Source organism: Indicator indicator, chromosome 25, assembly GCF_027791375.1.
Source record: "Indicator indicator isolate 239-I01 chromosome 25, UM_Iind_1.1, whole genome shotgun sequence".
Classification (NCBI taxonomy): domain Eukaryota; kingdom Metazoa; phylum Chordata; class Aves; order Piciformes; family Indicatoridae; genus Indicator; species Indicator indicator.
Window position 1 is genome coordinate 3,459,140 of NC_072034.1, and position 137,035 is coordinate 3,596,174.

General features: G+C 49.4%; 8 protein-coding genes across 8 annotated transcripts; 3 read left to right on the plus strand and 5 right to left on the minus strand.

Annotated features, from left to right (window-relative positions):
• Positions 1-1,293: 1,293 nt before the first annotated feature.
• On the minus strand, positions 1,294-2,310 carry PURG (purine rich element binding protein G). The gene has a single exon (XM_054392378.1). The coding sequence runs from the start codon at positions 2,308-2,310 to the stop codon at positions 1,294-1,296; it is 1,017 nt and encodes a 338-aa protein (XP_054248353.1).
• A 3,504-nt stretch (positions 2,311-5,814) lies between these two features.
• WRN (WRN RecQ like helicase) lies at positions 5,815-50,278 on the plus strand. The gene is made up of 35 exons (XM_054392217.1): positions 5,815-5,922; positions 8,300-8,415; positions 9,068-9,213; positions 13,003-13,151; positions 15,985-16,134; positions 17,759-17,831; positions 19,284-19,395; positions 19,983-20,394; positions 21,033-21,113; positions 22,285-22,426; positions 23,602-23,677; positions 24,766-24,833; positions 25,780-25,888; positions 27,600-27,668; positions 28,184-28,266; positions 28,990-29,096; positions 33,476-33,663; positions 33,791-33,968; positions 34,559-34,740; positions 35,744-35,845; positions 36,198-36,290; positions 37,278-37,416; positions 38,518-38,688; positions 38,768-38,859; positions 39,435-39,510; positions 39,683-39,756; positions 41,587-41,665; positions 42,070-42,182; positions 43,067-43,181; positions 44,184-44,297; positions 44,803-44,965; positions 46,130-46,344; positions 46,941-47,012; positions 47,744-47,908; positions 50,156-50,278. The coding sequence occupies exons 1-35, from the start codon at positions 5,827-5,829 to the stop codon at positions 50,276-50,278; spliced, it is 4,443 nt and encodes a 1,480-aa protein (XP_054248192.1). The 5' UTR covers positions 5,815-5,826.
• Positions 50,279-50,606: 328 nt separating this feature from the next.
• On the plus strand, positions 50,607-80,662 carry GTF2E2 (general transcription factor IIE subunit 2). The gene is made up of 8 exons (XM_054392251.1): positions 50,607-50,632; positions 51,241-51,404; positions 63,830-63,921; positions 65,156-65,263; positions 67,015-67,197; positions 68,437-68,530; positions 78,981-79,096; positions 80,524-80,662. The coding sequence occupies exons 2-8, from the start codon at positions 51,245-51,247 to the stop codon at positions 80,641-80,643; spliced, it is 873 nt and encodes a 290-aa protein (XP_054248226.1). The 5' UTR covers positions 50,607-50,632; positions 51,241-51,244; the 3' UTR covers positions 80,644-80,662.
• On the minus strand, positions 56,416-56,709 carry SMIM18 (small integral membrane protein 18). The gene has a single exon (XM_054392252.1). It carries the CDS (start codon positions 56,707-56,709, stop codon positions 56,416-56,418), a length of 294 nt encoding a protein of 97 aa, XP_054248227.1.
• Positions 80,663-89,474: 8,812 nt separating the features above from the next.
• RBPMS (RNA binding protein, mRNA processing factor) lies at positions 89,475-107,679 on the minus strand. The gene is made up of 9 exons (XM_054392279.1): positions 107,617-107,679; positions 101,036-101,113; positions 100,420-100,458; positions 100,240-100,302; positions 99,328-99,478; positions 98,385-98,515; positions 94,359-94,428; positions 92,369-92,474; positions 89,475-90,879 (listed from the first exon to the last, which is right to left on the minus strand). Exons 1-7 carry the CDS (start codon positions 107,677-107,679, stop codon positions 94,366-94,368), a joined length of 588 nt encoding a protein of 195 aa, XP_054248254.1. The 3' UTR covers positions 89,475-90,879; positions 92,369-92,474; positions 94,359-94,365.
• Positions 107,680-110,101: 2,422 nt separating this feature from the next.
• Positions 110,102-112,040, minus strand: DCTN6 (dynactin subunit 6). Its single transcript, XM_054392345.1, has 7 exons — positions 112,009-112,040; positions 111,741-111,805; positions 111,551-111,656; positions 111,129-111,217; positions 110,878-110,925; positions 110,381-110,523; positions 110,102-110,286 (listed from the first exon to the last, which is right to left on the minus strand). Exons 1-7 carry the CDS (start codon positions 112,029-112,031, stop codon positions 110,188-110,190), a joined length of 573 nt encoding a protein of 190 aa, XP_054248320.1. The 5' UTR covers positions 112,032-112,040; the 3' UTR covers positions 110,102-110,187.
• Positions 112,041-114,461: 2,421 nt separating this feature from the next.
• On the minus strand, positions 114,462-118,475 carry BTC (betacellulin). The gene is made up of 6 exons (XM_054392399.1): positions 118,397-118,475; positions 115,651-115,746; positions 115,256-115,373; positions 114,996-115,142; positions 114,640-114,747; positions 114,462-114,541 (listed from the first exon to the last, which is right to left on the minus strand). The coding sequence occupies exons 1-5, from the start codon at positions 118,473-118,475 to the stop codon at positions 114,642-114,644; spliced, it is 546 nt and encodes a 181-aa protein (XP_054248374.1). The 3' UTR covers positions 114,462-114,541; positions 114,640-114,641.
• Positions 118,476-121,814: 3,339 nt separating this feature from the next.
• On the plus strand, positions 121,815-132,698 carry PARM1 (prostate androgen-regulated mucin-like protein 1). Its single transcript, XM_054392427.1, has 4 exons — positions 121,815-121,899; positions 130,399-131,082; positions 131,803-131,881; positions 132,614-132,698. Exons 1-4 carry the CDS (start codon positions 121,851-121,853, stop codon positions 132,696-132,698), a joined length of 897 nt encoding a protein of 298 aa, XP_054248402.1. The 5' UTR covers positions 121,815-121,850.
• The last annotated feature ends 4,337 nt before the right edge of the window (positions 132,699-137,035 follow it).

Here is a 137,035-nt window from a genome sequence, read left to right on the forward strand (position 1 = left end):
AGATGCCTTTTGATACCAGTCTAATGGTGCACCAAACCCCCCAAAGGTCTTCCTCAAGTGGGAGGAGAAAAACACCTGGGTGTTTTTCTCATGTGGGTAACATCACAACCACATTAAGAATAGATCATATGAATCATAGAATGGTTTGAGTTGGAAAGCAGATCTAGTTCCAACCCCCCCTGCCATGGGCAGGGCCACCTCCCACTAGCCCAGGCTGCTCAAGGCCTCATCCAACCTGGCCTTGAACACCTCCCCAGGGAGGGGGTATCCACAGCCTCCCTGGGCAACCTGTTCCAGTGTCTCAACACTCTCACTGAAAAGAATTTCTTCCTAATATCCAGTCTGTGAGAGAAACTGGAAGCCTCGGTCGCGCTGGTCCTTCCACCTCCAAATAGCCTCTCCACAGCTACCTGGTGGGACCCAAAACACCCCTGATATAAAAATACCTTTTGAAATTTTGGACAAACACATTCAAAATTTGAAAAAAACCAAACAAACAAATCACCAGCCTGGAACGGGCAGAACATGTAGCTGAGGAGTGGGTTCTAACTCATTGCCATTAATTCAGAAGGCTCAGCACTGGAGCAGAGCTTTACTGTCTTGGTGTGGGGGAAACTCAAATTATTCACTCAGCACAAAACCAGCAAAAGGACAATAAATTTTCCACTCTTCACCAGCACCTTTACAAAGCTCTGACCAGTCACTGAGGTTTTCACCCATTGTTTCAAACCCAACAACCAGCAGCTGCCAATTTTCAAACCTCTCTACCTCTCCTCATCCCCATAGCAGCAGTTGATTTTTGTTGCAGATGCCCTCAGGCCAGGCTGCTCAGCCTTTTGACCGAGGACAAGCAGAATCCAGGCCCGCGAAAACCCATCCTAAGCAGAACCTGATACATTTCAGCAGAAGGTTTGGGGTTGGGTGTTTCTGTATCACATTGGAAGTGCAACACAAGCCTTATCTAGACTATTTAAAGGTCAGAATGGTGGATTTTTTTTTTTTTTTTGTGCTGATACATGTACTTCCACAGTCTTCAACACTTGAAGCAGCTGACTCCTATGGACTTGGGAGGTTGGTACTTTCGTAAGACATACAGAGATGTTTTGGGTGTTAATTTCAGGTGATAACCAGACTCCTCTAACGTTACACATTGGAGTTAGCAAGAAGCTACCAGAAAAAAGGGGCTTTACATAAAAAATGGGGCAACTTGAAATGACTACAGGTCAGTCCCTCTCACCAATTTCTGCTTGTTTTGCTCTGTTTATTTTGCCAGATGGCCCAGTCCAATGCACTCTATTCGAGACCCTCTTGCTCTTCACCACTGTCCCCTCTGGCATCCATTCTTTTTTCTTTATGGCTGTTGTAAATTCTCCTCATCTCTTCTTCGTACTTGATAAAATTTTCCCCAAACCGTGTCCACGCTTTGTATGGGACTGTGATGGTGTTACGGTAGGGTGGCCTCACCTCACTTACCTTCAGGAAGATGCCGTACCTGTTGGATCCCACGTCGAAGTAGAAGCGCTTGTTGTCCACTCGGAAAGAGGTGCCCTCAGGGAGCTCTGGGGGCTCATCACCTGCCCCCCGGCGATCCTCTATGTCCCCTTCACCGTACTCTTCAATCAGCTGGACCAAAGCATCCCTGAACTCGATCATCCCTTGAGCTGGAAGGACAATCGTCTGCTCCTGTCCCAAGCTGTGGCCAAAATAACCCATCATGCCAGGTCCCCTGCTCATGGTTTGTCTAATCCTCAAGAAGCGCCCTCGTTGGTTCTCCTTCAGGTCTAGATAGTACTTCCTGTTGTCCCTCTCGATGTACTCCGTTTTGAGGACGCTGTGAGGGTGCTCTTCGGAGCCCACCGACACCGGGGGGGATGGTGGTGGGAGCTGCTGTCGCCTCCGGGGAAGCTGCTCTTTGCCATTGCTGTGCTCGTGCCGGTGACCGTGGCCGCTCTTCAGGCCCAGGTGGGCATAGTGCTCGATGAAGTCCCCCAAGCAGTCCTTCAGCTCAGCGGCCACAGACAAGGAGAGGGTCAGCTTGCTTTTCCTGATATTGTCCTGCCTGCCTCTTCCTATCCAGACCTCGGCGATCTTCAGGAAGCGGCCTCGAGAGCTCTGCTTCACATCCAGGTAGAATCGCTTTTTCTGGATGTCCACCCTCTTGGAGGCCAGCTCCTGGATCTCCATGCAGCCCCCCTGGGAGGAGGCCGGGTAATGGTACTGCTGCTGGGACTGGGAATAAATGCTCCTGTGCAGGCCAGAGCCTCCTAGGTTCCTTCCTCCTCCTCCTCCTCCTCCTCTCCCTCTTTCCATCTTTCCCAATCAGCTGGAAATAACACATAACAGAGACACAGATGACAACAGCAGCATCAGGGGCCTGCTCGGCTTCTCCGGCGGCGTCTCTCCAGCGCTGCTCTCCCCACAAAGCCTCCTGCATCCCTCCCTCTCCGCTGCCACGGCACGCAGCATCGCAGCAAAAGGAGCCTGGGCTGCTTTTACCCACTCCTGCCAGTCTGACAACATTCACCCAGACAACCGAGCCCTCCCGGTGCCCTCCCCATCTGAGCCCACCGCTCCGGCAGCCCTCCCCATGGACTCAGCATGGCAGCCTGCCCCACAGCCCTGTCCCTCTGCTACTACAGACCCCTCTAGCTGCCCCAGTGTGTCCTCCTCTGCAGCAGGGAGTGGAAGCGCTGGGGGTGGTGGTCTGGGGTGACCCTGTTGAGGAGGGTACTCACTGCCCCAGGGCTTCCTTCCCCCGTGTCACTGGGCTCCCCCTCCATCATCCAACCTCTGCCCTTCCTCCCCACGGTACTAGGAGGGGGTGTGAGGTGGGGGGAGGCACTGGGGTCCAGCTCAGCACTGCCTTCCTGCTCCTCAAGTGCCCCAATACTGCTACCTCGGTATCCCCAGGAACTAAATACTGCCCTCCTAGTGCCCCCCATCGTTGCATCTCCTGTCCCGGTTTCCCCAGAGCTTCACCTCCTTCACCCCGAAGTCTGGACCTCTGTCCCCGCACTGCCCTCAGTTAATGCTCTCCTGCCCCCCCTCTCAGTGCCCCCCAGTACTGCATCTCCTGCTCCAGTATCCCCAGAGCTTCATCTCCTACCTACCTATGTGCCCCCGTTCGGCCCCTCCAGTACCCCCATCACTGCATCTCCTGCCCTAGTGCCCCAGAGCTTCACCTCCTTCCTTCCAACTGCCACCAGCACTGTCCTCCTGCCCCCGAGAACAGCTCTCTGCCCCACAGTGCGCCGGTACTGTCCCCTTGCTCCCCAGTGCCCCGATACTGCCCCTCAGTGCTCCCAGTACTGCCCTCCAGTGCCCGCGGTGCCCCACTACTGCCCTCCCCAGTACGCCCTCCCACGGCATCTCCTGCCCCATTCCTGTCCCCAGCCTAGTCACTCACCCTACAGCTCCCATCGCCGCTGTTGCCCTTCAGCCGCCGCCGCCACCGCCCGCAGCCGGCGGCCCCGCCGCCCCCCCCCACTTCCCCGCCGCGCAGAGCCACGGGGCTGGCGCACCCCCGCCGACCGCTCCGCCCCACCCCGCCCCGCCCCGCCCCGCCGGCCCGGCCTGGCTCCGCCCGGCCGAGGACAGCGGCGGCGGCTGCAGCGCGGCGGGTACGCGGCCCTCCCGGCCCCGGGACTACATTACCCACAAGACGCCGCGGCCGCTGGAGCCGCGCCGCACGACGCATGCGCGTCACCTCGGGTAACCTGCGGCCGCCACTGCCCGGGGAGACGGCGGGGGGGCGGAGCGGCTGTCTCCGTGACGTAGGCAAAATGAGACGCGCCGTGTGACGCGCAATGCCTGAGCCGCCGCGGCGCGCAGCTGGGCGCTCGGTGAGCGGTGGTGCTGGTCCTGCGCCGGGGCGGGATTCCGCGAGGGACCGGGTGGCGTCTCTCCGGTGCACGGTGGGGCCCGGGAGGAGGCCGGTGAAGCGGTGGGAGGGATGGAGCGCGCTGCCTCCTAGCCCGTTGCTGCTCTCTGGGCAGGGTCCCAGACCTGGCCTACTGCTGGCACCTCCGGGCCCCTGGGACGCTGAGCCTGGCGTCTGAGAGCTAGGAGGGGTCCACTCTGGGGGTTTTCTACCCTGTGATAGCGGAAGATGGAGGGAAAGTCGTCTCACATGCCATAAGTGACAGGTCGAGAAACGTCCTGAAATTGTGTCAGGGGCGGTTCAGGTTGGATATTAGGAACAATTTCTTCTCAGAAGGGGTTCTTAGGCACTAGAACAGGCTGCCCAGGCAGGTGGTGGAGTCACCATCCCTGAATGAGTTTAAAAGACTGGTGGATGTGGTGCTGAGGGACGTTGTGTAGTGGCAGTGGCTTAGCAGCAGCAGTGGTGCTATAATGAGCTCAAGGCTGGCAGTTGGACTTGATAGTCTCAAAGGTTTCTCCAACCTCAGTAATTGTATGGGAGACCTCTCAGAGTAAAGCTGTCCCTTTAAGGGCTGGGTGTCCTGCTGCACGGGTAGGCTGGGGATGCCTGCCCAGAGCTGCCATTTTCCTGTAGAGAAATAAGGCAGTGTGGCCTCTGTGTGAAGACACTGCTGTGGCTCCATGGCTCCTGCCAGTTGTCCCAAGGGGATCCAAGGCTATCCTGAAGCAGGTATCATTGGAAAGTTTGTTCTTACTAAGGCAGTAGTGTCACTGTTTTGTTGTTACAGAATATTTAGAATCTGGGGATAAGTGGGAAGAAGCAGGATGAGAAACTTCCTCATTAACTGTTTTGCTACATCTCCAGGAATTCGAAGTCTCACTAGAAGTAGTCCTGTGAGAAGCCTGAACAACTCAGACCAGTCAGCGTTTGCTCTCCACCAGGAAATCCTGCTCCAGTTCCCACCAAGAAACCCCCAGCTGTCAGGGCTGCAAATCTGCTGCTTCAGACAGCATGCCTTCCTAACTTAAATCCCTTCTGACCCCTCTGTGGAGTGCCCTCCTGTTCTAGAGCATGCACTCTGCTGCGCTGGGAATAGGCTGCTTCTACTTGGTGAGCTCATCTTGTTTGAAATTAATAAGTAACCTCAGCCATCATCCAGTCTGCACCAGAATGCTTAGCAGCATGTGCCTTCTTTAGCTTTCCCCCATATATTCTGCATGATCTTTCTTTTCTTGGTTGTGGGCATGCAGGTTTGGGGCAACCCTTGTGTCTGGTAGGGCCTTGAAGATGATTGAGGGGCTGGAGCACCTCTTCTACAGGGACAGGCTGAGGGAGCTGGGGTGTTCAGCCTGAAGAAGAGAACGTGCCAGGGAGACGTTAGAGCAGCCTCCCAGTACCTGAAGAGGGCTAAAAGAAGGCTGCAGAGGGACTGTTTGCAAAGCCCTGCAGTGATGGGATGAGGGGCAATGGTTTGAAATGAGAGGAAGAGCAGTTTGAGATTGGATCTTAGGAACAAGCTCTGCACCATGAGGGTGCTGGAACACTGCAACAGGTTGCCCAGGGAGGTGGTTGCAGCCCCATCCCTGGAGATCTTCAAGGTCAGGCTCAACAAGGCTCTGGGCAACCTGATCTAGTTGAGGATGTCCCTGATGACTGCAGGGGGGTTGGACTGGATGACCTTTGGAGATCCCTTCCAACCCAGGCCATTCTAGGATTCCATTGACTAGAAATTTTCCTGTTTTTTTCTTTGTTTTTCTTATACATGAACAAGAATAAAATGCCTAAAGCTTCTTCTATAGCAGCTCCCTAAATGTCCTTTCCCATGCATAAAGCATTTCTAAACTCAAGGGGACTGATTTTCCATAACCTTGTTCTGCTGAGAGTAACAGCTTATTTCTTTTGTTCTTTCCTTTTTCTGTAGGAGTGACAGAAATGTGGAAAAAATGAATAAAATGGATTTGCCAATGACTAATCTGCAGAGTAAATACCCACAGTGGATGCTTACACAAAGCCAAGAGGGAGCTGTGGGTGATAAAAAGGTATGTCACCACATGGGGGAAAACTTGATTTAAGGCTGTGCTTGATAAAACACCCCTGGACCACCTGCTTTTAGTTACATCTCTGCCTCTGATATGCTAAAATCTCACTTTTTTATTAATTAAAATATCATCCATTAACCAAATCCCATTGCTGTCATCACTATAGAAACTTCCACCTGACAATCTTGAATTTGGGGGGCCAAACCACCCCCAGTATAAGGGAGGTTTTGATGTATTGCACAGCCAGTGGTGTGGGCTGTGCACCAGCAAGAACTGAATATCCATCTAGGGGATAAATGGATAGAGGAGAGGCCAGGAGACCTGAGGCTGTTTAGCCTGGAGAGGAGCAGCCTCAGAGGGGAGCTCCACGATGCTCATCAGTATCTAAAGGGCAGGGGCTGAGAGGATGGGGCCAGACTTGTCAGTGGTGCCCAGTGACAGGACAAGGGGCAACAGGCACAAACTGGAACCCAGTAGGTTCCATCTGAACATAAGGAGAAACTTCTTTGCTATGAATGCACTGGAGCCCTGTGGCAGGCTGCCCAGAGAGGTTGTGGAGTCTCCTTCCTTGGAGAGATTCCAAACCCATGTGGACGTTGTGATCCTGGGCAGGCTGCTGTGGGTAACCCTGCTTTAGCAGTGGGGTTAGACTGGATGATCTCCAGAGGTCCCTTCCAACCCCCTCCATGCTGGGCTTTTGGGATAATTTGAGAGCTAAAGCTGTAGCCTGACATGAGTTTGTTCTGGCAAAGCCCTCTGGCTTTGTGTTTGCACATGTTCAGTGCTCCAGAAGGCTTTGCAGCTCTGAGGCATTAGAATAATTAATTGATCATCAAGATGATGTTGAAGTTTCTGGTGTTCCAAGAATGTTAATGTGTCCTTGGATGGGGTTTTTTCCTGCATATATGAGCAGTTTCAGTATAAAATTTCCCACTAGAAGGGACCCTCATTTGAAGCTGCTTTAACAATTAAAGAAACTAATTAATGAGGGAAAAGCAGAAGACTCAGTTCAGCAGTTTTCCTTCTATAAAGTGGGAATTGAAAACTGGTAGCATGGATATTAAAATATGTCAGTGCAAACCGACATGACACAGCCTGTGTGCACTGCAGCACTGAGCTCTGAGCAAGGGTTTTGATTAAACTTTCACCCCTCATTAACTGCAGGAAATGTTTTCTTGTGCAAGCATAAAATCAGCAGTATCTTTGTTTCAGAGCCTCCCTCCTTCCAGGCAACTCTGTGGGTTTTTTTTGTTTGTGAAGCATTACTCTGCACTTCACATAGAAAGCACTTTGGTCTGGTAAGACCTCAAGTGGAATACTGCATCCATCTCTGGAGCTCTCAACACAGGAAGGACACTGGAGAAGAGAAGGCTCCAGGGATACCTTAGAGCAGCCTTCCAGTGCCTGAAGGGGGCTACAAGAAGGCTGCAGAGTGTTTGCAAAGATCTGTGGGGATAGGATGTGGGGCAATGGTTTGAAATGAGAGAAGAGCAGATTGAGATTTGATCTTAGGAACAAGTTTGGAATGTTAGGAACAAGTTCCTGCACCATGAGGGTGCTGGAACACTGCAGCAGGTTGCCCAGGGGCATGGTTGGGGCCCCATCCCTGGAGATACTGAGGGTTAGTCTGGACAAGGCTCTGGGCAACCTGATCTAGTGGAGGACATCCCTGCTGACTGTGGGAGGGTTGGAACTAGGTGATCTTTGAGGTCCCTTCCAACCCAAACCATTCTATGATAGTTTGATGGAGCTTATCTGTCCTTTTAAGTCTTGCACATGGAGTTTACTTAGACCTTTGAAGTTCCTCACACATTCTCTCTGACAGGGTTAAGTGAAGTGGGCTGGCTGAAATGTGGCACTGAGGAAATGGGGCAACTGAGTTATTGCTGTGCTGAAAGGGATGTGGAAGGGTTTGAGCCTGACCATTTAACTTCAACAATGGCTTCAACTAACAAATTAGTGTCCATTTTCTTATATTCTTCCTCAAACGTGAGGTCTGCAAGTAGCATTGAGAGAGTCTTAACCCTGTCAAAAAGGGAGGTTTTCCCTAATCATGTGCTTGGAAAGCTGCTGGATCTTTGTGGTGGGAAGAAGCCAACTTCAATCAATTGAGGTGAAAACTCGGCCTCTGCAATTTCAGTCTGAGTGCTTGCAGCTAAGCCAGGTCATTAGGGCATTGATCAAGGGGAGCAGGGGCAGTCACACTCTTGTTGGCTGCCCCTGCACGTGGTGTGCAGCTCTGCTGTAAGGTGTTGGTGACAGCCACTGCCAGCCTTGCTGGGGCACAGTCACACGCAGCTGTTAAGGTGCTGATGCTCCTCTGTGGTGAGGTTGGATGTGGCCAGTCACTGAGCCTCTCCCAAATGTTGTTTGACAGAAATCCACTCTTCAGAGGAGTGTTTTGGAAGATGGACTGCCCTTCCTGCAGTTCTGTGGCTCTGTTGTTTACAGCCATGAAGCCAGTGACTGTTCCCTTATCTCAGAAGACATCAGGTAATGGCTCTGCCTCTGCTGCTATCTTGTTTTGAGCACTGTTACATTTCTGAGCAGCACTTGCCTCTTCTTGTCTCTTTCTTCTGGCTGATTATGCATTTAATGTGTCCAGAGGTCAGCAGTGTAGCCAGAAAAAGACATGTGGTTGTGCTGGCTGTCCTGTTACATGTGGCAAATGTCTTACTGGTGGCAAGAACAAACTGAACCTACTTCTCATGATGGAGAGACCTCTGGTTTGTCTACAGCATGTGGTGGTTTAGAATCATAGAATTGTTTTGGTTGGAAGAAGACTCTAAGGTCATTGAGTCCAACCATCAATCCATCACCACCATGACCCCAAGTGCCATGTCCACATGTTTCTTGAACATCTTCAGGGATGGTGACCTTTTGTGTCTGGCTATTTCCTGAGGGTTGCTTTGCTACTGGTTGTGTGCAGTAAGTTCTGTGAAGGTTTGAAGGCTTTCTGGTAGCTTTTGGGACCAGCAGGACTTTCACTTCCTTAAAGTTTTGATTTTGAAATGGTTTCCATGTCCTGTCCAAGATGCACTGGCTGGGATTCTCTTAATCATCTTTATTTCAAGTGACTGAAGCCTGATGTCTCAAACGCTGCTAGAGGAAGAGTTAAAAGTGAGGAATATCAATTTCTTTCCAGACAGAGTTTATCACCTGGGGCTGCTGTTGGGTTTGATATTGAATGGCCACCATCCTACACTAAAGGAAAAATGGCAAAAGTAGCTGTAATCCAGATCTGTGTGACTGAGGAGAAGTGTTACTTGTTTCACATCTCTTCCATGGCAGGTACTGTGCTTCCTCCCTTCTTATTAATGAGGACATGAGTTGCCCTCTGTTCCCTGTGATGCAGTTTGGACTTCAGTCTTGAGCAACAGACAATATTTTGTGCAATGCTGGACAACAAAAATCCATCTTTCTCCCCTTTCTGCCTTTAATAAAAGGATTTATCCTTTGAGTATGAAGGAGGTCTCAGTCCAAGTCTTGCTTTGTGTGCTGTCAGAGTTTTAGGTTCTGAACAGGACTACAGAGCATCCAGCTCTGGAGCTCTCGACATAGGAAGGATATGGACCTGATGGAGAGGGTCCAGAGGAGGACCATAGAGATGGTCAGAGGGCTGGAGCACCTCTGCTACAAGGGCAGGCTGGGGGAGCTGGGGGTGTTCAGCCTGGAGAAGAGAAGGCTTCAGGGAGACCTTAGAGCAGCCTGCCAGTACCTGAAGGGGAATACAAGAAGGCTGCAGAGGGACTGTTCCCAAAGGCCTGAAAGGGACAGGATGAAGGACAATGGTTTGAAATGAGAGCACAGCAGATTGAGATTGGATGTGAGGAACAAGTTCTGCACCAGGAGGGTAGTGGAAGTCTGCAACAGGTTGCCCAGGGAGGTAGTTGAGGCCCCATCCCTGGAGATATTGAGTGTCAGTCTGGGCAGCCTGATCTAGTGGAGGATGTCCCTGCTGACTGCAGGGAGCTTGAACTGGATAACCTTTGGAAGTCCCTTCCAGCCCAAACCATTCTGTGATTCATTAAGTATGAAGATCTTAGCCCAAATCTTGCCTTGTGTGCTGCCATAGAGCATTTCAGGTTCTGAACAGGGCAAAAATAAAAATCTTACTTGAGGATTTTTTTTTTTTCTCCCTGGGACAGAATATTTTAATTCACTTTTAAAAAAACCTTCATTCCCTGCTCGTTTAATGAGCTTTCAGTTGAGTGCCAAAATAAAGAAGGAACCTGGATTTAGCAGCCTGGGTTCCTTTTTTTAATATGGCTTCAATAACAAAACCCCTCCAAAATTATGGCTGTCATGCTGTTTGTGCCTGATACCTGCATTTTGTGCCACTGGCTTGCAGAAAGAGCTCTGGATACCTGGTGAGATGCAGCTGTGGGGAGAGAAAGGGGGGGGGGGGGGGGGTTGCTGCTCAACAGCCTGAATTCATTATGGATGTGAATAAAAGCTTCTAAATAGGGAAAATAGGAAGGAGGGAAGAAAGCTGCAATTTTCTAACCTTTGGTTTGAGTGTTAGATTGAAACTATGCCTGTGAGATGTCTCTGATTTCCCTGGGGTGTGCATGCTGAGGTATAATAGCGATAATTTTAATGTTGGTGTTCAATCCTTTGTCATTTATAGCAAATGGGGTGGAAAATTTAATTGCTGGAGGCTATTCAATCTGGGAGGCAGTAAGGTACAAGTGCACAAAAGAAGAAGAAGAAAAAAAAAAACATAAACCAACAGATTATTTGAGGGAAAGAAGCTGAGGGGGGGAGAAGAGTCATTAAGGGCTTGAAATGCTTTTGATTCTAAAAGTGGAGATGTTTGTGTGTTGATGCTGAGCAGGGCTGCATGTGGGTTACAGCAGAAGATGGTGTTTCCTCCTGAATCACTTCCTAAAATTCCTGCTCTTGCCCAGTGGGAGATATACTTTGAATTGAGCAAGATGTCAACCTTTTTATTTTTTGTTTTTCTTTTTTGGTTATGTTTGGTTTTGGGTTTTTTTTTTTTTTTTAACCAGGAAGCACACAGCCAATTTCTGCTTATTATGCAGAATACATTTGACCTACAGAAATGTAGAGCTTGGCAGAATTAGGCAGTTGGATAAGACTGACTGGCTTTGTTGCAAAAAAAAAAAAAAAAAAAAGAAAAAAGAAAAAAAATCATGATGTTTCCTTCTGCAGGAGGAAGAGTGCAAAGAGTTCTTGGACTGGGTATAAAGGACAAAAATGCCATTTCTCAGGAAGATTTGGGACCATTTTCCATTTCTTCCTTTTTTCTTTTCCCCCCTTTACAGGCTTCTAAGGATGGTGCTTGTTTCTCAGGTTGTAGGCTCTGTATCACAAAATCACAGAACGGTAGGGTTTGGAAGGGACCTCAAAAGATCTTTGAGTCCAACCCTCCTGCCAGAGTAGGGTGTCCTAGAGTCGATCACACAGGAAGGCATCTAGACATGTTTTGGATGTTTCCAGAGAAGGAGACTCCAAAGCCTCTGGGCAGCCTGTTCCAGGGCTTTGCCACCCTCATGGTGCAGAACTTGCTTCTCATATCCAATGTAATCTCCTCTAATTTCAAACCATTGCCCCATGTCTTATCACTGCAGGGCTTTGCCAACAGTCCCTCTGCAGCCTTCTTGTAGCTCCCTTCAGGTACTGGAAGGCTGCTCTAAGGTCTCCCTGAAGCCTTCTCTTCTCCAGACTGAACAACCCCAGTTTTGTACAAGTATGAAGTGTCTGTGGCTGTTGCCTCCTGCAGAAGAGCAGATCTGAAAGCTGCATGCTTTTATTCAGTCCTGTAAATTTGAAAATACTTTGATCCAGGATTGCAGTGCCATCAGTCTGGGACAATTCAAAATATGGTACTTATATAACCTGTGTACAGCATTTATTCTTTTCTTACAAGATTGACTTGTCTGGGCTTGGTGGGGAGGATCCTGGTTGGCAGAATCTGTTTTTCTTGTGCTGTTGTTGGACCAGCCCATAATCTTAGAATGGTTTGGGTTGGAAGGGGACCTCCAAAGGTCATCCATTCCAGCCCCTCTGCAGTCATCAGGGGCATCCTCAACTAGATCAGGTTGCTCAGAGCCTTGTTGAGCCTCACCTTGAAGATCTCCAGAGATGGGGCCTGAACCACCTCCCTGAGCAACCTGTTCCAGTGTTCTAGCACCTTCATGGTGCAGAGCTTGTTCCTAAGATCCAACCTCAGTCTGCTCTTCCTCTCAATTCAAACCATTGTCCCTTGTCCTGTCCCTGCAGGCCTTTGCAAACAGTCCCTCTGCAGCCTTCTTGTAGCCCCGTTCAGGTCCTGGCAGGCTGCTCTAAGGTATCCCTGAAGCCTTCTCTTCTCCAGGCTGAACACCCCAGCTCCCTCAGCCTGTCCTTGTAGCAGAGGTGCTTCAGCCCCCTGATCATTTTTGTGGCCTTCCTCTGGACCTGCTCCATCAGGTCCATGTCCTTTCTGCATTGAGGGCTCCAAAGGAGGATTCAGCACTCCAGGTGGGGTCTGTGCAGAACAAAGTGGCTGAATCACCTCTCTCAATCTGCTGGCCATGCTTGAGTGGCTTGGGCACTGAGTATGCCTCCACAGGATCTCTTTCCCTGTTGATTCCCCATGCTAATGGTTTAAATTATTTCCTGAGAATATGAAATAGCAAAAACTGGGAAGGAATAATGTGGAAAATAGCAAAAATTAGATTGCATTTGGTTTCAGGAGCTTCCAATGCTGAGAATTAAAACCTTTTGCAGTTAGATTGGTACTTTTTTGTTATATGAGTTAACAGTCAGTAAGACAAATGAAATAAAATTGCTTAATTTTTCTTCCCTGGATTTGTTTTCAGATGCAGAGTGAATTTGCCTATTTCAAATATTTCATTCCTGCTTGTCTCAGCAGATGATGCATTACAACCATTTGGTGCTTGCAGGCATTCCAGAGCAGAAAGAATCACACAAACAAAGCAACTTAGGGGGCTTCTCCTTTAAAATCACAGGTTGTTGCAGATGGTCTCTGTGCTAGGATTTTAGTCATTTCCATTAGACTTTCTGGCATCTTCCAGTATTGAGTTTCTCATGTTTGGGTTTAATCTGTTTTAGGTTTTCCCAAGGGACTCAAAAGACTGCTGGAAGATGAAACAATTAAAAAGGTTGGCGTAGGAATTGAGGGAGATCAATGGAAGCTGATGAGTGACTTTGAAATCAAACTGAAGAGCTTTGTGGAGCTGGCTGATGTTGCTAATGAGAAAGTAAAGCTTCAAACCTGTTTGTTGTGGGAGGGAAATCTTGTTATTGGGCTGTACAAAAGGAGGCTGCCCATGGATGTGGTGGAGGCCCCATCCCTGGGGACGTTCAAGATCAGACTCAAGATGTGGCCCTGAGCAGCCTGATCTAGTTGGAGGTGTCCCTGCTGGCTGCAGGGGAGGTTGGACACGATGACCTTTGAGGGTCCCTTCCAGCCCAATGCTATCTGTGAATCTCTCTTTGTAGGAGTTCAGTGATAACAAACATATCCCATGTTGTAACTTATTTAAGCTCTCAAAGCCTGCAGAGCTAAGTCCATCTTCTGGTGAGTGAGTTCTTAAACATTTGTCCCCTTTCAGGGCTGTTCACCTTTTGCACTTCAGTGTGGCTTTTTAATTCAGCTGCAGATGAATTAGTGATAAAATTCATAGATTCATAGAATGATTTGGGTTGGAAGGGATCTTGGAGATCATCCAGTTCCAACATTTCTGCCCTGGGCACAGACATCTTCCACTAGCCCAGGTTGCTGACGTTCTCATCCAGCCTGGCCTTGAACACCTCCAGGGAGGGGAACATCCACAGCCTCCTTGGGCAACCTGTTCCATTGCAGATTGTGTGAAGCCAGAGTTCCACTGGCAATCATGTACTTGTTCCAACACCTGAACCATTAAAATAAGACACAAGAAATGCTGTGGAGGCAGTGAAGGAGGGAGTTTGAAGAGGCCCTGTTGAAGGGAGTCAGCTCTCCTGCTGTGGCTTGCTTGGCACTGGAAGGAAACACCAACATCCTCCTTAAAGTCCTCCACGTAGAGCTGTTTGCCACATGCTCTGGAGCTGCAGAAATAGTCTTTGTCTCCATGACTTTGAAGTTGGTGTCACCCCTCCTCATGTGAGTGCAGGTGAAACTCAAGTAGGGTTGCATTTGGTGCACCCTGAATTTCAGTTTAATTGGATTTTGGTTTGCTATCACTTGATGCAGGGACATTTGTGCTTTCTTCTTAAGGATGAGAGCAAAAGATTCATCACCCTCCAAAGCCTGCTGCTATTCTTATCTCTAGTGTGCCCCTTAAAGCTCTTCTGGCTTTTCAAAGCTTTTCCTTAACCTCTGCTGAGGCTCTCCATGCACTTCCTTCTGTGTGCTTTTTTTTTTTGTTTGGTAGGATGATAGCAATTGGCTTTCTTCTGGCAGAGGACAGAGCTTCCTGCCCAGAAATAACACTGCTTACACCTTGCACTGTGTGTTGTGTGTGTGTAATTAAATTACAGCAAGGGAGAGGGGAATGTTAACATAATCATCAGCATTTGGGGCAGTGCTCTCCAGATCAACCACCCTGAAATTTCAGTTGCAAGTGGGTTGGAAGTTGTGCAATGTAAACTGTTTTGCTCACGCAATAGAAGGAGCAGTTTCTTGGGGTTTCCTCAGTTCACCTCCTCTTTTTATCCCAGCATTTGATTCTGGGATAACTTATTGTGAAGATGAGCAATGTGATCTCTAATAACAGCTTTAAAGTCTTCTGCTAAACAGAAAACAAACCAAAAATAAACTTGAAAGTGAAGCTTGAGAACAAAGAATGGGGTTGTGTAGAATGGCTCAGTGTGAGGGGGAGAGCTGAGGGGAAACCTAAAATGAGCTGCTGATAATTGAGGACAGGCTGAGGGAGCTGGGGGTGCTCAGCCTGGTGAAGAGAAGGCTCCAGGGAGACCTTAGAGCAGCCTTCCAGTACCTGAAAGTGCTTACAGAAGGCTGCAGAGGGACTGTTTGCAAAGGCCTGCAGGGATAGGATGAGAAGCAATGGTTTGAAATGAGAGAAGAGCACATTTAGATTGGATGTGAAGAACAAGTTCTGCACCATGAAGGTGCTGGAACACTGCAACAGGTTGCCCAGGGAGGGAGTTGAGGCCCCATCCCTGGAGATATTGAGTGTCAGTTTAGCCAAGGTTCTGAGCAGCCTGATGTAGTGGAGGATGTCCCTGCTGACTGCAGGGGGCTTGGACTGGATGACCTCTGGAGGTCTCCTTCCAACCCGAACCATTCTAGGATAATGCTGCACTGCTGCTGTTAGGCTCAACAGTTCTGCAAGCTGGAATAGCAGGAGGCTGTGCCTGTGAGTCCTGGATCCTTGGGGTCTGAAAGAAAGCTTCTCAAAGTGGCTGTTAAGACAATAGCGTGGAGCAGCTGTGACTGACAAGCAGGAGTACAAAAGCAATTGAAACCAGCAGGGTGGTGGGATGGCTTCTAGAGACTTGGGATCAAGGGCTTCCCAGCACACTGAGCAGTGGCTAGCATGGTCTGTAACTGTGCAAAACTTGGGCTTGGTTTTGGATGTGCAGGAGGTGACAAAACATTTTCAGGCAGGCTTTAATATTCCTAGGTTTCTGTTAAATAAATCCCTGGTGTTTGATACTGAGCTTCTCTAATTAGCAAGGCAAATACTGGAAGTGTTGCTGTTTAACTCTCTGGCTCTTATGTTTATGGCTTTTATCAACCCCAAACCTCTGCTGCCCAGCTATTTCCTAGCTTTAGTAGTGTGGTAATACCAGCTCACACTGCATGGGCTCATCTGCCCCCAATGCCATCTTTTCAGCCTGGCAATTTAGGTATGTCCTCTGAAAACAGAGTTGGGGGGCAGGGAAATCCAGTGTTTGAACAGCCAAAACTGCTTTTTAATGTGATGAGAACCAAATTAGGCATGGGGAACAGTTGCTGCTTTGAGAAACCAGTTCACTAACCCAGAGCAATTTGCTTCTAGTGAGGGATTGATGCCACTTCTAGGAGTACTTTCTGCCAGGTCCAATTTTTTTTCCCATTTAAACAAGCCCTCTCTTTTCTTTCCCCAGCTGAAGTGTAAGGAGATCTGGAGCCTGAATGGTCTGGTGAAACACCTCTTTGGCAAGCAGCTTTTGAAGGACAACTCAGTCCGTTGTAGTAACTGGGAACAGTTTCCACTCAACGAGGAGCAAAAACTGTATGCAGCCACTGATGCCTACGTAGGTACTAGAGGAGGTCATTATGCCACCTGCAGCACTGAATTCCTCTCTGCTGTGCCCTTGGCTGCTGGTTTTAAAGCCTTTCTGCTACAGAACATAATGAATGTAGGAAGGTTGTAAGCTCCACTGTGGCTGTGGGATGCTTAAAGTTGGAAATGGCACCACGGATGTTTGCTGTCCAAATCACTTGGTTGGAAAAGACCTCTAAGGTCATTGAGTCCAAAAGTCAACCTAAGAGCACTGTAGCCAGTAAACCATGTCCTAAAGTGCCATGTCTACACCTCCAGGGTCTGTCTGAAGTTGTTAAACCTCAGTGTTCATTCAGAACTCCATGCTGGCTTCTGTTGAAGATGGTGCTGCTTCTACCTGACTTGGTGACCTGTCTCATTGCTGCAATCACTTGAAGATTCCTCAATCCATAGAATGGGTTGGCTTCTAATGATTCTAATGAAGCAGAACCACAGGATGGATGACCAGGAAGAGGAGTTTGGTTGCACATGAATTTTTGTTTAGCTCTGCCAAAGTCTCTGCTTTTTCACCATCTTGAAAAGAGCCCAGTTTCCCTGCAGTTCCTAACAATATGTTGCTGGGTGCTGTCTGCTTCCTGGGAGAAAAATTGGTCTTTCTGCCAGCAAAATCAAATCCCCTCAGGCTTTTAGTTCTGGGATGAGGTTTGATAGCAGAAGGGAAGTGGGACAATGGTCTTTGTTTTCTTTTCTGACTCAGGAAACGTTGCCTGTTTTCTAGTTTGGTTTAATATTAATCTGTGGAAGGTTTGGCACCTGTAAAGACCCAAACCACTGAGGAGAGGAGCTCTATTTTTGGTGCCTGGTGCAGCTGCTGTAACCAGCTTGTTGCAGGCAGTGCCTCTGTCTCACTATTCTCTGTTCACCTGCCCTGCCTTTTGGAGCCTCACAGGAGAACGTGAGGGACTAACTTGTTTCTTTCTCCTTCCTCTTTAAGATGCTTTGCTTAACATGTGTAGCCTAATTAGCACATTCTTAGCTTTAGGCTGTGTTTTCCTCTTAGAACTTATTATTCATATCAAGGGAAATATTAAAGCACACAAAATCTATCTTAGTAGATTCGCAGCTATTCACTTGGAGTGCTCCATAAAATCTGAATGAGGTGGAGCAGATGGTGAGCCTGGGAGCGGAGTACTTGGAGCTCTCTGTTTGCAGCTAACTTTGTGAGCTAACCATGCTGGGAATCTGTGGAAGAGTATCCATTGCAATGTGGACCCTAGAACAGGGCTTTGCCTTTTGGGAAGCATGCTGTAATGTCACCTGGTTGTGATGGACACTGCAGTAAGACAGCTGATAGAATGGTTTGGGTTAGAAGGGACTTTAAAGATCATCTAGTTTCAACCTCCTTCCTACTACAGCAGATTGCTCAAAGCCTCATCCATCCAGACCTAGAACACCTCCAGGGAGGGGTCATCCACAACCACTCTGGGCAACCTGATCAGTGACCATTCTATGTAATGAGCCAACAACTCAACATTTGATGTTCAACATGTATTCATGCCATGGATTGAATGAATTCTTGAGGTTTTTCTTTAGTCTCCAAGATGTTTCTCTACAGAGTGCTAAGTGCTTTTTTTTTTTCCCCCTCTTATTTGCAGGCTGGCTTCATCATTTATCAAAAACTGAAAAATATGAGTAACACTGACCAGAAATTGTCCTGTGTGAGAAGAGGTAAATTATTCATTCAGTTTTGGTTTTTTTTTTTTTTTGGCACAGTGCCTTTGTGTCAGGATTGTTTGGCTTCTTGGTGATTAGAGAGAGCAGACACTAAAAGCTTTTAGGTGACCTGGGGTTACCACACTGTGTAACTATTGTCCATAGTGATGTTAGGAATGCTGTCTTAGTGTGTATACAGAGGTGGCAAGAATTCCTGCTTTCATTAATAGATTCATAGAATGGCTTAGGTTGGAAGGGACCTTAAAGATCATCCTGTTCCAAGCCCAGTGCCACAGGCAAGGACACCTCCCACCAGCCCAGGTTGCTCAAGGCCTCATCCAACCTGGCCTTGAACACCTCCACAACCTCCCTGGGCAACCTGTTCCAGTGTCTCCCCACCTTCACTGTAAAGAATTTCTTCCTATTACCTAGTCAAAAATCTCTTCTCCTCAAGCTTAAAGCTATTGCTCCTCATTCCAGTTTCTTTATGGAAACACTTCAGTGAGGTAATTTCAATTCTGCTGATGCAGGGGCAAAAATCTAGTTTAAGAAATGAGACCATCAAGAAAACTATGTTATGAGGTAATACTTTTCCTCAGGTGTATAAATGGGACTTAAACTTTTTTTAGAGCAGCTTATTATTTACCTGACTAGAAAAGTGATTCTAAAATTTTAGTTTCTGTTCTATGTTTCTAAAATTTTAGTTTCTGTTCTGTGTTTAAGTATTGCATGTAGCTTATTCTTGAAAAAGAGGTGGTGGGGGAGTTTGTTTCCTTTTTGTACTGGTTGAATTTCACTTTTCTATCAAAGGCAGGAGTGGCAGCACTATTCCCTTAACATGAAGTGCGATTTTTTTTTTTTTTTGGCTTTCCTTTAGTCAGCACACCCATTACCAGCTCTTCTCTACCTGAGAGGATGTTGTAGAGAGGCTGGTGCTGGTCTCTTCTCACAGGTAATTAGTGATAGAACAAGAGGGAATGGCCTCAAGCTATGACTGGGTAGGTGTAGACATTAGGAAAAATTTTTCCCAGCAAGAGTGGTCAGGCATTGGAATGTGCTGCCCAGGGAGATGGTAGAGTCATCAACCCTGGATGTGTTTAAAGGTGGTTTGGATGTGGTGCTTGGGAATATGGTTTAGGGGTGAATCTTGTAGTGTAGGGTTATCAGCTGGGCTTGGTGATCCTGAGGGTCTTTTTCAACCTGCATGTTTCTCTGATTCTCTGGAAGCTGGAGGGTGTGCTGGGTAGGGATCACTTTACAATGGTCCTTCTTTTCCTGAGCCACTGGAAGAGGTGCAGTGCTGGAAGTACATGGAAGCTTGGCCTGATTCTTGATTGTTAAGCACTGGAAAAGGCTGAGTTACCAGCTGTGGGTCCTGTAGAAATGCTGTTAGCATTGTAGAAATGTAGAAATGTTGTGTAGGTGCTGGAGCTCACTGGGAAATCCCTCTGATGGCTTTTCTTACAGATGACACATTGTCAGAAGGTGTGAAGGAGCGCCTGACTTCCCTAGCTGAGGAGATAACAGACCTGGCTTCTCACATCCCTGACTCTTCTGGACAGCTTGCAGATTTGCAGAGGTTAGATGAGTTTTGTTTTTTTTTTTTTAAATCAGCCTGTCTCTAGTTTATCTGTAAGATGAGTATTTTGTTCTTGATCCTTCAGGTCCCACACAACAAAAGGCAGGGTTGTTAGAAGCTGTCTCTTACCTGTGTACCAAGATAAGAGAGCATTTTGTACCCTTAATGGGGAAATACTATCTTTATGTGTAGGGAGGAAGGTTTTCACTGCTCTAACTGCAGTGTTTTTGACACTGAACTTGACTGAATCTGTTTCTTCCTGCTGAAATTCACAAGAAGATCTCCCTTCATAGACTCTTAGGGCTCTTGCATGACACTGGAAGTCTTGGAGGCTTGATCCAAGTGTGGGGACAGTACCACAAGCAGTGTTTCTGGGGTGTCTTTATACGTTTTACTTAGTGTGAAAAAAATTTCTTCTTCCAGAAGTGGAATGCAAGTTCCAGATGAGTGATGAACCTTTACATGTGAAGTTTTTGGATGAATTACCTGGAGAAACAGAGCACTTCAGAATCTTCAGCTCTGCTTGTGGCTAAATGTTGTAGCTACCTTTTGTCATTTGGGTTTAACTCTCTTGGCTTACCTTCTAGGGCTGCAGAAATACTAGCTGCCATATCAGAGAATGTAAATGCCTTAAGAAGCACACTGTTTGGTTCAGGTTTCACTCCTGCGCTGGAGAGGAGCTGTGGCAGAACTCCAACAAATCTTAAAGCAGAGTCAGCAAACACTGAGGCACAGAAAGCTGAAATGCCTGAGTTTGCTAAAGAACTTGAAGGTGACTTCAACATCTGCTCTGATGCTACGCTAGCTGGCCTCTGGGATGGAGATGTTAATGAAGAGGCAGAGAGGGGTAACACTGCTGTGGAAGACGGGGCTGCAGCAGCCAACTGGGAGTACAAAGCAGACAGAGATGACTTCATGTCACTAGACATTACTGAGCAAGAGCTTCAGGTCTTGGAACATCAGGCTGCAGAAGAATTGGTCAGCGAAGCTGCGGCTGAGGTAATGAAAGAAGCTGTCGTTAATCATGGACACTGCACAGGAAGTGATCTCAGCATTAATTTCTGCCAAGATTTTGGAAAGTTCCATTCCTTAGAGAATATTAAGGTGGGCTGGAAGAAGGGCTCAGCCTGCAAAATACTTGTGGAGGTAGTCAAGCACTGAGCTGCTCTTCAGTCATCGGGTTGGAAGGATTAGTACTACACACAGAAGCTGCAGAGAGTCTGATTGGTTTCCTCTCTCAGTTGCTAATACAGCAAAGAATTTCTTGCAGTATGCAGACAAATTCTGAACTAGAGCATTTGAAACTTGGTCATGAATAAAAGCTGACCTTTTTCTAAAGGATCTGTAAATAGCAGTCCTTCTAGTGCCTGCTGAGTGTGGATTGATGCCTCGTAAATCAGATTAACATCTCCTTATGTTCCAAGTGCTCCACACATCTGGTGGTGCCACTGTTCTGGTTTCTTACTACACAGCCTTATGTTCTGAGATTTCTTTCAGAATTTTTTTTCTAATGGGCAGGCATTAGAGCTTAGAGTTTTAATAAGCAAAAGCATGCAGAGAAATGGTTTATAGGGTGTACAGGAGGTTGAAAGGCTGTGGGTAAAACAAAAGTAATTTGAAAAATCTTTTCTTCTCAGGAGTTGTGCTCCACTGACAATGAACAAAATATTTCCTGTGTCATTGAAAGTGATGAAGAGCTGGAAATGGAGATGCTTAAAGTGAGTGCCTCAGGGGTTTATTGTTTTTTAGCAATGATCACAGAATCACAGAATGGTAGAGGTTGGAAGGGACCTCTGGAGATGGATGCATCAGGTTGCACAGGACAGCATCCAGGTGGGTTTTGAGTGACTCTGGAGATGGAGACTCCACCACCTCTCTGGGCAGCCTGTTCCAGTGCTCCACCACTCTCAGAAGTTCCTACCCATGTTTAGATGGAACATCCTGCGTTCAAGTTTGTGCCTGTTACCCCTTGTCCTGTCACTGAGCACCACTGAACAAAGCCTGGCCCCATCTTCCTGACACCCGCCCTTGAAGTTATTTACAAGTATTGGCAAGATTCCCCCTCAGTCTTCTCCAGGCTAAAAAGCCCCAAGTCCCTCAGCCTTTCCTCATCACAGAGGTTTTCCAGTCCCCTCAGCATCTTTGTAGCCCTTTGCTGTGCCTTCTCAAGCAGTTCTCATTCTTTCTTGAGCTGGGGAGCCCAGAACTGGGCACAATACTCCAGTTGAGGCCTCACCAGGGCAGAGTAGAGAAGGGAGGAGAACCTCCCTTGACCTGCTGGCCACACTCTTCTTGATGCAGCCTAGGATGCCATTGGCCCTATTTCTAGAGATATTCAAGGTGAGGCTGGACAAGGCTCTGAGCAACCTGCCCTAGTGGAGGATGTCCCTGCTGACTGCAGGGGGGGTTGGACTGGGTAACCTGTGGAGGTCCCTTCCAACCCAAACCATTCTGAGTCTATATACCTTGTCCTGAAAAGATGATGTAGATGTTGAGCCTTATTTCTCTTTCTCTTACCCTGGCTTTTTTTTTTTCTTCCTGATCTCCTAGAGAGTGCTCAATGTGTTTTGAACCAGATACCAGAACATTTCCACCACAGCAGTCAAGTGTACTTATACACTGTGCTTCCACCAAGTGTTTGTGTGCTTGTGATGTTACAGCTAAGTAGGAGGCAAGGCTCAAAGGTCTGAAGGAGGAGTTTGAATGCTGCTGAGAGTTTGAGTGCTGTGCTGCTTTGGGCTGTGTACCAACTAAGTTTTATGAGCTAAGTTTGTGAGCTAAGTTTTATGCCATGAGTTGTATGCCACTCATGTGTCCATGTGTCATGTCTCGGCCATGAATTGGCTCTACCTTTTCATGCTCCAAAATAATTTTCTCCTGGTTTCTCAGTCTTTAGAAGGTATAGATGATTCTGGAGTTTCAACTGAGGGAGAGGCCAATAAAGGCAGGAAAACTCCTGACACAGACTTGAACATTGCACCAGATGGTGATGAAGATGAAGACATTGAGGAGGAGAAGGAGGAATGTTGGGGTATGTTTTAAATTGTAGGGTGTGATTAAATAAAAATGCACAGTCTGTAGAGGCAGGTGTGGAAGGACAGCAACGTTTTGTGCTTTTCTTAAAGAAGGAAGCTAAAGCTCCTACAAAAAGGAGCTCTTGTATTAAGATGCAAATTTATAGGTGTCCTTGGCAAAACACAGTTGACTCCTGCCATGATCAGGGGATGTGATGTATGCTGCTTTGGGGCAGAATTCTTGGGGATTTCTGGTTTGGGAGTGATCTTGACTTAATGCTTGGGAGCTGGTGCCGTGGAGACAAATCAAAGGGGGACAAGAGGCTGAAATGTGAGGTGAGATAAACTTTGGTTTGTTTGGACCTCATGGTACAGAACTTGTTCCTAACATCCAATCTAAATCTGCTCTTCTCTCATTTTAAACTGTTGCCCCTCATCCTATCCCTGCAGGCCTGTGCAAACAGTCCCTCTGCAACCTTCTTGTAGCCTCCTTCAGGTACTGGAAGGCAGCTCTAAGGTCTCTGTGGAGCCTTCTCGTTTCCAGGCTGAACACCCCCAGCTCCCTCAACCTGTCCTCGCAGAAGAGCTGCTGCAGCCCCCTGATCACCTTTGTGGCCTTCCCTGGACCCAATCTTATCAGGTCCATGTCTTTCGTCTGTGTTGAGAGCTCCAGAGCTGGATGTCTCTGGTACCTCATCTGAATACATTCCAAATACCACAGCTAAGCACTGCAATATCTATTGCTTTATTAGCTCATTAATCAAGTCATATGTCCTCCCCCTCATGCAGGGTCTCTGAAGAGCCTGCTTGCTTTTCTAATCCTTTATTCTAGCCTGTAAACACCTTTTAGAGTTCGATGTTTCTCTTTTCACTGGAGCTGCCTAAATCTTCCACCCTGGGCATCACACTAACCATGAGCAGACTCATTGTCAAGACAATGCTTCATCTTGGTTTGAAGTGAGAGGAGAGCAGAATTAGATTAGATGTGAGGAACAAGTTCTGCACCATGAGGGTTGCCCAGGGAGGTAGTTGAGGCCCCATCCCTGGTGATATTCAAGGTCAGGCTGAACTGGATGACCTTTGGATTTCCTTTCCAACCCAAATCAGTCTTACGATCTTTCAAAAACCTAACTACAGATGAGTTGTGTTTTTTTTTTTTTTTTTTTTTTTCTTTTCCTCTCTCCCATTAAAGATCCTTTGCTGCCTGTCCCTGGTGAAAGCCACATCACATGTCTGAAGACCTATTTTGGGCATTCTTCTTTTAAACCGTGAGTAGGTTTTTCTGTCCAAATGTGCATTGCAGGGTTCCTTTGCTTTCCAATCTTCCAACTCAGATAATTTATTTATTTTTAAATTAATATTCTTAAATTAATATTCTTTAATATTCTTTCCATTCTTCCAGCTGAGCTGATTGGTTTATTAATTTTTTTATTATTATTGCTTGCTTTAAACCTACCCTAACAAGCTAGGATCTGTGCAGAATCCATTAGAAAAGCAAAGCAGCACAACAAGATGTCAAAATAAATCTTAAGGAGTGTTAACTAAATCCTGTGCTCACAGGGGAGAATGAGTTTCTTGATTCCTATCTCCTGTAATTGAAGATTTTATTGTACCAGGTCTCGTTTAGGTGTTTTAAACAGAGCAACAAATTGCAAAGATGCTGTTCTCTATATGATAAACTTCCTTAGCCTGATCATTCTCTGTTATGAGGCTTTAATTATGAAGCTTTAATTAAGCAGGGACAGGCTTCTGTCTGCTGTGGTGTCATCTCCATGCAGGGTGTGCTTTTATATTCAACTATTCCTGTTACAATCCTTAAATTCAATGGGAATGGGATGAAAGCTTCCTGGCTTACTGGTGGTGGAAAACTTTCTGTGCAAGATGCAGCTTCAGAGCAACACTCTGGGGGTGAAGCTGCTTTACCCACTTAAAAGATTTGAGTAACTTTTGGGAACAGAGATGGGCAATTTACTGGATTTTTTTTTTTTAAACTGACTGCAGACATGAGACCACAAAAGGTCATGTTTCAAATCTCTTGTGTGGAAGCTGGCTGTAATTCTCTCAATTTCTGGAGCAATTACTGATGTATGGAAGACAAAATTTGTTTTGCCATCTTCTGAGAATGACTGCCTCAAGTGTTGCTTGCCTTAGTCCTGGTTGAGCTCCCCACTGTAACACTGGTGGGACCACTGCAGTGGTTGGAGTGTTTGAGTGGTTGCAGTGTGCAAAGCCAGCACTCTGAGGTGACTCTGAGCAGAGTTTCTCCAACCTGAGATCCAACTGAATGTGCAGTTTGACAAAATTTGTATTCTGTGTGGTGGCAAAAATAGAATATTCCCCTTTGTTTAATTTAAAGGGTCCAGTGGAAAGTGATCATTTCTGTTTTAGAAGACAGAAGAGATAATCTTGTTGTCATGGCAACTGGTAAGTTACCTTTGCATCCTAAGAAGATGTGAAAAAGCTTTTCCTTTTTGGGGAGAGTAGGAATGACACTTGGAGACTGTCCATGTGGCTCATATGAGCAGAGTGCCCTGTTTGAGACTGGAAGTCTGAGCCAGCCATGCTGGCTACTTGCTTTTCTGTCTTAGCCTTTGTCACTAACCTTGGTGTAGAGTGGGATATCAAATGGATGCTGACCATATTTATCTGGCAACTTTGTTCCTCTACTAGCAGAACATGCATCACGTTTTTAGAGCTTGACAAGGTGTAGCCAAAGCAGAGTGACCAGCAGGACAGGGAGGGGGTTCTGCCCCTCTGCTGAGATCCCACCTGGAACACTCCATCCAGTTCTGGTGGCCCCAGCATAAGAAGGACATGGAGCTGCTGGAGAGGGTCCAGAGGAGGCCATGAAGATGATCAGAGGGCTGGAGAACCTCCCTTATGGGGGTACAGGCTGAGTGAGCTGGGGCTGTCCAGTCTGGAGAAGAGAAGGCTCTGGGGAGACCCTTATTGGCCTTCCAGTACCTGAAGGGGCCCTACAAGAAAGCTGGGAAGGGACTTTTGACAAGGGCTTGTAGTGATAGGATGAGAGGGAATGGATTAAAGCTTGAGGAGGGCAGATTTAGACTGGAGATTAGGAAGAAATTTCCAGTGAGGAAGGTGAGACACTGGAACAAGTTGCCCAGGAAGGTCCTGGATGTCCCATCGCTGGAGGTGTTCAAGCCCAGGTTGAGGTCTTGAGCAACCTGGTCTAATGGGAGGTGTCCCTGCCCATGGCAGGGGTTTGGAACTGGATGATCTTTAAGATCCCTTCCAACCCAGCCCACTCTGTGACTCTGAGTCTGTGTTAGAATTGTAGCTTACAGCTGTGTGTTGTAGCTCCCCTGAAAACATGACATTCACTTCTGTCCTTTTTTTTTTTTCCTTTAAGGCTATGGCAAAAGCTTGTGCTACCAGTTTCCTCCTGTTTATACTGGGAGTACAGGAATTGTTATCAGTCCTCTTATCTCCTTGATGGAGGACCAGGTGCTGCAGCTGACGTAAGTAGCAGGATAGTAACAAGCTGCTGCTGTATTGCCTGTGGCAACCCACGGATTCTGCTTGTGGCATTTCTTGGTGTTTAAGGTTGCAACTTCATACAGCAAGCTGTTTGTGTGTCAGCTGGAGGCATATGTTCCTCCAGGAACACAAGCAAAGCCTGTAAATAGGCTGAGCTCCCTGCATTTGCCAGTTAGGTGCACTGCAGCCTGAACTGGGGGTTGGACCTAGTGATCTCTGGAGGTCCATTCCAGCCCCTAACATTCTGTGATTCTATAATTTTAAAAGGATCTCTGCTGGTCAGTGGGTCCTGAAGGTGGATCCTGAAGTATTTCTGGATTCACAGGCCCTTTTTGGCACACTAAACTGATGGAGGGAGCTTCACAGGCTGGGAGAGCTCTGTCAGAATTTGCTAGGGCTTCCTTTGGATCTGAGAAGGAAGATCTGAACAGCACGCAGCTAGAAGCTGTAGGCCATTCAGATCAAAGTTATAGCACAGGCTTTTAAGACTGCCAGTGCAGTAGGTCCCCTAACACCTGGCCTCCTCACTTCTTCGAAAGGTTTGATGGAGGAACTAGTAGGTGCCAGAGAATTGCTCTTACATGAGCAGTTGGAGCTGTTGTCAAGATAAATCTCTTTGATTTTAATCCCCGATAATGCTTTCTCTCCATGTGCTTGCTTTCTATTAGAACAGCTATTCACTTCTGACATTTTCCCATTTCAGCTGTGGGGAATCCTGCTGAGTTGTCTAGTTCATTCCTGCCTTGTCCAACTTGGAAAGAACAGGTCTTTTGTGAAAGAGGGGATATGAAGATTTTTTTGAAGTCAGGAACATCAATTATGTGTGGTCTGTGCTGCTGCACGTCACAACTGTGTGCAGATGAATGGCTGGATAGGCCTAAGCTGGCTCTATAGCTCCTAGACAGAGTATTAATCAGCAGGGTGGCTATATGTATTCAGCTGCTTCTTTGGCTTTCACACTGTTTTCCTCAGTGGAAAGGGTTTATTCACTGCCTTCTCAGTGGGTCATTCATTTTGAAAGCTTGAAGAGACTGAATTTCTACAACCTAATGCAATGCAGTAATTTGTTGGTCTGGGTGCAGTTCTGCCAAGGACTGAAAACACTGAGGAAGGAAGCTGTTGAAACAAAAGGCTGCAATAAAGTGCAGTAAATCACCAACTTAAGGAGGCCAGATATGAAGAGGCTGAGCTGGTAAAGCCTAATTATTGATTCTGGCATTAAAAAGCAGCCACCTGATGGGAATTTTGCAGATGCAGCATCAGTAGCTCACCAAAGATTGAAAGACAAGACAAAGTTACAAGCTAGTAAGGCTTACATCCAGATGTGATGAACTGCACAAGGTAGCACAGCCAAAGAAAATGCACTTACCATCTTCACTTCTTTTGGATGTTTTATGGGTAAACTTTGCTCTTGTGCAAAGAAAATGGTCTTGATTTCTCTGTTCCCTTGTTGCACTAAACAAATGTGTGTTGGAGACAGCTAGAGGGGAAGTAGAAGAGCATTTGGGTGACAGGAATACCTACTGACCATTCCCTTTTCAAAAGGTTTTTCTCCCCAGCAGAGATCCTTGGAAGAAAGTAGTCTCTGATCATGCAGCTTGAACTTCTTTTGAGGTGCTGGCAAAGAGTGAAAGCTGTGGCAGAAAGCATTGAGAGGAAATCTGTTCATGACTGTGCTTTTTATTCCTGCAGCATGTCAGGGATTCCAGCTTGCTTACTTGGTTCAGCTCAGTCAAAGAACATCAAAGGCTGCATCAAAGAGTAAGTTTTGGCTGAGTTTTCTGGGACTGCTTCTTCTGACATAGCTTTATTTGAGAGGTGGAATGTCTCTCTGCTCTGTTACCACTGAAACTCTGGATTCTGGCCCAGATCTGGAACCTGGCAGTCTGTGATGTTGTTGTGTTCACCTAGGCTGAATGTGTGGGAGGCTATAGCCACCCTCTTGTACCCCCTGGGAAAATGGGGCTTGTTGATTCAGCTCTGATGTGATTCACCCATGGTTCTACACAAGTCTTAAACCTGTGTTTGTCACCAAGTCATCACAACAGTCTCTTCTTGTTCTAAAGGCTGCTGTTTCCTTGTAATGCTGAGCACTGCTTTGCTTTCTCCCCTCTTCTGGAATGTTTTCTCCAGCCTTCACTCCCTTTCTGTTGTTCCCTATCCAGAAATCTGTACTTATTCTCACTGACATCTTTTAGACAATCATGGTTTATTTGTTTGAATCACCTGGGGTTTTTTTTACTCCTTTCTGTGACAATATTTTCTTGCTGTTTCAGGGGTCAGTACAGAGTCATATATATGACTCCAGAATTTTGTTCAGGGAACTTACAATTACTTCAGGTTCTTCACCAAACTGTTGGTAAGTTGTGGATAAGGTTGTGGATGTGGTAGGCAGCTTAAATCTTGAATGTTTTTCACCAGTTGTGACTATTATTAAGAAAGTCTGGGAAGAAAGGGCTAGGAAAAGGTCCTATCAGAGGTAGCTTGAGATTTTGACCTATTGTGATGAGGGATGTTGGAGATTGGGAGTGGGAAGCAGCCTTCCAGGACTTGAGTGGGATACAAGGAAGTTGGGGAGGAACATTTTACAAGGGCTTGTGGTGACCAGGTGAGTGGGAATGGATTAGAAGCTTGAAGAGGGGAGAATTAGACTGGAGATTAGCAAGGAATTCTTGACAGTGAGGGTGGTGAGACACTGAAGAGGTTACCCAGGGAGGTTGTGGATGCCCCCTCCTTGGAAATGTTCAAGGCCTTGAGCAACCTGGTCCAGTGGAAAGCGTCCCTGCCCATGGCAGGGGGTTGGAACTGGATGATCTTTAAGGTCCCTTCCAACCCAATCCATTCTATGAAAGTTCCTGGGTGGGAGTCTGTCAAAGCTCTTGGGCCTTGTTACTAAAGAGGCTGTTACAAAAATGGGCTTGAGGAGTTGGAACAGCAGAAAGCATTTGGGATACAAATACTTAAAGGAGACTTCTGGTGCATTCAGAAGAAAGCTTGCCACTGAGCAGAATGGGATGTCTGTGTTCTGTCACTGCTGGTTTGGCTTGGTAAGGTGTCCATGCTGTGCTCTTCTGCCCACCAGGTATTGCCCTCGTAGCTATTGATGAAGCTCACTGCATTTCTGAGTGGGGCCATGACTTCAGGAACTCCTATAGGAGCTTGGGCTCGTTGAAGGGTGCTCTGCCATTGGTGAGGTGTTGCTGTGGTTGATTTGGAAGAGAAGGATGTTCTCATTTTATAGGACAGTTGGAAATACCAAGCTTTGGATGCTGCTCTTTGGGTGCAGCTGCCTGGTTTGCAGTTTATGCTGTCCCTGTGTGTATGATTGACCTTTGTGGGGGTTTTCCACATGCTTACATGAAGGCTGTTTTGAACCTGGACTACCAAGACCTTAGCAAAACTAAATTACTTTGCATCCTTATTCTGAAGTTGATGATGTCCCTAAGCTCCTGCTTTAATAGTGAGGAATATTTTTATTTTTGTTTTATTTATTTTTGTTTTGTTTATTTTTGTTGGGTTTATTTTTTTTGGTTGGGTTTATTTTTGTTGGGTTTATTTTTGTTGGGTTTATTTTTGTTGGGTTTATTTTTTTTGGTTGGGTTTATTTTTGTTGGGTTTATTTTTGTTGGGTTTATTTTTGTTGGGTTTATTTTTGTTGGGTTTATTTTTGGTTGGGTTTATTTTTTTTTGGTTGGGTTTATTTTTTTTTGGTTGGGTTTATTTTTTTTTGGTTGGGGTTATTTTTTTTTGGTTGGGTTTATTTTTTTTTTGGTTGGGTTTATTTTTTTTTTGGTTGGGTTTATTTTTTTTTTGGTTGGGGTTTATTTTTTTTTTGGTTGGGGTTTATTTTTTTTTGGTTGGGGTTTATTTTTTTTTTGGTTGGGGTTTATTTTTTTTTTGGTTGGGGTTTATTTTTTTTTTGGTTGGGGTTTATTTTTTTTTTGGTTGGGGTTTTTTTTTTTTTTGGTTGGGGTTTATTTTTTTTTTGGTTGGGGTTTATTTTTTTTTTGGTTGGGGTTTATTTTTTTTTTTGGTTGGGGTTTATTATTTTTTTTTTTGGTTGGGGTTTATTATTTTTTTTTTTGGTTGGGGTTTATTATTTTTTTTTTGGTTGGGGTTTTTTTTTTTTTTTTTTGGTTGGGGTTTATTATTTTTTTTTTTGGTTGGGGTTTATTATTTTTTTTTTTGGTTGGGGTTTATTTTTTTTTTTTTTTGGTTGGGGTTTATTATTTTTTTTTTGGTTGGGGTTTATTATTTTTTTTTTGGTTGGGGTTTATTTTTTTTTTTTTTTGTTGGGGTTTTTTTTTTTTTTTTTTTTGTTTTGGTTTTTTTTTTTTTTTTTTTTTTGGTTGGGGTTTATTTTTTTTTTTTTTTTGTTGGGGTTTATTTTTTTTTTTTGGTTGGGGTTTATTATTTTTTTTTTGGTTGGGGTTTATTTTTTTTTTTTGGTTGGGGTTTATTATTTTTTTTTGGTTGGGGTTTATTATTTTTTTTTGGTTGGGGTTTATTATTTTTTTTTGGTTGGGGTTTATTATTTTTTTTTGGTTGGGGTTTATTATTTTTTTTTTGGTTGGGGTTTATTTTTTTTTTTGGTTGGGGTTTATTATTTTTTTTTTGGTTGGGTTTTTTTTGTTTGTTTGTTTGGGGTTTTTTTTTTGTTTGTTTGGGGTTTATTTTTGTTTGTTTGGGGTTTTTTTGTTTATTTGGGTTTGGTTTTTTTTGTTTGTTTGGGGTTGTTTTTTTGTTTGGGTTTTTTTTGTTGTTGTTTGTTTGGGTTTATTTTTTTTGTTTGTTTGGGGTTTTTTTTGTTTGTTTGTTTGGGTTTTTTTTGTTTGTTTGTTTGGGTTTTTTTGTTTGTTTGGGTTTTTTTGTTTGTTTGGGTTTGGGTTTTTTGTTTGTTTGGGTTTGGGTTTTTTGTTTTTTGTTGGTTTGGGTTTTTTGTTTTTTGTTGGTTTGGGTTTGGGTTTGGGTTTTTTGTTTTTTGTTGGTTTGGGTTTGGGTTTGGGTTTTTTTTTTTGTTTGGGTTTGGTTTTTTTTTTTTTTTGTTGGGTTTGGTTTTTTTTTTTTTTTTTGGGTTTTGGTTTTTTTTTTTTTGTTGGGTTTGGTTGGTTTTTTTTTTTGGTTGGGTTTGGTTTTTTTTGTTGGTTTGTTTGGTTTGGGTTGGTTTTTTTTTTGTTGGTTTGGGTTTGGTTTTTTTTTGTTGGGTTTGGGTTTGGTTTGTTGGTTTTTTTTTTTTGTTTGGGTTTGGGTTTGGTTTTTTTTTTTTTGTTTGGGTTTGGGTTTGTTTTTTTTTTTTTTGTTTGTGTTTGGTTTTTTTTTTTTTGTTTGGGTTTGGGTTTGGTTTTTTTTTTGTTGGTGTGGGTTTGGTTTTTTTTTGTTGGTTTGGGTTTGGGTTTGGTTTTTTTTTGTTGGTTTGGGTTTGGGTTTGGTTTTTTTTTGTTGGTTTGGGTTTGGGTTTGGTTTTTTTTTGTTGGTTTGGGTTTGGGTTTGGGTTTTTTGTTTTTTGTTGGTTTGGGTTTGGGTTTGGTTTTTTTTTTTTGGTTTGGGTTGGGTTTGTTTTTTTTTTTTTTGGTTGGGTTTGTTTTTTTTTTTTTTGGTTTGGGTTTGTTTTTTTTTTTTTTTGTTTGGTTTTGGTTTTGGTTTGGTTTTTTTTTTTTGTTTGGGTTTGGGTTTGGTTTTTTTTTTTTTTGGTTTGGGTTTGGGTTTGGTTTTTTTTTTTTTGGTTTGGGTTTGGGTTTGGTTTTTTTTTTTTTGGTTTGGGTTTGGGTTTGGTTTTTTTTTTTTTGGTTTGGGTTTGGGTTTGGTTTTTTTTTTTTTGGTTTGGGTTTGGGTTTGGTTTTTTTTTTTTTGGTTTGGGTTTGGGTTTGGTTTTTTTTTTTTTTGTTTTGGGTTTGGGTTTGTTTTTTTTTTTTTGGTTTGGGTTTGGGTTTGGTTTTTTTTTTTTTGTTTTGGGTTTGGGTTTGGTTTTTTTTTTTTGGTTTGGGTTTGGGTTTGGTTTTTTTTTTTTTTGGTTTGGGTTTGGTTTTTTTTTTTTTTTGTTTGGGTTTGGTTTTTTTTTTTTTGTTTTGGGTTTGGGTTTTGTTTTTTTTTTTTTGTTTTGGTTTTGGGTTTGGTTTTTTTTTTTGTGGTTTGGGTTTGGGTTTGGTTTTTTTTTTTTTGGTTTGGGTTTGGGTTTTGTTTTTTTTTGTTGGTTTGGGTTTGGGTTTGGTTTTTTTTTGTTGGTTTGGGTTTGGGTTTTTTTTTTGTTGGTTTGGGTTTGGGTTTGGTTTTTTTTTGTTGGTTTGGGCTTGGGTTTTGGTTTTTTTTTTGTGGTGTGGTTTTGGGTTTTTGTTTTTTTTTGTTGGTTTGGGTTTGGGTTTTTTTTGTTTTTTTTTGTTGGTTTGGGTTTGGGTTTTTTTTGTTTTTTTTTGTTGGTTTGGGTTTGGGTTTTTTTTTTTTGTTTGTTTGTTTGGGTTTGGGTTTGGTTTTTTTTTGTTTGTTTGGGGTTTTTTTTTTTTTTTTTTTTGGGTTTGGGTTTTTTTTTTTTTTGTTGGGTTTTTTTTTTTTTTTTTTTTGGGTTTGGGGTTTTTTTTTTTTTTTTTTTTGTTGGGTTTTTTTTTTTTTTTGTTTGTTTTTGTTGGGTTTTTTTTTGTTTGTTTGTTTTTGTTGGGTTTTTTTTGTGTGTTTGTTTTTGTTGGGTTTTTTTTGTTTGTTTGTTTTTGTTGGGTTTTTTTTTTGTTTGTTTGTTTTTGTTGGGTTTTTTTTTGTTTGTTTGTTTTTGTTGGGTTTTTTTTTGTTTGTTTGTTTTTGTTGGGTTTTTTTTTGTTTGTTTGGTTTGTTTTTTTTGGTTTGTTTTTTTTTGTTTGGTTTTTTTTTTGTTTGTTGGTTTTTGTTGGGTTTTTTTTTTTTTTTGTTTTGTTTTTGTTGGTTTTGTTTTTTTTTTTTTTTTTTTTTTTTTTTTTTTTTTTTTTTTTTTTTTGCTTTTTATTTTTTAGGTTTTTTTTGTTTTATTTATTTTTGTTTTATTTTTATTTTTTTATTTTTTACTTTATATAATTTAAAAAGTAGTTTTCAAATGTATTTTATATTTTTTTATTTTATATATTTTTAAAAATATTTTTTAAATTTACTTTATATATTTCATTTTTATTTTAAATTCATTTTTTATTTATTTTTTATTTTTGAATTTTATTTTATTTTCTGCTCAGGGATGTCCAATGACAGGACAAGGGACAATGAGTGCAAGCTGGAGTAGAGGAGGTGCCATGGGAACAGAAGGGAAAACTTTGTTCTTGTGAGTGTGCTGGAGCCCTGGAGCAGGCTGCTCACAGAGGTTGTGGAGTGTCCTTCTTTGAGACATTCAAAACCCATTTGGATGTGTTACTGGGTGACCCTGCTCTGGCAGGGGGGTTGGACTGGATGATCTTTGGAGGTCCCTTCCAACCCTTCACATTCTGTGACCCAATGATCAGAAACAGCATCTAAACAAGTACATGAATCTGTTTCAGTTTTGACTCATGATTGATTTCAGTTAGAAAGAAATATCAAGAGTGACAGCTCTTGGAAGCTTTTCTTCTATTTTTTTGCAGGTTCCCATTGTTGCATTAACAGCAACTGCAAGTCCATCAGTGAGAGAGGACATAATGAAATGTCTGAACCTGAAGACCCCCCAGGTTACATGTACTAGTTTTGACAGACCTAACTTGTACTTAGAAGTTGACCGACAAAGTGGAGATATCTGTAGGGATTTGAAGAAGTTCCTTGTCAGGAAAGGAAGGTAAGGAAAGCGCCCAAGAAAGTGAGCTGCTGGAAAAGCTGCTTTGCTTTTTCAACTAGGTTCAGTCAGAACCTAGTTGCAGAAGGGTGGCTTCTTCTGTGTCTTTACATGTTTCTATTACTTCCAGGAGTCTTGTGTATGAGTTTGAAGGCCCCACCATCATCTACTGCCCTTCAAGAAAGGCCACTGAACGGGTTATGTCTGAACTGCTTAAACTCAATGTGGCCTGTGGTGCATACCATGCTGGTATGGGACTCAAACAGAGGAGGGACACTCACCACAAGTTCGTGAGGGATGAAATTCAGGTACGTAGGAAACTAAGTCCACTTAATCCTATTTATAATTACAGAGCTTCTGGTAGAGGAAAGAATTTGGGAATATCAGCATGTGTTTCCCATTTACTGTTTGTCCTCAGTTCTGAGCAGAGGAGTTTCTGCTCTGAGCTGACAGTAATAGGATTCCTGGCTTATATTTCAAATTCCTTTTCCTTTTTCTGAGGAGAATAACGGTAGCTGGACCAATATCATCACAACTTCTGTGAGCTGCTTGCTTCCTCCTGCAGCTAAGCAGGCAAAGAGTTATCCTGGAACTCTGGTATTGCTCTTCACAATAGATTTTTGTGCCATTTTGATAGCTGCTTGAACACACTCCAGCATTTGCCACAAGATATAATCACTGCCTTGTTTATAATCCTAAACTCCTCCTCTATGACAAAAAAAAAAGGCAGTGTGAACAAAAGTACTTTGGAAGTTAAATGTGAGTTTGACGATGCTGTAATTTCGGCTGAATCTTTCAGTCTGTAACAAAAAGTTGTCACCAAGTGCACGAGCCTTAATCCAGGCATATTGTTGATGCTCATTTCAAACCATGCAGGCATGTGGCTTCTGTTTTGTAGTGTGTTGTGGCTACAGTGGCATTTGGAATGGGCATCAATAAAGCAGATATCCGGATGGTTATTCATTACGGTGCCCCGAAGGAAATGGAATCCTATTACCAAGAAATCGGGAGAGCTGGTCGTGATGGGCTTCCTGCTTCTTGTCACGTCTTGTGGACTGGGACAGACCTGACTTTCAACAGGTAAATGAAGGCAACTGCTTCGACAGACCAAAAGAAAGGGGAGCAGGGTGGGGTTGGGTCAAAATGGGGTTTATTTTTCCACGTGGTTCCAAGTCCTTTCCTGCGTACACACAATACTAGGCTAAGCTTAAGGGAAGAGAATCGCAGATTGGTCCAGGCTGGAAGGGACCTCCAGAGGTCATCCACTCTGACCTCCCTTCAGTCAGCAGTGTCATCTCCAACTAGATCAGGCTGCCCAGGGCCTCGTTGAGCCTCACCTTGAATATCTCCAGGGATGGAGCCTCAACCACCTGCCTGGGCAACCTGTTCCAGTGTTCCACTACCCTTATGGTGCAGAACTTGTTCCAATCTAAATCTGCCCTTCTCTAGTTTGAAGCTCTTGCCTCTTGTCCTGCCACTGCAGACCTTCGGAAACAGTCTCTCTCCATCCTCCCTGTAGGCTCCCTTCAGGTACTGGAAGGCTGCTATTAGGTCTCCCTGGAGCCTTCTCTTCTCCAGACTGAACACCCCCAGCTCCCTCAACCTGTCCTTGTAGCAGAGATGTTCCAACCCCCTGATAATTTTCATGGCCCTCCTCTGGACCCTCAATCTGCAGCTGAGGGAGAAGAAGTTCAGACTGGATCATAGGAAGAAGCTTCTCAGTGTAAGGGTGGTGAGATTCTGGAATAGGTTGCCCAGGGAGGTTGTGGCTGCCTCCTCCCTGGGGCTGTTCAAGGCCAGGTTGGATGAGGCCTTGGGCAGCTAGTTGAGAGGTGTCCCTGCCCGTAGCAGGGAGTTGGAGCAGATGACCTCTGAAGTCCCTTCCATCCTGAGCCATTCTAGGATTCATCGAGATTGCCCTTGTCTAATTCTGCTTTCTGAAGATGCTTTGCCAAGCAGGCAGTGATAGACCCTGGCCACTTCTCTTGTTAATAATCAGGCCTGGGGTCTGGGCCTGAAGGGCTGGTGACTCCACCACCTCCTTTGGTTTAAGGCTCTTGATTTTTTTCCTTTTGACTGGCAGACGTCTTATCACTGAGATACGCAACAAAAACTTCCAATTGTACAAGCTGAAGATGTTGGAGAAAATGGAGAAGTACCTCGTGTCCAACAGCTGCAGGAGGAAGTGAGTGCTGCAATCTGTGTAATGCCTGCTGTCATTTCAGGCAGCTGTGGGAAGAGCCAGGGTGACTCTGTCCCAACTGGAGGTTGTGAGCAGGAGGCATCTTGTACTCACAATGTGCTCTGCAGACATGTTTTATGTTAAAAAATAGAACCTTCAGCCCACTTCTACACACACATCAAATATTTCCTTATTTACTTTTCACTCCCCCCCTACTTTTTCTTTAGAGGAATCCAGGCCAAATAATTGGCTCCCCAGTGAATTAATTAACGGTGCTGATTTCAACTCTTTCTGCAATGAATTTAATGTGTAAATTCTTGCTCTTTTATTTAATTCCCTCTGTTCCCTTGGGTAGAATAATCCTGTCTCATTTTGAAGACAAACAACTCCGAAAGGTTTCCTCTGGCATCATGGGCACGGAAGAATGCTGTGATAATTGTGGGTCCAGGTAAGCTTTCTTCCCTGAAGACTGATGCAAGGGGTTGTGTTCTCTCAGGCTGATTTACAAGGCAAATTATCTGAAAGAATTGACTTTTGAATGCATCTGATCATGCAGATGTTCAGCCTGAAGTTTATCTTTGAACAACTGCCTCTAACCTTTTCCTAAAGAGTTGAGCTGTGAGGCAGTTTATATGCTCTTAAGTTAGGCTGTGGGGGGGAAGTCTGTAAACAAAGTATGCTCAGAGTTCCTAAGAGTGGAAGTCTGAACCCTTTTAGGCTGTGAAATACACTTTGGTTCATCACTTTCAAGTCCTGTTAGGTAATTAATCCCAAAAGAAAACACTCATTTTATGTGTCTTAAGGTTAAATTTGCAGAGTGTTAAGGGAGCTGTTACAACATGTGCTGACATATGTTCCCTCTAGCATTGCTAGTGATCTCACTGATGTGCTGAAGGGAAGCCTGGGGTTCATAGTCACACAGAGGAGCACAAACACCTTCCTCAGTTTCTCCTCTCTGCCCTGAAGTCATGATAAAGGACTGGACATAAGGAGGATGGTAAAATAGTGGAACCTATTGTCCAGAGATGTGGTTGATGCCCTGTCCCTGGAGACATTCAAGATCAGACTCAGTGTGGCCCTGGGCAGCCTGATTTAGTGGAAGGACTTTTGACTCTTTTCAGTGATTCCCAATCATAGGACAAGGGGCAATGGGCACAAACTAGAACCCAGGAAGTTCCACCTAAACACAAGAAAAATATTTACTTTGAGGATTGCAGAGCACTGGAGCAGGCCACCCAGAGAGGTTGTAGAGTCTCCTTTTCTGGAGAGGTTCCAACCCCACGTGGACATTGTGATCCTGGGCAACCTGCTGTGGGTGACCCTGCTTTAGCAGCAGGGTTGGACTGGATGTTCCCCAGAGGTCTCTTCCAACCCCACCATGCTAGGATTCTGTATTTGTATGTCTGTTAAAATTCATTTTCTTTGTGTGTTTCAGAGCCTATTGTGCAGTCCCCAGAGACTCAGAGGGTGGTTTGCAGGACTTTGGGAAGCAAGCACAGCAGCTGCTGTCTGCAGTGATTGCCACAGAGGAGAAGTTTGGAACCAGACTTCCCATTCTGTTCCTCCGAGGGTCTGTAAGTGATAGACAAGTTTCTTGTGTGTGTTCTGAGAGTGGAGGTGCTGTTAGTGTCCCACCAAACAATACCTGGATCTGTGGCATGTGTACACACACACAGAGGGATATATTTAGTACCTTTTTCTTGGAGAGCTGAGTATCTGCAGAGGTTGTCTGGATTTTTCTGAACCTGTTCAGCAACACTTCCCATGCAGCAAGCTGGATTTTTTCTCTGCTCTGTTGAGACTTTACTGGCACTGCTGTGTCCAGCTCTGGAGCCCTCAGGAGAAGAAGAACATGGACCTGTTAGAGTGGGTCAAGAAAAGGGCACAAAATATTCAGAGGATGGAATACAGGCTGCACTAGGATGACTTTATTTGCTGCTCTGGATGTCTTAGTTGTTCCTGTGACCCCTTCCATATAAGAAGGGAGATGTTTTTGCAGTTCTGTGGACGAAGTGTAGGTTTGTCACAGAATGATAGGAATTAGAGGGGACCTTTGGAGATCGTTGAGTCCAATCCCCCTGCCAGAGCAGGGTCACCTAGGGCAGGTCACACAGGAATCCATCCAGGTGGGTTTTCAAAGTTCCCCTCACACTGAAAATGTTTTTCCTTATGTTCCTGTGGAACCTTCCAGAGGAGGTTGCACCCATTGCCCCTTGTTCTGTCATTGGACAGCACTGAGAAGAGCCTGGCTCTGTCCTCCCTCCTCTTGAGGACATGTTCCTCACATCCCAAGTTTTTTGGTTTACTGATGTCTCAATCTGCTTTTGTGGATGAGAAGGTTCTTTTAAGGACACCCCAAATGAAACCAAGTAGTTGGTTGAGAAAATCACTTGAATCTTATTTCACTTACATGTGCAGGAGGAAAAGTTAGACATAAAGAAAAGGAAGAAAAGCAAGAAATAACAAATGCAAAGAGGTAGATAGACACCACCATGGATCCTGTGGTATCTCACAGGACTGGAGGACTTGAGATACCCTTCTCAAGGGCTTTGGTTGCCATCTTCATGGGACAGTATTGAGACAAACATCTCAGTTTAGCAGCATAACTGCTTACAGCTGGTTATGGTGGAAGCTTTCTCTCACAAGAGAAGTCTGAGCAAATCTTTCCATTTCAGGCCTCTCAACGCTTGCCAAACAGATACCGAAAGCACCCTCTCTTTGGTAGTGGAAAAGAGTGGCCTGAGAACTGGTGGAAGTTGCTCTGCCAACAGCTGATACTGGAAGGATTCCTCAAAGAAGTGTCTGGGCAGAAAGAGTTTACAACCACATGCATGCTTACCCTGAAGGTACTTCTCAGAGTGAAGCTACCCTTTGAAAGCTGCTCTGAGCAATCCATAGCTAAGCTATAGGGTTTGTTTCTTCCAGGGTAGAAATTGGCTGAAAAATGAATCTCCCTCAAATCCAAGTCTTCTACTACAGTCCAATGAAGACCTTAATCTGCACAGACCTTCTAGAAGGTAATTCTTGTGTTCTCTTGGGTGCTTTTTGATTAACTTAAATACAGAGTGTCAGCTTCTGTAGCCTGCTTCTTGAGGGGACTAGGTTGGACAAGAGACTTCAGCACCTCATTTGCACTGGATTTTTTTGTAGATCACTTGATCTTTCCCTTACTGGCATAACACAAGAAATATCAGTGGGAGTGCCTGGATAGACACTTCTGACTGCTGGTATGAGGGCAGCCTTCCAGTACCTGAAGGGGGACACAAGAAAGTTGAGGAGAAATATTTTACAAGGGCTTGTTGTGATAGGATGAGAGGGAATGGGTTGAAGCTGGAAGAGGGGAGATTTAGTCTGGAGATTAGGAAGAAATTCTTTATGGTGAGGGTGGAGAGACACTGGAACAGGTTGCCTAGGGAGGCTGTGGATGCCCCCTCCCTGAAGGATGAGGCCTTGAGCAACCTGGTCTAGTGGAAGGTATCACTGCCCATGGAAGCGGGGTGGAGCTAGATGATCTTGGAGGCCCCTTCCAGCTGAAACCATTCTGTGATTCTATGAATTTGGTTTGATTAAGATGTGATTAATCTTACTCCAGCAGCAGACCTGTACCTCTCCTCTCAATGCAGCACTCCCCGGATGTGAAAGGAACAAAGCAGTCACCAGTCAAGCAGGTCTGTGTAAGGACACCTCCTCCTCTGCTCTGTGGTCCATGCTTGCTCACATTCAAATCTTGCAAGGGTATCATGGGGTCACCAGATGGATATTTTGCTGCTAAGAGCAACTTCAGAAACCCTGGGAAATGAACACTTTTGTTCTCTTTTTTTTTTTTTTTTTCCCTCATAGATGTCTCTGTATGAAATGTTTTCATATGACAGAAAAGGTAAAAATTCTCCAAGCAGCAGCAATGTGCTTAACAGGTACAGTATTCTAAATTAAACCAGAATTGTCTGATTTTGACACTTAACAGGGATAGTGGTTATAGGATGATCCTTAAACCCAGCTTTTCCTATGGGAAGTGATTGTAAAAATGCTTTTGATATCAGGCTTGATAGGGTTCTGAGCAACATGATCTAGTTGGGGATTCACAGATTGACAGATTGCATTGGGTTGGAAGGGACCCTCAAAGGTCATCTTGTCCAAGCCCCTCTGCAGTCAGCAGGGATCAGGCTGCTCAGGGCTACACCAAGCCTGACCTTGAATGTCTTCAGGACTGGGCTCTCAACCACATCCCCTGGCAAACTGTTGCAGTATTTCATCAGCCTCATTGTGAAGAGCTTCCTCTTGATGTCTAAGCTGCTCCAGTTTCAAATCTTGTCCTCATCCTATCACCACAAGCCCTTCTGAACAGTCCCTCCCCAGCCTTCCTGTAGGTCCCCTTCCCTGCTTCCCTCAGGGAGATTGGACCAGATGACCTTCAGAGATCATTTCCAACCCAGTGCATTCTGTGATCCTAAGTGCAAACTTTCTCACTGCTATTACTTCAAATCCAAGCAAGAAAAGTAGCAAATGTTGGTAAAAGGAAGGAATTCTTGACAGTGAGGGTAGAGAGGCACTGGAACAGGGAGGTCATGGATGTCCCCTCCCTGAAGGTATTCAAGGTCAGGTTGGATGAGGCCTTGAGCAACCTGGGCTAGTGGGAGGTGTCCCTGCCCATGGCAGGGGGATCGGAACTGGATGATCTTTAAGGTCCCTTCCAACCCAAACCATTCTATGAATCTCTGAAAAATGGAGCAATAGGACATGTAGACTGGATACTCCTCCTGGGCCCATGGTTTATGCCTTTGTGATGGTTGAAAGAAATGCAGAACAGGGTTATTTCAACCCAGTTTGCAAATAGTTCAGGTACCCAAAAAAAAAAAAAAAGTGACGAAGTTGTGATGCTCTTAAAGCTGGCAGAACCGAACATGTGCCTTGTGCAGGACTTGTAAGAGAGCAGGTAGGTTTCTGCCTCCCTGCACCAGTCTGGAGAAGACTGAGATCAAGTTGAGGCTCCCTCAGGTCAAGTAATTTGTTTCCTGACTGCTGTGGTGCTTCAGATTAAGCCCACCTTGAATTTCTGAGCAGTTCAGGTCCTCCTCCAGGCATACAGCTTGATTCTCCCATCCAGAGGAAAATAGGATGTGTCACTTAAGCTGAATAATTGCCACTGTAGCCATGTAAAGAAAAAAATAATTTCAGGGACGGCTGCAAAGTATTATTTCATACTTTGCTTAGGAAATGATGCTCTTATTACAGCCTGTCTGCTAACAGATCTCTCAGTATAATCATAGCAATCTAATTTAGGGGCAGTTGTCCCAAAATGTGTAAGCCCATGGAGTGGTGGCTGTGCTGCTGCTCTCTAGGCAGACATGCCTAGTGGTAGCATCAGCTAATTCTGCTCACAGCACAGCAGCAGTGGTCTTTGTCACTGATGTTTTGGAAGTTATGAATTCTTTTTGGCCAGGATTCATGTTAGCATTTTCTCACAAAACTCCAATTCCACCTGCTTGAGCTTTGTACAGGAAGAGACTATTTCTAAGCTACAGGACCAGACAGAGGAAGTTTTTTTACCTTTAGGGATGCTGCTGATTCTGCCCCAACCAGCATCCAGTCCTGTGTGAGTGCACAAAGTGCCAGAACACAGTCTGATGGTGCTGTCAGAGAAGGCTAAGTGAGCTGAGCTGCTGTTCTGCCACAGCCTTGTGCCACACTGATGAACAAATTGGTCTAACACAAGGTTTGTTTCACACTGCTTTGTTTTCTGTTAGTTTTGCAGAGCGCTCACCACTGAGGAGATCACCTTTGAAGCCCCCAGAACCTGCTTCATCACGAGAAAAAGAACTAGAGGTAAGATTTGAGAAGAGAAGATAATCCATGAAATACACAGAATGAGAGCACGGTAGGGGTTGGAAGGGACCTCTGGGGGGTCCAGAGGTGGTGGAGTCCCATCCCTGGAAGTGTTTAAGAAATGTGTGGACATGGCACGTGGGGATGTGGTTTAGGAGGCGTGGTGGTGTTGGGTTGATGGTTGGACTGAATGATCATAGAGGGCTTTTCCAACCAAAACAATTCTATGATTTAGTTTGGTTTAGTTTAGATTTCTATGGTTTAGTGGCAGACTTGGCACTGTTAGATCATAGAGCCCAACTGTAAACCTTAAGGGTCTTTTCCAAGCTAAATGATTCTATGATTCTATGCCTGTGTGAGTGATCTAGAGCTGCTTCATGAGAATTTGGCTTTGTGCTTCACAGACTGCTCTGTATGGCAAGTTGCTGACTGCTAGACAGAAGGTAGCTAATGAGAAGGTAATTCCTCCAGCTGTCTTGGCAACCAATAAGATCCTGGTGGAGATGGCCCGACTAAGGTAAAGGCAGCATGGGTGCATGTTGTGCAAACTGAGCAGCTTGCAAGCCAAGTCACAAATCCCTTTTCTGCTTTTTTGGTGGAGGAGCAGCTCCTCCTGAGGATCTTGGTCTGCTCTAATACCCCTAATACCAGTAGACCACTGACTGGTGTGATTTAAACTGTTTACTGACATCAGACTTGCTTCTTCACTCTAGTTCTTAGTAAAATGACCCCAAATAATGACTTGGACTTTGTATCCAAACCTCCTGTCAAGTTGCCCAGTCAGAGGGAGAGGGGAAGAGTACTTTCTCTTAATCTTTACCTTTCCACCTGCTTCTCCCAGGTGTTCTCATTTTAATATGTCCTTATCTTGCTAAGGGTCAGCTACAGGTCAGGAGTTGTTCCCTTCCCTTGGGTAACTCTGGAGTATAAAAGAACAAACACAATTTACTGTTGCTCTCACTTGCTGAAAAGGGGAAAATTCCAGCATTTTTTTCCTCATTGAGAGGGTGTTGTGAGGCAGCTCAGCTGGTAATGTACCTGAAGTGCCTTCCCTGGCTACTAAAAGGCACTAGACACTCCTATTTTTGGAATGTGTGTGTTATTTCATGGAAGAGCTCTGGGCTTATGTGCTCTTGGGAGGTAGAAAGTAAATAAAGAGATGTGGTAAGGCTGGTCCTCCAAAGTATTAAGCAGCAGACTTGAAGGTTTTTGCTGTGGTCAGGCTTTGTGATTCAGAAGCACAAAGAGTGAACTGAGTTGCAGAGCTGAGGACACAGTGATAACATTTTCAAGTTTTGACTCACAGATGCATAGCCCAAGTTTGTGTCATTCGCAGACATTTGATGTTCAGAGCACTGGCACAGGACATTTCCATGGCTTTTATTATTCCTCCTAAACCAGGCCTACGACTGTGGAGAATGTGAAGAGAATTGATGGTGTGTCTGAAGCAAAATCTACCATGTTGGTCCCTCTCCTGGCTGAAATTAAGGACTTCTGCCAAGCAAATGGCTTGCAGGTATGACTCACTCAAGTGTCTGCTGCTCTGTAACAACCTTACAGACATGATTTTGGTCTGCAGCTGTCAGATTTCTCCTTCAGCTTGTCCTGGTCACACCTCTTCCATCCAAGCATGGTAGTGGAACTTGTTAGCCTTGCACAAAACCAGGGCTTTGAAATCTGGATGTGCTCCTTGGCAATGAGATTGGGACCTGACTGATGTTCTAGATTGGAGTGGACATCTTTCAAGTCCTGAACATCATTCTAAAGGTCACTTATCTGACCAGATTGAGTGACTAATAGGTACTGTATTGTTGAGAGCTTAGTGCTAGTTATTGTTTGGGGTTGGAGGCCAAAGGCCTTCCTTCAGCATAGTTTGAGTTGAGCCTTGGAGGGCAGGGCTTTGTTTCCTCCAAGTTTCTTCTTATCAGACTAGCAGATGACCTTTTCTTTCCAGTTGCTGGAAATATTCCCTCACAGTTAATTTTTAACTCTTGTCTTTCAATAGAGTGACTCCCATCAGTCCCTGTGGTGAGACACACCACTACAGAGGGGCCACAGAGCAGAGAATTAGAGGAATTAGGAAGCAGAAAGCTGTTAGGATCTAGGAATGGGAAACAAAACCATTCCTAGTTTATTTTCAAGATGTGTTGAGCAAAAGATAAAAACAATTGTAGGATTTTCCCATGCCAAGCAGCCAACTGAATGCCAGTTTGTGTAGTGAGCAACACCTAGGAAGCTGTCTTGACCTAGACACTGTTTTTCTGGTTAGTGTTTTTTCTTTGCAAGCCCTTTGGACAGTCCCATGCTTGGTTTAAGATGGGAATATGTGGCTGTCCATCTGGATTCCTCCTTTGCTTTGGTTGATTTTTGTGGAACATGGACTCGTGTTCAAAACCAACCTCTATAGAGATGAATGGCTCCAGTTTTAGGCTCTTTCAGATAACTTCAGGTAATGTGAGGCTGATCCATTGGTTGTTACTGCATTAGAATTCTCCTCAATCCTCTTTTTCTGCCTTAGACTGATGCCTTCCCCACATCTGGATTTAAAGGTCAGAAGGAAACATCTTCAGGAGCCCTCTCTCCCTCAGAGCATGTCACATATGTCCTGTTTCATGAGAAAAATCTCTCTGTGGTAAGCTCTTCCCTGTGGAGATCCCTTCCTCTTTGAAAACTGAAGGAGGTCAACTGCATCATAGCTATTTAGCAGGAGGCATCTGGAGCTTTGGGCCAGAAATCTCATGAAGAAGGAGCTGGGTTGATCTGTTTCCTTTGTGGCTGAAGTTGCTGGGATAGAGCTGCCCCAGGGTGGAAAGGGGGTGGTAGCAAGTGCTGTGACATGAGGTGTGAGCAATAGTGACCCTCTGAGGTGGCCACACGTCACCCTGCCTCTGTAGAACCTCCCATCACCTGAAGTAACCTCAAGCTTAGCTGTTGCACTCAAGCTATGAAGTAGTAACCTCAAAGGATGCTCTTTACAAGCTGGAGGTAAATATTGAGAGTAATGAAAGGTTCTGAGGAGTTTTGTTGCACTATTCTTTGTGAATATCCCCTCTTTGATTTTTGGAGAGTAGGAGGTGGCCAGGTTTGGAGGTTTTGCACTTCAGCCATCTGAATTTCTTTTGTATTTGTTTCCCTAGAGGACTATAAGTGAGACCAGATCTTTGCCTCTTTCTGAGGTTGGCACTCACCTGCTCCAGGCAATGAAAGCTGGCTACCCTGTCAACCTGCAGCGAGCAGGATTGACTCCTGAAGTTCAACAGGTCATTGCTGATGTTATCCACAATCCTCCCATTAACTCAGGTGAGTATCACAGCTCTTATCTGATGCCTCTCATGACAGTGGCATACAGAGAAAGGAATGAAAACCTGATAGCTCAGCTGCTGCTTCAGGTAAAACCCATTTCTTGAAGGTCTGTGGCAAAGTAGACCATGGCAACTCCAGGGTCATTGCTTTCCTTTCAAGACTATGTTGTAAAATAAAGCAATTGTGATTCATTAAAGAGCAACACAGAGTAGCCCATTACAAATCCTGCCACTCAGTTGTGTGAAGGTTGGAAAGATTCACTCTCAAATCTGTATTTCCTCAAGTGGTTCTGGAGAAACATCAGCCTGGCCAAGTCTTTTTGTAGGTACTGGAGTCTATACAAAATAGACTGAAGAGCTGGTGAATCTCCTCAGTGCAACTTCTCTGCAAGATACTTGTTCATGATAAGGAGGCTGAGAAATGCAAGAAGTGATCCTGATGTTTTAGGACAGACAGTTTGTCTGAGCACAAATGAGGTCCAGTTCTGGGCCTCTCAGTTCAAGAAGGACCTCAGGGAACTGCTTGAAAGAGTCCAGCACAGAGCCACAAAGCTGCTGCAGGCAGTGGAACATCTCCCTGCTGAGGCCAGGCTGAGGGAGCTGGGGCTCTGGAGCTGGGAGCAGAGGAGCCTGAGGGGTGACCTTGTTCCTGCTGATAAAGAGGTGCAGGGCAGTGTGGGGGGAACAGAGCCAGGCTCTGCTCAGGGATGTCCAAGGACAGCACAAGAGGCACTGGGGGCAAGCTGGAGCAGAGGAGGTTCCATGGGAACAGAAGGGAAAACTTTGTCCCTGTGAGGGTGGCAGAGCCCTGGAGCAGGCTGCCCAGAGAGGTTGTGGAGTCTCCTTCTTTGAAGACATTCCAAACCCACCTGGATGTGTTCCTGTGTGACCTGCCCTGGGTGACCCTGCTCTGGCAGGGGGGTTGGACTTGAATGATCTTTGGAGGTGGCTTCCAACCCCTACCATTCTGTGATTCTGTGAGGTGGGGATTTATCCCATAAGCTTATGAACTGTTTTCTTACAAGTCAAACCCATTGCTTTATTTTTCAGTCTTTCCCCTATCTTAATCTATCCTGTGCTTTAATGAGGCAGGAGGATTAAAACCCAGTTAATATTGGTTTTGTGTTTTGTTTTGTTTTTTGTTGGTTTTTTTTTTCCCAAGACACCACCAAAATTCAAGCAATTAGAAAACTTGTTCCAGGAAATATCGAAACATACCTCATCAGCATGACTGTGGCATTGTTGGAGAAAAAGGGTAGAGAGAAATCTCAGGATGGCTCAAGTGTCAGAAGAATGTTGGTGTGGTCAGATGAGCATCAGAAAAAATCAGGAGCAGATCAAGCAGGCAAGGAAGATGCCTCATGGAGTGAAAAACAGGTTAGTAAAAGAAGGTATAAAACCATCTCTACCCTAGTAAGTCCTGGACTTGCAGACAGGCACTTGAAAAGTCCACAACCACAGTTTAATAGTGGCCTCAGAGAAGGGATGAACATTTTTTTGCTGTTGTCTAGCCCTTTGGGATGTCTTCTGTAAAATTCTGCATTTACAGTAGCTGAGGCAGTGGAGAAAAAACTGAAATCCAAGGTTCTCCCCAGGATGAAAATCTTTAAGCTGGATCCTTCATAGCCAGATGTATTTTTCTTGCAGCCCTGAGTGCTGTTTGGTTTCTATGTATTTGAGCCTTCCTTTTCCTGAACTTGACCTCCTGACATTCTAATTGCATGAGCTCTGATTACTTTTTTTCTGCTCCTGTTAGCTGCTGGAGCTAATAACAGAATGAGATGCTATTAGAAATCAAATTAATGCTCTACAAATGAGTAGACTGCAAATCAAAAGCTAATCCAAATAGTCTTCATTTATTCCTCCTTCAGAAGATATCCTGATTCTAATAATTCCCTGTAGCAAACAGCTTTTCAGTCTGCTAATGAACACTCTTGGATTTTAACAGCCTTGCATTGCTGCTGCTTTTACAGGGTAATTTGAGCAATCCAACGTTGAAGGAAGGAGCAGAGAAAACCCATCTGCAAGTGGTGCCTTTGCCTTTGGTAAGCAGCTGCTCTTGCTGTGAGAAAGCACATGGGAGACTTGCCATTAGTGATGCTCTTGGAGCTGATCCCAAAATCTCACCTTGGCTCTTCTAGCCTCTGACCGGCAGCATTATGTAGAAATCAGGAATGTGCTCAAAATGCTTTTTTCTTAGCTGAAACACTTGCTGTAAAATCACATTTGACAACACACCACTTGAGTCAGCAGCAAGGATTTCGAGTTCTTAAGGGCCACAGGGATGGAGGAAATATTCTTCCCCACTGCACAAAATATCCCAAGTTCCAGTTCCCTTGTGTTTGAAATGGATGTACTTCACTTGCTCACATTTTGTGATGGAGTAGATCAGAAACAGCTTGTGAACAAAACTAGAAATGGGTAGATTCAGATTGGATGTTAGAAATTCTTCCCCATAAGGGTGGTGAGACATTGGAACAGGTTGTCCAGGGAGGTGGTAGAAGCCTCATCTGTGGAGGTGTTTAAGGCCAGGCTGGATGTGGCTCTGAGCAACCTGCTGTAGTGTGAGGTGTCCCTGCCTACGGCTGGGGGGTTGGAACTGGATGATCCTTGAGGTCACTTCCAAGCCTAACTGTTCAATGATTCTATGATCTTGTTAAGCAGAGGGGTTAGAACTCTGTTTGCAATTACAAACTCTTTTCCCTGCACACCATAGCATTTGCATTGAATCTGGTTTGTGCAGACTCAAGCTTTAATGCTGTCATCCCTGTAACAGCCAGCTTCCTCAGTGTCACGTGGAAAGGCCTCCCAGAGCACAGATGACAGCCAGGCAGGGAGCAGAGGGGCAGCAGGCCACCCAAGCCCCATCGCCTTGGCCTGCTGGAATCAGCCTGCCCTCGGTCGTCATGAGGAGGAGCTGCTTGCTGACTCTCAGCCAAAGGTGAGACTGTGCCTGCAGCTCTGTGCCAGGAGCAGATGATGCTGATCTTTAACAAATCAAAATCCCAGCTGCTGCCTGCATTCTTTACTCTGGCCAAAAACCTTGGCCTGAATGACCAGACACCTCTTGTTCATCTCCTTGATTCAGTAACAGCACACTGCTTTCACTGCCCAGACAAGATGCATTCTTCAACCAGAGTAAGTGCAGAGTCTTACACCTGGGGAGAAACAACTCCATGCACCAGTACAGGTTAGGGGTTGATCTGCTGCAAAGCAGCTCTCTGAAATCCTGGTGGACAACAGGTTACTCCATGGGACAGCAATGTGTGTGCCTTTGTGGCCAAGGAGGCCAATGGTCTCCTGGGGTGCATTAGGAAGAGTGTGGCCAGCAGGTCAAGGGAGGTTCTTCTCCTGCTCTACTCTGCCCTGGTGAGGCCACATCTGAAGTCTTGTGTCCAGTTCTGGACTCCTCAGTCCAAGAGGACAGGGATGTACTGGAGAGAGTCCAATGGAGGCTACAAGGATGTTGAAGGGAGTGGAAGATCTCTGATGGGGAAAGGCTGAGAGCCCTGGGGCTGGAGAGGAGAAAACTGAGAGGAGATCTTATGAATGTATATAAATCTCTGCAGGGTGGGTGTCAAGAAGTGGCCAGGCTCCTTTCAGTGGTGTCCTGTGACAGGACAAGGGGCAGTGAACACAAACTGGAACCCAAGAGTTCTACCTCAACATGAGGAGAAACTTCTTTGGTGTGAGGCTGCTGGAGCCCTGGAGCAGGCTGCCCAGAGTGGTTGTGGAGTCTTTCTCTAGAGACTTCAAAGACCCCTCTGGATGTGTTCCTGTGTGACTTGCTCTAGGTGACCCTGCTTTGGCAGGGGGGTGGACTTGATCTCCAGAGACCCCTTCAAATCCCCACTATTCTATGGTTCAGTGAAATGTGCCACTTCCACAGCCATCAGCCTGCTAGAGAGAGATTGTCCCACAGTAAGTCTTGTCATCCATCTACTGGCAGATGCTTCCAGCACAATATTTGGCTCCCTTTTTGCCTTTTCAGATCTGTGAGATCTTTACTCTGATCCCATTAGGGATTTGTGCACTGGTTGCATGAGCATACAAATAGTGCTTCTGAAAGGAGCTTGTGTGGGCTAACCAGCACTAATTGCTGTACAGCTTGCTTCAGTTTGAAGCTGTGAATGTAAAACATGCTGCAGACAAATGAGTATTCATGGTCTAGTCAGCATGACTCCTAAATAGCAGAGTTGGGTATCTTATTCAAACACAGTGTAACTTTATCTTTTGGGTTGCTGGTGTTAAACTTCAGGGAACTTCCAGAACATAGTTTCCAAGCAAATCCCCTTTGTTGTGACACAGAAAGAAATCATGAGTGATGTCATGGTCCCTGCACCTTTCCTGCTTTACCCAAGTTTGAGCTGGGAAGTCTGGAGTGGGGTACATACCTCTTGATGGTGTTGCATTGCAGCAACCTCTTCCCCGGCTGTAGATTGATGATCCTGAAGCATTTTGTTTCCAGAGCAGCTTGCCAACCCTGTTCATCCTGAGACGAACCTCTCAGCAGAGATTTGGTCCTCCGTAGTTTAAAATGCCATGGCTGAAGGATGAACAGAAACCCAGCTATCTCCTAGCTTAAAGGAACTCACAGCTTTGTGTTGCCATAGCATCACTTCCCACCACAGTACAAGAGCTGCACCCACCAGTCATGGAGACCAATGAATGTTCAGACTCTTCTTGAGGGGTTTGAGTCTTGAAGAAGGAAAATGTGCCTTGCACAGTTGGTGACAGGCCCCTGCTGCTGTGTTTTTTGTGTTCCAGTTGCTTTTTCTCAAGTAGCTGTACTGATGATTTGTCACTGGTTTGGGGCAGCTGCTTTTCCTTCCTCCCTGGGCTGTTTTTTTTTTTTTTTCCACAGGTCAAGCTGAGGAGTTGCATTTCCTTTCTTGCCTTGACAGCTGAGGTTGGCTTTTTTTAAGGCAATCCTTAAAAGTCAATGTAAGGGGTAGAGGTGTGCCAATGTACTTTGTTGCTTCAGGCCAAACGTGATTTCCCAGCCTCAGCTCTTGGTTTGATTCTTAGTCCTTCACTTGACTGAACAAGGTGTTTAAGGGAGTCATAAGCTTTCCACTACTCGTGGAGGCAGTTTGTGTCTCCTGCTGAACATGATTTTGGAGAGTTGAGCTGTAAATTAACCCATCCACTACTTGCCTTTTCCAACATGTCTGTTTTCTTCTTCCAGAGCATACCTGCCCCTTTTAAGAGGAAGGTGCCAGAATGGTTTAAAACCTCAGAACTAACAGTTCTACCTCTAACGCAGCCGAAGAAGTCCAAAACAGAGGCTAAAAGAGGGATTTTTCGTTGAACAGAGAAAGGAAGATTTATTTTTTAATCTCGTCGAAAAAAAATAACCTTCTTTAAGGAGAATTACTTCACTAACGCAGACTTCCTCTGCTTCATTCCTGCAGCTGCCCCTCGCCCTAGCCTTCGGTGCTTTTTCACTGTATAAAATTTATTATAATAAAAAAAACCAAATCACCTGTTCTCTCGTTGGCGGGGTAGGGAGGGGTTATTGGCGGCCTCCTGGCGCGTCGCCCCGGCAACGGCGCGCCCACTTCCGGGGCGGTGCGTGGTGGCGCGGGGGCTGCCGGGAGGGCGGCATGGGCCAATAGGCGGCGAGCGGCGGCGCACGGCCTGCGCCTCGCGCTCCGGCGGGCGGGTGAGCGAGCGAGCGCGCAGCGGCGGAAGCGGGGCGGGGGCAGGGTCCCTGGGCCGGCAGGCGGCGGCTAGGTCTGAGTCCGCCCGCCTGGTCTGGGGCAGGTGCTGGGAAGGGAGGGAAAGGAAGGTCTCCGTCGGAGGGGCGGCTTCTCAAGGCCCCTGCCCGCCGCCGGCGCTTTGCCCCATCCCGTGGTGCCGCGTATGTCGTTAAACGTAGCGAGGGGCGAGCGTCCTCGGGTTGGTTGCCGGGTGGGCGGTTGTCATGCTGGCAGTTTCCCAGTCTGTGGGTGACATGAGAGTTCCTTGTTAACGTGAGGTGCCTGTCAGGCAAGCGTTGGATCCCGGTGGCTCGGTGTGAAGCCGTGGGGCGTCCCCGGTGCTTTTCCACATCGGTGCGGGTGTGAGGGCTGCTCCCGAAATCACTTTCTCTACCTTCTTGGACGCTAAGGTGGTGTTCTGACAGTGATTCTCCGGTCTCTTAAAGTCGCTGCACAGGAAGAGAAGGCTACAAGCAAACAAACGATTTCATAAGCAGCTATCCCTGCTTCTAAATAACTTCCGACTGTCTAATATCCATCTCTTGCCTTTTTCCTCCACTTCCCCTAACAGAATTATGGATCCAAGCTTACTGAGAGAGCGAGAGCTGTTCAAAAAGCGTGCCCTCTCCACGCCAGCGGTAGAAAAACGTCCAGCGCCATCTTCTGACTCCTCTTCCAAAAAGAAGAAAGCAAAGGTAGAACAAGGGGGCTCCTCAAGCTCCAAGCAAAACACAGGTTGGTGAAAGTCTCCTGTTCAACAGCTGTTCGGTGTGTTCCACCACCAGCCTCTTTAAGGGGCTGTTATCAGCCTGTGAACTTTGCTAGTGGCTGTTGTCATTCTTGCTCTTAAATTGGCTCTTCTTGTGTAGAAATTCATTTGCACAAGGGAAAATCCCACTTCTGCTACCACCTGTGCATGTCAGACCTTGTCCTGTGACTTGTTTGCTGTTACTCAGTTGGAGAAATTGCTGCTGGTCAAATACTTGTATGAAGCCAAGCTTTGATTTGTGGGTTTCTGTGCTTGCTGGACCCACAGGACAAACAGTAACAGTGGCCTTGTTGTTCTCACTGTCTTTCTTGCAAGAGAGGGCCTAGAACTTAATTTTGTTACCTGTAGGTCACAGGCTGTCCATCCATGAGATGGATTTTACAATTTAAATCTTCTCTAACTTATGTTTGAGCTACTGGAAAGAATCCAGCAGAGGCCATGAAGATGCTGAGGGAACTGAAGCATTTTTCAGAGGAAAGGCTGAGAGACCTGGGACTGTTTATCCTGGAAAAGAGCAGCCTGAGAGGGAATCTGATCAATGGTGATCAAGAACTAAAGGTGGGGCAATAGGATGGAACCAGACTCTTTTCAGTAGTGCCCAGTGACAGGACAAGGGGCAGTAGGCACAAACTGGAACCTTGAAGCTTCCATCTGAACAGGAGGAGAAACTTCTTTGCCGTGAGGGTGCCAGAGCACAAGCAGGCTGCCCAGAGAGGCTGTGAAGCCTTCTTCTCTGGAGAGATTCCAGACCTGCCTGGACATTGTGATCCTGGGCAGCCTGCTCTGGGTGACTCTGCTTTAGCAGAAGGGTTGGACTAGATGATCCCAGGGATTCCTTCTAACCTCTGATGCTCTGTTCTGTTGTCTGGCTAGCATCTTGTGGTTAGCAGTGCCTCTTGTTTTACCTGGGAGCTGATCTTTGTTTCTGAACACCAGAGCTTCAACAGATTACTGTCTGGTTTGCCTTCACTGTGTGAAACACATAACCTGAGGGGCTGTTTTAGTTCTCTGTAAGCACTGACAGTTCTCAGATGCATTCTAAAGGTCAAATCAAATGTCAGGAGTTACTACAACACAAAATACCCTGTTGCACAAACTCATTGTGTGCTCATATTTTGAGTGCTCTGTGTAGTTCTGAACTCCAAAAGAAACAACTGAGCTAAAAACAACAGAGACAAACATCAAGGGCAGTGGGAGGAGTGCAGCACCTGGGGTCTGAGGGGACAAATAGGGAGTTTGCTTGTGTATCTCTAGCTTCTTAGGGCACCGGCCTGGCTTTGTCCTCCTGACACTGCCCTGCACATCTTTATCAACAGAAACGAGGGCACCCCTCAGGCTCCTCTGCTCCCAGCTCCAGAGCCCCAGCTCCCTCAGCCTGGCCTCAGCAGGGAGATGTTCCACTGCCTGCAGCAGCTTTGTGGCTCTGCTCTGGACTCTTTGAAGCAGTTCTCCAAGGTCCTTCTTGAACTGAGGGGCCCAGAACTGACCACAATATTTCAGATGTGGCCTCACCAGGGCAGAGCAGAGGGATAGGGGAACCTCTCTTGATCTGACAAGTTAATGAATGGGTTAAGCAGCCATAAAAGCTGCCCTGTGATGCTACAGAGTTAAAGGCCTTTGCCTCAAAACCCACTTCTTATTTGAAAGGTTTCTGTCAGATTATGTGTGCACCAGGCAGAGGTCTTGGGAAGGTGGATTAAGAACCTAATGATGAAGAATCTCTGTCTCATCCTTGCAGAAATGAAAATGTAGATGATCAGTCCTAGTTTTGTTGTATAGCAATCACAGAGAAGATCAATAATGTTGCAGTGATTGTGTGTGAGGATTGATGGTCCCTGGGTGTGTAACACCTGCAGGTTTTCCCTAATCCAGTTCTGGAGCCCTCAACACAGCAAGGATATGGAGCTGATGGAGTGGGTCCAAAGGAGGGCCACTAAAATGATCAGGGGGCTGGAGCAGCTCTGCTGTGAGGACAAGCTGAGGGAGCTGGGGATGTTCAGCCTGGAGAAAAGGCTCCAGGGAGACCTTAGAGCTGCCTTCCAGTACCTGAGGGGGGCTGTAAAAAGGCTGCAGAGGGACTGTTTGTAAAGGCTTGCAGGGATAGGATGAGGGGCAGTGGTTTGAAATGAGAGAAGAGCAGATTGAGATTGGGTGTTAGGAGCAAGTGGAAGACTGGAAGAGGTTGCCCAGGGAGGTAGTTGAGGCCCCATCCCTGGAGATACTCAAGGTCCAGCTTGATAGGGCTTTGAGCAACTTGCTCTAGTCCCTGCTGACTGCAGAGGGGTTGGACTGGATGACCTTTGGAGCTCCCTTCCAACCCAAACCCTAGGATTCTATGACTTGGAAAACCTACCCCTGACACTTTTTGGGGAGGGAGAGGCATTGAAAGTATCTTCAGTTGGCTGCAGAGCTAAATCTGATCTTTGTGCAAAGCTTTCCAACGAAAGCAGTTAACTGCTGTAGCTCTGTGAGTTTGTTATTCAAACAAACTGCTTGAAAACATTCAGAACTGCCTTGTTTACTAAGAACAGAGAATGGAAAATGAATCAAATACAGATCATATCTGTTTATTTCTTTTTATTAATGAACAGTTAAGTTGTGGCTAAGGTCTTCATCTTTAAGACCTTTGTCTGCGTGGTCTTGGCCAACAGTAATCAAGAGCTGAAATCTCTTCAGTCTGCACTTGGGAATGAATTGTCCTGAGGCTCTAGGGCTGTGCAAGGGGAGATCTTTGTCTTCTGTTCCTCGTGCAGACACTCAGTCTCCTTTGTAGATCTGTGAAACAGGCAGCTGGAATGACTCCCAGGACTTTTCATCGTCTGTGCTTCTCAGGAAGGCATAAGAAGGCGAAGCCAGCGTGGCAGAGGCCAGCCATGGTGCTTCCTGCACACTGCCTTCTGGTGTGCAGCGACAGGGAGTGCTTTGCAGGAACACTCTGAGTGGCCAGCAGTCCTACTGCCCTTCAGAGGGTTTGCTTTTAGGAAAGAGGCACTTTAATTTGCTGTATCCCAAGGGCTACTCTTGCCTCTCAAGCAGGACACTGGTCTTTCAGGATAGGTTAGAAGGTAAGGAGGTATCTACCCAGCCTCCCTGACAGTGGAAGGCATTAGCGTCATGCCCATCATCTTCACTGTGTGTCTTGGTGTGAAGTTACCTTCTACCTGTGGGGTCAGTTTCCACTGATTGTGCTTATACTTTGATTTATTTCATTTTTATTTTATTTTTTTAGCCAAAAGCATTCTCCGCACCTGGGACTGGCAAAACTTCCCCCTAAGTGCGTGGGAGATGAGTGGTTCCAGAAGCATTTGTGCCATTGTGTGATTGCAAAAGGGAGAATTCTTCTCCAGGTGAATGGCTGGACTGGCTGTGCTGGTTTGTAGTGGCCTGAGCATCTATCTTGTGACTCCATTTCACCAGCAGGAAAAAGCATGAGTCAAATGAGTAAGTCTTTCATTGTGTCCAGATCTGCTGGAGCTCAGGTGTGCTGCACCTGACTGAGGAGTTTAATTATATGAAAGAAAGATAATTACAGGTACTGGCCATAGCACAAAGGTATTTCTGACATGGATGAACTGCAAGATCAGTCTTGCAGCTTCCCTGTCCCTCTGGCCATTAGGTGGATTTTGTTTCCCTAGCAACAGGAATGTTGTTTGGATTTAACATCATTAAATATCTTGTCCCACACTTAGCTCGGGTCTGGAATGTTTCTGCCTGGGCTGGTTCTCTGTGGGGTGCAGGAGTGTGAAAGACTTAGTGGGTGTCACTGATGGCCATGCTGTTGTTACAACTGTAACTGCAAAGCTTGGGTGAGTTTAGAAACTACAAAGGAAAACGATCTGGCGAGCTGAGGGTCCTTGGGCAGTTTGAGAAGGGTGTCAGTGTGAGCCCTCTGGGATGCACCAACAGACAGGTGAAGCTTGCTGAGAGTATCTTCTGCAAAATGAAGTCACTTCTCTCTGTGCATCCATCCTGCCATCTCCAGCAGGAGGCTTGTCCTGGTGTGGGCTCCTTTGTGAAGCACATCAAGGCCCGAAAGCTGTGTGCAGGGGGTGAAATGATTGTTGTCAGGGTAGGAGGTCTGCAACCCATCTCCTGCTGTGTGAGAACACGATTCCAGTTCAGCTTCCAGAAGTTAAGGTAGGGATGAAGCATCCAGCATGTCTGATTCCCTGGTGTGTTACAGGAGCAGCCCTGGGGCAGAGAAATCTCTCTGTTTCTTCTAGGCTGTGGCACCACTACAGTCTGCTTGGGTGTGAGAGATGTTCTTAAAGTGGTGCATAGGTCACCATCTCAACACCCAGAACTCGTTGAACAGGTTGAGTGTGAAGCAAGGGGAGAGCAGTTCCCTGGAACTGGGGAAAGGGATAGAGAGAGGGTCAAAGTGTACCCTGAGGGGTCAGCAGAGCCCACTTGAGGGATGCATTCCCTCTTGGCTTCCTTCTCATCCCACCACCCTCTCTTCTGAAAGCAAGAAACCCACAGTCAGAAGTGGCAAAGGCAAGAATTCACACAAGCCTCTCCCATCTGGTGGGATCTCTCACCATCCAATCCTGCCATCTCACAGCTTTTTTCCTCAGCCCTTGTGTCTCTTTCCTGTCCCTGCGTGGTTGCCCTCCGCAGAGGACACTGCTGTGTCTCTGCACTAGGTACAGGTTGTTGGGCAGTTTTATAAACATCCTTTCCACTAAAGCAACGTTGGTTTATGCACTGTAGGCAACATTTGTTCCTTCAGGTAGACAAAGATCTATCCCAGAAACTCAATAGAAACAACAAAAGTTCATTTCAAGACACAAAAAAAACCCCAACCCCTTTTCTTCCCCCATAACATTGCAACAGTATCAAGCCTTTGCTAGATACAATGGTAACTGTTGCTGTTATATTTAAGTCCAAAAAGGAAAACAATTAAATAAAAGCACAGGACTTGCTCATCTGTAAGGTGTAAGAGGCTTCATTCAGGGTGCTGATGCTCAGTCCTTCCTACACCACCTCTGTCTCACGCTTTCGGAAGCTGTTCAGCATTGCTCTGACTGGATTGGGTTCATTCTCCAAGTCTTTCACAGTCTTGTTTTTCACACAGCAGCAGCAGTCCAGCAGTTCATAGAGGAAAGCCAAGACCACCAGAGAAACCACAGTAAAGATGAATATGATCAGAATAATAAAGCAGGCAGTGTTCCAGTTGTCATGGAAAGGGTAAATCTTTTGCACTTGAAAGCCCAGATACTGGGAAATGGATGTAGTCTCATTCCAGTGGGTGGTGTTGAGGGTTGCCATTCTTGAGGAGCTGTCTTGGTCTGCCTGCTGTCAGGGGTGAGGGAGCTGAAACAGAGAAACAAGGCTGTTGAGGGACTCTGTTGATCAAGAACATGCTGTGATTCTTATCCCACAGTGTAAGAACTTCAGTCTAGGAGTCCTCACACCTGCAAACATGGATTGTTGCATGCTCATATTTACTCACAAAAGCATCAAACCCCAAATCACAGCTTTGGAACCTTTCTTCCAGTCAGCACTGGTGCATCATGCAGTGTAAGTTATTGAGTCATGAAGGAGCTCTGCTGCTTTATTTCAAATTTATGCAAAGACAGAAAAGTTACAGAGATAATTTTCAAGGTGCAAGGTGTGAAAGCCCTCAGCACTGTTTTGTCATTCTTAGCAAAGCATGAGCTCTGTTCCAAATGATCAGGGGGCTGCAGCACCTCTGCCAGAGGACAGGCTGAGGGAGCTGGGGTTGTTCAGCCTGAAGGGAAAGCTCCAGGGAGACCTTAGAGCAGCCTGCCAGTGCCTGAAGGGGGCTACAAGAAAGCTGCAGAGGGACTGTTTGCAAAAGCCTGCAGGGACAGGACAGGGGGCAATAGTTTGAAACAAGAGCAGAGTAGATTTAGATTGGATGTGAGGAGCAAGTTCTGCACCACGAAGGTGGTGGAAGACTAGAAGTGGTTCCCCACAGAGGTAGTTGTGGCCACATCCCTGAACATCATCAAGGTCAGGCTGGAGAAGGCTCTGAGGAACCTGATCTAGTGGAGGATGTCTCTCTGACTGCAGGGGAGTTGGACTAGATGGCCTTTGGAGGTCCCTTGCAATCCAAATCATTCTAGGATTCTATACCTGAGTGATCAGAAGAACTTACTACACATTAATACCTTATCAGTTTGTGTGCTTGTTTGATTTTCCCTCCTGTTGGGGAGAAAGAAAGTAATGATTTGTACATTAAAAAAGTAAAAATCATAACTGTTTTGGAGGATATTTCCAAAGAATGAAACTGAACTTTTGGTTGTTCTTCTTCTACAAGATAACAATGCTGCAGCTTCCTTAAATCTCCTGGTTTTAGAACTCCTGATTAGCACAAGTTTGTTAACCCTGCAAAACTCATTCTGATTCCAGGCCAGACTTCCTTACAGGTTCATTCTCCAGCAATTCCACTGTTGAGTAGAAGTTTGTGCTTAAGGAAACCAGCTCAGGTTTACAGTGAGAGTGGTGAGACACCAGAGCAGGTTGCCCAAGGAGGTCGTGGATACCTCTTCCCTGGAGGTGTTCAAGGTCAGGTTGGATGAGGCCTTGAGCAACCTGGGCTGGTGGGAGGTGTCCCTGCCCATGGCAGGGGGTTGGAACTGGATGAGCTTTCAGGTCCCTTCCAACCCAAACCATTCTATGAATCCCTGAACTGCTCCACTGAGCTGCCCAAACAGCACTGAGCACGTTTGGAGATCATGTCCCGTCTGTGGTGCCATGGTCATGAGGGTGGATAACAAGGAAAACCCTTTCTGAGGAGCTCTGGTTTCTTGTTTTCTGCTGCATTCTCTGCTGAAATGCTAGGAAAGGAATGTTGTCCTTGGGCCACTGCTGTCTGTGTGTACCCAGCAGAAATAAAAAACTGCTTTGTGATGTTGGGGGGGAGATGAAGCAAGGAGCTGGCTTCAGTAAATGTGCTTTTGGCATGTTGAGATGGGCTGCTTCAGAAAGGCTGTTGCTCCAAAGTGTGAGAGTAGGCTGTGCCTCAGTCATGTCTGCAGCTTATCCCCAGCAGTTTTGTCTCTCTCTGAATTTCTCTGAGAATCCTGGATAAGGAGGCAGATGAAGTGTTTGGCAATAGTATCTTTGCAATTATGCATCTTTTTTTCCCCCCTTGGTTTCCTTCCTTTCCTGGCTTTGCCTCCCAAAATGAGGGAATTTACACTGCTTTTGGTATAGTCAAATGTAATAAAGGATATCCAAGGAGCCCCAGTAACCTCTGGTTACCTGTGGCAGCATACTGAACAACCTTTCAATCCTTCAGGCAGTTTAAAACTGGGTGTGGGAGAAGGAGATCAAGTCCAATCTCCACATTCCCTTGAGGAACAGCAAGGAGTTTTTAGGTGAAGTTTGATAGTAAGCAACACTGATAGGTGAGCCTGTCAGTGCTAGCTGAGGGACAGCTCCCAAAATGTGTTTTGGTTTTTTCTTTTCTGCTGGGGTGCCCCAGAAAAACCTGAAATTATGGAGGGGGAAGAAAGAGATGAGATGGTAACTTTATAGAAACCCAGAGTCTTATTTGCATGCCCCAGTTAAAGATTTTTTTGCTTGGACCTAAAGCAAAAAGTGAAAATGTGGCTGTTTTCCTTCTGAAATAGTCCTGCCCACCTACATTTAGTTCAGTTTCATTCACTAACCAAAACCACAGAAGGAAAGGGTAATGCTGATGGTTTGTGCCTTAAACTGTGCTCACAGCTAATGCTGGAATGAACCCTGTGTACCTCAGAATTTGTAGCCAGCCTGTTCAGAGTGAAAACCATAAAATATATTTGTAGAGGATACCAAACTGAGTGGTGTGGGTGATAAGACTGAAGGATGAGATGGGTGCCATCCAGAGGGACCTGGAGAGGTGAGCTGAAGACAGTCTCATGAGGTTCAGTAAGCCAAGGTCCTGCGCCTAGGTCAGGGCAATCCTAGATACCAATCCAGGTTGGGGGATGATAAGATTGAGAGCAGCCCTGCAGAGAAGGACTTGGGGGTGCTGGTGGGTGAGGAGCTGGACAGGAGCCAGCAATGGGCACCTGCAGCACAGAAGGCCAAGGGCAGTGTGGCCAGAGATGGAGAGAGAGGATCCTGCCCCTCTGCTCTGCTCACACCTCACCTGCAGTGCTGTGAACAGCTCTGGAGCCCTCAACACAAGAGCAACAGAGGAAGGCCATGAAAATGATCAGGAGGTTGGAGCACCTCTGCTATGAGGAGAGGCTGAGGGAGCTGGGAGTGTTCAGCCTGGAGAAGAGAAGGCTCCAGGGAGACCTTAGAGCAGCCCTCCAGTCCCTGAAGGGGGCTACAAGAAGGCTGCAGAGGGACTGTTTGCAAAGGCCTGCAGGGATAGGATGAGAGGCAATGGTTTGAAATAAGAGCAGATTGAGATTTAGATTGGATATGAGAAACAAGTTCCTGCATGAGGGTGATGGAAGACTGCAAGAGGTTGCCCAGGGAGGGAGTTGAGGCCCCATCCCTGGAGATACTTAAGGTCAGACTCAAGAAGGCTCTGAGCAACCTGCTCTAGTGGAGAATGTCCCTGCTGACTGCAAGGGGGTCGGACTGGATGAGCTTTGGAGGTCCATTTCCAACCCAAACCATTCTGTGAAAACACCTGAATAAATGGGCAGGGACAAAGACAAAACGTGATGGTGTCTGTAAAACCAGGTCATTTAAAGCAGCCTAAGCACTTGACATGGGTTTTGTGCCATTATTAAAACAAAAGGAAACAAAAAGGTTATTTTGAAAAGCAGGCTGATGCAGCCAACCCAACGCACAATTTCTGTCTTACTTTCATTGTTCAAATATACGTTTTGTTCTTTATCCTTCTGTCCTTAATGGATTTAAATGGAATCAGAGCAGATTTGTTGTTGAGAAGACAACATTTGCTGCAGCCATTTATTGGAGCAGTTGCAGTGACTTGCTATTTCCTCTGCTGGTTCTGTAACTGGGCACACAAATTTGTAATTGAATACACAAACCATGACTGAGATGGACAGGATTAATTAAGCTGTTTGGCTGTGGGTTTTTTTTTTAATTAAACAAAAGTTTACAGAGCAAATCCAAGCTAAAAACTCTCCTGAGCTGAGCTGGGTCCTGGCTTGGTGACAATCTGGGAAGGAAACTCCACTGACCTGTTTCATGGAGGGTTTTTGAAGGGGTGGTCTGAAGAGTTGTTTGAAAATTTAGGGGGTGATGCTGAATAAGAGGATTTGGAGTCCCCTTTGAGGGGATAATTAAAACAAGCAAGGTTTAAATGTGTATTTTAAGTGACAAAAGAATATCCTGGAGAAAGAAAGTTTTGGATTGAACTCCAACAGGTTTCTAAGGCTGAGGATTTTGTTGCAGTCTTAAGTTGCTCACTCTGCAAAAACCAGGCACAAAAAAATTAACTACTTCTGCTGATAGAAAATTTAGTCATTGCTAAAAGTGACCAAGATTTGGTGCTGCTGGAAGAGCTTGGCTGTGTTTACATCACAGAGCCAGGACCCTCTGCCAACAAATCTCCCTTCCCAAGAGGAGTATGTTGGGCACGGGGTCCCTGCCGCCAGCGCAGCAGCCAGCCCCTTCCCACTCCACAGCCACCATCAGGGTCTGCATGGTGTAGAGAAGCAGATCTTTGTGCAGGGAGGTGGAACTGAATGCCCCTGCTGGAGGTGGGTTGTGCTTCTCAAGGGTTGATGCTGATCTCCTTAGATTTGAATGAGGCCAGGCACAGATAAATAGCAGCTACTTCTTGCTGTAATTGTTAAAAGACAAGGCGGAAGTAGCCATTGCTGAGCCTCCAGAATTAACACAGCACTAATAAGGTTAATGCCTTTGAAAACTGTCCAAAATTAAGTGGTTGCATGCAGATTTATTTATTAATGACACATTGAAATGAATTTTGGGAGCCAATCTGATTTGAATGCATTTCAGCTATTGTATGTGTGAGTTAAATAATTAATGGGTTCCTTTAATATCCATATTAGATTTTAATTTAAAAGTATCATGATCTGAATGTATTTCAGCTATTGTATGAGTGAGTTAAATAATTAACTGGTTCCTTTTATATCCATATTAGATTTTAATTTAAAAGTACCGTGGTTTAAATGCATTTCAGCTATTGTATGTGTCCAAAATGCAGTGAGTTAAATAATTCATTGGTTCCTTTAACATCCATATTAGATTTTAATTTAAAAGTATCAAGCATCTTTTAGACACTGCAGAGGAGCAGCTTGATTTGAAATCCTACTCATGGAGCAGAGGGAAATGACTGGCAAAAAAAAAAGAATAATTTTAATGCAGTACTGAGGAAGTCCTGATTAAGAAACCACTGAAGAGACATCTTGGGGTAATAAATAGCATTTACAAACCTCCACCAGATCCCAGCCTGTCTGCATTGGATTGATCACTGCTCCAATATTTGCAGGGACAATCCTATGCAACGGCATTTTCTTCCCTGCTCCAACATAACCAGATTTCTAGCACAGGTTTCTAACATACCCGCAAACACAGAGCTCTTTCAGGCAGCTTAATTGATGCTGTTTTTGTTGAATACCCACCTGGGAAAGATTTCTTAATTCCAGGTTTTAGCTGGCTTTGTGTGAAGGGAAATCCCTTCATTTCTCTAAAAAGCACAGGGAATCAATTACAAGGAAGGTGAGGCTGCAGGAACGGAGCTAGCTGCCCTGTAAGCATGAAATCCATTTTGTTTCCTGCCTCTTGGCTGGGTGCTATTAGCTTTGCTGTAAGATGGAGTGGTCATCAATTTCCCCTCGGTGCACAGATGGTGCAAGTGCCTGGCTGGGTAGTGCAAGAGGAGCTGCCCTGCGCCGGGCGGCAGAAAAGCCTCCTCCACCTAGAGCAAAAAGCAGCCTGATTCTAAGCAGGTGTGCAGGTTACAGGCATCTTTTCTTTCAGCAATCAAGAGAAAGGAAAGAGAGGGTTATAAAACGATCCACACCTACCTCTTGTCTGAGAGGATGCTGGAAGAGCGCTGCTCAGGTCCCTGTTTTTAACGCAGCCTATGGCACAGCTAAGATGGAGCTTTGCTACCATTGGCCAGAGCATGCTGCTGCTGACAACTTCCTTTATGCTCATTTGCATCAACCCCTCCAACCCCAGGAGTGAATCATTCATCAGTTGGACTCTTACTGCCTTAAATAAGAAAACAACCCCCCCCCACCTTCCTGCTCTCATTTTTGGGATGCTCTTTGTGTGTGTGATGAGAGAAGCCGTCCCGGGAGGGCTGCGGTGGCTGTGAGCTTGCTTTGCTTGGTGCTGGAAAGCAGCAGGTCAAAGCTTGACGTTTGAAGTGTTAACATCTGCAGGTTTCCAGCTTCCTCCTGTGCTCAGATTTACTTGTCATGAACTGCAGCAGGCTGTAGCCAGGCAGATTAAACAAGATAATCCTCTTGATTCAATTGACAGAGCAAATACATGAGAAGTCATCTTAACTATTTGTTGTGCCTCTGGATTTATTTCGAGATGCTTTAGAGCTCTCCTTGTAAACATGACTATTTAATTTATAATCTCTCCTGCATTAGACATCAATTTTTAATGATAAAAGGGAGCCCTTTAGGGGAAAATCACTGTAGGCTTTATTCTGGCTTTTATTTTTCTCCCATTTCCCCTTCTTAACATTTTATTCTGGCTACTAAATTCTTTAGCTGGACCTCTACTGACTTTTCTCTGTTAATTTTAGAATTGTTGTGCTGTGTAAAGCCTCTAATCAAATGTCATGGAAGAGCTTCTCCTTTTGGTGAGCTTCACTCACAATTACCAGCTGCTGAGTTTTAAATCTGATGTTTATTACTTCAACATTTTATTTTTTTACTATACCAGCAGCAGCTGAGTTTACATCTGATGTTTGTACCTTCATCATTGTATTTTTCACTAGATCAGCACCAGTTGAGTTTAAATCTCCTCTTTTTTTCCTTCAGTATTTTTTCCTATACCAGCACCAGTTTCCATTAAGTCTTCCCAATAATTACCAAAAGTGGTTCAAAATTTGACTACATCCAAAATTCCTACTTTGTAGCTGGCTTTTGTTGTGATTTGTAGATGGGGGAATCAGTGCAACTATCTAGCTCAGCAGCATGAAGCAGAACTGCAGGGCATGATTTCAGCCTGAATTAACATGGCATAAAAGATGATGGTTTGTTAAGCCACAGAATTAAACATGAACTCTTATGGCAGTGATGCTGCAGTCAGTGCTTGCTTAAAGGTCAAGTCCCAATAGCTTTATATTTATGGAGTTCTGCTTGGATGTCTTCCAAAGCTGCATCTCTGTAGCAACAGGTTTTTGTTCCTAGTTGTCACTCTGAAAACTTCAGGAAGCACAGTGAGAAAGAGATGGAGAGCAGAGCCAGCACAGTGGTGTTGAAAGCATCATTTAATTGTTTGTTTTCTCCTTTTTCAGATCACAGCAATGGATCATTTAACTTGAAAGCCCTTTCAGGAGGCTCTGGCTACAAGTTTGGAGTCCTTGCTAAAATAGTGAATTATATGAAGGTACAAAGTTTTGCTGTAAAATTTTTAATGCCTTTTAATACTTCATTCTCATGCCTTAGCTGAAAGACGCTGAACGTGTCAAACTCCTAACACTGTTTTACTGCAAGATTGAGAATTTCAAGGAGCATCTTGTTAAAATACTGTCAGTTAAAAAAAGAGCAGCTTGTACTATTACTGAAATCCTAATTATTCCAGGTCACTTTCAAGCCAGGATAATGGGGTTTATTTGCAGGAGACATAGGAATGGCAAGATGTTGTCAGCTTTTAGGATTCATGAGTTATTTATTTATCAAAATAACATCTCATTTGGTGCCTGACAGATGACTTTGTCATCAATCTCAGAATATTTTTCCCTCATCTTCTCAAAAATGCCTAAAAACTTGTGTGTGTACAGTGGCCATCCTGGTTTTCAAACACCTGTGTGGTCATCACATTAAAGCTAGTTTGTAGAATTACAGAATCATTAAGATTGGAAAATATCTCCAAGATCATTGAGTCCAACCATTAACCCACTACTGCCAAGCCCACCACTAAACCATGTCCCTCAGCACCACAGCTACGCATTTTTGGAACACTTCCAGGGATGTGGATTCCACCACTGCCCTGGGCAGCCTGTCCTGACCTTGCCCACTCTTCCTAATGTCCAACTTAAGCCCCTCTATGGCACGACTTCAGGCTGATTCCTCTTGTCCTGGTGCTGATTACTTGGGAGAAGAGACCAACCTTCACCTGACTCCAACCTCCTTTCAGGGAGTTGTAGAAAACCAGAAGGTCTCCCCTTAGCCTCCTCTTCTCCAGACTGAGCACTCCCAGTTCCCTCAGCCACTCCTCACCAGCCCTGTTCTCCAGACCCTTCACCAGCTTGGTTGTCCTCTGGACACACTCCAGCCCCTTGATGCCCTTCTTGAAGTGAGAGGCTCAAAACCGAACCCAGCACTCAAGGTGTGTCCCAACCAGTGCTGAGTACAACGGGACAATCACATCCCTAGACCTGCTGGCTGCACTATTCCTGATCTAACCCAGAATGCTGGTGGCCTTCTAGGTGACCCTGGCACAGGCTGGCTCCTGTTCAGCTGGCTGTCAACCAACTGCCCTAGGTCCTTTTCCACTGGGCAGCTTTCCAGCCACTCCTCCCCAAGCCTGGAGTTTTGATGATCCTGTAGTTGCTTGTTTTTACTGGAGTTACTGAATTAAATCAGCCCAGGACTCTAACAGATCCTCTTTGCTTTTCCAGACTCGGCACCAGCGGGGTGACACACATCCCTTGACCTTAGAAGAGATCTTGGATGAAACACAGCATTTAGATATTGGACTCAAACAGAAGCAATGGTTAATGAGTGAGGTAAAGAAAGCAGATGTTTGGATTTTAATTAGAAAGAAAGGATTCTGTTAAACCTGAATTCCAAACCTTTATATAAACCTCTCCTCCCCCCTTAAAGAAGCTACATTGATTCACAGGTCTGTCTGCCTTGGACCTCCTGCTGTTGAGGTAACTGTGGGATGAAAGATCTTCTGAACATTTTGAAGGACTTGTTAGAATTCTCACACAGTATATTTTCTGTCAAGTGAATTTATTCATTCCTAGTTTTCTATAAGGAAGCTGATTTTCTTAAGGATTTCTTGTAAGCGATGTTTCAAGGGCAGTGCTCTTCCAGTAGTGAGGGTGTTCAGTTAACTAAGCCAAAGGGGTCTGGCACAAAATTCATAGGCTTACAGTTCTTTGTTACTGACTGAAAATGAAGAATTCTGATGGGAAATTTATGTCTGAAATTGTGAACTAAATAGATCTGCAAATTCCACCGCTGAAGTTCATTAGTCTCACTCTTGGATGATAGATTTCATTCTAGCTTTCCACCATCTTCATGCTTAACTGATCTGAATGCCTTCATGGAATTTCAAGACTAATAAATCAACAAAATACCATACTGGGTATTTGTCCTTGATTGGTGTACTTGGGATTGCTCAGATCATATTTAAAACCCTCACAACAGAGTAGTGAAGGCCTTTGAGGTATTGTGGGGGACATTTCTGCATAGGAAAACCAGGATGATTTTAACTAACACAGCCTGCAGCATTCCTTTTGCTACTGGGACTAATAGTCTGGGGTACAGAAACCTTCAATCAGACAGTGTTGGTTGTGGTGGAAGCTTGACATCGCTGAGGTCCTTCAGAAAGTATCTCCAGGTTTTTTTCATAATGAGCCGGAATATCAAGGTGGAATGAAAAAGCTCCATCCAAGAAGTGTCTATAAAATTATCCCTGAGCTGTTAGTTGTTAGAGAAAAAGTGAACAAATACCCTGCAGGGCCAGAGTTAGTTATCTGTTCTGTTACAGGTGTTTTCTCCCTGTTTTCTCCCTATTTTCTTCTTTCTGTGTCTCTTCTTTTTCTCCTTTCAGGGTCAGGCTGGCATCTGCAGAAGAAACTGAGTAGAGTTGCCCTCTCTTACAGGTGAACTTCCATTGTGGTACTGCCTGCACAGCCAAACTTATTGGGAACATAACTTCAATCCTTTCAATTGCCCATGAGCCTCTGGCCAGCTTCCCTTCTGAAGCTGGCATCTTAAGTGAAATCCTACTGTGCAGGAGGTCTGCTCTTCTCAATTTCTTCTACAGCTGCTGGTGCCACTTGGCAGCAGTTGGGGAAGACTGACTCCTGTGTTGTTCATCCCAGGTTAATGCCTTTCCCATTCCTAACATGACCTGAGCTTGTTGTGCTGAGATGTGTGTTTATAGTCAGCCAAAGCACACTTTGTGTGTGTGTGTGTTCCCTCTCCTCCTCTTCATTCCTTCCTCAAAAAGGGACATGTGCAGCTTTCTGCCATAAGAGCCTTGATGGACCCTCAAGCCCAAAGGCAGTAAGTGAATGATGTTAAGCCTCCTTTGGTGCCTAGTGCTTTATGTTGTGGTAAAATTGCAGTGAGGCTGGTGGATCTGGCATCCAAGGATTTAAAATCCTTTTCAAACTCAAATCTTCAAACTGGCAGCTGTACCATGTGGCTGATGTGCTCTAGCTGCTCAGAAGCACACTAGAAGAAGAAGGCCTAGTGTGTGTGTGTTCTTTTTCAAGGGTTCAAATTTATATCCCTGTTACAGGCTCTTGTCAACAATCCCAAAATAGAAGTGGTAGATGGGAAGTATGCTTTCAAACCCAAGTACAACTTGAAAGATAAAAAGGCTCTGCTCAGGCTCTTGGACAAGCATGACCAGCGAGGGCTGGGAGGAATCCTCTTAGAAGATATTGAAGAAGGACTGCCCAATGCACAGAAAGCTATAAAGGTGAGTAGCAATGTCTCTCAGTGAACCCGTTCCAGTCAGCTTCTCAAAAGGAAAGCAGAGTCTAAGTGAGAAGTCTCTCATGAGTCATTTCTCTTCTTTTGAGAACTCAAGAAAGCTATGCCAGGTGCTCATAAAATCACAGAATGTTAGGGGCTGGAAGGGACCTCTAGAAATCCAGTCCAACCCCCCTGCCAGAGCAGGATCACCCAGGCCAGGTGACACAGAAACACATCCAGGTGGGTTTTGAAAGTCTCCAGACTCCACAACCTCTCTGGGCAGCCTGCTTCAGGGCTCCAGCACCCTCACAGTAAAGAAGTTTCTCCTAAGGTCGAGGTGGAACCTCCTGTGTTCCAGCTTGTATCCATTGTTCCTGGTCCTGTCACTGGGCACCACCCAAAAGAGCCTGGCCCCTTCGTCTTGACACCCACTCCTCAGATATTTATAGACATTAAGAGATCCCCTCTCAGCCTTCTCTTCTCCAGACTAAACAGCCCCAGGGCTCTCTTCACAGGAGAGATGTTCAAGTCCCCCAGTCATCCTCCTAGCCTCCATTGGACTCTCTCCAGCAGATCCCTGTCTCTCTTGAACTGGGAAGCCCCACCTGGACACAGTTATCCAGTTGTGGTCTCACCAGGGAAGAGTTAGAGGGTGAGGAGAAACGGGGACACCCCTTTCTCAATGCACCCCAGAGTACTATTGGCCCTCTTGGACACAGGGGCACACTGCTGTCTCATGGAGAACTTCCTGCCCATTGAGACTCCAGGGTCTTTTCCCATGACCTGGTGTTGCAGCTCTTTCTGTATTTCACTCTTCACTTTCAAATTTGATCTGATGCTTCAACACAGCTGTCAGAGCTCTTCTTCACAAAAGACTTCTTAATCTCCTACATTCCAGCTCTAGGCATTGAGTTCATAGAATCATGGAATGATTTGGGTTGGAAGGGACCTCCAAAGGTCATCCAGTCCAACCCCCCCTGCAGTCAGCAGGGACATCCTCAACTAGATCAGGTTGCTCAGTTCTACTGTTAGACCTTGGTCTCAACCCTCAGTATCTCATCTTTGATTTATTAATGCACTTACCATCAATGTTGACTTTGGATGCTTCTCACTGCCAGTTCCTTTGCTGCTTCTCCTGTTTCTTGTGCTTTTTGTAGCACAAGACCTGGGTCTGTTGTTCCAAGTTGGAATCCTTGTGCTGGGAAGTGATTTTAAGTTGTTCTTTTGCATTTGTTTTTTTGAGGCTTTAGGGGACCAGATCATCTTTGTCAATCGCCCTGATAAGAAGAAAATTCTTTTCTACAATGACAAGAGCTGCCAGTTCACTGTGGATGAAGGTAGGGGTTTGTTTACATGTGTACCCATGAGAGTTGATTTGAAGTCATCTGAAGCACCTACATGAATAAGCAGTCTTCAAGTATTTAAGGTGATAATGAAATATTAGCTAGATCCAGGAGATCCAGCTAGAACCAGGAGAATGGTTTATAGTAATAGAAGGCTAGCAAGTCAGTTTTGGTTTATAAGAGATACACTGGAATGTGGCAGCAGGAATCCCAGCAGTTCAAGTGTAGCAATACAGAGGAGACTTAAAAATCACCTGATTGTGACTAAAATAGCATCTAGCATGTAAAGGGCAGCCAAAAGAAACCCAAAAGAATGGCTTCAGTTTATTAGTAATGTGCCTTTCATTGGGGAACGTGATGAGAAGCCACAAATGCAACAGAGGGAGGAAGCAAACAGGAAGTTGATGTGAGCAAAAGGCTTAAGAGGGGGGTGGGAGTAGTTTACAATTAGGAGAGGGCAGATGTGAGGTAGTGCTGGAGCAGATCTAGGACTTCAGAAGTTCAACATTGTGTTTTCACTACCAAACAGTGGTAAAATCCTCTGGTGCCTATTTATGGCCAGAAATTACTTGCACAAATTGGGGCGTGTTCCAATAATCATAGAATCATAGGATGGTTTGGGTTGGAAGGGACCTCCAAAGGTCATCCAGTCCAAACCCCCTGCAGTCAGCAGGGACGTTCTCCACTAGGTCAGGTTGCTCAGAGCCCTATTGAGCCTGATCTTAAAGATCTCCAGGGATGGGGTCTCAACCACCTCCCTGGGCAACCTGTTCCAGCACCCTCATGGTGCAGAACTTGTTCTTCACATCCAATTTCAATCTGCTCTGCTCTCATTTCAAACCATTGCCCCTTGTCCTGTCCCTCAGGTCTTTGCAAACAGTCCCTCTGCAGCTTTCTTGTAGCCCCCTTTAGGTACTGGAAGGCTGCTCTAAGGTCTTCCTGGAGCCTTCTCTTCTCCAGGCTGAACAACCCCAGCTCCCTCAGCCTGTAGCAGAGGTGCTCCAACCCACTGACCATCTTCGTGGTTTCCTCTGGACCTGCTCCATCAGGTCCATGTCCTCCTTGTGTTGAGGGCTCCAGAGCTGAATGCAGTACTCCAGGTGAGGTCTCACCAGAGCAGAACAAAGTGACTGAATCACCTCTGTCAATCTGCTGGAGATCCCTGCCCTGTTGCTCTTAGTTTGTAATAACTGCAGGATTCACTGTAAATTTAAGAAAAGAGTCTATTTTACTGAGACCTAGCAAGAGACATCTGCCAGCTGCTCAGCAGGTAGCCAGTATAAATAAATCCAAGGCTGCTGATAAACAACAGATTCTGTTTGAGCATTAGTCTGTGTTTAGGAGCAAGCAGTGCAGGCTGTTGATATGAAAGTGAGGACAAGGTGAATAAAAGTACCATCTAAAAACCAACGAAACAAAAAAAAAAAAAAATTAAGCCTTTTGACTCAATGTCCTGCTGAGGGCAGGCAGTTACCCTGCTGCAGTGTCTGGTGAAGGGATTGGTAGTGTGCAGTGTGCTTGTGGTTCAAGGTGGCTTGGCTTGGCTTTGCTTGCTTTCATCCACAGGTGGCAGCATGTTCCCATCTGATCCGACAGTGATTTATTTTTGTTGTCTTCCTGCTGGGGTTGGTTTTGCTTTTCAGGCTGCTCCTTTGTTCTCAGAGCAGGATTTTTTTTTTTTTCCCTTGTGAGTTTTGTGATCCGCCACAGCTCTGAGAACATCCTTGAGTGAGTTGCATTCACTCACTGCAGCTGGAACAGGTTCTTTTTCCAATTGTATTACCCTGTGATGAAGAAAAGCCATCCTTTTGCTTTACAACTCTTCCCAGAGCACCAGCAGCATGCCTCTCAGGAGCCATTGGCAGAATTTATCTGCCTGCAGGATGAGTTGTGACACATTCCTGCCTTAGCGATGCTATTTCAGCTCATTATCTCTACCAATGCTAAAACAAAAGTTTTTTAGAAGGCTGCAAAATAAGCCTTGAAGTGTTGTCAGACTCTTTGATCTAGCAGCTGACAACAGTTCAAAATATGTTTCTAGTTCAATGTTTATCCTTGAAAGAAGGGCTCTGCGCTCCTCAGTGCATGACTCTGCCGGATGGTGCTCTCCAGTTTCAAACATATGTTGCCTGGGATTAATAGCCTTTAAAAGTTAGGGGATCATCCCTTTCCCATCGCTGTTTGAGCTCCACCAGTAGAGAAAGAGGAGCTGCTGGGGCAATTTGGAACTCAAATAGCAGCAAGAACTTCTTTCTGGCAGTGCTTACCTTTACCCTTGCTGACTGGACAAAGCTTTTCTTTCTCCCCTTTTCAAAACAACCCCCCCTCCCCATGTACTGCAGCAGCAGTGCAGCACCTATATATCATCAGCTGAAGGGTACTGGAGAAGGAGTTTTGCAGTAGGGAAGAGCTTTTGTTCTTCCTTTTATGTGATTAGGCAGGGAAGGTTCAGATTGCATGTGTTCCTTCTTGACTTCCTGCCTAATTAATCTGCTGTCAGTGGTGTGTAGCTGAAAGCGTCTCTAAAAGCCAGGGTGGATTTCAGGTGCCTCAGCCCAGCTGAGCGCTGCCCTCTCTGTGCTGAGGCTCTCAGCACTTTGCATCAGAACCAAGCTTGCACCCCATGCTGGCTGAGTGCTGAGAGGCCACTCTGATGGCTTCACTCTCAGAGATGCTATCGTTGTTCCCATCTGAATGCAACGTGGGAAGCATTTTTAATGCCTAAAAACTGGGGAGCTTTGTTAGACTTGGGTTTGATTTTTCTGCTTTTGAAGAGATTTAAAAGAATGGGCAAAGTCTCTTCAGTTTAGCAGTATGAGAACTGCTTGAGATCAGTGATGACCTCTGGCTTCAAAATCCAAGGTGGTCCAGAGGCAGCACAGACTTAATATCAAGCAGCTTTTCCTTCTGGTTTAAATCCAGTGCTGTGTTCCCTGGGACTGTTAGGAAGAAGGGCAGGGACTTGCTGGAAAGGATACAGCAAAGGGTTTCTAAGATGCTGAAGGGACTGGAACATCTCTAATGATGAAAAGCTGAGAGAATTTGGGCTTCTTAGTCTGGAGAAGAGCAGCCTGAGGGGAGATCTCATCAATGCTGATCAATACTTCAATAGTGGGTGGCAGGAGGATGGCACCAGGCTTTTTTCCTGGTGCCCAGTGACTGGACAAGGGGTAGCAGGCACAAATTTGACCATAAGAAGTTCCCTCTAAATATGAGGAGGAACTTCTTTAATTAAAGAGTGATGGAGCCCTGTACTAGGCTGCCCAGAGAGGTGGTGGAGTCTCTATCTCTGGAGATGTTCCAAACCCACCTGGTTGTGTTCCTGTGTGACCTTCTCTAGGTGACCCTGCCTTGGCACAGGGATTGGACTCAATGATCTCCAGAAGTCCCTTCCAACCCCTGCCACTCTGTGATTCTATGACTTCATCTTTCCCATCACTCTCTTGTTTCTTTCCTTCTGCCCTGCTATTGTCTGTTGTTATCCTGTGCTGAGATTTTGTCTCAGCTCAGTGAAGATTTTTAAGCTGTTTTTAATCTCTGGCAGATTTTATTACCAGCATGATAATAGCAGTTTATCTCCAGAAGCCATCTCAGCTGCTTCCTGTGAGAGCAGGTGAGGCAGTCAGAAGTGCAGGATGGGCTGTGCTGAAGTCACCATGCAGCCATTTACCCATGACTTTGTTCCCCAGTGTCAGTGCAGGTGGGGTTTGTGTGTGAAGCACTTCATGGTGCATTGCATTTGAGGTAACTCTGCTGCAGAGAGGGAAGGTGGTTCCAAAATCTTTGTTCTGCTGTGTGTTGGTTACTGCTGGTCAAAGCTCACTGTATAAGGCTTTGCATGGTGTTGGAGATTCACAGAATGGTTTAGTTTGGAAAGGGACCTTCAAGATCATCCAGTTCCACCCCCTTGCCATGGGCAGGGACACCTCCCACTAGCCCAGGTTGCTCAAGACCTCATCCAGCCTGGCCTTGAACACCTTCAGAGAAGGGACATTCATGACCTCCCAGGGCAACCTGTTCCAGTGTCTCCCCACCCTCACTGTCAAGAATTTCTTCCTAATCTCCAGTCCATTCCCTCTCATCCTATCGCTACAAGTCCTTGTAAAAAGTCCCTTTCTGGTAGGCCCCATTCAGGTACTTGGAAGGTTGCTCTAAGGTATCCCTGGAGCCTTCTCTTCTCCAGGCTGAAGAACCCCAGCTCCCTCAGCCTGTGCCCACAGGGGAGGTTCTCCATCTCTCTCTGATCATCTTTGTGGCCTCCTCTGGACCTGCTCCAGCAGCTCCATGTCCCTCTTGTGCTGGAGGCACCAGGACTGGAGGCAGTGCTGCAGGTAGGGTCTCAGCAGAGCAGAGGGGCAGAATCCCCTCCCTGTGCTGCTGCTCTCCCTGCTTTGGATGCAGCTCAGCACACAGCTGCCTGCTGGGCTGCCAGTGACCACTGCTGGCTCATAGGAGATTGTCACCAACTGACACCCCCAAGTTCTTCTCCTTCAGGCTGCTCTCAAGCAGGCTCAGGCTCTCAAGCTTGCCCAGCCTGGGTATGTGCTTGGGATTGCCCCAACCTTGTTGAACTCATGAGGTTGGCTTGGGCCCACTTCTCCAGCCTGTCCAGGTCCTTCTGGATGGATCCCTTCCCTCCAGCATGTCAGCAGCACCACACAGCTTGGTGTCATCTGCAAACTTGCTGAGGATGCCTCAGTCCCACTGCCCATGTCACTGACAAACATCTGAACTGGCCTCTCAGTATACTTGTGGTCTCACTCCTTTCTCTCATTCCTTGAAAGACCAGAAGTTAGGTATCTGGAAGTGCAAGGGAACAGCCTGTGAGTAGCTTATGAGTTAAAATATTTTAGTGATCAAACTGCAAGATGGAGCACAGGGGATTTGTTCATAGTCCTGGCAAGACAAGGAGCACCTGCCTCAGATACCTTCATCACAACTTCCTGCCTCTTCTGAGGGAGATCTGCATTGGCATCAGGATTTCAAAGCTCTGCTGAAAATGGCTCTTTGGGGGTTCACAGCTCATGCATTGCTTTGGCCAGAAATTCTTTGGAAATTTCTTCCCAGAGGACTTTTTTCTGGGCTCCATCTTGTTGTAGGAGCCTAAGAGGTAGGAGAAGTTGGCATCTTGCCTGAAAGCAACCAGCTGCAGTCAGGTGGAGTCACTGCCTTCACTGCTGGGCAGTTGTTTTCCTTCCATGGCTTTTCTGTGCTGCTTCTTGTTGATCTATCACATAGTTTAGTGTCTGTGACAGGAGAGTCTCTCACCTTTGCCGTGCTCTGATGGTGTGAAGATCACCTAGGGGTTGGCAGGACGTGGAGAAGGGGAAGTGAATGTGCTCTGCAGTGGGAATGGTTACCTGTGCTGCAGGAGTGCCTGCATCTGAACCTCTTCTCCACGCCTGGCTGAAGCAGGCCCGTGTGTGGTGAGCTTTCTGCTCCAGCAAGCCCCTTCCTGCTCCTCACATCAGTTCCCAGCTCCCTGTGCCTTCTCCACAGAGAGAAGACAGACGTCGTACCACAGGGATCCGGTGTGTTGAAACCATCTCTAGCAGACAAACTGCCTTCTGTCCCTGCTGTCTGCTCTTCTGACGCATCAGCTCATCACAGTGTTTTGCTTTCTGTCTTCTCCTCTCCCCAGAGACAGGCCAGCCTGCTGCAGCCTCCTGCCTGGCCAACCATAGGCGTGGACACTGCTGCAGAGGTGGTGGAGCACAGTAATCAGGTCACTGCTTGCCATTTCCTTCTCCTCACCCCTCTCAGGAACCACTGCTTTCAACAAGCAGTGACCCCTTTGCTTGGAACCATGCAGCAAAGGCCAGAGTGACAGCATTCCAGCTTCTCCTCAAAGCAGCTGGAGAAATCCCTTTCAATCTTGGCTCAAAGGGACGAATTTTGAGGTGCAGAAACAGCACAGCTACAAGCAGGGAAGGTGATTGCTTGAGAGCTGTGTTTATTGCCAGCTTTTCCTGTCGGTTCTCCTATTTCAGAGAGGATGTTGCAATAATTCAGCCTATTCCCAAGGTCTAAACTTTCACCAGCTGAGAGGAGCAGAGTCCTTGGAGACTTCTGAATAAATCTGACAGGTAATGTGGCAGTGGTTCAGTGCCAGCCAGACAGCTGCTCACTGTGTTCAGTTCTTGCTCTTAGCTCAGTGTCTGGTGTTACACTGAGTGGGTTTTGTGATGAGATGATAGCTGAGCCTCTCCTTTTCTCTCCAGACAGCACCCTCAATGCAAACAGCTCCTATGCACAGCCCTCTGGGTGCTTCTTCACCTTTCTCCTGTGCTTTTAGTTGTGAAGCAAGCCTTCAACACAGAGTATTTCCATGGGAGGAGACCCTGTGGGTGTGACTCTCCCCCCTTTCCTAGGCATTCAGGTGTTTAAATACCCTACACGGGGCTTCAGCACAGGATTAAAGTTCTTTTGCAGTAACCACAATTGAAGATTTTTTAGTCTGGTGAAGAGAAGTCTGAGAAGAGATCTTAGTAATGTTCATAAATATTTGAAGGATGGGTGTCAAGGAGAAGGGGCCAGGCTCTTTTCAGTGGTGTCCTGTGGCAGGACAAGGGGCAGTGGACACAATCTGGAACCCAGGAAGTTCCACCTCAACAGGAAGAAAAACTTTGCTGTGAGGGTGCTGGAGCCCTGGAGCAGGCTGCCCAGAGAGGTCGTGGAGTCTCCTTCTCTGGAGACTTTCAAGACTGATCTGGTTGTGTTCCTGTGTGAGCTGCCCTAGGTGACCCTGCTTTGGCAGGGGGTTTGAACTCAGTGATCTGCAGAGGTCCCTTCCAGCCCCCACCATTCCATGATTCTGGCAGTAGTGCTGAAAGCAGCCTGATCCATGAAGGCTTTAACTGGAACTGCAGAACAACTGTACAGTGCCTCTGCTGGGGCCAATTAGCAGATTAAATTATCTGTACATAAAGCCCATTTTAGCTTTGTGGTTTTGATTCTCGGTGACTGTTCCATTCCTGTTTCTTGGCCAAGTTTAAAAGGTGAAGTGAAGCTGTAATGATAACCACCAGGGTTAGGTATTAACTGTGACCTGCCCTCCTCTGCATGCTGAGCCTTGAAGAGCTGACCATTTCTTTTCTAGTGTTTAATTTTTCACTTCTGTTCCCCAGAAGAATGTAGATCAGTTTAACCTTAAGCACCTACCCTCAGCCTGGGTGCTGGGTTGGCTTTTTTTTTTTTTTTTGCACTGGGGCATATTTGTCCATATATCATGAGCTCTAATAAGGGAACATCAGCTGTGTTTGCAGCAGAACATGATAAATAAAAGGGCACTGGCATAGAATGGTTTGAGTTGGAAGAGACCTTAAAAATCATCCAGTTCCAATCCCCCCTGCCATGGGCAGGGACACCTCCCACTAGCCCAGGTTGCTCAAAGCCTCATTGAGCCTGGCCTTGAACACTTCAAGGGATGAGGCATCCACAACTTCTCTGGGCAGTCTGTTCCAGTGTCTCACCACCCTGATAGTAAAGAATTTCTTCCTAATGTCCTGTCTAAACCTGCCCTGCTCTAGTTTAAAACCATTCCCCCTCATCCTATCGTCACAGACCCTTGTAAGTAGTCCCTCTGCAGCTCTCCTGTAGCCCCCTTCAGGTGCTGTAAGGCTGCTCTAAGGTCTCCCTGGAGCCTTCTCTTCTCCAGTCTGAACAACCCCAACTCACTCAGCCTGTCCCCATAGGAGAGGTGATGTAAAAGTTAAGTCTCTCCTCTACTATCACCTTGTGTGCACCTGCCTGTTGTGCATCTTGGAGGACTGACCTGCATCTCTTCAGCTCCCACAGGAGCCACCCATGCAGGTACAACACAGCCTTCAGGAATCTCTAGCAGGATCTGTTTTGTAGTCATGCATTGATGTGCAGCGTGGTCACTTCACCTGTGAGGATTTGAAGTACAGTTGACTCATCTTGCCAAACACTACCAGGTCTTGGTGTTCAGCTGAGTCCAACTTGAAATGTTGAGAACAGGGAGAGGGCATGAGCAGAAAAGAAACAGCTTGAATAGAAGCATTAACGTTGGGAAATAGCCCTAAGATCATCAAGTCCAACCTTCTACCCAGCACCTCCATGACTGCTAGGCCATGTCCCAAAGTGCCACATCTACTTGTTTTTTGGAACATCTTCAGGGATGGTGACTCCACCACCTCCTTGGGCAGCCTGTTCCAATGCCTGACCACTCCTTCAGGAAAGAAATTCTTCCTAATATCCAACCTGGTGCATCTTAAGGCCATTACTTCTCATCCTGTTGTTAGTTACTTGGGAAAACGCCAACACTTGGCCAACACCAGCCTCACTCCAGCCTCCTTTCAGGTAGCTGTAGAGAGTATGTTCTGCCCAGTCTGGAGGATATGATAGGACCCTTGTGCTGGGTTCTGCTGTTAAGACTTAATCTGAGTGCTCATCTCTGCCAAATCTGTCTTGCATGTTCAGCTTTGATCATAGCACAAACTTCTCCACCTGCCACAGCAGGATTAGGTGAGAGTTGATCCGTGATAGCTGTGAGCTGTGCTGAAAGCCTGGAATCCCACTCAAAATGGATGAGCAGATGGACAGTGTCTTGACTGCAACAGTTAGCTGCAAAGTGCAGTCTCAAAGATCCTGGTAGGAGAAACAAGCTGAGCACTATCTCCAGGTAACCAAAAGTGGTGTTCTGGCAGGATTTAGTTCCCTTCCTTACCAAAAATGAATGCCGTTGTTCTTCGCCAACCAAATCCCTTCCTTTGCTTTCCTGGAAAGCTTGAGCAGCCTTTTTCTGTTAGCACTGGGAAGAAAAATAAGGCTTGAGCCTTAAAGCCTGTAGTTTCATTGGAAAAGGAGATGCCTTAGGAAGGGAATTGATCCAAGTGCAGGAAGCAGCCTTTTGTCTTTTGGTGCCCTTTTGTTGGCTCAGCGGCAGAGCCGGAGCGATTCCTCGCCCGCTGCCTGGGACAGCTTCTGAAGCACGCAGGAGTTGTGGTTGTTTTGACAACTGTAGACTAAATTTATCTGGAAATAAAGGGGAAAATTTTGTCTTGCGTTGCTATGTGTGCCTCCTGTTTTATTTATAGTTTGTTAGCCAAACCTGCTGACAGGATATATCTTAACTTGCTGCCTGGGGAGTGAAGGGAGGTGGGATTGTACCAGCCACTGCCTGGAGAAGGCATTCCAGAGGCTCTGGGAAACTTTACATGAAGCAGAAAGTGTGCAGGCAGATGGCAGCTGCTCTAATTAAGACTTACTGTCTCTGCCTTTGGTGTTTTTTTTTTCTTTCTTTCTTTCTCCTGCTGCTGTGGCTTTTAAAGGTATCTCTCTTCTTTTTAACACCAGAGGAATTTGAGTAATTTATTATCTGTGCAGTGCTGTGTGTGTTATGTTACACTGATAACCCAGCTTAAACCCACCAGAGTAAATGCCTTGAAACTTCAATGAGCTGGACTAGGAGATGACAAGTCTCCCAAGACAATGGCAGCTGAGGATGTGGAAATGAAGTTGCCATTTATGGTTAGCTGTTACCCTTCACCAAACCCCTTTGAACTGAGGCTTATAAAATGCAGTGACAGTCTACACAGCTCTAGAGGTGCCAGGCAGAAAGAGAGGCTCTGTAGCAAATTAACATTAAAAGCAGATGGCACTTTGTTCTGCTCTGGGGAGACCTCACCTGTAGTACTGCATCCAGCTCTGGAGCCCTCAACACAGGAAGGACATGGACCTGATGGAGTAGGGTCCAGAGGAGGGCCATGAAGATGATCAGGAGTTTGGAGCACTTCTGGTGTAAGGATAGACTGAAGGAGCTGGGGGATGTTCAGCCTGGAGAAGAGAAGGCTCCAGGGATACCTTAGAGCAGCCTTCCAGTACCTGAAGGGGGCTACAAGAAGGCTGCAGAGGGACTGAGTGCAAAGGCCTGCAGGGACAGGACAAGGAGGAATGGTTTGAAATGAGAGAAGAGCAGATTGAGATTAGATGTGAGGAACAAGTTCTGCACCAGGAGGGTGCTGGAACACTGCAACAGGTTGCCCAGGGAGGGAGTCGAGGACCCATCCCTGAAGGTGTTCAAGGTGAGGCTGGAGAAGGCTCTGAGCAACCTGACCTAGTGGAAGATGTCCCTGCTGACTGCAAGGGGTCGGACTGGTTGAGCTTTGGAGGTCCCTTCCAACTCAAACCGCTCTATTACTTCGTGTTACTTGATGCTCCTGCAGTTAGCACAGCTGAGAATCACCTCATCTTCTTCCTGTATGTTTTGGGGAGTGTTTTGTTGTTGTTCTGTTGGGTTTGGGTTTTTGGAATTCCATCCAGCACTTGGAGTGGTTGTGGCTGTGCCAGTTGGGTGCCTGCTGGCACTGGCCAGAGCACTTCAGCTTTTGAAATAAAACCTGTTTCTTTCCCTTCGTGCTGGGGCTTTGCCCAGGGTTTGTTCGTTTGAGGTCTAAAATGAGCATTTGCTTGGTTATTGCAGAATTTCAGAAGCTGTGGAGGAGCATTCCCGTGGATTCTATGGATGAGGAGAAAATTGAAGAGTATCTGAAACGACAGGGGATTTCTTCCATGCAAGAAACTGGACCAAAGAAAATAGTAAGAGAGGAAAAAAAATTGTTGATCCTTCTAGGAGAATTCCCCCTCCCTGACCCCACGGTGTTAATTCCAAAGCATGTTGCTGAGCCTATGCACAGCTGCTTTCTGCAGCTCAGGGAAGTGTGACCAGTTTCAAGAAGCTGCACAAACCAGTGCTGGAGCCAGCAGGCAGTGTGTTTATAACTTGTTTGAGCCAGTGTAAGCCGAGCAAGCATCAAGGAGAGGGCAAATGCCAGAAATCCCTCTGAGCTCCAAAGTGGAAGCTGCTGCTTGAAGCTCTACAACACATCAGGAGTAGAAGGATCATTCCTTTTATTGGGAGAAGGGTGGAGTTTAAAAGCAGACTTTTAAACTTTCCCTTTTCTGTTAAATAGCTTTGAAATCGTGATGGGAACTGTTGGAGGTGCCTCCCACCACACCCACACTGTTGTCCAAAGTGGGTGCAACATGCTTGTGTTTTACTGGGAAGCCAGTGAGGCTGTGAGCTCTCCAACAGTGGTTTCTTCCTGGCTCCAAACAAATTTTTTTACACTGATTTGTCTTTTCTCTTCTGCACTTGGCTTCAGATTGTGCTTTCAGAGAGCCTTGGCTTCAGATTGCCTTTCAGAGGGCCTTGGCTTCAGATTGTCCTTTCAGAGAGCCTTTCCATACAGGACTTGTTCCTGGTTTCTGCTGGTCACAGATGCTTTAATTCTTGTCCTCATAGAACCACAGAATGGTTTGGGTTGGAAGGGACCTTCAAGATCACCCAGTTCCAACCCCTGCCATGGGCAGGGACACCTCCCACTAGCCCAGGTTGCTCAAGGCCTTATTGCAACCTGACCTTGAACACCTCCAGGAAGGGGGCATCCATGACCTCCCAGGACAACCTGTTCCTGTAGATGCTCTTCTTGGATTCCTTATCTGCTAAATGTGTCTCTGAGCACTTTTTGTGTATAGAATTATGGGGCATGTATCTGCTTCTGTAGCTGCATGAGTGTTTGGAAGCTTCACTTAGAAACACCAGCTGAGCTATGGGATGCAGAGACTGCTCTGTCCCCAGAGTCATCTCCTGGACTGGATTAATGAGAACAGTTAGAGATTGGAATCATCTCCCAGGGGAAGCAGTGGATTCCACATGGGAGAGTTTTGAGACACAGCTCAAGAGGGTGCTGGGCCAGCTCATTTCAACTCCACCATCACCTAGGAAGGTTGGACCAGATGATCCTTGGGGTCTCTCCCAACCTTGCATTCTGTGATTCTGGCTGTGAGTTGAATGCTGTTGTTCCTTGCAGAACCAAGGGAGCACCTTCCCCCCCTGCCCAGTCCTGCTTCAAGCAGGGCTCTCCTCGGCCAAAGTGCCAACTAGCTCAGCGTCACACCACGGGTCAGAGGTCACAGCTGGAGGGGGGCAGATCTTTTGACTACTGTTTGATTTCTTCTTGTAGGCTCCCATTCAGAGGAGGAAGAAACCAGCTTCCCAGAAGAAACGTCGGTTTAAGACTCACAATGACCACTTGGCTGGAGTATTAAAAGATTATTCTGATGTCGTTCCTGGCAAGCAGTGACCGGCTGAATTCTGGAGCAAATGTGGGCTTTATGCAGGCTTCTTGCCACCCAGGCTCAGTGTCTGCTTGCAGGAAGACTGACTGTATATAGTTATGTGATGTGTTTCCCCCCGTCCCAGGAGCACCAGGTTGGTGTAAGAGTGAGTTTGAACTCCTAAATGTAGAGTCTAATGTAATTGGCTGATGGGAAATGTGTCTTTAAGAGGTTCTGGCTAGTCAACCTCTTGGCATCGAATGATAAATGGTGCTGAGCATTCCTGTGCAGTGCTTCACTCTGCTTTGACACTGCTGAGTGGGTATTCACCTGGAATTACTTACAAGGGGCTTCCTAGTAGAATTGTACAGATTTGTTTGCCCTCTTTGAGGAAAACCTTTTCCTCCAATCACTGCAGGCAAGTTTCTTTTCACAAACACACCCACGCTCTTCTCCTTGCCAGGGGACTGAGCTTTACTGCACAGCAGTGATATCTGAGGCTCAAACTCAGAGACAAAGCCCCTCTCCTGAACTCCCAGAAGGCTGCCCTGTGGCAATGCAGCTGGAGCTTCCTGAAGCTTCTCAGAAACTGCCCTTGGCGATCTCTCATCACTGTAGTAGTGCACAGTTCTCTGTAGGCAGGAAGGAAATAAAATGGCAGTGGAAAAATGAAGCAATTTTAAAAAATTATTATTATTATTTGGAAAGTAATAAATTTAGAATCATCGAATAATTAGGTTGGAAAAGGCCTTTAAGATCATTGAGCCCAACCATAACCCAACCACCATGACCACTAAACTATATCCTGAAGCATCACATCTGCACGATTCTTAAACACCTTCAGGGATGGGGACTCCCCCACCTCCCTGGGCAGCCTGTTCCAATGCCTGACCACTCTTGCAGCAATGAAATTTTTCCTAATATCCAACCTAACCCTCCCCTGGTGCAGCTTAAGCCCTTTTCCTCTCATCCTATCACTGGTTATTTGGGATGTTACCTTGCAAATCTGGTTTCCAGAGAATCGGCATCTTCTGTGCTTGTTGTGTTTTCAAGGAGGCAAAGGAGTCTGTCTTTTTTGTTGTTTGTTTTTTTTTTTATCTTCTCAATGAGTTACTGTTCTGGGCTCACCCTCCTCTTTTTATCACTCTTGGTTGGGGAGTGGGGAGGAACCACCTTAAATGCAAGCTCCGTGTAGATGCAGCACAGACTGAGGTGGAACAGGGCCAGATTATGTCTTCTTGCTAACTTATTTTTCTGTACTGAAGCAGAGTCAATCAATGCTGATACTGTTTTCATGGCACTGCAGGAGAGGAGCTGTTTCTCTGCTCTCCAAGGGTTAGGATCAGAGATAAGAGGTGGCTGTGACACCCCCGTGACAGCGGATCGCTGCCATGCGCACGTGGGCCGTTGTCTTGCTTCATCTACCAGGGGTTGAAGCAGAGGACATCAGAGCTGGACCCACCAGCAGATGAAGAGTAAGGCTTTGTTGCTGTCTCACTGAACCAGTTTTGTCTGCTTGGGGAAGCTCAGGAGGAGAAACACATTTCTGTAAGTGCAGCATTTATCCTCCTGATTTTAAAGAGTGCTCTTTTTGAGCAGCAGACAATGCTTCCAGCATTGCACATCAGCCTTGTTTAAACAGTTGCTAAATGCTGGTAGGAGGTTTCTTCTTCTTTTTTTTATATATATATCTTTTTCATCTTTTTAAATATATATATATCTAAAAGCATGCTGCTCCAGCTGCTTTTGAAACTGTTTTCTTTCCCTGTATCTTCTAGGTCAGCACAAACAATTCCTCTTGGAGCATTCTGGTTTTTCTGTTAACAGCTCTGCTTTAAAGCACCCTCTCAAAACTGTTCTCTCCTGTCATCTTCACTCAAAAAAAAACCAAGGTCTATCTGCTGCATTTCTGAGCAGTGATTTATTTACTTTTGGGTTTTTTTGGTGGTGGTGCTTGGAGGAAACCAGAGGTTTTCGTGAGTTCTGAGTTGCCCTTTCACACCTTTGGGGGTTTTATGGGGTCACTTCCCATTCCTCTCACAGAGCATTACCCTTCCTCTCTGACCCCCAAAGCTTGCAAAACAGACTGTGAGACAAGCTACCTGCTTTGTTTTTCTGCTCAAGTGATTAGGATAATAAGGGAGTCTGAAGAAAACACCTTCCAGCTACTTTCAAAGATGAAAAACATGTTAGGTCAAAAAACCAGGAGAGCAGGGAAGGAAAACTGAGTAGCAGCTCTGTGCTGGCATTGTCAGGCTCTGGTGTTCAAAGGAGCAAAACTGTCTAGTTGGTGTCCAGTTGGGAAGACTGGATTAGATGCTTTGTTTCACTGGAAGAAGCCTCTCTGCTGTACTAGCAGAGAGGGCATAGTAAGCTTTATAAGTGTCTCAAAAACAGCTGAAGAGAAGCTGACGTTGGCCTGTTAGAGTGGCATGGATGTAGGCAAGCAGCAGTCGCAGAATCATTTTGGTTGGAGAAGACCTTCAAGCTCATCAGATCCAACCATTAGCTAACTCCACCAAGTCTGGTGCTAAACCATGTCCCTCAGCAGCACATCTCTGTGTTTGAGAACCCTTTCAGTCAAGAAGTTTCTTTTCAAATCCAATCTAAACCTCTCCTGGTGCAACTTGAGGCCATTTCTTCTCATCCTATCACTTGTTACTAGGGAGACATGAAGAAAAGAAGTTCAGAATATAAGCGTGAGCTCCTCTCTTCTCTGTGGGTTTCAGGAGTTGGGGTTTGTTCCTGTATCAAAGATGCTTCCAACAGTCCTTAGAGGTTTGGTTTTTTTCCCAAGATCTCTTAAAAATCCAATGGTGCACCTTGAAAATGTCTCTGGCTGTATCATCAGGAGTCTGGTGCCGAGAGCATTTTTAGTACCACTTCAGTCTCTTCACAGCATAATGTCCAAAACAGGGGGTTTGCTGAAGCTCAGCATGAGAAACTTAAACCTACATCCTCTTCCTCCAGGACAGTCTGGCACAGGTTCTGTGTCTGGCAAGATGGTTCTCCCAGTGCCCAAACCCCATCACGCTCTCATCTTGCTTGCTTTGGCAAAGTGACCTCACTGCTCCGTTTTCCTTGTCGTTCCCTGGAAGCATCAGCTGCTAACCAGGAAGAGAAGGGGACTTGGACTGCTCTTGACAAAAAACAGGACATAGAATAGAATAGTTCACTTGGAAAGGAACTATTCTAGGCACCTTCATCTCATGCAGTGATCACCTAGGCACCTTCATCTCCTGCATTTCAGGAAGGCTCATTAGCAAACCCATGTCAGTGCAGTCTTTATCTGCCCTGCCAGGTGAGGAATTGCTTCTTCCACTCCCCCAAGGCTCTTCTTATCCTGTCCAACAAGGATGTTGTTCCCTCAGGTCCAGGATCGTGGCAGGGCTGTCATTTGAGCCTTTCTGACCCTCTGGGGCAAGTGAGAAATGCAGGCACTGATGAGCAGTTCTACTGCAGCATCCTTCTCTTCTTCCCCTGCCGTGTCAACCAGGAGCAGAGAGGCATTCAACTGCCACCTCCTGTGATGAACATGCAGACAGGGCCCTGGAGAGAAGGAGGATGCTCTTCCTCGGTGATGGAAGCTGTGTGAGGTATATCTTGGCTGTCTTCATCATCTTTTCCCTTGCACAATTAACTCTTGTGCCTGAGCCTGTGAGGACAGTACCTGCAGCGGTCTCTGGAGGTAATCCCAAGGGAACACAGCTCTGTTGAGGTCTGCCAGCAGCCAGAGATGTGCACTCATGGATATTTCCCCTGGATATTCCACTGCTGGGAGGAGGAGGAAGGGGCTGGTGGGGTAAGCCAGGTCACATTGCTGTGAGCTCTTCCTCCCCAGCCAGACCTTGTGCTCTAGGATTTCCTTCTGGAAAGGTTTCCTTGTAGGGCATCCATTACCAATGTCAGCATACCTGCCTGCAGGCATCAGGAGCTGTGCTGGCCCTTCAGGACAAGCTCATTAGGACCTCTTTGTGTCTACACTCATGAACCAGACCTTTGATTTCATTTACTGTTGCTTTCTTAAGGTACAAGTTGAATAGCCCAGGGGTGTCACACCTCTAAACGTGGAGCTCTACTGGCCCCTCTCCTAAAAGTTGCTCTAAGTGAAGAGTTATTCCACCACCACCACCACCTCCTCCTCCTTTTCACTGATCCTTCTGGAAGGGGATGGAAAACAGCAGGATTTGGTGTGGTTGAATGAGCAAACTGACATAAGGTGGTGTGTAGCAGAGCTAATCTATAATTCATCGTGATCAGCCAAGGCTTTTAGAGAGCAGAGCAGGGAGAGGCGAGGGAGCCCTGACAAGTGGGATAAAGACCCCTGCACGTGGCTGGAGCCAGCGAGGGCTGTCACTTCAGATGAGCATGGGCAGGCAGTGCAGGGCCACCAGGGAGAGCTGAGCTCCCAGTACCTGCTGCTGAGGAGGGGCTGTGTTTGCAGATGACTAGAAGCAGCCACGGTGCTGACATCTCATTATTTCCAGTTTCGTTGCTCCGCTTTCCGGTCGCTGCTGATGGACCAGCCCCAAATTCCTCTGTGTCTTACTGCCTCAGGGGGGCATGGCCAGGAGGCTGAGTGCTTCTTGTTGACTGGTTAAGATTGGCAAGGCTGACAACCATCAGGGAAAGGAAAGCTCAGACCCCAATCTACTGGTGTGGCTTTCTGCTGCTGGCAGAGTCAGGGGTATGGCTGGGTCGTTGAGGGCCACCGCTCAGTTGTTAGCGAGAGAAGGATCAGCCTGAAACAGCATTCCTGGCCACCTCAGGTAGCTGGCATTGCTTCTGCACAAGGCCCTGGGCTGGCATTTTGTTGTAATGCAGAAGGCCAGGTGGTCTGGGGCTTGATCCCCTCCCACAGGAGAAGAGGGTCTGTTGTTCTGGCTCCTTAGGTGTGTTCCTCACCATGTCTGTCTTACCACAGAAAAGACCTCTGAGATCATCAAGTGCAACTTCTACCCAACACCTCCATGACCACTGGACCATGTCCTGAAGTGCCACATCTACTCATTTTTTGAACACCTCCAGGGATGGTGACTGCACCACCTCCCTGGGCAGCCTGTGGGAAGGGCAATTAGGAACATGAGCAGTCAAGCCTTGAGAGCCATGGTAGCTAACATCATAAAGGAACTCAGGAAGTTTGCTTTAGATACTAGGGGAAAAAGCTGTTGGGGAGGTGTCTTCATCCACAGAGGTTTCAAACATCACCCAAACAAGACCAGGCTGCCCAGATCTCTTCATGGCCAGAGCCCTGTTGCAAGAGGGAGGTTGGATCAGAGACCTCCTCCAGCCCCTTTTACCCAAGGGCTCTTGTGGGTCCGAGCCCCAGTTCTCTCTGTGTCACTTGGTTTGCTGTAAGAGCGTTTCTTGTTTCTCCCTGGCTTGCTTTCTGCTCCTTGGTTTGCAAGCTTGTGCAGCAGCCTCTGTGTTACCCAGCAGCTGTGGTTGGGACCCCCCAGCCTCGTGGGCTGGCTGTTGTGCAGAGTGCAAGCCCAGCAGGGGAAAAGGCTGGGGAAGGCAGGAGGTTGCCTTCCATTAAGTTAATTTTTTGACTCTACCTGCACTTCTGGGCTTTCATCCAAGGCCTGGAGTACTTCTGCAATTTCCTTCTGTCTCCATCACTTATGTTGTGTTCTCTCTTCTCTCCTGAGCTACTTATTAATTATGGAGGCTGCAGAGATGCAGCCCAGGCTCTGCTAATGCTTGACTTGCCCTGTTGTACAAGAAGCATTGCAGGGAGCTGCTAATGGTGTTCTTAGCTTTGCTTTTTAAGCTCCACTGTCACTTTGGTCTCCTGCCTGAAGCGAGGCAGAGAACACTGTTTAAATGTTGGCTGAAGCCTGGCTCTCCAGGCAGCCTGTGGTTGCAGGGCACAGGTCTGCAGCATCCTGCTCACCTCCCTGGGCTGAAATGTTCCCCCTGCATGGCCTGTAGGCACAGCCCCAGGGCAAACATCAGGCTTTAAGGTGTGCTGTGCAGGCAGAAGGTCTCCCTGTGCTTCCCAGGGCAGGGATGTGGACTGGGCTCTAGCTGTGTGTTTTCCTGGGTCTTTTTGAGCTGGCAGGGAGCACAGAGCAGCCTGGCCTGGCAGCATGCAGGCAGAGTGGTGACCCTTGCTCAGTGACACCCCTCTGTCTTGGAGTAGATGACCTCTGAGGTCCCTTCCTACCTAAGCCATTCTCTCTCTCACTGTCATAGAATCATAGAAATGTTTGGGTTGAAATCCAACCATCAGCCCAACACCACCAGGGCCATTAAACTATGGCCCCAAGTGCCATGGCCACAGTTTTCTTGAACACCTCCAGGCATGGGAACTCCCCCACCTCCCTGGGCAGCCTGTTCCATTCCCTGACCACTCTTGCAGCAAAGGTGTTTTTCCTGCTCTCCAACCTAAACCTGCCCAGCACAATTTCAGGCCATTTCCTCTCCTTCTATCACCTGAGACTAGGGAGAAGAGCCCAACCCCCACCTCACTCCAACCTCCTTGTCAGGGAGTTGTAGAGAGCAATGAGGTCTCCCCTCAGCCTCCTTTTCTCCAGATTAAACTGGAAAGCAAATCCACGCCTTCAGCCTGGCCCCAGCTACTCTCACCAAGCCACCTCTTTGCTCTTAGCCACCAACTTCCTCCCCACCCCTGAAGCAAGCCCCAATACTATCTCATCTTTCCTCTCCTGGCCTCCTTGCTCCTTGCCCCCTTTCCGAAGGAGGCCCACAGGAGCTGGGCTTGCTCCTGCTCCTTGTCCCATCAGGGCTGTGGGCACTGCTGGCTGGCTCCATCTCAGTCTGCCCTTTGCTCTTCCTCCACTGGCTGGCCCAGCTCCATTCCCATGGCACAATCCTGTACTCCTGGCCACTGCTGCCTGGCCCCTGGGATGATCCTGGGGGTATAGACCTCTCCTTCTCCCATCTTGTCCCCATTTCTCCATCCCATGTAGGGGGATGGCTTTGTGTTTTTCCCCACAGCCTTCCCCATCGCTTCCAGCCTGTTGCCTTTCGGCAAGGAGCCTCGGGGCCGCAGGGATACAGGGATGGAGCCTTGGGGCAGCAGAGATACAGGGAGGCATGGGAAGGAGCCACTTTATTCCCCCCCCCTTCCCTCAGCTTAGCCTTGGGGAGAGAAAAACTTGGGAAAGTGGAAACAATGAGAGCACAAACTTTGCTCCTTCTGGTTTCTCCAGCTCTGCCTCTTGGGATTTATCCCTGCTATTGGATGCCAGCGCTGGCTTGGGAGTCCCTGGTCTTGTTTTGCAATCTCCCAGTGTCAGCCAGCAGCTTGGGCCTTCCTGTAAGTGCCCCAACGGTCACGGGGAAGGAATGTTCCCCGGCCACACGGGGAGAGGTCACCACGGGCAGAGGCAAGGCAGGGGCCAGGCGAGCAGCTCGCGGCTCCACGAGGGCAGCGCCGAGCGCCACCGAGCCAAAACCTTTTGGGCTTCCAGGGGGAGATTAAAAAAAAAACCACGGTTCAAGAGGTTAAATATTTTCAACAAGGCCCCCACTTCCCTTCGCAGGGCAGAGCTGGGAGCAGATGCTGTGCCCAGGAGGATGTGAGCTCGTTCCTTAGCTGGAGAAGGTTTGCTGTTGAAGCTGCTCCCAAAAGCATCGCGCTCGAGCAGTGCCGGGCTGGTGGTGCCCGCCAGTCACCAGCACTCCGAGCAGCTCTTGGGCTGAGCAGTGTGTTCACGTTGAGCTCACAGCTCCCTTCCCACCCAGGGCTTGCCAGCAAAACCTCTCCTCTGAATGCAACGCGGAAAGCAAGCAGCGAATTGCGGTGAGCACGGGGCGGGGGTGGGGGGGGGATTAGCATCCGGCCTTAGGGGCTTAGCTCCCAGCTCATCCCTGCCAAACAGGGGGTTTCAAGTGACACCACCAGTCCCTTCTTCTCCTCCCCGCTCCCCCTCCACCCCTAATTTGCAGCCTGTTTTAATGGTGACCTTTTTCACACCATTCTCCAGGCTGCCTTTGCTAAGCTGTAGCCTTCCTCCTGGTACTTTTGTTTTCAGAGGCTCCTGCGGGACTCTGGTTGAATTTATGGGGGGCGGAGCAGAGGGAGGAGGAGGAGGAGGAATTTCTCGGTTGGGCTTATGAACTGAGCTTTTTTTCCAAATTCTCAGCATGTTCAAAAATAATAATAAAATAAATAAATAAATTAAAAAATAATAATCAAGCCCTTGGTCTCTAGGTTACATTTGCCTCTGCTGTGGCTGAGCTCATGGAAAATCGCAGTTTAGCTCCCAGTGCTCAGTGCCAAGATTTGTAGCTTTCAAACTGAACTGATAACATCTCTGTAAACTTTGGGAGTCGTTTCTTTAAAGCCTGCTTGCTCCTTCCAGCCTGGATTTTGAAGCTTTCCTAGAGAATCAAGCAGGATGATGGTATCTACCCCTTTAAAAAATGTATGACCAGTGTTGCCTTCAACCAGCCCGGAGAGAGGAAAGGAGGCTGCTGCTCCCCCGAGGGTGTGTTGGGCTCCTTCTCCCCACAGCACACAGGCAGGCTCTGCACGTAACTTACAATAATCACTGGGTTTATTTTTAAAAAAATTACAATAGAAAAGTACCTTTTAAACAGAATTTCCAAAAGCCAAGAAGTAGACAATGTGGAAGCTTCTCTCCTCTCCACAAAGACAAAGTACAGGAAATAGTTTGGCTAAAAGGGTTAGTCCTGTCGCTTGGAAACGCAGCTCGCTCCTTTCCTTTCGGAGCCACTCCAGAGGTTTGGCTTGGAATTGATTGCTTCTCACGTTGCCTTTATCAATCCCACTGTGAACACAAGACCCCCACCTGGACAGTTTCCCATTGCACCATCTCATCCCTTCACTCTCCCCCGCCCCTCCCCCCTTTTCCCTGCCCTGGCTTCAGCAGCTGAAAGCTCAGCCCACCCACAGAAGAAGAGGAGGAGGAAGGAAAAGGTGATGACGTTTAACAAGGCCATGAGCACCCTGTCCTCAGTGCAGCTGAGCTTGGTGTGCCCAGCAGCAGGGATGGGAGGAGGGGAGAGGCAGTGGAAAGGATAAGTTTTGCACCTCCTTTTGCAAGGAACTGAAATCTGTCTGAGGTCTTGGTTTGTTTTTCTTTCTCTTTCCAAATCCCTCCTAGAAGGAGGAGAGACTGAGTCCATCGAGTGCTCTCTTTGCTTGGTAAGCTGTCTCCACAAAGGTTACAGATCCTATCCCAAGGGTGTCAGCAGCCTCCCTTCTTATCTTTGCACATGGAAACATGCAAATGCTACGCAGGGAGCTGCCAGACTGGCATCACCTCAGCACCAAACCCCCAGCTCAGGCCAGTGCTTTGGCATAACGGTAGGCACACGCCTCAGCCCCTCGGCTTGCTCAGAACTCGTGTCCTACCTGGAGTAAGCTGGTGAACCAAGGGGTTGTTGGTTGGTTGTATCTCATACAGCAGTTTATGTTGCCTGTAACAACCTCAAGCAGTCACAGCAGGAAGAGAAGGAGGAGGAGGAGGCAAATTGTCACCTTGCTACATGTGGGGGCCATTTCTGCCCATCCCTGATCCGAGCCGTTGTACCACACCGAAGCTTTGCACAGCAAGCTATGAAACATAGCCCTAAAGGTTACAGAATAACCCCCACCATAAGAAAGTGTCTGATTGATTGTCCCTGCCTGGTTGTGGTTTGGTACAACTGGGAAGAAGAGAGTAATACTGGTTAAGTGTCCACAGACGTCTCGCCGGAGCACAAGCCCTGTGCCAGAGGCAGCACAGGTTCCTAACACACCCAAACTGTGCATCTCCACATCTCCACGTAGGTGAACATCAAAGCCTTCAACATGCAGCTGATGGGGCTGGGGAGGAGGGGAGAGGGGGTTTAGAGACTCTTAATTACACTCATTCCAAAGTCAAAGCACAGAACGTGTGGTCCAGACCCAGTGTAAGATTGTCCTGCTTAGGAGGTTTGGTACAAAAATACTTTTGCTCTCATTTTGCCTTTTTTTTTTGTTAGTTTTTTTGGTTTGTTGTTGGTTTGTTTTTCTTTTTGTAGTCTGCTTTCCTATGGTTCATTTTGAGAAAGTCTTTTTTCAGAGGCTGGGGTGCTGTCAAACCATGCTTTCAGAAGTAACACACTCTTTCTTACAAATATACAGTGTAAAAGAGGAAAATATTATTACTAGGTATGCTTTTCATTGTTTTTTTTGTTGTTTTTTTGTTGTTTTTTCTTTCTTCTAGGAGAGCAGATGTGTGATAGAGGCTGTGAGAAAGTCTTGGAGGAATCCAAACTTGTGTGAGGGTTTTTAGTTATCAAGCCTGGAACAACAGAGAGAGGTATTAAATCATAGAATCATCATAGAATTGTCAGGGTTGGAAGGGACCTCAAGGCTCAGCCAGCTCCAACCCTCCTGCCATGGGCAGGGACACCTCACACTAGAGCAGGTTACTCCCAGCCACATCCAGCCTGGCTGCAAAAATCTCCAGGGATGAGGCTTCCACCACCTCCCTGGGCAACCTCTGCCAGTGCCTCACCACCCTCATGGTAAAGAATTTCTTCCTAACATCCAATCTGAATCTCCCCACTTCTGTTTTGCTCCATTCCCCCCAGTCCCATCACTCCCTGACACCCTCAAAAGTCTCTCCCAGCTTTATTGTAGCCCCCTTCAGATACTGGAAGGCCACAAGAAGATCTCCTTGGAGCCTTCTCCTTTCCTGATTGAACAACCCCAACTCTCTCAGTCTGTCTTCATAGCAGAGGACCTCCAGCCTTCTGCTCATCCTTCTGTCCCTACTCTGGACACCTTCCAGGACCTCCAGATCCTTCTTGTAACAGGGGCTCCAAACTGAATGCAGTACTGTGCATCCAGGTGGAGTTTCACCAGAGTGGAGTAGAGGGGGAGAATCACCTCCCTCAACCTGCTGGCTATGCTTCTCTTGCTGCAGCCCAGGCTCTAGTTGGCTTTCTGAGCTGCAAATGCACTCTGGTGCCTCATGTTGAGCTTCTCATCCACCAGCACCCCCATAATAAACAAATAAACAAACCAACCAACCAACCAGCAGGTGCTGGTTTAAGGTGAAGCAGGAAAGGGGCTGTAATAGAATCATGGAATCATCGAATCCTAGAATGGTCTGGAGTTGGAAGGGACCTTCAAAGGTCATCTAGTCCAACCCCCTCCGCAGTAAACAGGGACATTCTCAACTAGATCAGGTTGCCCTGACTCCACCATGGCCATTAAACCATGTCCTGCAGTGTCATCTCTACAGACTTTTTGAACCCCTCCAGGCATGGTGATTCCACCACCTCCCTGGGCAGCCTGATCCATGCCTGACTCTCTCCCTTCATGGGAAAGCTCCAGTGCTGCACCCTAGGAAGGAAGAGTCTTGTTTCCAAGCCAGGACTGTGCTCCAAGGGTGGTTGTTTAACCAGGAGAGGACAAGGTGGGAAGTGCCTGCGGGCAGAGCTGGGGCTGTCAGCATCCCAGTGCCAGTCAGCCAGGACCCCACTGGTCCCAGTTTGCCCCTCCCAATGACCACAGCTGCTGGGGTTTTAACTGGAGGAAGCACCAGCTGGGAAGCTGAGAGTTAAGTTGGAGTTGAGCTCTGCACTTAAGAGGAATTCAGGCTGTGTTGATCCAAGGCAGGAAGCAGGGAGCTGAGATTACTGGGGGGTAATTCAAAGCCGAGAGGCATTCCTGGGCTGCGCCGAAAGCCTGCTGCAGATAAGGGCGAGAGCCACGGCAGCCAGGCCAGCCTGCCAGGCCTGCCCTCCCCCCAGAGCAGCAAACCCAGGGGGCTCCAGCCTTACCAGCACACTGTGGTTTTGCAGAGAGCACACCAACCCAGTAGCCGCCTTGGAAGACTCCGTTAATACCCACAAGACTGACTGTAGGCCACCATCACACACCTGAGACCTGTGAGAGGACACAGAGGAGGCTTAGGGACGCTGCAGGGACAACCAGCAGCCAGGGGCTGGGGTCGGAATGCTGTGGGGAGAGGTTGGTTTGTGGGGGCCCAGGTCAGTGCTTCTATAGAGGGCTATAGATGCGCTCCACATGGCACATCACGGAATGGTAGGGGTTGGAAGGGACCTCTGGAGGTCACTGAGTCCAACCCCCCTGCCAAAGCAGGGTCACCTTGGGCAGGTCACACAGGAACACATCCAGACAGGTCTTGAAAGTCTCTAGAGAAGGAGACTCCACAACCTCTCTCATAGAATCACAGACTCATGGAATGGTTTGAGTTGAAAGAGACCTTTCAAAGGTCATCTTGTCCAACCCCCCTGCAGTCAGCAGGCACATCTGCAACTAGAGCAGGCTGCCCAGAGCCCAATCCAATCTGACCTGGAATCTTCCCATGGATGGGGCATCTCCCACCTCTCTGGGTAAACGGTGCCAGTGTTTCACCACCCTCACTGTGAAACATTTCTTCCCTCAGTTCAAAAGCATCACCCCTGGTCCTGTTACAGTGAGGATGCAAGTGGCAGAGTCAGGATGGCAGCAAAACCCTTCCCTGGGTTTTTCACCCTTTCCAGATGGAGGAGCCTGGCAGGGGGACAGGAGCTCCCCAGCTCTCCATCCTCACCACCCACTGCAGCTTCTGGAGCTGCTGCAGGCAGGTGGACCTGTTCCATGGGATCTGCTCATTCCTTCTTCCCAAATATGGATCTGCTTACACTTTAGCTGGAATATTGGCACATTCCATATTTTGGAAGGACTGCTGGTTCCCAAAGCCTCCCCACTCCCTATTTTTATCTGCTGGGCCTAAAATAGTCAGAGAATGCTTCATGGATCCAAGTCTGGGTCAACTGCAGCCACAGCCAGTTCCTCCTGCCCTCCCTGGCTGAGTGAGCCTGGTGGGCATGGCCCAGGCCTGTGGGTGCTGGGCAGAGTGTGGATGCTGCACCCTTTCCCACCTCCTTGGACCTGCTGAGGCTTCTGCATGGATAGCTGTGGACATGGTGCAGGTCTCAAGTGATGCTCAGCATCAACTGAGCTTCTTTTTCCCCTCTGCCATTTCATAAATTCATAGAATGGTTTGGGTTGGAAGGGACCTTCTAGATCATCCAGCTCCAACCTCCCTGCCATGGGCAGGGACACCTCCCACCAGCCCAGCTTGCTCAAGGCCTCATCCAGCCTGGCCTTGAACACTTCCAGGGAGGAGGCATCCACAGCCTCCCTGGGCAACCTGTTCCAGTGTCTCACCACCCTGGCTGTAAATTTGAATCCCCTTTGTTATTTTCCCACAAAAGGCTGAGTTATTTACAGAGCATATCTTGCAAGGCTCTTTCCCTCCAAAGAGGTCCCATGGGCCAACAAGCCACAGACCTGGCTTTCACTCCTGACCTCAGATGTTTGGAAAATGTTTGGGGTGGATGGTAGCAGAGATGTCTCCATCCTGGGGGCAAAGAATCACAGAATGCATTGGGTTGGAAGGAACCCCCAGAGGTCATCTCGTCCAACCTCACTGCAGTCAGCAGAGACATCTCCAGCTAGATCAGTTTGCTCACAACCCATCAAGTTTGACCTTGAATGTCTCCAGGGATAGAGCCTCAACCACCTCCCTGGACAACCCGTTCCAGTGTCTCACCACCCTCATTGTGCAGAACTTCCTCCTGATGTCCAACCTAAATCTCCCCCGCTCTAGTTAGAGGGCACTCAGGCCTATGGTGCCTGCCAGAAAGTGGCCTCACCAGGTCTGGCTGCCCACCCCGATGTGCTGGAGACCCCCAAGAGTCCCATCAGGTGGAGGTGAAGGTAGTGGTGGAGGTGATGCCCATGGCAGGAGGCGGCACTCACCCGGCATTCAGCAGAACTGACGGGACTTCCAGCCCTGAGAACCAGCCTCGGAGGGGGGCAGCCAGCGCATCTGCGAAGACAGAGGGGCACAGGCTGAGAGGGCTGCTGGCCACCCACCCTGGCAGCACCTCTGGGCTCCCCTTGCCAGGCCTTGCCCAGGCACGGCAGGGTTGAAACACAAACAGTACAGCTCCAGTTTGGACAGGAAGGACTGGGGCTGAGCACACAACCCAACCAAACTGGAACAGCAGCACCATGGTCCCAGCAAGGTGCCAAGGCAGATGAGAGGGCCATTAGACACCAAAAATGCCCATGGGCACTCCATGTCCGTCCCACCATCCCAAGGGTCCCCATCCTGCTGCTCTCTGCAGGTCCCAGCCAGGGAGGCTCTGGGTTGGCTGCTGGCAGCCCTCTGCCATGCCACCCACCAAATCCACAATGCCAGCAGCTACCTGGAGTGACCAGGAAGGTGCCACCACCACCCTTGCCCCCATGCTGACTCCATAACCACAGCAGATAGTTTTTAGAATCATAAAACTGTCAAGGTTGGAACAGACCTTTGAGATGATGCATCAAGTCCAACCACTCACCCAGAGCTCACAGTCCCACCACTGCTGCTGAGCCACTGCCACCAAACCAGGTCCCTCAGCACCACATCCAGACCTCTTTTCAATCCCTTCAGGGATGGGGACTCCACCACCTCCCTGGGCAGCCTGTTCCAGTGCCTGAGAACCCTTTCTGTAGAAACATTTTTCCTAATGTCCAACCTGAACCTCCCCTGGCACAACTTGAGGCTGTTTCCTCTTGTCCTGTCACTTGTTGCATGTGAGAAGTGACTGACCCCCACCTGGCTCCTGCCTCCTTTCAGGGAGGGGTAGAGAGCAATGAGGTCTCCCCTCAGCCTCCTCTTCTCCAGACTAAACAATCCCAGGTCCCTCAGCTGCTCCTCACAAGGTTTGTGCTCCAGACCCTTCACCAGCTTGGTTGCCCTTCCCTGGACATGCTACAGCACCTCAATGTCCTTGCAGTGAGAGGCCCCAGACTGAACCCAGCACTCAAGATGTGTCCTCAGCAGTGCTGAACACAGGGGGACAGTCACATCCCCAGACCTGCTGGCTGCACTGTTCCTGATGGAAGCCAGGATGCTGGTGGCCCTCTTGGCCAGCTGGGCACACTCTGGCTCATGGTCAGCCAACCATCAGCCAACACCCCCAGGTCTTTCACTAGGCAGCTTTCCAGGCACTCTGCCCCAAGCCTGTAGTGCTGCTGGGGGTTCTTCTAACAGGTCTCAGCCTGGAGTTTCCTGAGGGTCCCTCAGAGCTTCCTTCAGCCTCTGCTTCCTCCGCCAGCTGCTTCCTGGGCAGGTGCTGCCTGTTGGTAGTGATGTGACAAGGCTGGAGCAGAGCTGCAATACCATTTACTACTGCTCTCCTAACAGACAGCTGGCAAGCCCCAAGCCCATGGAATTTCATCCCAAGGCTGTGGCTGTTTGTACAGAGAGCATCTTTCCATGCTTAAACCAGCCCCTGGCTTCTTCCAGCTCCCAGTGCCAGCAGCTCCAGATAACCCAGCTCCATCCCAGTGTGCTGGGGACAGATCCTAGAGGATGCAGCTTATCCAGCAGACCTGCTTCCATGAGCTCCTTTCCTCCTCTCACCACCGAGGGATGATGTCCAGCCTGGCTGCTGGGGAGGCAGCTGCCTGTTCCTCCCCGCCAAGGCTGGGTTCTCTTCCTGGCATCCCTGCAGGAAACACCCTGAGAGCTGGCACTGCAAAGGGATCCTCCACTACCTCCATCTCCACAGCATCACAGAACTGATTGGATTGGAAAAGCCCTCTAAGGTCATTGAGTCCAACCATCCACCCAACACCATCATGGCCATCAAACCATGGCCCCAAGTCCCATGGACACACATTTCTTGAACACCTCCAGGTATGGGGACTCCACCATCTCCCTGGGCAGCCTGTTCCAACCCCTGACCACTCTTGCAGCGAAGAAATTTTTCTTCACCTCCAACCTAAGCCTCCCCGGCACAATTTCAGGCCATTGCCTCTCCTTCTATCACCTGATACTGGGGAGAAGAGACCAACCCTCACCTCACTGCAACCTCCTGACATGGAGGTGCAGAGAGCAATGAGCTCTCCCCTCAGCCTTACCAACCCCATTTCCCTCAGCTGCTGCTCACCAGGCAATGTTCTCCAGACCCTTCCCCAGCCTGGTTGCCCCTCTCTGGAGCTGCTCCAGCAGCACTCCAGCAGCGCTCCCTGCTCTCCTCCCCGGGCAGGTGGTTAATCTTTAACGCCGGCGTGCCGCCGCCGGGAGCCATCGGTGCTGGCAGCCAGCGGGGCAGTGCCGGTGACAAGCAGAGAGCCTCATCAATAAACGATGGCTCCTGCCTTTGCGCCTCGCCTGCCCTCCCCCCGCCACAGCCGCTCTGCTTCACGCCCCGCAGCCAGCCGCATCCCGGGCTGGCTAGGGGCAGGTTGCCACCCCCCATGTTTATAAATACCTAAAGGCTGAGTGCCAAGAGGATGGAGCCAGGCTCTGCTCGGCCGTGCCCAGTGACAGGGCAAGGGGCAGTGGGTGGAAGTTGAGGCATAGGAAGTTCCATGGAAACAGGAGGAACAATTATTTCCCTGTGAGGGTGACAGAACACTGGAGCAGGCTGCCCAGGGGAGTTCTGGAGTCTCCCTCTCTGGGGATATTCAAGACCTGCCTGAATGAGTTCCTGTGTGACCTGCTCTAGGTGATCCTGCCCTGGCAGGGGGTTGGACTGGATGATCTCTCAAGGTCCCTTCCAGCCCCTAATGTCCTGTGATTCTGTAATTCTGTGATCTTGTACCACACCAGCAGCTGGATGGGTGAGTTGTTGGGTGCTGGGAGTGATGGGGATGGTCCAGTGACAATGAGCATCCCACATCTCTCCCTTCCTGGTGTGGGCAAGAGTGAAGGTATCACAGAATCACAGGATGGAAGGCGATGGAAGGCATTGGAAGGGACTTCCAGAGATCATCCAGTCCAACCACCCTGCCAAAGCAGGGTCACCCAGGGCAGGTCACACAGCAACACATCCAGACAGGTCTTGAAATTCTCCAGAGGAGAAGACTCTACAACCTCCCTGGGCAGCTGCTCCAGGTAGAATCACAGAACCAATCACTATGAGCAAAAAAGACCTTCCAGATCATCAAGTCCAACCGTTACCTAACTCTTCCAGGGCCACTACTACACCAGACCTTTGAGCACCATACCAAGATGGCTTTTAAACACCTCCAGGATGGTGATTCAGCCACTTCCCCAGGCAGCCTGTTCCAGTCTTTGATTTTGGTACAGAACTTTGCTCCTAATATCCAACCCAAACTTCCCCTGGTGTAACCTGAGGCCATTTTCTCTTGTCCTATCAGTTGTGACTTCTGAGAAGAGACTGATCCTCACTTCTCTCCAACCTCCTCTCAGCCACCTTTTCTGCAGGCTAAGCAACCCCAGTTCCCTCAGCTGCTCCTTACAAGACATATTCTCAAGGCCCTTCACCAGCTTGGCTGCCTCTCCTCATTCTTCATTCTCACCCAGTTGTGCCACACCACTGCTCCAGTGTAAGAGGTTAGCCTTGACAGTAGCTTGCAACCATGTTCCTGAAAGGCCAACCAGCTTCTGGTGCTAGCAGAGGTCCAGCTTTAACTGCAGGTATGTCAGCAACTCTTCAGATTAAAGGCTGTTGGAGACCCCAGAAAGGCAGAGGTGAGGGACTCTCGACCTTTGCTGACATCACCTGCACCTTCTCAGGCAGTGAAGATACTGCTCACAGAACCACAGAGTCACACAGGAAGGCAGAGGAAGGCAGAGAGAGGTGCTGGGCAGAGGCAGGCGGTGCTGCCCACTCAGCTGGCTTTGGGTGCCATCCCTACGTCTCGTGGAGGGGGGCAGTGAGTGCCTGTTAGCTGGGCAGAGGTTAGTGGTGTAGTGAGCACCCAGGAGAAGGGCAGGAGGTCCAGGGTGGGTGGTGGTGCTGGTGGATGGGTCTGAATTACCTGGGCGTGCAGCGAAGCGGGGTAGGTGAAAGCAGGAGGAGGTAGAGCAGGTGCTAACTCCGCTGGGTACAGAGGGTACGGCCCCCACACTTCAGGGCTACTGGGGTAAAGTGCAGGCACTGTGAGCTCATCTGCAAGGAAAGAAGAAGGAGAGTTACCAGCCTTGGACCCCATCACGCCATGCTCCTTCCTGCTACCCACAGGGCAGGAGAGGCTTCCCCTGGAGAAGTGCCACCGGCAGGAGCCGACCCGCAAAGCCAGCACCAGATGGCGAAACGTGGGGCTCAGCTGGCAGCAAGTGATGCCACGGGGCAAGGGGTGTCATCAGCCTGGGCTCACCATCTCCACCAGGTTTAATTTCCCTGCAGGCTCAGCATTGGTGGGCATGAAGGAGAGCGTGTGGCTTGTGCCCACGTGCAGCAGCAAGGTGAAGAGCCGGTGCCCACGCCAGAAGTGCTCCTCCAGCAGCAGAAACAGGCAGGACATGCTCAGAGCCTGACACGGCCCTGGTCTCCACTGACACCCCCAGCTACGATTCAGAAACTCCCCAGTGCCAAGAAGCAGCACCCCAGGCTCACCCTGCTCTGGCACACCGTGCCAAGCCAGCCGTCACCTGCCCTCAGGTCCTCTCCAGCACCAGCAGCCACCTCTGGGGACCTGCAGCCACCATCCGGCACAAGCCACCACACTCGCAGCAAGAACCTGGCATTCCCCATCTCCACCCCTCAAAAGCATCCCTCCAGCATCCCATGCCTGGGACCTGGCACCGCTGCAGCCACTCACAATCTCTGTGTGGCACTGAACTGCCCACATCAGATGTTTTCCCAAGGCAAATGAGGATGGGAGCCAACCCCTGGCATCTGCCACCCCGAAACCTACTGGCACCGGGCAGTGGCAGACTGCAGGGGGAACCACGAAGGGGAGAGCAGGGGCTGGGACTTACAGGGCTCCCGGGCAATGAACTGAGGTACAGCAGTGGGCAGAGGCGTGCTGGGGTTCGGGGTGCCCACCAGCTTGCTCTTGGCCATCTTGGTGTTGGCCTTGGCGAACTCCAGCCGCAGCGTTTGGGGGATCTCGGGGTCGAAGCGGATGCCCTGTGGAGGGAAGGTGGCACAGGAGTGGGTGAGCACTGCCACGTGCCAGCGATGCAGCAAAAAAAAAAATAACTCCCAATTCGTTCAATTTTTTTTCTTCCCCAACTTCCAGCCCTTGCAATGAGCTAATTTGCCAGGCCCCGAGGCGGCTCGCATTCCTCCGGCATCTTTTAGCATCAGCACCATATTTGGCAGTCAGCATCCCGGGCAGCCCAGCTCTTATCCAGAGGGATTAGCAGAGCCAAAAGGAAAGAAAAAAAATGAAGAAAAAAGAAAAGAAAAAAACAAACCCAAAGGAAAGAAAAAAACAAAACAAACAACAAACCCAAACCAAAACCAGGGAAGGAATTGGAGAACCAGCTCCACGCACCCTCTGCCCGTGCCCACTTCCAGCAGGGTTGACACCACAGAGGTAGGAGGGAGCTGCTGAAGGCAAGTGACATTTGCTTTTTGTTTGGGAGTTTCAGCTGAGATTTTTCCTGCTGGATAAAAGGGAGAGGCTGGGAAAACCTCTCTCTGCCCCATAGTGTAGGGTTCAAGCTTTCCCAGATGGCTGTGGGAAAGGCAAGAAGGATGCAGCCCCAGCAGGAGGGAGGAGAAGGGGAGAAGCAGCTAATGGGGATCCACCAGCTGGAAGGATGGGGATGTGGTGGGGCCAAAGCAGCAGAGGAAAGGCAGGTCTCTAGGATGGAGAGATCTGGAGACTCTCTGGAGAGAGGGCAAAGGAAAGCCAGCAGAATGAAGCAGCCTGGTGCACTCACGTTCAGCGCGTTCTTCGCCGCCTCCGCCTCAGAGCGGCTGTCGAAGCTGACGAAGCCCACGGGCTGTGGAGGAAGGAGAAGAGGCACCATCAGTTGGACTGGTGGGGAGCAGAGTGGGGAAGCCACACCTCAGGGAGGAGGGCAGTGTGGCATGGGCTGCTCGTTTTGGGGGGCTCCTACCTGCTTGGAGGTGAGTTTGATGAGAGATCCTTCGTAGCCCTGCAAGAAAAGGAACAAGAAAGAGTGTTTGGTGGAGATCCTCCCTGATGTGACATCCAAGGTCAGACTTGATGGGACTCGGTAAGCTGATCTAGCTGGAGGTGTCCGTGCTCACTGCAGGGGGGTTGGACAAGATGACCTCCGAGGGTTCCTTCCAATCTGATGCATTCTGTGATTCCGTGCTTCAGCTGCCCCTTGGTGAGAGGGAACCTCCCACATTCATCCCCTTACAGACTGGGGGCATGGGGTGGGCATGGCAGGACCATGCCACAGGTCAACACCACCACAGGGACTTGCTGTCACAGGATTTTTGGAGGGATGCTGGATGCTAAATGGGGTCAAGTCAAGGTGCAATGAACCCTCAGTGCAATCAAAGTGCCCAATGCCATTTTCCTGGGGTTTACTGGGGGAATAAAAGGCACAGAAACCTCTTTCTGTGAACAAAAGGACTGAATTAAGACTTCTTTTGGGAGAAACCAGCAGGCTCCCAGAGCCCACCAAAGCTGGTAGGGCCATGGAGATGGGGCAGGGTGAACCTCACGCTTCCAGCCCCCATCTTCCCTCCCCAGTCTGATACCTTAAAGGGCCTGAAGAGCAGGTAAAGTTCCCGGGGCTTGATGTCCAGAGGCAACCCACTGACAAAGAGTGTCCTCACCTAGAAGAGAAGAAAGGAGGTGTCTGGGGACCTTCCCTCATCCCATGCTTTCGGTGGTGGCAGCCCAGAGGGATGATGCCAGCCCAAGGGGAACCTCATGGGCAGCCTTAAGCCATGCTTTAGGGGTGCAGCATTTTTGGGAGGAGCCTATTCATCCTTTGGGTGACCACAGAGCTTGTGGCTGCCAGCATCCCAGAGCCTTCCTACTCCAGTCTGGCAACCAGGATTTCTCATCATCTCTCCTGCAATCCCCAACAGAATCCTGATTCTCCAGACAATGCCTATTGTCCCTGTTTAATTACAGCAGCTCATTAAGGATGGGGAGATGCAAACCCCAATTTTTCCTCCTGGAGCAATGGTCCTATTTTGGAGGGGACTGGTTTGGAGCAGTCTGTCCCCAGTTCCTATACCTCACCTTTTAAGGGGGTTTAACTCTGCCCTTCACCATGGTGCAGCACCCTCAAAGCTAGAGCAGCTCCCCAAAACTCTGCTTCCACCAACCCCGAGGAGGGATGTGGAACTCCCCAGGGATGAGCAAGACCCATGCCAGGATGGTCTTGATTTACAACCAGCTTGTAACTGGGGGAGCAGTGTGTGGTAGGAGACTACCAGCTGGATCTACTGCTAGCCCCACTCTCCTCATGTCCAAAAGCTCATCCTTGCACTTTGGTGACTACTAGCCAGGGGCTGATGATGGCCCCAACCAGCCCCATCAGGACCCCCTCCCACACACCCCTCATCCACAGCCCCAGTATTTAGCCTCAGACTTTGCTGCCAGATGCTGACCTGGTCTCAGCTGTGGGTGGGTCTGACCCTGGCTGCTGCCACCCACCAGCTCTTGCTGGGGCACCCTGGAATGGTATTGGTGAGGTCCCTGCCTCACTGTCCTCCTCAGCTCCAGGCTTGCTCACGAACCATCCCTGCTCCTTCTGCTCCTGTAGTATCTTACTGGGAGGTAGCCTGGAGGATTTGATGGCTGCAGTTTATTTTTTCAGGCAGCCAAGAGCCTTGTGGGAGCTGGTCTGAAGGGGCTAGAGCAAGGTCACCCACTCCAGGTGCCAAGCTGCCAGATTTGGGCTGGAGGAGGGGAAAACTTTGATTATTTGTTGAGTTTCATTTCATTATTTATTTTTTGGACAAGCACTCTGCCTACCCCATTCCCTGGGACAGAGACATACCAAGCAGCCAGAAACAGCCAGCCCAGGTCTATTCTTCTGCTGACATTTCTTCTTTCTCTTGTAGATAAGCTATCTACCCCATCTCCAAGCCTTGGGAGCAGCAAACATTCCTGCTTTGTGTAACAAAACCTCTGGCTGACCCGCCGCCATTAAATAACAAAGGGGCCGTTTGCATGCAGCCCTTGTGTCAACACTCCTGGTGATACCCATCACTGCCGGTACCCCCATCGCTGCTGGTACCCAGCTGGCTGCATGGGGGCTGCCCAAAACCCAGCCAGCCGTGAAAGTACAGCCATCCCATGCTTCACTTGGAAAGCAAGTCCTGCTCCAGCCAGGAAAGGATGCTCCAGACCCTGCCCACAGGGATGCTGAGAGCTCCAGGCTGGACGGGATCAGCACGGGCATGTCATAGAAGCATAGAATGGTTGGGGTTGAAAGGGACCTCTGGAGATCACCGAGTTCAACCCCCACCCTGCCAAAGCAGGGTCACACAGGAACACATCCCGATGGGTCTTGAAAGACTCCACAGAAGGGACTCCACAACCTCTCTGGGCACTCCAGGACTCCAGCACCCTCAGCAAAGAGGATTTTGCTCATGTTGAGGTGAAGCTTCCTGGGTTCCAGTTCGTTTCCTTTGCCCTTGTCCTACCGCAGGACACCACTGAAAAGAGCCTGGCCACTTCTTCAAACCACCCTTCCTGAGCTAGGGCAGCTCAGGAGCCTGTCCCCTCTCCTGGGACCATGCCCCATCAAGGTGCCTTGGGGGTCCTCCACCAGCTTTCTACCTATCTCCTGAGACTGGAGGTGATGGAGTGTCCTGAAGTGGGCAATGCTGCAGCGTCTCCGTTGTAGACACCGCCCCGAGGAGGGGATTTATCCAGAGGAACTCCCATTGTGTCCATGAAATTCAACATAAAGACTGCAAATTTATCCTTTCCTAGGGAAAAAAAAAAAGTTCTCCCCTTCAGCCAGGTCTCCCTGAGCACGATCTCCAGGGGAATATGCTCTGGACACATCCACCCTCTCAGCTGGGCTGGCATCCCAAGGAGGGTCTCTCCTGCCTCCATCTTCCATCCCTCCAGCCTCTGGTCCACCCAGCAGGCTCCTCTCCCCAGGGAGCTCCATGGAGCACCAGAGGCATCCGAGATGGCTCCAGGGGAGAACCTGCCGCCGATTTGCTGCCTCCCTGAAATCCAAACCGTTCCAAGCCCAGCTCACCGGATCGTTTAGCCCCTTAACTGTGCAGCAGCAGAGAGATGGGGCAGATAAAAGACCCTGTGAAACCCTCTGAGATTTCAGCCTCGCCAAGGAAGGGCTTCTCCGGGGTAATGATTTGTTTGCTTTCAAAGTTCAAACACGGGTCGGCCAAGTTTTAAACTGTAAAATTAGACAGGAGTGAGAAGGAGAAGGGCTCCAAAGGATCCCCCAGCTCCTCTCCAGCCCCAAAAGGATGTTTGGGATCCAGGGAACCAGGAAGGAGATAGGAGGTTATGGGCGCTCCCCATCTGCACCCCACAAAAAGGGTACTGGGGGGGCACTGGGGTCCCCAGCCAAAGGGATGTTTGAGTAGTCCTACATAAAGAGCATCCTTTCTCTGAGGGCAAGAAGCAGGTGAGAGGATTTGGGGTGTTAAAAGGAGGTGGGACTGGCAGGGAAAGGTTAATTCCCAGCAGGCTGGACGGATATCCTTCTGCCAAGGAAAGGTTTCAGGCGGAAATATTACTCCTGCCCTTAAATGGAAGAGCAGCTTCAGCCCGCAGGGAGCTACTCCAGGCTTTCCTGTGCAGAGATCCCAGGGGCTCAGCCTCCTCCTCTACCAGAAACGCTCCCAGGGAAAAATCCTGCCTGTGAGAGGGGAGAAAAAAAATCCTTATTGGAGAAACCACCAGCTGGCAGCAGGTACATGTGCTTCCATAGGGAAAAATGAGCCCTTCTTGGAGGTGAGGTGGACTCCCAAGTGTCCTGCGGGATGAGGTCAGACCGACAGCTCCTAAACAAGGAATAGTCCACGGTGCTCAAGTGTGGTGGCAAGATTCCTGCAGCCCAAATACCCCTGGTTTAGGGCAGCCCAAATGGTTTCTCTTCAGTTCAGGTATTTTTCAGTGCTTTCCTGGTGGAATATTTCTCCATCTCTCCTTCTTGTTAAAATTTGGAGTGAAACCAAAGCTTTCTTCCAGGTTAGATGTGCCGATGGCTGCTCCAGGAAGCTGCTGGCCGAGTGCAGGACCCCACCGGTGACCACCGCCTGGATTGTCTTTAGCAGGGATGACAGCTATGGCACTGCACCAGGCACACACCAAGTCCCCTTTCCATGGTACTCCTCTGCTCTTGCTACTGCCAAGGCCACCAGGTCCCACCTCCACCATCTTGCTCCTGGTTTGTCTCCTCATGGTTTTCATTGTCCCTGTAGAAAGTTTTCTCCTAGCCTCTGCAACCTTCCTTTCCCTAGGAAGTCATCTCCATCCCACTTCTGGCATGTCCCTCTCACCATCATCATCTGTTGTCCCCAAAGTACCACATCCCATCTGGGGACAGTTTAAGGGATGTAGGAGAGGGGCTGAGGGATGAGGATTTGGGCTGGGAACATGCAAGGAGAGGAAGAGATCAGGACCTAGAGGTGGCTGGGGTCACCAGACCACAGCTCAAGAATGGCCCCAGCATGCAGAGATCTGTGATGGAGCCCTCCTCCTCCTTTTTATGACAGGAAGACACAAGCCAGGTTTGTCTCCCAAAGGTAAGCAGGAAGGCATTTGCCAGCCCTGGACCCCATCAGATGGTGGCACCCTGAGGGACGCCGGGTGTCCCACTGGCACCGTCACACTTCCCTACCCCTGCACAACCCATCCCCACCCCCAGCAAAGGTTAACTGGCCTGGGGCCGGCTGGGGGGAGGCAGAAGGCATCCGGGTGATTCATTCACGAGGCATTTAATGACCTCCTCCAGCCCCAGCTCCCACCTTCGGCAGGGACCTGCTTTAATTCTCCACCAGCAGATGAGCCGCTTCACTGCCCAGCGCTGCCAGGGAGGCACCAGCAGCGAACTGGACCTTGGTGGGAGCGGGGAGGCAACGGCAGTGGGCTGAGACTCTGCTGAAAAGCAGGGAGAGCAGAGCTTCCCCCCTTCCCAGCAAAGCGGGGTGCATTCCATCCCCGCCGGGATTAGTCCTTGAGTAAATATTCTCCCGGCTGATGGAGCGTCCTCCCGGGCTGCGTTTAGATTCCCGGGCTGTGTCCGCACGCCAGCAATCCGCAAGCCTCCCTGACATAAACAAGGCTGGGGGCTGAGGGATGCTGTTTCTTGTGCCCCTGAGATGTAGGAAAACCAGGCTCAGCCTCCAGCCTCACCACCCACAGTCAGGGCCAAATGTCCGGCAGAGGACGGGAGGAGAAGGAGCAGCCCTTGAGGGACAGCGAGTCCGGAGCTGCCAAGGCTGGAACGAGGAAGCGGCGGAGGAAAAGCCAGCGAGAAAACAAGGGAGCAGATGGGGGATTGGGACAGAGCAGTGGGCGTGACAGGCACGTTGAGGGGTGATGAGCACATTGAGGGGTCACACACAGTCACGCTCCACCCGTGGTTTGCTTCCAAACCCTCCTCTAGACCCCACAGAAAGCAAACAGAAATATGGGGGGGTGCAATACAGGGATCATAGGGACAAAGCTTATCGACTCCCTAGGTACCTTTCTCCCCCCAAAACAATTCCTGGGGTCCCCTTCCCAGGCCCTTCTCTCCCAGGATGAGGGATCTGGCATGGGATGGGGACCAGGGCCATGAGCCGGGCTCTCTGGAGCTGCTCTGCTACCAAATAAGGCCTCGGTCGGGCTCCGTCGAGCTTTTACATGCCGTTCTCGCCCAGCCGAAGTGACGTGACCTCCTTTACAAATTGTTCTGCCCTCCCCAGGCTCCTCTGGAGGGAACCCCCCAGGCCCACAGCTCCCCTGCACCACGGAGGGGAAGCAAGACGGACGGGGGTGCCAGGAGCAGGACTCCTGCCAGCCTAGGAAGGAGCAGGGCTGAAGCTGGGGGCTTGTCCCATCCTGGCAGCACCCTGACTGATCTCCCCGGGGTGGGTGCTGCTTCTCCTCCTTTTTTGGGGGGCACAAGGCTGGAAGGTAAGTTTTAGGGAGGGGAGAGAGCAGTAGCTGGGCAACCTCTTCCTCCTGTGCTTAAGTAAATACTCGACAGCACCAGCTCTTCCAGGCAGGGCTGGGAAAATACCTGCTTGGCCCTGGAGGAGCCCAGCTTGGAAGCAGAAGCAGCCATCGCCCTCCTAACGTGTCCCCAGCAATACTGGGGGGCCCTGGCACCTCACAGATGTCCCCCTTCACGGTCTCCACGCATCCAGCATGCCCCCCAGGCAGAGCTGCACCGCAAGGGCAGGGGATCCCCGCGGGCAATGGCTGGGATCCTGCTGGGATCCAGCAGGATCAGGGTGAGGGTTGCCCTTTGCTGGCACTGCCATACCACTGGGAAGGGCATGCATGGCCATCTCCCACCGCCGTGCCCACCTGAGCCACACCACCCACAAAGACCCAACAGCATCATCTGCCCCACGCCAGTGGGAAAATCCCCTCTTATTAGAGAGCTTTGGGAAACTTTGGGAAGTTTCAGACCTCTGGAGTGAAAAACTCCAGGCAGGTGCCAGCAGGAGAACAGAGCTGCCGTGCATCCTGGCATCGGGCACAGCTGGTGAGGCCATGCCGGAGCAGGGCAGCGGGTGAAAGACAGGAAGAGATCCTATCTGCCGGCACTCACCCTCCCAAAGTCCAAATTCCCATCTCAAGGTCACGGGCAAAACCAGGAACTTGGTGATTGTAAAGGACAAAACCCACTCTGGTCCCCGGGGCGTGGGATTTGTCCCCCGTGGGGACAAGGCTGTTTTGTCCATCTTTGGGGGGAGACCCACTGCAAGAGAGTCACAAAGTCCGGTGGGTGCGGGGATAGACCCAGCGTCACTCCACAAAGCACCCCGGGAGCTGGGGGTGAAGCTGGTTTGGAGCCCTCCAACACCCTGGTGAGATGCGTGTCTCGAGTGGGGCTTCCCTGAGCCCCGAGTTCTCCCGAAGTGGGGTGCCGGGGGGGGGGGGGTGGGATGTCCAGGAGGGAAGGGGAATGCACTGCCCACCGACCACATCCCGCTCCCCACCTCTTTCGCAACAACCCCGGTACCGCGGAAACCAACGGGACCCCCCCGGCGCGGACTTACCCCCCTGCGTGGGGTGCGTGGGCAGCCCGCGTGGACCGCGGGTGGTGAGCGGGATACGGGGCCCTCTCCAAAAAAAACCACCACCCCCCATAGACCCCGTTCCCCCTCGCCGTCCCCCCTACCTCCTCCTCGGGCAGCCCGGGGTCGGCAAGGCCGCCCTCCCGGTCGGCGGGGAGGTTGCTCATGGTGCGTCCGGCTCCCAGTCCCGCCGGCGGCACCGCGAACGGGGCGGGCGGTGCTGAAGCGCTGGCGGCGAGCGGGAGTGGGGGGGACCAGGGCGGAGCGGAGCGGCGGGGCCGGGGGCGGGACGGGGTCGGGGGAGGGACGGGGCGGAGGGGAGTAGGGAGCGGGCAGGGCTGGGGACGTGGGACACGGAGGGGTGGGATGCGTGGTGCGGGGCTGGGGACATGGGACACAGGCTGAAGACACTGAGGAGAGGGCTAGGGACATGGGACTGAAGGCTGGGGAGATGGACACAGGACACGAGGCTGGGGACACAGGACGAGGTTGGGGAAATGGACACAGTCCGGGGAACACAGGGCACGAGGCTAGGGATTCAGGACACAGGGCTGGGGGCACAGGACAAGGCTGGGGAGATGCAACACAGTCCCGGGGCCATAGGACAGAAGGCTGGAGACACAGGACAGAGTCCTAACGACATGGCTGCAGCAGAGCTGTGGGGCAGAGGTTAGGACAGTGCTGGGGACACAGGGCACAAAAGCGGGATTGGAGGGGGACACCTGGGGCTGCCCGCGGTGAGAGGGAGGTGAAATTAGAGCAAGAGTCCTTACCACGGCATGCCAACCCTGCCCACCCCTCTGCCCTCAGCGGGATGGGGGCTGGTAGGGTTCATCAAGCTACCCAGCTCCACCTGGGCTCCCAGTTGACCACACCCCATGGCCATGGGGCTGTATTTAGGCTCCCACTCCGTGCTAAGCTGGGCTTTAGGTGAGCTTGTGCTGAATCTTCCACACTGGGGTGGATGCAAGCCCTGCCACATGTGGCTGTGGTCCCACAGGGTTGCACTCAGCTCAGAGCAGTGTGGCAGAGACCTTCGTGGGGGGAAAAGTGTTAGACCAATGGCTGTGGCCAGAGCAGATGCTGTCTGCACACAATACACCGGGACCGGAGGTGACACTGAGGACATCCTGCTGATGGCAGAGGGCTTAGACGCAACGGACATTTAAGGTCACAGCTCGCTTCTTCACGACTCAGCAGCTGAAATGGACAGACTCAACCCAGCCCACCGACGGTGTCCAGCCTCCCCACAGTGGTGGTTTGCAGAGCAGAACCTCTCCTGCTGGGATTGAGATGGGAAGGAGCTGTGCCAGATGGATTTGGGGGAATGGGAAGTGATTGGCTATGAGAACAGGTGGCCCTGGGAAGGAACCCAAATCTTGCTTTTGGGGTAAATACCCAGCAAGAGATTATCTTAATCTTTCACCAAATGGAGAGATGTGCCAGGGGAGGTTTAGGTTGAGTATTAGGAATGATTTCTTCACTTGAAAGAATGGTCAGGCATTGGAACAGGCTGTCCAGGGAGGTGGTGGATCCACCATCCCTGGAGGGGTTCAAGAAACATGTGGACATAGTTTGATGGCCATGGTGGTGTTCAGCTGGTGTTTGGACTCAGTGACCTTAGAGGTCTTTTCCAACCAAAACAATTCTATGATTCTGTGTTTTATCTCCCATTGTTTTCCCCCTCCATGGGTATCTTCACAAAAAGCTTTGGCTGATGCTGCTGGGGTGAGCTGGAGAGGCAGCAACTAGGACAATGCTCCCAGCCCTTATTTGGACTTTGGGGAAGAGCTGCAGTTTCTCAGCAGCCCTGGAACCCATGCTGGAATCACAAAGCCCAAACCTGGTGAGTTTTTATTTTTGGTATCCCTGCAACAAAACCTGGGGAGAAAATCCCATCAGCTCTGGTGAGTACTGCATCATTCTTGTGCTGTCCCACCTGGTCCCAAATCAAATCCCTGTGTCCTGCAACCCAGCTGGTGTGTGGGGCTCCATTTGCTGATACTCTCTCCTCTCTCTTTTCTACAGGAATTCCTGCTCCAACAGCAATTTCCTTCTGTGCCAAGACAAAACATCAGGTTGTGTTGTACAAGGGGAAGCTGTGAACATCCCTGGGGAATCCCGGGAAGCGGGGACGTGTCAGAAGCCTGCCAAAAGAACAGCTGAGGAGTGGAGGAGCTTCAGCTCTGCTCTGGATCCTTTTGGAGGCCAACAGCATTTGGCAGCCTTGGGAGACCCTGCAGCCTTTCCCACCCCATGATCCACATGGATTTGGGGGAGCCACCATACGGTTTCTGAGCCTGCCTCTCCCCCAGTGTGGGCCCATCTCCCTCTGCTGGCAAGCCAGGGAAGGAGCTGGAGTCCAGACTGTCCCCAAGGGATGTCCACAGTAAAAGGGTGGCCATGACAGTGCCTGTGTGACCAGGAAACCTGACCCAGAAAGGAAGGCCGCCCCACCTCGAGAGAAGTGCAGGCGACACTTTATTCCCCAAGCAAAGCAGGTACAGTGAGTTAGAGTGAGAGACCATGGATCCAAAGCTGCAATATAAATAAAGGACACAAAGAAGCAAAATGTGGTTGTGTTGTTTTTTTTTGTTGTTGTTCCAAGATGTGGGAACTGGCTGCTTCCTGGAGTTCACAGGAGCAGATGAAACCCACCAGAAGCAGAAAGGCACTCAGCTCTTGACAGGAGTGGACGTGGCCTTCATGGTCTTCTTTAGGTGATGGTAGTTGGGCAAAATCTTCATCAGGAAATCCAGCTGCAGCGTCTGGGGCTGGAAAGAGAGGAGGGGGGGGGGTGGGGTGTCAGGCAGCAGTCCCACAGCCAGCAGGAGGGTGGGCAGTGGAGGCCAGGGGGGCGGCAGGCACCTGTGGGCGCTCGGTCTGGACGCGGCGCAGGCAGTCGGTGCCATAGATGACGGTGTTCTCGGGGAGCACCTCGTAGGTGTTGACGTTGCAGCAGGCCCCAATGATGCAGCCACTGGTCAGGATGACATTCCTGCCAACAAACGCTGCCAGGGAGAGAGCAATCCCTGTGAGAGGCATCCTAGAATGGTTTGGCTTGGAAGGGATCTTAAAGATGATCCGGTTCTAACTCCCCTGCCATGGGCAGGGACACCTCCCACCAGCCCAGGTTGCTCAAGGCCTTGTTCAACCTGACCTTGATGACCAGCACAAGCTCCTCAGAGCCAGGAACCCACTCAGCCCAGCTCCCACCAAGGTCGTAACACTGAAAATCACAGCTTTGTGATAAGCTGTAGTTTAGCCTCAGCTACAGCAAAAGAACACCACTAAAATCTTCTGCTGTACCCAGTGTCTCCAAGTGCAAAACATCACAAAGGCCAAGAGGAAAAGCCACAACGCACCTTTAGATTCGATGACATTGTTATCTCCCACCTTCATTGCTTGGGAATCTATGGGTCCATGTTCAAGAAAACTGCAATGCTTTGGGTTTGTTTCAGAAGATAAACCCTGAGGTGATTTTTCAAATCAACACCCTGCACCTCAAACAGCCCTGGGCTATTTAAATCCAAACAGACTTCCCAAGGGATTCCTCTTGTACCCACCCGTAAGTGAGAAGTATCAGATCAGACATCTCACCACGCAGCAAGGATACAACACCCAACCTCAAACACATTGTTGGTGCCAATGACCATTGGTTTGGGCTCCACTTCCTCAGTTTCTGGTGTAATATTTTCTGGATACCTGCAAAAGGAGTGGATATAGTTCAAGTTTTGAGGTCACAAAGATGCCACTCTGTTCAGCAGCTCTGTTTCATGAAAGGCTGAAGATACACACATCCCACCCAAGCCAGCTGGGCTGTTTGAGACTGCTTGTCCTTGCACAGGGTCCCTCACTCTCAGCACTAGGATTCTTCTCCTCTGCAAGCCCCAACCCAAGACCACCACACTGGGATCCCAAACCAACCCTCTATCCATCAGGCTTAGCTCTGACAGACACCATTCCCAGCCAGGCTGTGCTGGGAGGATTACTGGTGTTGGGCTGACCATGCTGGGCCCTGTCCTGCTTTCCACTGACCCATTGATGATGAGGGCCTGCTCCTCGATCAGGTTGCCTTCCCCGATGACGATTGGTCCCGCCTCGGCGATGATCCTCGCCTTGGGGTGGATCACGGTCCTGGGTCCTGCCGAGGGAAAGCCTCGGTGTCACCCCCCCGACACCCACAGCAGCACTCCCGGGGCTGGAGGGGACGCTACGGGGACCTTACCGATGGTCACATCCCCGCGGATCTCGCTCTCCACGCATACCACAGCCCCCGGGGCGATCTTCACGCTGCGAGAAAGGACCGAGGAGATGTGAGAGGGGAACCGGCGAGGGAGGGCGCATCCGTTAACGGGGAGAGGGGAACTGGCTGAGGGGAGCGGTCGGGGATGCGGGGAGGGACAAGCAACGGGGAAGGGACCCCGCCGCGCCGCACTGTGTGTCGAGGGGGGACCCGGCGCGTCCCGGGGCGGGGAACACACACCGGGACTCACCTCTTCTGCACCTTCTCCGCCATGACAGCGGGCGGCAGGCGGACTGCGCCTGCGCTGGGCTGAGCGGCGAGGCAAGCTTGGGGCCGTGCACCTCGGCCCTGTGCTCCTCCCTGGACGCGGCGGAACCCCCGTGGGCGGCTCTTCACAAAGACTCAAAGGTTTGGCCGCAGCTTTCCCGCTGCTATCGGACGGTCGCTGGCGCCCCCCGCCGGGCCTACTGCCCCCGCCCCTCCGGTATGCAAGCACCGCCCGCGGGAGGGATAGCCTCGGTCCGATCTCTCCTCCTCCTCGCTGGAGTTCCGCAACTTTGGGCTGGAGCAGCCTCGACCGCCCGCACACCCAGGCCCAGACGAGCCAACTCCCTCTCGGCCGCAGCCCCCGCCCGGGAAGCCGGCCCAGCCCATCCCCACCGCATCCCGGAACTGACGGAGGAGGAGAGAGAGGAAGACGGCGGCCACCAGGGGCCGAAGCTCTGCCGTGACTCCTCACTCCCAGCTGTGTTGGTGAGACAGGATAAAGCTTCAGGCCTTCCTGCAAAGTATCAACAATTACGAACAACTACTTGTCAATATTCCCCTGGTATGAAGCCCTTTCTTACCTTTCCAATAGATTACCAAAGATTGTAGCGCTGCCAGCATGGCTGCAGTTTTCATCCAGCTGTTGGGCTTTCTTCTTCAAAAGCAAACAATTTCTAACTTTGTTTCTCCAGTGGAACACAAAAGAAAGTATCTTTTAAATCCAGTACTGTACTAGGTGCTACCGGGTGTGTATCCGTCACAATCTTACAGCAACGGGAAACCTGCGTGTTAATGGCTGCGACTGAAAATGACAAAGGCTGTAAAACGTCAACGTCTTCACCCCTGTGGCACCAACATTTATTCATCCCTATAGGTCCCTTAAAGCTAATATCAATTTAAATTTGTATTATTCCATTTCCCATCTTAACTATAAACAGAGGATTATCTGGGAGACTTTAAATAAACTGATCCCCTTCAATCCAATTACTTACTCTGTTCTTTTCCTTGTCTACCCAAAAGATGTGGGCATTTTCTTTTCCAGTGTTTCACTTTTCTACAGTAAGCACATTGATTGTATCTTGTATGCAAATGAAACTAATTGTGAAGTCCTCATCTGGTCTGCTCTGCCCACCTTTTACAGTTTCTTTTTACTGACACCAAACTGGCCAGTAAGCATATTAAACAGTTCCATACTTGCTAGCACCCTCCAGATTAAAATCTGTCCATTTTTTGAGTTACCTCACACAATTTCCATGCCTTTCTTCATACAACTTAAGGAAAATTTTATTTTTCTAGCCCAATTTAAATTTAATGCAGAATTTGTTCCATTCATATCCTCTCTGGGGAGATATAACTTAATGCTTCTGAGGCATTCTCTGCTGCTTTACCCCAGAATCGATTCCAACAGAGCCTGTGTAGCTCCCCAATTAGGATTCTAAGTCGTCATTACAGTTTTAACAGGACCATATATGCACACACCCCAGTCCTCCCAAGCTCCAACCCAAAACAGCCTCAGCTTCTAACTGTCCTTGTCCCCCACCAAGGGTTTTAATTTTGTCCGTCTTGGGAGGGTAGGGAGGGAGGCTGCCAGCAGTCGAAAGCAGCCCTGTTGCTCAGTAACTGCAAAGCGTATGCCAAAATCTACACCCCCGTACTACTCAATCCTCACATCAGTCTGTCCGCACAGACCCAGGAGAAGCTCCCTCACCGGGACTCTGTCCCCGCGTCCCAAGCCACAGATCCTGGCCGGTATCTTCGCTCCGGTACTGGCCAATACCGGCGCGGCTTCGGAGGCGAAAGAAGCAGCACATGCACAGGGCAGGACCAGCAGCGCGGACTGAGGGGTTTTAAGTCTCGGCGGCCGCCGTTAATCCCTTCTGCTCGTTTTCACCTATCATCGCCGCTCGCGGCAGATGAACAAGCGCCGGTGCCCAAGCGACCGCGCTACCAGGGGCTCCGCGGAGGAAACGGCGTGGCTGCGGGGCTTGGAGCGCCGATTAATAAAACCGGAGGGCCCCAGGCCGACGCCTCCAGTACCCTGCTCCGCGGGTGTCCGCGGTCAGTTCTCAAGCTCCGCCCGACACGGCTGGGCCCGCGGCGGCGGCGGCGCCCCCGGGCGGCCGCACGGGTAATTAAAACCCCCGCATCTACCCCGCACAGTGGCGCCGCCTGGCGGACACGCTGCGGCACTGCAGCGCCCTGGTACCAGCACTGGTGTTGGAGAAGGGGGATCTTTCCTTACCCCGTTGGCCTGGCCAGAGCTGTGGGGTGTGGTGGTGGAGGCTGGGAAAAAGGCTGTGGGACGCAGGCAAAATGGTGGGAAAAACATCAGTGGTGCTGGGGGCAGCATGGGGAAGTGTGGGGAGCAGTGCAAGATGGTGACAAGAGGGTCCGTAAGGACCACAGTGACACGTGGACACCTTCCCATCACCCCTTTATTGAAGCTGTGGTATGATTCAGCCCTTGTCCATCACTCCAGCCACTGTCTGGGACCCGCCTGCAGGTACCTGGAGCTCCTGTGGAGAGAGGGGAGAGGTCTGTAGCCTCAGTGGCTGTCCCCAGCTGGGGGCCTCCATCACCCAGGGATCTGCTGTCCCCTCCCAGCCCCACACACCTTCACACGATTCCAGTCTCCAGCACATCCTCGCTTTTGGAAGGCAAATTCTTGTTTAATGTCTCCATCTCTTGTGCCTTTCTCTTCCTGCGCTGCTTCCGACAGTGGCTGGAGAATAGGGTGATAATTAAACCCCCCTCAAAACAAAGCAGAATTCACCCTGCAGAGGCTCTAGATGGTCTCCAGCCCTGAAGTGATGATCCATGTACCTCCCAGCACCCTCAGAGGCCATGTCCCACCTAAGGAGGTCAGCCCAAATTCGACCTTCCCCAAGCTGGTGGAGGTGGGCAGGATTCACTCCTTCCCCTCCCCCTGCCCCTTCCCACCCCTCACCCTGTCTCCCCCTTTCCACGTACTGGCTGCAGATGCAGGCACAGACGATGAGGATGATGAGGGTGACGATGGCAGCAATCAAGGAAATGATCACGATCTGGCCCTGGTCACCTCGCAGGTAGAAGATGTCCACCCTCTCACAACGAGCCCCCGTGTAGCCTTGTTCACATCTGCCCCATGGCACAAGGAGTGTCCAAAAAACCACCATGGGCACCATGCCCCCCTTCCTCCTGGGAAGATGGGCACAGCATCCCCAGCCGTGTCCCCACCGGTGGTGGCTTACACACAAGCTGGTGCCTCCTCAGCCAGAAGGAAGCGGCATCTCCCCTTGACACAGTAGTGCTTGTACTCCTCCGGGCACCGGGAGAAGTGTCCCTGCCGCTTCAGCTGTGTCACATTCCCTGGAGGTGACAAGGACAAAGAAATCACCCCCCCCTCGAGGAGTTACAGTTCTGCCAGAGGCAGCAGAATCCCAGAGCTGGTAGGTCTCCATGGCAGGTCTAAGCTGAGCCCCCAGCATGTATGTCCTTGGCTGTGGAGTTCCAGCTGTGGCCACTTCCAGTTTGGTGGATGCCACGCGGCTATCCTAGACAAAACACCCTGCCTGACACCCACCCTGGTCCTCTCCCCTGCACCCAGCTCCCATCCAACCCCCTCAGGTCCCTGGAGCATCCTTACCTGTGCATCCCTCAGCTGTGCCACAGACGAGACCCTCTGTGCCATGGCCTGTGGTGACATTGGCATCGGCGCCCACACCGCTGAGAACTGCCAGGCCTGAAAGCACAGCAGAGGTGGCTCAGAGCCCAGCCACAATCCCAGCATCACCACCGCCACCGCCCCACCACCGCCAGTCTCCCAGCCCTCACTGCAGGGAGGGGACCAGTAAAGTGCTCCACAGCTGTGCCCAGGGCCTCCCTTCCCTGGCAGCATCAGCTTTTCCCCAGGCGGGAGGAGAAGGGAAAGCTGGAACCCATCCACCCCCTCCACTCACCAACGCGCCAGCACGGGAGCCTGGGAGGCAGTGGGGTGGGTTTTGAGGGGCACAGCTCTGCCTGAAGGCAGCCAGCAGCCCCTTTCCCTGGGGAGGACCAGGGAGGTCCTGCTTGCTGTGTTGTCCTTTAGGGATAACCAGAAAACGCACCGGGTGTAGAACAGGCAGCACTGCAGCTCAGCACCCACCAAAGCCCAGCTGCTTCCAGTGTGCAACTGCTAACTCTCCATTGCAACATTGCTCACTGCTGCACCAGGTTATGGGATGCCCAGTATGAGCCAAGCTGGAAACAGAGCGACCACACTCGCTGTAGCCATGGGATGAAGCCGGGAGCTGGCACAGCCCCGGGCGCGTCACAGCGGCGGTAACCGGATCGCTGGCATACCAGCACTGACTCAGCACGGCCCTGCTGCCAGCCCAGCCCTCCCCACTGCTTCACCCCACTGCGGTGGCACCCAGGGGAGCCGGGACAGGTCCTGCCTGATGGGGCAGGGCACTGGGTGGCTTCTGTGAAGGTGGGACACTGAGGTGAGGAGTGTTTCCCACTCCAGTGGGTGATTTTACAGCTCAGCTGTGCCAAGGCCTCCCTGAGAAGGAGGAATTTGTGCAGCTGAGCCCGGGCAGCATCATCCCCCGGTACCCGTTTTCCCAATCAGCCCTTTAGCACCCTGGCAGCAGCAGGAGGGCTGCCTGGCCAAGCCTTCAGGGTCCCCTCAGTTCCATGGCAGTGAGTGCCCAGCACACACGTCCCTCCTGGCTATATATAGGCACCACTGTGCTAGCGAAGTGCTTTGGGAAACAGAGCTGCAACGAGACCAGGGAGGAGCCTCCAGCAGGGCTTTCCCACCAGTGAGCATCCCCTCCCCTGCTGAAAGAGCCAGGCTGGGAGGAGGTGGAGCCCACCACAGAGTTTGGCCCAGCCAGTAGGGTGTGAGATGCTGGGGAGAGCCAGGGGATGAGCCATGGAGCAGCTGCCCACCAGGAACCAGCTGTGTGTGGCAGGGCACATGGCAGTGCAGGGCGGGAGTCTGACTTCACCCCAGTGACCAAGTTCACAGCTCAGCACGGAAAGCTCCCCACCAAGACGAGATCCCCACCCTTATTGCAACCAGATGCAGACCTTTGGCATCCTCTAGGATGGCAGCCCCTTGGCAAGGACCCTGGTGGCACTGCCAGGTCTGGGGGGTTGGTGCCTCCCCCGACACCAATCTCTCAGTGCCCAGGAGCCATGGGTGCAAACAACTTCATCTCTTTGATGCACGGAGAGCTCTGCTATCTGTGGCTGAGCCCTCCCTGAGCAGCCGGAGATAAGCCAGGACAGCATCCCAAACACAGGATTATTTTGCCATAACACCCTCCACGCTCCCCTGGGAAAGCCTGAATTGTAGGAGAGCAACCACCCAGGACATTTGCCTTGCTCTGATGGACACTTCAGTCCCAAACCAGGTCAGCCACCTTTGATTTCCTCCTGCCAGCACAGGTTGGGCAGGTTTTGCTGAGCGATGTCACCAGCCCTGCCAAAGGGCCAAGCCCAAACTGCTTCTGGTGCAGGCGACAGCTCCCCCGAAACCCCAGGGCTGGCACTCTGTACCCAGGAGAGTATCACCAAACCCAGACGGTGTTCAGCCCTGCCCAGGGTTACCTCCTGCCAGCCCTGAGCAGGTTTCTCACGCACATAGGGACTCTCTATGGGACATTCATGCACTTCCCAAACAGGTACCCCCACATTCCCCAGCCCTGGTGCTGCCAAGGATGGAAAAAATCAGAAGTTCAAGGCATCCACGAGCAGTGTCTCATCAACAGGTGGAAAAAACATCCTAGTTCCACTTCTGGGTCCACTCAACACCCCTTAGCCCCATGCTGGCCCCAAGGGATTCAGAGATTCCCAACCAAGATGGGGTGAGCACTGGGATGGGATGATGGTGAGTATCAGGATGGGAACTGGGGCCACAGATGTGGGTGCAGAGAAGCACTGGGGAGCACAGGGACAGGGCTGAGTAAATCCCAGGTGGGACAGGAGGGAAGGACTGGGATGAGATTGTTCAGGGGACACAGGGAAGTCACTGGGACAGGACTGGAGAAACACTGGAATGGGACTGGGGGAGCAGCGTGGTGGGTGGGGTGGGATGTGATTGAGGTGAGGGGGAGTGGGATAGGGAGAAGCAGCTGAATGGGACTGGGGGAGCAGCGGAATGGGGTAGGGTAGCACCAGGACAGGCACGGGGGAGCACCGAAACGGCAGCGGGAGGCAGGTGGAGAAGCACCAGCGTGGAACTGGGAAGCAGCCGAATCGGACAGGGTCAGCAGCAGGACCAGCCCGAGCTGGGACAGAGAGAAGACAGGGCCGGGACGGAGGGTGTCACCAGGCAGGAGCAGGGCACACCGGACCGGGACAGTGAAGAGAGGAGCACCTAGCCGGTGCCCGGTGCTTACCGGAGGCAAGGACCAGGCAGAGCAGCAGGGTACCGGGACCGCCACTCGGGACCGGGGCCGGGGCCGCCGCCGCCTCCATGCGCACTGCCGCCGCCGCCGCCTCCGCCTGCCCGGTGCCCGGCGGCTGCGGCGCGGCGGGGCGGGCCCCGGCGGGACAGGGGCGGCCGCTGCCAGCACCGCCGCCCTCCTCCTCGTCCTCGTCCTCCTCCTCCTCCAGCTGCCCGGCTCCTACGCCGGCGGGAGCATCCCTTGGGACCTCCAACGATCGAGACCCTCCCCACGCGTGTCCCCTCCCCCAGCCATGTCCACACCCCAAGCATGTCACTGTCCCCTCAGGTTTCCTCTTGCCCGGAGCAGCGAGTGCAGGAGGCATCAAGCAGCTGCCTCTCCCCAGCATCCATGGGGATTCAGGGAGCAAGAGGGGTCCCCCCCATCCCACCATCCCAGATTCCAAGGGGGACTCCGGGCGTTCCCCTCCCCACGAGGCTGGACGGCGTGGGGCTGGAGCCCAACTTCACCTCCCCAAAGCTCTTCACCTCCGGAGGGTGTGTTATGAGAAGGGAGATTTATTCACAGTGAGCCGCTAATAAAACCATCCCAAAGCCCTCGGCAGGCAGTGACGGCAGCTACAAATTATGTGGAAGGGGCTGTGCCTTGGCACAAGCCTTCTGCACCCTGGCCTTGGGGATAATGTTTTTGGGTTGGTTTTTTTGTTTGTTTGGTTTTGTTTGGGGTTTTGTGTGTGTGTGTGTGTGTGTGTGTGTCTTGGGAGCATGATTCTAGTCCCCTGAGCCATGTCCCAAGGAGAAGGAGAACCCCATGGAAGTGAAGGTGTCCCCCCAGGATACTGGCAAGTTCTGTCCTGCCATCTAGGGATCACAGGATCACAGGATGTTAGGGGTTGGAAGGGACCTCCGGATGCTCAGCTGGGGTGTGGTGCCATGAGTTGGTGGTGTCCGGCTCTCAAGAAGCGCAGGAGAGATTTGCCCAGCAAAGAGGAGGGCAGGCAGGGAGGGCTGGGGGCGCTGCTGCCTGCGCCGTGTCGTTACAGGCGTGAAATAAGAGGTGGGAAATGAAGGGCTGGAAAGAACGGGTGACCTCAAACGGCGAGCTGGCAGCTATTAATGCAAGTGCTGGCAGCCACCCAGCCATGCCATTTGGCTGCTGGCCAGGGGGTGAGTGATCTCCTGTAGCCCCAGCCAGCCAAAAATCCCAGCTGCAAGCTCCAGCATACCAGTTCCACCAGCCCCTCAGCTCGGGGCCACCCTGGCTTTTCAGCTAGTGGGGTGGGAGAACCCAGCCCCAACCTTCCCCCCTTCCCCACCCCTCCCCCCCCAAAGGCGACAGAGTGTATTGAACCATTGGAGAAACATTGCAAAGCTCTGGTGAGGGCAGTGGGGACTTGGGCAGGAGCAGGGGAACTGGCAGCTGGATGTGACACAGGGCCACCCAAGAGGAGCTGGCTTCATCCCCGTGGAGTGGACAAAGGCAGGGACAGGCAGCAAAAGTCCTTCTGCCCACCAAAAGAAAATGACCTCCCTTTGCCACCCCTCATACCTGGATAAAAATGGAGAGAAAAAGCACTTCAAGGAGATTTTAAAAGAGTTGCAGTCCCAAGACAGAGCCTTGAGACCAAGTAGAGGTGACCATACTGATGAGACCAGGCAGGTGTAGCCTTGCTGAGGTGACCATACTGGTGAGACCAAGTAGAGGTGACCATAGTGATGAGACCAGGCAGAGGTAGCTCTTCGGAGGTGACCATGCTGATGAGACCAGGTAGAGGTGGCTAAGCAGAGGTGGTGGTGATGCTGATGAGACCAGGCAGCTGTGATCATGGAGAGATGGCCAAACAGGGGAAACCAGCCAGAGGTGACCAGCAGATGGCAGCTGGAGCCCAAGGACGTTCCCGGCAGAGGTGTTGAAAGCCTCCCACAGCCCTTGGCATCCTGGAGCCCACCCAAGGTGCTGGTTTTGCACCCAGCTCCACGGTGAGGAGCAGCAGCCACGTCCATCCCTGCCCTCTCCTTGGCAACCTCCTGCTGCCTATGGACTCATACAGCACCTTCTTCAAAAGAAAGTCCAAAAAATAGGATGGGAACCCAGTGGGAAGGAAATTATCCCATGGTTCCCACAGCACCAAGCTTCTGCAGCAATAAGGACATGACTTTTCCTCCTCCCAAGTGGGGAGAAGGTTTCGAGGAGACCTGAGATGCTGATGCTGCCCAGTTCTATGTATGACAAGGCAGCCACCATCCAAGTCAGATGACTTGGATTTCGTGTCCTGCTGTTTTAGGCCTGGAGCCAGGATCCATCCCAAGAAAAGGCCACACAATGCGACAGAAGAGACTCCAGTTAAAGACAGCTCAGCCATGACCCAGCTTTTGGGGACTTCTCTGTGGCAAGCATGTGAAGCCTGGAGAAGATGAGTTCAGCCTGAAATCATTTCCAGAAGGAAAGAGGTGAAAAAATGCCACTTGTACCTCCTGCTGTGTCATAGGTGCCTTCTGGCTGGATCCCTTGGGCACTGGGAACTGGAGGAAGCAACCCCATCCAGCCATGTCAGGAGAAGCCAGCTGCTCCATGTTCCTCCAAGGGCAGAGAGACACCCTGGCAAGGTGCACACACAGCATTTCATAGAATCATGGCATGGTTTGGGTTGGAAGGGATCATTAAAGGTCATCTAGTTCTACCCCCCAGCAGGGACATCTTCAGCACGAGCAGGTTGCTCAGAGTCCCAGATAGCCTGACCTGGAATGGTTCCAGGGATGGGGCAGCTCCCACCTCTCTGGGCAGCCTGGGCCAGGGTCTCACCACCCTCAGTGTAAAAAATCTCTTCCTTCTCTCTAATCTGAATCTCCCTCCTTTAGTTTCAAACCATCACCCCATGTCCTGTCACAATAAGAACTCTTCAAAGGTCTGTCCCCAGATTTCTAACCAGCCCCTTTAAGTCCTGAAAGGCCACCAGAAAGTCTCCCTGAAGCCTTCCCTTCTCCACGCTGGAAAAAAAAAGAAAAATGTATCTTTAAAATCCCAAATTCTACTCAGTATGACCCCAAGGAGGGAGAGTGGACAAGCGACAGTGCCACTGGGCACCCTGAGAACCCACCCGATGCCACCAGCTGGGACAAGAGCTCCTTGTGCCTGGTCCTCACTGCGTATGTGCCGCTCTTGGGGCTGGTTCCTGGGCGCCCAAGGCAGAGTGCTGGATGCCACCAATCGGTCCCAGTATGGACTGCTCAGTGACCTGTGTCCAGTTCCTGATACCCACTGCTGATGCCCTGCAGCCGGTGCCCCGTCCGGTGCCCGGTACCGGCAGGTGCCGCTGTGCGCCGGGAGCTAGCAGGGGGCGGTGGCGGGGGCCGGACCGGGGCGGCGGCGGCGGGCGGGCAGCGGGGCCGGGCTGTCGGGCTGTCTGTCCGTCCCTCCCGCCGCGGCTGCCAGCCCCGCCGGCACCATGGGCTGCTGCTGCCGCCTCCTCCTCGCTCTCCTCCTCCTCCCGGCAGGTAAGTGCCCGCCGCCGCCGCACCGGACTCGGGGCACCGGGCTGGGGGGTACCGGAGACCTCCGCTGCAGGGCTGGGGAATTACCGGTTATCGGCGACCCCCGTTGCGGGGCTGGGAGCGATGTGATGGGGACAGGGAGGAAGGCAGCCCCCCCCCCCCCCACCTTGCCAAGGACAGCCCGGCTCCCGGATCCCAGATGCCCGAAGAAGGGCTTCTACTGGTTCCTACTGGTTCCCACTGATCCCACTCATCCCCCCGCCCTGCCCCTCACCAACAGGGCTGGATGAGAGGGCTTTCATCCTTCTTTTTCCTCACCCCTTGTCCCGCAGAGAGGTCCCCAGCAGGGTCTCTGAAGCCAGCAGGCAGGAGGACAACTTCAGGGGACAAGCAGCATCTCCCCCTCAAGCCTCGCAGCCCCCTTCCCAGCATCTTCGCTGCTTTGAAGGAGCTTTTATCGCTCATCCTGGCCATGACCAGAAAGGTTCCTGCACACCCAGCAGCTTTCCTCGACCAGCTAAAGGCATCTTCCCTCCATCTGCCCCCCTCCCTCAGCTATATCGAGCTCCCCCCTTGACAGAAACGCCAGAAGTGACATCACTGAAGCCAGGCAGGGCAGCCTGCTCAGTCAGTGCCCAGCTGGTGTGACAGGGAGCACTTTCAAATGACAGGTTTTCCCTTGCTCCGAGCTGGGCTTTGATAAACACCACCAGGAGCTGGCTGCTCAGGGCCATGACAAATGCTCTTGCATAACCGAGCGACAGAGACGTGGGCAAGGAGGGACACGGTGGGCAAAGCTGGTACTGAGTCGCTGGTACTGAGGGCATCAGGCTGGCTCAGGTTTGGAGCTCTCTGCAAAAGCCCCCCAACCCCCAGCCATCTCCCTAAACGGCAGCTGGGGAGGCTATGCCGGCATGGGGTCCATCACCCTGGACAACATCACCTTGTGGGAGATCTTCCCCTTTGAGGTGACCTCACTGCTGCAAGGGGAGGGAGGGAGGGAGGGATAAATCCTTCTCCTTGCAAAGGGGAGTTTGCCAATAAGCTCTTGGTTCTCTACTTTCCCAGCAAGTGCATTTGGGAGGGATGGGGATTCACAGATGGCATCAGGTTGGAAGGGACCCTCAAAGGTCATCTTGTCCAACCCCCTTGCAGTCAGCAGGAACACCTCCAACTAGAGAGCAGGCTTGCCTAGGGCCACACTGAGTCTGGTCTTGAATGTCTCCTGAGAGAGGGCATCAAACACATCCCTGGGCAACTGCATCCCTGGGATGAATCTATATTTTGCTCCACAAGGATGCCAGGAATGCAGTTCGCCTCCTTCACCATCTTCTGCCTGGCCACCCAATTGAAAGTGCCCAGCCTCTGCTGGGAGCCAGCCCACAGCCACTTGGGGGTTGGGAGGCGGGTTTTTCCCAGCACTCAGGTCAAACCCAAGGCTGTTCCCACGACCATCCCTCTCTGAAGCACCAAGGCCAGTGAGGCTTGGCAGAGGAGCAGGGAAAAATTTCCCTGGAGTACAGTCCTGTGCCTCTCGGACTGCTCCCAAACACCCCCAAAGCCCCAAATCTTACTGTCCCCATAAAAATAATACTTTAAAATACATATATCAAGCCATGAGAAAGCAAAAGGCATGACCTAAACATGCTCCAAGCTCATTCTTCAGGACTTAGTGGTAGCAAGGACGTCATTGGGCAGGAGGAAAATACAGCTGGGTTTTGCCTGGCCACATAATTAAATAAGAGCATCTTGCATGAGGAAGTTTTCATCCTGTTATTACTCCTTCTCTGGATGCAAATCCAAACCTGCTCTGCTTTCCTGACATGCCCAACCCCATACAAGTGGTTGGTGCACCCTCAAGCCCTCTTTATCCTTCAGCAATTCACCCTGCCAGCAGCTGAGATGTTTGAAAGGACGTGCAAGTGGCAGGTTTTTGCTTGAAAGGCTGTGGGTGCTTCTACAAGATGCTTCTGGGGAGGAGAAAAGCTGCTTTGGGAGGGGGTGGGGTATCAGAGCCTGGCACCATCAGCTGCTTTGAGCTGCCGTGGAGGAGATGAAGCTCTGAGTACTCCTGACTCCACTCCACCATATGTGAGCTGAAGGACAGGGGAGATGGGGATTTGTTCATCCCCTTAGCCAGTCCAGTGAGCAACAGCTTCAGCCTCTAGTACCAGAAGATGCTCAAAAAATCCTGTGCTGAACCCAGTCGCTTCCCCTCCTGGAGAAGGCTGGGATGGAAGTGATGCATCTCAAAAGCTGCTCCTGGAAGCAGCAATTAGCAGCTGGCCAGGAGAATTAGTTAGCTGCTGGGTTGTCACCTGGGCTGAGCTGCACACTACCTAGTCCTTGTGACCAGTTCCTTCCTCGCCTGGGGCAGGTCCAAGTCCTCCTCAGGCACCCATCTGCCCTAATGTCCAAAGTCGGCAGCAAGGGCCGTGGGTTGCCCAACAATCCCACCCTTCACAGCAGCTGCAGGACTGGGTGGCCCTTCATGTGAAGAGAACATCATGTTTCCCCTCCCCAGCACTGTGCTCCTTCATTATTCAACTCATGAAGCCCTTGGTCCTGAAGCCACGATGAAATTGGAGCAGAAAAGGTGAAGAGAGTTCTCAGAGGTTTTTCTCTTGAATGACAAAGCAACCTGTGGCTACTGGGCTGCAGCCAGAGGTGTCTGATCAAGATTGGTGGTGGAAAGCCTCCATGTTCCTGGAGAACCCCTGGCTGGCAGGGCCCTCTGTCCTCCTTGGGGTATGCTGGCAGGCTGTCACCTCCCTCCCCCAGGGCTGGGGCCTCTGGATGGTGTGGGACATGTGGAGACATCATGCTGCTTTCCATTGTGTAGCTGTTTCTCTTAGCTACAGAAAATCTCATGCTTTGGAGCAATTAGATCCAAACCACTTAATGACCATGCAGCAGAAGAAAACTAATCATGCAGGAAGCCAGCTCAGCTCACCACTAAATCAGAGCAACTACAGATTCATCTGACCTGGTGGCCTTGACTTCTTTCTGCAGCTTTGTCTTTTACCTTGGTGATGTTGATGCTTCTTGGCTGTCCCACTTGGGTTCTTCTTCCTCCTGCATCTGGTTTTATATCACCACCAACATGACCTGGTGTTGAGAGGTGATGCAGCAGGATCTGAGCAGGCACCAAGGAAGCAGCACATCACCCAGGGCTGCTCCTGCTAGTGTTATAGGTCACCAACACACACCTGCAATGCTGGAGATTTGCTAGAGACCTAGAGAGCCACCATGCTGACCCTGGTTTATTAATTGAAGCTCAACAGCAGCTGGAGAGGTCCAAGAGTTGCCATTTCATGGTGCAAACCCAGATGGGTGCTACCTCTGGCATAGCATGGAAAGTTTGCTGGGTCTGAGACAGAACTTAGATCCTGCAGAGCTGCTCCCAGACATTCCTATGACCCTTATTTCTTAGAAATAAGAAGGCAGAGCTCTGCAACAGTGGCCTAGAAGAACAGAAACACAAATTCAAGGTGTTTGCATCCTCCTGTTCCTTCTCCCAGATCAGTCCAGAGCTTAGTCAGACCCTTGTTGACTGCAGATGGGCCTCTCTAACAAGAGAGGAGGAAAATGATCACCACCAAAGACCAAATCACATGGTGACACAGGAGGTGAGGCAAGCCCCAGAGCTTGAAGGACAAGTTGAACCCAAAGCCAAACACAGCTTTGTTTAGTTTTAGCCACCACGAGGAGACCTTTTGCCATTTACAGCCAGATGGTAAGAGTCCTGCAGCTGAGGAGGAATTGCTGTTCCTTCAATGAAAGTAACACCTGAGCATGAGCAAGGGGGGAAGGCACCTGCAGAAACCCAGCACAAGGGATGGGAATCCCCAGCCACAGAAACCAAACCTGAGCCAGTGAGGTCACACAGAGGAAGCTCTTGGCCTGTGTTTAAAGAGGAATTGTTTTATTGCTCTGCCTCACTCAACCTGGTCAGAAACCACCACGTGCTGCAGGGCCACAGGGGTCAGGGCTGCTCTGTCATCATGACTTGGGGAGAAGCAGCAGAATGTAGGACCTGCAGAGGCTCAGGGAAGGTTGTGCACCACCAAACACGTCACCCAGAGTGAGCCACACCAGCTTATCTTAGACTTGAGGCTCCAGCTGCTCCTCTAAATGAAGCTAAAAGAGAACTCACCCTAGTGTAGATGTTTTCCCTCACCAGTACCACCACCTACAACCAATCATCCGTGGTGGTTTTCCCACCCCCTTAACAGTGCTACACAGAGAGGACACAGCTCCAGCCACCAGCTTCTATATCTGAGTCCCCAGCTGTGCTAACAGCCTCTGGTCACCCCAACATGCCTCACGAGGGACCCATGTGCCCCCTGGGCCAAGACCAAGAGCTCTATCAAGCTCAGGTGTGGTGGGTGTACAGTGGAGGACTTTTGGACCTGTGTTGTGAGTGGGTTGTCTCTAACTTGGTCTTCTTTTGTCTGTGGTGATGTTCTGATGTTTCTTCTGGTTGTTTCTTGTGTTGACCCTAAACATTCATGTCTCCTCTTGTCTTAAGCAGGGGATGAGGCTGTGCCATCAGCCTTCTTTGCCTGCTCTGGATAGGTCTGGTGGGTATCCAGTGAGGTTACTGTGGACTTTTGCTTCACTATGGTCTTGGTCCTATGCTTTTGGTGGTTCCTGTCCCAGAAGAAGCTGTTGAGATAGCCTGGAAAGTGGTGCCCAACCTCACAGCTCTTGGGCATCCCAGTGCTGTCGGTGCCAAAAAGACCTGTTAGGTGCAGTGGCTTCTTCTTCTGGTCTTATAAATCTTGATCAGAAAGGATGGGCAGATTCCTTGAGTGAGTGCAGGCAGGAGAAGCTGCTGGGAGGGAGAAGAAATCACATTAATACTGCAGAAACTCATTGTCTCTGGGACTTAGGCTGCCAGAGGAGCATCCCCCACTGCAGCTGGGGTCATGGGTGCCTTGGTTAATTCAGACTTTGAGCAGGCATGTGTTGTGTTGATGAGGTCATGTGGACCTTCTGGTAGTTACATCAGATGTGATGAGTCACGAAGAGAAGCTTGTTAAAAGCTCCATCTCTGCCTTATCAGTGGATGTTTGTTTGCTGTGGCATAGCTGCTCCATCTGATGTCATTCACTGGGGCTGGAGATGTTCTCTTGTCTTTTTTTTTTTTTTTTAAATGCTGCTTTTCAGCTGGCAGCACAATTTCAAAGCTTGCTGTGATTGCTTCTGGAGTGCCTGAGAGAGTCACTGCTGAAGAGGCTGCCAGCCCAGCTCAGGCAGCTGCTTCCCAAGCACAGCACAGGAAGCTTCCAGCTTCTGCAAGGCTGAGACCTCCACTTTTGTGTGGCTTACAGAAGCCAGGAGAGCAGGCAGAGAAGAGAGTGAGATAATCCAGCAGGTGGATGGTTCATTCCTTGGGCTGGCAGGTCAGTAGGGTCAATGGTCCCCAAGAACAAGATATTTGGGTCATAGGGATTTAGGTTTTCCTCCTCTTGGCTCTTTGCCATGCTCCTAGGGAAGGCAAAAGGACCTCTCAAAGCTCACGTGGGGCTGTGAAGTGTGACAGTGCTGCTTTCTGAGGCAGTTACCTTGTCCTGGCAGTCCCCTGAGCCAGATTCCAGCGGGGTGGTCAACTGCCTTAAGTGCATTAGATGAGCAAATGCCTCTGGGCTGAGCTATGCTTGGCATCCTTTGACAGGGAATGTCCTTCAGGCCCTTTGAAAACCTCTGCTTGAGGGGGTTTTAGCCTTTGAAGTCATCTGGCCCTAAAGAAGTTTCATAGTGGTGGTTTTGTCCCTTGCCTCCATGCTCTGCTCTGGCCCAGCTCACACCTGCAGCTCCCACAGACCAGGTGTTGGGGAAACAAGGGAACCCCCACCTTGGCTTTTCTGTTCCTTTTCAGGTGTGTTGGTAGAGGACTGGCTTTGCAGACAAGCTGGGTGCTCTTCAGGCTGCCCATGAGCTGGGTACAGTGCCATGAGAACATGAGGGTCCTTCAGCCAAGGGCTTCCTCAGCCAACTCCTTTCTGTCCCTTTTCCCTGCCCCAGCTGAGAAGCAGCCTGCATTGCCTTTGGGATCCCAGCTGGGCTTTTCTGGCAGTGCAAAGGCCCATGAGGGGTGATGTGGGTGAGAGCTGGACTCCAGGGCAGTTGCTGGGTCCCAGATAACCTGATGGAGGTGATGGCTTGGGGGAACAAGAGGGCTGGCAAAGGCAGAGGTTAGTGCAGCACGAGCAAACTGGAAGCCAAAACCTGGCTGGCAATGGCCATCAGGAGCAGGAGATGAGGGCAGGAAGGGCTGAGCTGAGCAGTGTGCTGCCTTCAGCCATGCTTGCTCTCCTGGGAGATGTCCCTGTGACTTGTGACCTGCTTGGCTGGGAGTGCTCAGCCAAAGTCCAGGCATTGTTCCTGCAGCCAGCTTTGGCTCACCCTCTGAATTTATACCCCTTGGATCTTATCAGAAACTCCCTGACTCATCCTGGCCAGCAGCACTGCCACTTTCTGAGGTCCCCATTGGTTTGCCTCTGAAGTTCAAGCAGATCCTGAGGGCTCAGGAGACATCAGAGTGCCTTGGTGACAGCAGGAATTTTGCAGGAGCCTGGGGTGCTTTGGAAGGCTGGGGAGGAGGGGGTGGGATGCCTGGGTGCTGTCCTGCTGCTGTGGTTGGGCTGGGAGCTGAGCCAGGTGGCTTGTTTGGTAACCAGACTCCAGCTTGTCATCCTTCTCCTCTTCCTTGTCCTAAGGTCTACCAGCCTTGTGCCTCAGCAGAACCAGAGCCTGAGGAAGGTGAAAGCTCAGAGGCATCTCCCAAGTGCCTGTCCCTGGGAGAAGAGCACCTATGGCTTCTATCCCAGCTCCCAGACCTTTCTGCTTGGGAAGCAGAGTCCATCACAGGAGTGTCTTGGTTAGACTTGATGGTCTCTTCCAACCACAACAGTTCTATGATTGCCAGGAAAAAAAACAAACCCAATGGGGTTAAGTATGCCAGGGACTTGTGCTCCCACCTGCCATGGGCTCTAACAGAAGCCATGCCCTAGAGCTGGCTTTAAATCCTTGGCCAAGGGTATGTTTGAGGTTTCTAGGCAGAAGATGCCTTCCTGAGAGGTGTGCTACACACCCAGTGCTGCAGAGAGCTGGAGGCCCTTGGCTGAGAGGTCCCTTCTGCTGTCCTCCTCCACAGGAGGTGTGCAGGTTGAGTGAAGCTGTATGAGCCTCCTGCAGCCTTCTGTTTGCACTGCTGGCTGCAAACACCCAAACCCATGGCTTAGTCCCTGCTCACTGGGGCTGCAGCCTGCCATCTCTGCTCTCCAAGTGTTTCCCTCTCTCCTGCAGCACGAGATGCTGACTGTGCCCTGGGATGCTCTCCTGGGTGCTTAGCAGTGAGGAACCCCACGTTGCACAGCCCCTGCTCCCAAACCTGAGTCCTTCCCACACACCACTGTTTCTTGGTGCAGCTCTGTGTGCAGTAGAAGTTGCATGGTGGGCCAGCAGCATCTCCATCCCATCTGCAACCCCTCTGGTGCAGGCTGGGTCCATGGGTGTCACCTACATGGATGGCTTTTCAGTTTGACTTGGTGGGGGGACACAGCAGATTTGGCTGTGGTGGTTGGCAGCATCTCCTTGGGGAGTAGCTTGCTGATGGGGAGGAGACCCTTCTGTGCCCACCAGCAATGCTCAGCCATGAATGATCTGCAAGCTCCTGCTCACAAAAGGAGAGTTGTCTGTGCTGCTGTTTTTCGCTTATACAAGATGCAAACTTCTGTCTCTAGACCCTGTTTGGCTTCAGGGTTCTCACAAAACTCAACCCTTCAGTGTCTTCTATCCTTCAAACTCCTAATTAGTTCATTTGGGCTTGTTGGCACCAGAGCAAATCCTCGGCTCTTCCCAGTGCTGGATTTGGGATGCTCTGGGAATGTAAACAAGAGAATACCCAGGAATGAAAACCCCTTCTGATGTCACCTGATGTTGGCACAATCTTCTTAGCTCGGCCATGCTGGTGGAGCTTCTAGTGCTGGTCCAGTGCTGAGTTTAGCCCTGTAGAGTAGAAAAGGGGTGGGTGTGGGGGTGTAAAAAAGCCCCAGGAGTCTGCTGGTGGGGACAGAGGAAAAAATGACTCATCTTGATGCTAAGGAATGGAGACAAATGAATGAATGCACAAGGAAATGGGGGGAGAGGAGAAAGAAGTGTTTTGTGCTGTCACTGCCAGCTGCAGGGTGGCTGCTGCTGGGGAGGAGCTCACTGCTCTGCTGGGAGGAGATGCTGGGAAGATGGAGGAGCTGCTTGGGGGATCTCAGTCTTAGGGGAAAATGGTGCTGACACATGCTGGGGCAACTGGTCTGGTTTAAAGCTCACCCCTAGCTATGCAGAGACTCCCCAGCTCTTTGGGTTTTAGGTGGCTCTCAGCATGTGCAAACTACAAGCTTCCTTCTAGCTTCATTCCCAATCCCTTCAGTGTTCACCCAAAGCCCAGGCTGCCCCAAGGATCTCCCTGTGGTTAATACTTCTTTGTCTCACTCCCAGGGCTGGGTGATGACTCCACAGCATCACCACTTGGCCCCACCAGCCCTCCCTTCTCCTCTGAGGGGATCCTAGAGGTGCCAGTCTTCAAGGATGCTGCTGTCTCCACACCAGTTCCTGGCCAGCCCTCGCTGCCCATGCCCACTGAGCCTGCTGAAGATGGGATGTCCTCTGGGCCAGTGAAGGGAGATGACCACAATGCCACCACCACAGCTGCACTGTCCCCCACTCCTGCCCCTGTGAGCTCCATCAGCACAGCAGACAGCCCATCTGTAGCCTCCAACCCCAACTTGGTGCCATCAACCTTGGAGACAAGCCCAGAGCTTTGGACAGCAAATACTGCCAGCCTGACAAGGGGCACAACACAGCTCGGGGCAGCTTCCAGCCTCCCAGGTGTACCTGCATCACCCTCCTCCTCCCTGCCCACCACTGACCTCTACTCATCCCCTGGGACATTCTTGTCCCCAACACCTGTCCTCCTGAACCCCAGCACCACCCAGACACCAGCACTGACCAAGGATGTCCCTCCTGTGGGGACAATGGCCATGGCTTCAAGCCTGGCCACGGAGCCAAAGTCCCCCCCAGTGACTGTGATGAGCCCCACTGCAGCTGAAGCCACAGCCAACAGCAAACCCACCCTGTCCACTGGAGTCATCATGGAAGAGGTCCCACGGGCCTTGAGCACAGGTGAGCACCACCACTCCCCCTGTGCATGCATAATGTCAACCTCAAGGTGCTTAGATAAGAGGGGCAGACACCCTCCTCCCCCCCAAACTGGAAAGGAAGAAATGGTCAACCCCTGAGAGCACCATTCAGCAAAAGCTGAGCTCTCCTTGAGGAGATGCCTATGGCACCTGCTCCACCAGTGGAGACAAGGAGCTGTAGATACCAAACCTCAGTTGCTTGGAGATGTGAATGAAAACCTCAGCCACAAGTGTGAATTGAAGCACTTCAGGATGAAAAGAGACAAGCACCTGGCCAGTGGGTGCAGCCTGGGTTAGGAAGATGTAGGGTTTGGTTCTCCCTCCTGGAGACCTCACTAAGCTGATATTAGCTCTCACTTGTCCTCTGCAAGCTCAAAGTGCTTCATAAGGTCAGGAAATGGAAGGTTCTGGAGCATCTTCTAGCCTTAGCTCACCACTAAACACTGCCTGGTGCTGGGAGGAGCATCAAGGTGTGAGCCCATGGCCAACAGGCAAAGCCCAGCTCTGTCTTGTCCCAAAGCCACCTGCCCTGTGAAATTAGAGGGGTGTCCAGTATCCTTCACAGGAGCTTTGGGAAGCAGTGAGGGAGAGTTCCCCTCCACCAGAGGTGACTAGCAAAGGTGTGTTGGGAGCAGCTGGGGTGTGGGGTGGGTGCTATGGGGCTGGGAGCTGAGCACTGCCCTTTCTGATGGACCCTCCCCAGGGAGCATCGTGGCCATTACCGTGACAGTCATCGTGGTGGTGGTGCTGGTTTTTGGAGCAGCAGCATACCTCAAGATCAGGTGAGGCTGTTTTGGGATCCTTGTGGGATGTTCGAGCCGTGGACCCCCACCCCGAGGTCAAAGCCCCTCTTAGGTATTCCTCAAGGGCAAAGCCCTGGGGAGATGCTGTCCCCAAGGCCAGCAGAGTGCTGGGCAGCTGGGCTGCATTTCCCACCACGTCTGTATGGACAAACCTGGTTGCTGCTTTTCTTCCCCACGTTTAGAGGAGCCTCCCTCAGCTGCTGGAGATGCTGCTCAGCACAGTCATAACCAGTAATTATCCCCAGGGCAAGCTGCTGCCACGGGGGCTCACCAGAGCTTAGACAATAAACAGCAGCACTGAAGCAGCTGGAATGAGGCTTTGCTGCCAGCTGAGACCAGCAAAGGTCTTTTTAATTCCCCAGGATGTCCTAGTCTGGTTCACTGGGGGCAAAATCCTCCCTGGGCTTATTTTGTGTCCTGGTACTGCCTTGTGGTAGTTTTAGGCTGTACCTTTAAAATTTTCCACAGATCTTGAACAGAGAGTGGTAGAATGTAAATAAATTGGGTGTAAAAAGGAAAAGAAGGATAATATTCGGGGGGGAAATTTCCAACCCACCACATTCCTGCTAAAATATCCCAAAGCTTGACTTAGTGAGGACTTGCATGCTTGGTTTTTTGTTGTTGTTTTTTTTTTTTTGGTCACCCTAGAGTAGAATACCTCACAAACCAGTCCCAACTGGTGACACTGCCTGGTTTGCTTTCCCCTGGCAGGCACTCCTCCTACGGCAGGCTTCTGGATGACCACGACTATGGCTCCTGGGGCAACTACAACAACCCTCTTTATGATGACTCCTAGCAGGGACAATGACAAAAAAAAAAAAATCATCAAATCCTTAATTTATAAGTGCTTCTGCAGCAGAGCATCCACTGGTGAGGAGATGGCCGGGCACTGAGCCACTGCTGAGGGCTGGATCATGGTGGGTCCAGCAGATGCCAGGCAACTGGAGGGTGGGTGGGAGTGTGGCACCCACAATAAACTTGAATTTTGGCCTTTGCGTAGGAAAGTGGTTCCCAGGACATGTTGGCTGCTTGGTTTGTAGGCAAGGGAAGCCAAATTCCACAGGGGAGGTAAAGGGAGAGGATGGAAGGACAGCCAGCAGCATGGCACCCTTTGAAAGGCTGCTGCTCCATGGCTTGGGGGGCGTGCAGGGGACACATGGGGGTTGCTGAGCCAGAGGCAGCAGTGGACAGGGGTCTCCTGTCTCACAGACTTGCTTAGGTTGGAAAAAACCCTTAAGATGGACTCAAACTGTAAGCCTAACACTGCCAGGTCACCACTAAGCCATGTCCTTTAGCACCATATCTACATGGCTTTAAAGTCCCTCCAGGGGTGGGGACACCACCACTGCCCTGGGCAACCTGGGCCAAGGCTTAACAACCATTTTGGTGAGGAAAATTTTCTTAATATCCAACCTAAACCTCTCCTGGTGCAACTTGAAGCTATTTCCTCTTGCCATATTTCTTGTTCCTTGGGAAAAGAGACTGACTCCAGCCTGGCTCCAACCTCCCGCATGGAGCTGTAGAGAGCCAGAAGGTCCCTCCTCAGCCTCCTCCTCCACATTCCCTTGCTTGACCACTTCTGCCTCCAGTTAACCACACTGTGAGTGAAAAGCAAAGCCTCAGCCTGCATGGCCCTGATAAATAAATCAGCACTAAGTTGTGCTTGAAGGGTTTGGGGCATCCCAGTAAGCCCCCAGAACTGGTCACTGTCACCCTGGAGGTTGTAGATTGGCTGCTTCCTGCAGCCCCCCAGCAAGATGGTGACATGACTGGAGGAAGCACCCCTGTGCAGGTAGGGATCAGAGAATCAGGCAATGGAACAGGCTGTCCAGGGAGGTGGTGCAGGCACCATCCCTGGAGGGGTTCAAGAAACGTGTGGCCATGGCACTTGGGGGCATGGTTTAATGGCCATGGTGGTGTTGGGTTGATGGTTGGACCTGATGATCTTAGAGGGCTTTTCCAACTCAAACAGTTCAATGATTCTCTAGTTTGCAGCATTTGCTGTCCCTGCTCTTAATTACAGACTGCTTTCTTGTGTGGGGAGGCTCAGCAGGGTGTCCTCTGGGACAACTCCTTGCTGAAGCCCTGAAGCAAGCAGGGCATTTGTGGCTATAGGTTTGGGGTGGGGGGGGCAACCAAGGAGCAACCACCATTCCCTATGGGATGCAAAGAGATGAGGCAGGAGAGGCTGGAGCTGCCATCTGACCTGAAACACAGGCGTTGGATTGCTTCAGGTTAATCTGCTGGGGAACAGGCTCTGCCTTTTGCCTTGGCTGCTGAACGAAGCATCTTGAGGAACATCAAAGCTCAGGGAGTTTGCATGATTGCTTCCTCCAACAGATGCATCATCTCCTAATTTTCATCAAGTGAGTGTAATAAATGCAGCTGGCACCATAACAGCACCTGAAAAGGTCAGGAGGAAGGAGGACATCTCCCCCAGCTCCACTTCCCAAAGGGAAATGCAATCATTCTGCTTTTTCTTCTTCCATCCTGGTCTTTTGTAGTTTATTTGGTGGCCTGGCCTTTCACCTCCTTTATTAGATTCGTGTTGGGTGGGTGGCTGAAGCCTGGCTCAAGTCTCACCTGGCTCAAGTGAGACCTCAGTGTGGAGTTTGGTAGAACTAAGTTGTGGAGACCAAGCTGTTCTGCACCCTCTCTGAGTTAGAGTGGGGTAGGAACGGAGAATCCAACAGCTTTTGGGTGGCAATGCTTGGATTTGATGATCTTAAAGGTCTTCTCCATCCAAAAGGATTCTATGAGCAGGTGCTGCACTTTCAGCTACAGGGAACTGTTTGGGCTGGGAGTATGTAGGGGTGAGATTTATGGTAGGACTATGTAAAGCCCAGAGGATCTCCAGGTCTCCACTGAGCTCCATCCCAGCCTGTCTGCCCAGAAGCATGCAGTCCAATTCAGCTACCTCCTGGATTTAGGGACTTTCAGAGTACCAGATGATGGGGGTCTGTTGGAGGAAGCTGTGCAGGCAGCTCTGACAGGGGGTAGAGGAAGCTGATGCTGGGAGCACACCAACGGGCTTTGCAGGGTGTCCACACCACACTTTGTACTTCATTTATTCCTCACACATCCACCCTGAGCCGTGCACGGTGTGTACAGCAGCACGGTGAGCTCCAGGACCCTGTGCCAGCCGGGGCCCAGGCACAGGACAGCCTGAAAAACAACAGCTGCAGCTGCCAAGTGGAAAAAGCTCTTTGTGAACAGGTTGCACAGAGATGTGCTGGAGGCCCCATCCCTGGAGACATTCAAGGTCAAGCTTGATGAGGCCCTGAGCAACCTGATCTAGCCTATGTCCCTGCTGACTGAAGGGCAGGGTGGGACCAGATGACCTTTGAGGGTCCTTTCCCACCCAATTATTTCTTGGATTCCAGGATTCTGTGGTGGGGGATGATGCTCTCAAAGGCAGGATGCCTGTGTTGAAGGTGACGGCTGCAAGCACCTCTCTCATCTTCCCACCTCAGACCCTCCAGTTTTCAGGAACCCAGGGATTTCTGTCCTCCCACACTACTGTGACAGGAAAACTCTCTACCACCAGCTTGGTTTATTTACAAAAATAGCAACTCCCCCATTTTTCCCAAAGGCTTCCCACCTCCCCCCCTGCTTTGGCTCCATTTCATCTTGAAGAGATTTTATTTATATAGAGAAAATAGTTGACATAGCTGAGTGCAGAACATCCCCTTCCACGGCCTTTCGGGCAGCAAGAGTCTGGCACCAGCACAGCAGATGACTCCTCTCCAGGTCTCCTGCCTCGGCCCCACCAGAGAGCTGGGAAGCTGCTTCCATCACCATTTCCAGGCTCCCGCCTGCCTCCCTAGTTGTGTTTTTGTTTTGCTCACTTGTCACTATGCTAAGAGCTCATCAACATCTTTCTAAGTGGCATATTCTCAGCCTCTTGGTGGAAGTAATGGAGCAAGCCTTAAGCACCCAGCAGCTCAGCCCAGAGCTGAAGCCATCACCTTGGCTTTGCACCACATGTTCCTGCAGCTCCAGCCTCCCACTGGTGATTTCCCCACCAAAAACCCAACAGGCAGTTTGCAGTGTGAGGGCCAAACCTTACCAGCTCTGTTTCCATAGCCTGTTTAGGCACCCACTGCTGGATTGTTATCATCTTCAGGTGCCACCTCCTATTCAAAGGTTATTTCTCAAGCAATAAGGAAGCTATCTCCATCCCTCTCTTGTGGCTCCCAACTACCTCCAATAAAACCATTGACCTCCAGCCTATCCAGTTTATCTTCCTGGAAGCTACAGAGAGATCTTTTTTTTTTTTTTTTGTTTTGATTTTTAGTCCTTTCTTTTACTTATCAGCCAAGAGCAGCCTCAGGCACCCGAGACAGGCTAAGACCCAAACGGGGAAGTCTTCTGCCCTCCATCACCCCAGCACACCCAGGGCAGGGTGAAGGTTTGAGCTTTGGCAAGCAAACAGCAGCTCTGCCTGGGTCAAAGGGCACAACCAACAGCAACTAGCCTCTGGTGGGACTTCACCCTTGAGTGAGCAACCTCCTAAGGGCATGCTGGAGCCCACCCACCGTCCTGCCACCTCCACTGCACCCGAAGGCCACTGTGACTTTTGCCACAATGAGCCAGGAGCTCCAAGTGTTTAAATTATTACTTTATTTTGCCAACAAAGCTACCTGCAAGTACAACCAGAAAAACAGGTGTTGAAGGCCCAGCCATTGCTCACTGGGCTTCAGATGATCCATTATTCCACAGGTTTAGGAAGGGTTGTTTTTTTTTCATAGAGCCCCCAGAGTTCTTCCACTCACCTGTATCACAGGGACCTGGACTGGCAACTCCATCAACTGCAAGGGGTTCCTGTCCTCAAAAGCTGTAGGAGATGAGCAAGAGGGGGAAAGTGGGAAGGGTAGGACCACGAGGTCCCTCTGAGGCTCTCTTCCAGCTTCTGTCACCCAGACCAGGGCCAACTCCTTGTGAAAGATTCAGGAATCAGTTCAGGTGTCAGAGAGCAACTATCTCATGACCTTGTAAAGTGACAAGTCTCAGGTACAAACTTCCCTCCAACTCCAACTGGGACCATCCAGGAGAAAAGAGAAGGAACTCACCATCAGCATGGAGGTCCTGGCACAGCCCTGAGCCAAGGCAGCCCTGCCTGGAGCTGCAGAG

Excerpts from the sequence above, each read along its gene's own strand:
- PURG (XM_054392378.1), bottom strand. The coding sequence starts at position 2,310 with ATGGAAAGAGGGAGAGGAGGAGGAGGAGGAGGAGGAAGGAACCTAGGA.
- WRN (XM_054392217.1), top strand. The coding sequence starts at position 5,827 with ATGAATAAAATGGATTTGCCAATGACTAATCTGCAGAGTAAATACCCA. Across the intron at positions 20,395-21,032 it reads TCAGCGAAGCTGCGGCTGAG|GAGTTGTGCTCCACTGACAA; the intron begins GTAATGAAAGAA and ends TTTTCTTCTCAG. Across the intron at positions 44,966-46,129 it reads CAATCCTCCCATTAACTCAG|ACACCACCAAAATTCAAGCA; the intron begins GTGAGTATCACA and ends TTTTTTCCCAAG.
- GTF2E2 (XM_054392251.1), top strand. The coding sequence starts at position 51,245 with ATGGATCCAAGCTTACTGAGAGAGCGAGAGCTGTTCAAAAAGCGTGCC. Across the intron at positions 67,198-68,436 it reads ATGCACAGAAAGCTATAAAG|GCTTTAGGGGACCAGATCAT; the intron begins GTGAGTAGCAAT and ends TGTTTTTTTGAG. Across the intron at positions 79,097-80,523 it reads AAACTGGACCAAAGAAAATA|GCTCCCATTCAGAGGAGGAA; the intron begins GTAAGAGAGGAA and ends TTCTTCTTGTAG.
- SMIM18 (XM_054392252.1), bottom strand. The coding sequence starts at position 56,709 with ATGGCAACCCTCAACACCACCCACTGGAATGAGACTACATCCATTTCC.
- RBPMS (XM_054392279.1), bottom strand. The coding sequence starts at position 107,679 with ATGAGCAACCTCCCCGCCGACCGGGAGGGCGGCCTTGCCGACCCCGGG. Across the intron at positions 99,479-100,239 it reads CGGCGAAGAACGCGCTGAAC|GGCATCCGCTTCGACCCCGA; the intron begins GTGAGTGCACCA and ends TTCCCTCCACAG. Across the intron at positions 98,516-99,327 it reads GTTCATTGCCCGGGAGCCCT|ATGAGCTCACAGTGCCTGCA; the intron begins GTAAGTCCCAGC and ends CTTTCCTTGCAG.
- DCTN6 (XM_054392345.1), bottom strand. The coding sequence starts at position 112,031 with ATGGCGGAGAAGGTGCAGAAGAG. Across the intron at positions 111,657-111,740 it reads CCGCGGGGATGTGACCATCG|GACCCAGGACCGTGATCCAC; the intron begins GTAAGGTCCCCG and ends TTCCCTCGGCAG. Across the intron at positions 111,218-111,550 it reads CAGGCCCTCATCATCAATGG|GTATCCAGAAAATATTACAC; the intron begins GTCAGTGGAAAG and ends CTCCTTTTGCAG.
- BTC (XM_054392399.1), bottom strand. The coding sequence starts at position 118,475 with ATGGAGGCGGCGGCGGCCCCGGCCCCGGTCCCGAGTGGCGGTCCCGGT. Across the intron at positions 115,747-118,396 it reads CTGCCTGGTCCTTGCCTCCG|GCCTGGCAGTTCTCAGCGGT; the intron begins GTAAGCACCGGG and ends CTGTGCTTTCAG. Across the intron at positions 114,748-114,995 it reads TGTGCCTGCATCTGCAGCCA|CCACTGTCGGAAGCAGCGCA; the intron begins GTACGTGGAAAG and ends CCTATTCTCCAG.
- PARM1 (XM_054392427.1), top strand. The coding sequence starts at position 121,851 with ATGGGCTGCTGCTGCCGCCTCCTCCTCGCTCTCCTCCTCCTCCCGGCA. Across the intron at positions 121,900-130,398 it reads TCTCCTCCTCCTCCCGGCAG|GGCTGGGTGATGACTCCACA; the intron begins GTAAGTGCCCGC and ends TCTCACTCCCAG. Across the intron at positions 131,083-131,802 it reads CCCACGGGCCTTGAGCACAG|GGAGCATCGTGGCCATTACC; the intron begins GTGAGCACCACC and ends GACCCTCCCCAG.